The 139,431-nt window shown below is 40.7% G+C and overlaps 3 protein-coding genes across 8 annotated transcripts; 1 reads left to right on the top strand and 2 right to left on the bottom strand.

The window, feature by feature from the left end:
- Positions 1 to 26,135: 26,135 nt before the first annotated feature.
- Positions 26,136 to 28,470, bottom strand: CALHM6 (calcium homeostasis modulator family member 6). Its single transcript, XM_059700104.1, has 2 exons — positions 27,313 to 28,470; positions 26,136 to 26,631 (listed from the first exon to the last, which is right to left on the bottom strand). The coding sequence occupies exons 1-2, from the start codon at positions 27,886 to 27,888 to the stop codon at positions 26,209 to 26,211; spliced, it is 999 nt and encodes a 332-aa protein (XP_059556087.1). The 5' UTR covers positions 27,889 to 28,470; the 3' UTR covers positions 26,136 to 26,208.
- Positions 28,471 to 48,541: 20,071 nt separating this feature from the next.
- On the bottom strand, positions 48,542 to 105,956 carry DSE (dermatan sulfate epimerase). 6 transcript variants are annotated; one of them, XM_059700106.1, is made up of 6 exons: positions 105,802 to 105,956; positions 78,061 to 78,529; positions 59,530 to 59,783; positions 55,700 to 55,939; positions 53,255 to 53,462; positions 48,542 to 51,199 (listed from the first exon to the last, which is right to left on the bottom strand). In XM_059700106.1, exons 2-6 carry the CDS (start codon positions 78,474 to 78,476, stop codon positions 49,432 to 49,434), a joined length of 2,886 nt encoding a protein of 961 aa, XP_059556089.1. In that variant the 5' UTR covers positions 78,477 to 78,529; positions 105,802 to 105,956; the 3' UTR covers positions 48,542 to 49,431. The 6 variants fall into 6 exon arrangements, with proteins under 6 accessions (XP_059556089.1, XP_059556090.1, XP_059556088.1 ...); XM_059700107.1 differs by lacking the exon at positions 105,802 to 105,956 and adding an exon at positions 105,552 to 105,680; XM_059700105.1 differs by lacking the exon at positions 105,802 to 105,956 and adding an exon at positions 105,140 to 105,363.
- A 31,155-nt stretch (positions 105,957 to 137,111) lies between these two features.
- Positions 137,112 to 137,510, top strand: LOC132236803 (large ribosomal subunit protein eL39-like). Its single transcript, XM_059700102.1, has one exon. It carries the CDS (start codon positions 137,157 to 137,159, stop codon positions 137,310 to 137,312), a length of 156 nt encoding a protein of 51 aa, XP_059556085.1. The 5' UTR covers positions 137,112 to 137,156; the 3' UTR covers positions 137,313 to 137,510.
- The last annotated feature ends 1,921 nt before the right edge of the window (positions 137,511 to 139,431 follow it).

The following is a 139,431-nucleotide window of genomic DNA, read 5'->3' as shown; positions in this document are numbered from 1 at the left end:
AAGTAGGGGTGGAGCCAGCGATGGGAGCTGGGCACGGTCGAGGCTGGCAGTCCCAGGAGCTGGGGGCCCCTTGCCTGGGCCTAAAGCGAAGCCCACGATCGTGGCGCCCCCCGCTGCCACTGCAGGTCCCCACTGCCCGGGCCGGACGCCTACGCCAGAGGTGTCAGGCCTGGGCTAGGGGCCGATCCTGCGATTGGAGGGTGATGGGGGTCAACGCCTGAGGGCTCCCAGTATGTGAGAGGGGGCAGGCTGGGCTGAGGGACACTCCCCCCCACACACACCCAGTGCACGAATTTCATGCACCGGGCCCCTAGTTATGAATAATTGGAATGTTCCCTATCTCCCTGCTTATGACAGACCAAGAATATTTCTGCAACCCTTTACTTCCTTCTTTATTCCCTCTTCCATTTTTTAAACATTCAATTATGCTTCATGCAATGGATATTTGTTGGCTGCCTGTATCTTTCTGCCTTCTGAGAGAATGACAGTTTTCTGCTCAGGTGCCCACCATTTTATTAAGCAGCCCATCCACCTCAGGGGAGGTCATCACCTGGGCACAGTGGCTCATGCCCAGTTTAAAACTACCCTCTTCACAGCCAGTCAGGACAGGGCATTCCCCAGACCACAGTCATTGCTCTGCAGAGGGAGGAGGACATGAATGACTGGACTGAGAGAAAGGCCTGCCTGTTACAGGAGCCGACAAATGTATTGTAGTCTAAGAGAGCAGAGTTGGGTTTCTGTTATAGTAATGTGACCACGTTCATTGCGTTACAAATATGTGATGGTTAATTCGCAACACATTTGAGACTATCACAGAGAACTGTTCATTATTACAGCTTTACATAGCTGAATGCTCAACAAAATAGAATTTGGGTTTACAATAGCTCCCCTCCTCACAGGGAGGAAAGGGTTACAGAAGGGGGAAAATAGGAAGTTGCCGTTATAGTTTGCATCTACCCAGCATGCAAGTCCCAGAAAAGGGAGATTCCGCAGGGAGAAGGCATTTTATATCAGTGCAGTGGGAGCTCTTTAAAAACACACAAAAAGAACCTCATAGATTTCAGGTCCTTGCTTCAACTGTATCCAACGGAAACCTAAATTACATTAGGAGTCACTTGAGGATTCCAAAGTCAGAACAATCCTCTGATTCCTGGAGCCTCCCAGTGGCCTAAATCTTTCACGCCAGCAGACTGCATCTGGTGACTTGCTATTTCAGTGTGGTGTGTGAATCACTAGCCTTAATGACTTAAAAGAGGAAATTCTAATTCCCAATGGTCTATACAGGCCAAACAATATAAGAGCCTGGAAATGCTGCTTTCTCAGCTTTGAATTCAATTAAGATTTTTATCAGGTACTAGGCACGTTAATTATGTGGCATGTCACTTAATTTTTCACAGCAACCTGTGAAGCCTTAGGTAACAAAGAAAGCGGATTTGCAAACTACAAAGAAGCTAAATTTGCCAGTGACTTAAGTGCATGATGATGAGGGGCTGCTGGGTAAAGGGAGCTGGGTGTCCAGCTTGGGAGGCTGAGTGAGGGCCCACAGGAGGCAGAGCCAGTGTAAGAAAGAAGCGAATAAGACTGGTATATTTTGAGTTTGAGGTGCCTTTGAAACACCTAAACAGCCCCAGGACCTCAGAAGAGAGGTCATCAGTGTATGGATAATAGTAAAGGCAATGGGTGGAGATGGCAACATCTGGGGAGAGCGTGGACTTGAGAAAATATAAGGAGCGAAAAGAGAATCTGGGGGTGGGGGAACCACCATTCAAAAGGCAGCAAAGAAAGAAGAGCACAAATGAGGCCAAACTTTCCGTCAGGGACGCACATAGAGAAACTGGTAACACTGAAGCCAGGAGAGTTTCAAGGAGAATGCAGTGGCTAGGTTATTAGATGACGCAGAAAAGCCACGAGAGGGATGTGGCTTACTTCGATGAGGAGAAGGTCTTTGCCTCAGAGCAATTTCAGGGCAAGATGGAGGCCGTTGCCATGTAGCAGGGTAGTAAGAAGCTGGGAAAATCCCTGGGCAAGTGGAATGAGGAAACACAAGAAAATTAAGCAAGGCCAAACAATTTGCAGCCAGCTTATGACTTGTAACGCCTTATCTTCCCCAACCAAGGATACTTGATGGCAAACTGTTAATACCTCTCCTCTCTAAGCAGAGAATACATAGCTTAAATCACCCTGCCCTGGGAAAATAGAGAACAAAGACCCAATTAATGTCACTTGTGCCAGCTAATCCCAAGGACAGATGAAGTTGGGGGGAAAAAATAACAAAAACCCCAATTTAAGCCAGACAGACCTAAGGTAAAAGTGAAATAGTAGAACAGAACAAAGAATAACCAAAAACTTCCCTATACATTTATTTTGATGCATCAGCATATTAAAAATGTACCTGGAAAGCTGATGACTATTCTACTGAAACCCTCCCCTAAGATTCTTGCCTGCAGGGGAAAAAAAAAAAGGATAAAAAGTCCTCAGGACAAAGACTCATGGCGGGCTCACTCTCAGCGGTTCTCAACCTGTGGGTCGCGACCCCTCTGGGGGTCAAACGACCCTTTCACAGGGGTCGCCTAAGACCATTGGAAAACACATATATAATTACATATTGTTTTTGTGATTAATCATTATGCTTAGTTGTGTTCAATTTGTAACAATGAAATTGGGGGTCACCACAACATGAGGAACTGTATTAAAGGGTTGCGGCATTAGGAAGGTTGAGAACCACTGCTCTAGAGCATGCCCATATCCCTTCCTGGTCATGAACCTTTTACTTCTTCCTAAATTCTAAGGGTCCCCAGGAGATTCTAAATTCTAAGGGTCCCCAGTCAGAGGAGCAGTGGGCAGCAGCAGCTTGACCTGGGCTCAGCCCGATCCTATCTCCAAGGCCCCTTTTTCTCTGTCTTCCCAGTGAGCTAAAGCAGCCTCGCCCAGGCTCACTTCTATCACTGTGGCCTTCACTCCCCAGTGAGCTAACAGCAGCCCCGCCCTGGCTCATTCTTTCCTATAACATTTCTAGGGAGCCAAAGAGAGCACCGCCTAGCCCCCCCCCCTGTTGTTTCTTCTCCCCTAACTTCTTCCTTTGTGTAGCTGTCCCCAACATTAATAAACACACCCTCAAAGCCATCTGGACTCGTATTGTGAAATCTTTCCTACAGGAAGTCAAAACCCACACACCACAGGCCGGCTTAAGCAGACCTGCTCGGGCAGGTCCGTGTCCAATAACAGCCTATCTGTGGTGGATAGAAGCCAACAGGAGGTGAGATGCTGTGTATAGGAGATTCTTGGAACTTGACTAAAAATGGAAACAGACATAGGATCCTCAGCCCAAAGTTAGACTGTCTCCTCTTTTTACTTTTTAAGAATGCAGGCATTTGAAAATATAGGAGAGAGGGAATGACTGATGAAGCAAAGTCTTGAGGAGGTGGAAGAGGACAGGATCCAGATAATAAGAGAATGATTTGGCCTTGAACTGCATCAAGACTTCCCCTCCCCGTAAGAAAAGACTGATGAAGGTGAGCATGGTCATCACTGGGGATGGGATTGAAGGTGTTAGGGAAGACATTGTCGAGCTCATGACTGATGGCTCAGTCTTCTCTGTAAAGCAGGATTCAAGGTGTATGTCAAGAGGAGGTGGGCAAAGGCTGGATGCGATCCTTCTGCTATAGGCCACTGCTCATACTCTCAGCCAGCACCACAGAAGTAGAAAACACCCCAGCCTTCAGGTGGAACAATCCTACACAGGCCTAGGGAGAAAATACAGATCACCTTTACTTCCCCTGCGTGCAAACAAACCAACACAAGGTAGGGGGACGGGGGACATGTAATGACATCCTGACTGGGTGTGCTTACCTGAGACCACATGGATCATAAGCAGGACTTCCTGTGTCTCCCAAGGAGATTGGGAGATTTGGTTGTGGGCTGTCTCGGAGAGCTGTTCCATGTAGGGAGTAGATTTGTGAATACAAAGTTGCCCCAGGTACTCCTACATCCTGAAACTGCTCCTGGGATACAGATAGAAATGACCACTAAATCACAAGCCCTGGCCAGGTAGCTCGGTTGGTTAAAATATCATCCCCTATCCACTGAGGAAAATCACAGAAAGCCCACAACCAGACTGCCAAGACTTGTAAGGGGATTTCCTCCAAAAAGTGAAAGAAATGGCATGGCTCCCCTTGGGGAAGGCTTCTGCAGGGGTTTTCAGGGAATCCTGTAAAAGCTGATGAATGCCGCTATTGAAAACACACCCCAGGAAAAGCAGCACAAAAGCTGGAGCCAATGTGTAAAAGTATCCACAGACATAATAATCATTTCTGTAGAGACACTTAAAAAAACGACAGAAAGAAGAAAATTCCTGCCCCACTGTTAGCAGTTCCTAAAGCCTGTAACCTGGGAGTATCTTTTGGCTGCCTAGGACATTTCATACAGACTGGAAGAGATCCAGGTCTAAACAATGTACCCTTCAACCCTCTTGAGAGGTGAAAAATTGCCCTTTCACACTTTTCTGAACACCTGCTGGGTGGAGTCCCTCATAAAGATGTCAAATCAAAACGAATGAATGAGGGGGAAAGAGCCCCAAAACTAGTGCTCGAGTTTAGACAGCTCAAGGGGCAACTCTTTGCCAAGAATTCAACTTCTCCTCCAGGCCCAATGGTTGATTAACATGATATTTCTATGCATGAGCCGGCCAGCTGTCTCTTGGCAAAGATTTGTACTCTATAAAGTTAAATGTAGTTGAACTAATTCTCAATGATATACCTCTTTTAGAGGTAGAAATATTTATGGTGAATTTGGCTTGGAGGCAGGGAGACAGACCATGCAATAACGCAGAAAGTTCTTTCCAGTTCTGGAATGACAGACTTTATAGAAAAGCTATAAAGATAAAAGTTTAGGACCAAGATTGGCCTTGGAGATTATCTAAAGTATCCTGCTTTTTAAATTAATGAAGTAACTGAGAATGGAAAGGTTGATAATGGTGTCATGAGGAAGACCCAGGAAAGAGTAAATTGAATAACTCATTATTAGTCTATGGAACTACTTATTCTTCTAGAGACATAGGCATGACCCACCACTTCCTCAGGGACCTTGCTTCATCTCTTACCCCTCTCCCCTTTCACTTACCTCCTTCTCATGAGCCTAAAAGTATAAGTAAGTCTCTACCATCCTAGAAAAAAATACATTCTCTTGACACTACTTCCCCAACAGGCCACCAATGCATCCCTCATCCTTTCACTGGCAAACTTGAAGAAAACATGACACAGCAGATAAAATGTTCTATGAACTGAACGCCCCCCACCCCAAATTTCAGATGTTACTGGTAAAACCCCGAGCCCCCAGTGTGATATTATTTGGAGATGAAACCATTGGGGGATAATTAGGGTTAGATTAGGTCATGAGGGCGAGACCCTCGAATGGGATTAATGTTCTAGAAGAGAGATACAGATCTTTCTCTCCCTGCCCGATGAGGATACAAAGGGCAGTAATCTGCAAACCAGGCAAAAAATCTGCTAGCAGCTGGATTTTGGACTTTCCAGCCTCAAGTGTGAGAAATAAATTGTTTAAGCCACCACGTCTATGGAGTTTCAAACTGACTAAGACAGAGTGCCCGCTTTGGAACGAGACAATCCTATGTTAAAATGCTTACTCTATCCTGATTCCTCTCCTGTATTTCAGTTGGCTATTAATTCTAAATCTCCTTCATTCTCTTCCATGGTTGGTACTTTTCTCAAAGTAGACATTGCACCTGGATAGTGTGACCCTTGCACAGAAAACCTTTCCTCTCCACCTTCTTCACTTATCTGCTCCTATTCCTACTGGTCACTCCACCTCGATGTCCCAGAAGCACACATCTGGTGTGTCCAAAATTCAGCTCATTATTTTCTCTCACCCCCTAAATCTCGTTTCCTTCAACATCTCATTTCCTAGTTACTGACCCTGTTGTAAAAACTAAAAGCCTCATATTCATTTTTTTACTCCTTCCCCCTTCTTACTACTTGCATCTAATTTGTCTCTAAGTTCTTTTAATTCTACATCCTAAATTCCTCTTCATCTTTTTTTCCCCCTCAGTCAGGGGCTCAGCTGCTTTCTAACCGGTTTACCTCTAGCTTCAACTTCCATTTCACGCTCCACACCAGCATCAAGTGGTCTCTAGGAAATGCAATCAGATAGTGGTACAGCTACACAACAAAACTCTCAGTTTTTCTGTCTACAGAAAATAGCTTCTAGAACATACCATACTCCTTGCCCATCAAGTGAAGTCCAATTCATCAACCTTCTATAAGATACAGGGTCTGGCCGCTGTCCGATAATGCACAGTAGAGGACTGACTGAATAAACTATAGCATAGCCACATAATGGAGTATATACTGCTACAAAAAAAGAAATAAGTAACATCTTATTTACTGTACAGCATGATGACCTCTAGAATATATTAAGTAAAAAAAGGAAGGTAGAGAAAAATGTGGATAGAAAGATAGGTTACAAACCAATATACATATGTATTTCTTTTGTTATATATTTATTGATTTCAGAGAGGAAGGGAGAGGAAGAGACATCGATGATGAGAGCGAATCATTGATCAGCAGCCTCCTGCACGCCCTGTACTGGGGATCGAGCCCGCAACCCTGGTATTTGCCCTTGACCAGAATGGAACCCAGGACCCTTCAGTCTGCAGGCTGATGCTCTACCCACTGAGCCAAACCAGCTAGGGCTACATATGTATTTTTTTTAATGGAAGGCTTAAGTAAAAATATTTTTTTAAAGGTTACCAATTTGAGGGAGAGAACAATGTGGAAGCAACAAGGGTAAAAGCTAGACTTTTCAAAATGCATCTTGGTTGCATGATTTAACTTTGTAACCAATGCAATCGCTTTACACAATAATTAAGCATTTTAAGTTAAAAACAATTATTCACAGATGAAAGCAAAATTAAATAAATAAATCTAACTGTGTATTTAGTTAGTGGCATAAAATATAGAGAAGAACTAATTTAACTGATTTTAAATACAGTAATTTGATTCTACAACTTCAGAGGGATATACCTTAAGGATAAAAAGGAACACCCAAGAATACAAAATTAAAAAATCTGAAACTCCTCTCAGTAATCAAATTGTTTATGGTAGTATTAGTATCATTATTTTGGATGTGTATTGTGGTGTAAAGAAAAGTAGTAATCAAGCTAATACTATTAAGATCTGGGATTTTCGGTATAAGAAAAAGGAAAATAATAGGTCTGTTCAATAATGTTAAATTTAATTTTTAAAAACCTGTAGCCCAGATTTGAATTGAAAACTATCAGTATAAATTTATTTATTTTATATACATACTAGAGGCCCGGGGCACAAAAATTTGTGCACTCGGGGGGGGGGGGGGTGTACCTCAGCCTGGCCTGTGCCCTCTCGCAGTCTGGGACCCCTCAGGAGATAACGACCTGCTGGCTTAGGCCTGCTCCCGGGTGGCAGAGGGCAGGCCCAATCCCTAGGTGCAGCCCCTGGTCGGGCTCAGAGCAGGGCCAATTGGGGAGTTGGGGCGCCACCCCCGTCATGCACAGAGCAGGGCGGATTGGGAGGTTGCAATGCCACCCTCAGTCACGCTCAGGGTAGGGCCGATTGGGGGTTGGGGCACCGACCCCTGTCACACTCAAGGCAGGGTTGATGGGGAGGTTGCGGCGCCACCCCCTGTCACGCACAGAGCAGGGCCCATCAGGGGGTTGGGGCGCCTTCCCCTGTCAGGAACAGAGCAGGGCCGATAGGGAGGTTGTGGCCCCGCCCCCTGTCACACACAGAGCCGCAGGGCGATCAGGGGGTTTGGGCGCTGCCCCCTGTCACACTGATCCCGATGCCCGGAGGCCTCGGGGCTCCACTGATCCCGGTGCTGGGAGGCATATTACCCTTTTACTATATAGAATAGAGGCCTGGTGCATGGCTGGGGGCTGACTGGTTTGCCCTGAAGGGTGTCCTGGATCAGGGTGGGGTATCCCCATGGGGTGCCTGGCCAGTCTGGGTGAGGGGCTGAGGGCTATTTTCAGGCCTGGACTGAAGCTCCCAACTGCTCCTTTTTTTCTTTTTTGTTCTGGGCCAGCTTTAGCTCTGGCTCCAGCTCTGAGGCCTCTGCTGCTGAAAGAAGGTATCTGGTTTGTTTAGGTTCTATAATCAAAACTCTGTATCAACCCCAGCTCTGAGATCCCAGCTGGCTAAAAGCTGGTTTCTGGGGTTTTGTTTAGCTTCTATATTTGTTACAATGTTTCTTAAACTGCAGGCTCAGAGGCCGGCAAGGCAGGCGGGGAATGTTGGAGTCCTCCGTCACTGAAGCAAGCAAGCCTCATGCTAGTTTCAAGCTGCCTGGCTGCCGGCCACCATCTTGGCTGGCAGTTAATTTGCATATCTCGCTGATTAGCCAATGGGAAGGGTAGCGGTTGTACACCAATTACCATGTTTCTCTTTTATTAGATAGGATAAAATATGCCATACCAAAAGCATAGGCAACAAAAGAAAAAATAGATAAATTAAAAACTTTAAGTTTTTAATCAAAATTAAAAACTTAAGTGCACCAAAGGACAAAATTTTGTGCAAAGGCAATTCATGGACTAGGAGAAAATATTTTCAAATCATATATCTGATAATGGGTTACTATTCAGAATATAAATAAAGAATATACAAATGGCTAATAAGTACATGAGAAGATGCTTGACATCACTGATTATTAGGGAAATGCAAATAAAAACCACAATGAGATACCACCTTTCACCCATTACTTAAAAAAAAAAGAAAAGAGTAAGTATTGGCAAAGATGTAGAGAAATTGGAACCCTTGTACATTGTTGGTGGGAATGTAAAATGCCACAGTGTCATTTCCACTATAGTGTAAAGAGTATAGAGGTTCCTAAAAAATTAAAAATAGAACTATCATATTATCCAGCAATTCCACTTCTGTATATATAACCAAAAGAATCAAGAGCAGGATCTCATGTTTACAGGAGCATTATTCACAATAGAAATAACCCAAGTGTTCATCAGAGGATGGATGGATAAACAAAATGTTGTGTATACTTATAATGGAATATTAATTCAGCCTTAAAAAGGAAGGAAATTCTATCATATACTATATCATAGATAAATCTTGAAGACTTTATACTAAACTTAATAAGCCAGTCACAAAAAGACAAATACTGTATACTTCCATTTACATGAAGTACCTAGAGTAGTCAAGGGCATACAGACAGAAAGTAGAATGGTGGTTGGCAAGGACTTAGGAGAGAGGGGAATAGGAGTCATTGTTTAATGGGTACAGCGTTGCAAATTTGCAAGATAAAGAGAGTTCTGGAGATGGAGGGTGGTGATGGTTGTACAAAAATGTGAATTTCTTAATACTTCTGATTTGTACTCATAAGTGGCTAAGTGGTACATTTTATGTGTTGTGTACTTTACCACAATTTAAATTTTTGAAAAATTTTGAATCTAATGACTACAAAAAAAGAATTAGTTTTCAAAGACATTTAAGAGACATTGATTTTATAGTATGTGGACCTTATTTGATTACCAATTTAAGTAAATCATACTTTTATGAGGTATGTGGGGACTTAAGTGATAACTGTATTTTTATGTTAAAAATTGTTATTTCTTAGGTGTGATGATTCCACTGTGGTTTTTTGTTAGTTTGTTTTGTTACTTTAATTATGAATTTATTGGAAGGTACAGAACTTTCTCATATACCCCTGCATCCATCCATCCATAGCCTCACCCATTAGTAACATCCCCACCAGAGTGGTACATTTGTTACAATTGATAAACCTACATTGACATAGCATAATCACCCAGAGTCCATAGTTTGTTTACATTATGGTTCACTCTTGGTGTTGTACATTCTGTTTTTTTAAAGTATGTTTTTCCTTTGAGATATATGCTTATATATTTACAGATGAAATTATACTCAGATGTGCCTCAAAATAATCTGGGAATGATGGAAGTATATTGGAGCATAGATAAGATTGATAATGAATTGATAATTGTTGAAACTGACTTATGAGTACAGAAGACTTGATCATATTATTTTCTCTACTTTTGTTTATTCTTTTTAAAAAATATTTTTTTTATTGATTTCAGAGAGGAAGGGAGAGGGAGAGAAAGATAGAAACACCAATGATGAGAGAGAATAATCTATCAGCTGCCTCCTGCATGCCTCCCACTCGGGATCGAGCCTCCAACCTGGGTATATGCCCTGACCAGGAATCAAACCATGACCTCTTGGCCCATAGGTTGACATTCAACCACTGAGCCATGCCAGCCAGGTTACTTTTGTTTATTCTTGAAACTTCCCACAATAAACACTTTTTTAAAAATGTTAAGAATTGTTAAATCTATGTCTATAGTGCTTCATCATACTATTTTATTTTTCTCTATGTTTATATAATTTTCATAATATCAAGTAAAACATTTCCTTCACCAAGATAATCTATTGATATCTGAGGGTATCACCAGTTTCTTTAGTATCTCTTTATTGTCTACAGGGCAAAGTGTATGTGCGCTATGATGACAAACAAAGCCCTCTCCAGTCCTTGCATTCAGGGCAATGTTGATATAGTTTGATTCCTCAATACACAATGCTGCTTGTGCCCTGTTCCTTCTCTCATGCTGTTCCTTCTTCCTGTAATGCTCTTCCCCTGCTTGTATACCTGGTAAACCATTCATTTTCCAAAAACCTCTTCTGGGTTTGTGTTCTCTAAAACCTTCTCTTCCCTCCTCTCTCCCACTCCTTAGCCAATTTATATCTTGCCTCATTTCATAAATATCTGAGGCAGCTCCTAGGCAAATTACCACTAGATTATTTCTCTGACATGTATACACATTAATCTTCATACAAATCCCATTGCATTAGAATCATTTGGTCACAGGCCTGCAACCCACCACCATACACTAGCCAGTGATGACAAACTTATGACATGCGTGTCAGAGGTGACACGTGAACTCATTTTTTTGGTTGATTTTTCTTTGTTAAATGGCATTTAAATATATAAAATAAATATCAAAAATATAAATCTTTGTTTTACTATGGTTGCAAATATCAAAAAATTTCTATATGTGACACGGCACCAGAGTTAAGTTGGGGTTTTTCAAAATGCTGACACGCAGAGCTCAAAAGGTTCGCCATCACTGCACGAGACTATGAACATGTAATGAATGCTTGATAAATATTTATTAAGTCAAGCTGGTCTCCATTTATTACATTTTCTTGAGTGACATTGTAAAAAGAAGGAAAAGCTAAGATGAGGAAAGTCTATTCAATAACTAGAATATTGTTTTTCATATTTTAAATCAATAGCAAAAACAGAAGTCACCAGAACTGATTGAAGTTGTCACTAGAGATTTTGCTCCATCTCAGAACACAAAAAGAGTCTTCTCAAAGAGCAGATTATTGTATCTCCAGTCAGAGGATTGTTTTGAATAAATTCAGAAACACTGGAAGATCTTAAGCGGAAGTTAATGTCATGTAAATAGTCCACATTTGGGGGACCCCTGGAAGAGAATTTGGCATTGCAAAATATGTAAAGCACCAATTAGTAACGTTGGTAACATTTACAGATTCTCTCCATACATTTTAGTGATTATGTTAGTAATTATCTTGTTTCTCTTTTCCTTTTCCTTTACTTTAAAAAAATGTATTCATGCAAATAGTTCAGAGTCAAATAACACTGTAAATCGCCTGCCTAACTCCCCTCCTTGACGTCTCCACTCCTGCCTTTTACCCCTTTCTGTTTCACACCAGCATCTCCTTTCTAGTCTTCTAACCATTTTTATTTTATTTTTGGCATTTCTGGCATTACCATAGATGATAAGCTTATATAGCTCTTTCTTGATTTTTTCACTTGAGGCATGATTTTTTAAATATTCCCATAAGAAACGTGAAACTTTCTCACACACAAACTCTGTTTTAACCACACACATAAGCAAACTTCCTGATTCTCATTTTTCCTAGGAGAGTGTAATTGAGGTTAGATCAATAGTCAATGGTTACACTATGACGACTGTATAAACACTGCGAACTACATGTCCCATACGAAGAGTAGATTTCCTTTACTTCACAACTTTTGATTTTCTCTAGAGTTAAAAATAGAAAGTTTTTTGCATTTTCATAGCTTTCTCTATTCTTATCACTGATTCCCACACTTTTCTTCCACTTGTATAAATAAATCTCCTCTCAATATCTTCAAACATATTAAGTTTTCTATCAATTTATTTTCTTTTTAAAAATATTTTTATTGATTTCAGAGAGGAAGGGAGAGAGAGAAAGAGAGAGAGAGATAAAAACATCAATGATGTGCATGCACCACACCGGGGGTTGAGCCTGCAACCCAGGCATGTGCCCTAACCAGAAAGTGAGCCATGACCTTCTGGTTCATCGGTCATCACTCAACCACGAAGCCGGTTTGGCTCAATTTATCTTCTTAAAAAAGTCTCTCCCAAGCCTTCTGATGTTGTCTTGTTGCTTAACTATTACAGTGAGAAAAAGAAAAGCTGACTCAAAACGTAAAATAAGATTTTGATATTGCCATGAACTGTAATGCAGGAAGGAAGAGGACACTCACCAGCAAGTGGTTGGGTATATACAAATCTTGGTTCCTTCATCCATCAAAATTATAGTTCTCTTTGCCCACGAGTACAATGTAAAACTCTCTCCAAAAACTGTCTCATGGCTAGTAGGGGAGGAGGTGCCTGTGACACTCAGGTAGGGAAAATAAGATGTAATGCCACTCAGCATCAGAGGGGAGGATGGACCTTATAGTTATGAATTAGCATATTTCAATGGCTATGTGTTAGTTACCTTTTGCTATGCAACAAACCACCCCTTAATATAGTGGCCCATCACAACAGTTTATTATCTCACATTTTCTGTAGGTCAAAAACTTAGGAACAGCTAAGCTGGGTGTTTCTGGTTCCGGGTTTCTCTCAAGGCTGCAATCAAGATGTCAGTAGAGTCTGCAGCCATCTGAAGACTTCAGGGGAGCTGGAAGATGTAATTCCAAGCCCAGCCCTCACACAGCTGTCGGCAGAAGGTGTCAGATTCTCACCACAGGGCCTCTACAGTGGCTGCTTAATCAGCCTCACAACCTGGCAGTTGGATGAGAGAGAGAGAGAGAGAGAGAGAGAGAGAGAGAGAGAGAGAGAAAGGCTGCTACACCTCTTATGACCTAGGCTCTGAAGACACATATCATCCCTTCTACTTTTTAATCTATTCATTAGAAGTGAATAACTGAGGCCAGCACACAATCAGGGGAGGGAATTAATGTCTGTCTTTTGAAGGAATGCATTTCAAAAAATCGTTGACATGTTTTAAAACCTTCACACACTATCTAAAAGAGGTTGAATTATTTTTAATAAGTTTAAATTGTTGAATCTCAAATTGGAGTGGGAATATAGAGAAACTGGAATAAAGGTTTAGATCTAAAAAAATAAAATAGCTACTTGTTACAGCTACACAGAGGGATTCACTGTACATCTGCAGGGCGAGTTAGGCAGCTGCTAGCTGGGGTAAATGTGCTTATGAAGCCGGGAAGATTGTGAAATTCTGTTGGTATGAACAGTGGCAAGCAGTTTTAAAGTTAAAGAATGTGAACTCGTTAAAGTTAGTCTTTTTAGATTGCATATGAATTGAATAGGAACAGTTGTCTCATCACGAAAACTTGAGAAGAGCTGGGAGCTAGGAAAGGGGTTAGGAATGTTTTGATTTTTAAGAGGAAAAACATCTGGTTTTTATTTTATCCACTGCCCTCTCTCCATGTGCTTTTACGTATCTTTAAAGATGCTTACACATGATTGTCTGGTCTCCATGAAATAAATTATGGTTTAACAAATCCCCTATGTACCTATCAACTAGCTTAGCCGTTGAAATAAGTTGCCCCACAGTTTGACCATGTCTCAGACCTGAGCTTGTTCAAGTTGCTATTTGGGGGTAGACTATGTAACTTAAGAAATTTATGAAGTAAGTCAAACAACAGTTGATTTCCATCTGTCTCTGATCATCTGAAGTACTGTTTCCCAAACCGTGTTCTGTTGGCAAGTACTCCATGAAAAACACAAACAACCTTTTGTCTTTTAAATTTTGTTTCTTTACTATATGTGTAAAAAAAAAATGTTAAATATATTTATATAATTGTTGTTCTTATACTATAATCTGCCTTTAAGAAATGGAGTGTCGTGCACAAAAGACCAACGTATAACAAGAAATCACCTGATTTTTTTAACACATGTTTTTCAAGTCTGGGAATGATTATGTAAATAAAAAAATGCAGCCTCTTGTTGTTGATTTATTATTTATGGTTAAGTACTTAGTGTATTCAAATTTCAAGAAATATTTGTAATACTTTAATTTTTTTCTTCTTAGTAACACAATAACATATTTAATCTTTCTGTTTTTATCAACATGTTTTATCTTATTGTTGCTGTTTTGTGGCATTTGCAAGATAATCCTTTCTAAAACTCTTCATAAGACATAAAAATCATATGGGGAAGACAAAACATAGTTTTAATATGATACAAAGAGGTATATGGTCAAGTGCTACAGTGAGTTTGAGAGGCCAAGTCGTAAGGGTTCAGAGAAGGAAGATGTTTCTGTGGACTGCTGTAGTTGGGGAATGCGTTGAATAGGACAAGACGTATGATTGAGATAAGCTTAAATGATGAAAAATGTCCTTCTAAGTGACCCCAGAGAGTTCCCTTCACCTCTCATCATGTAAGGACACAACAAGAAACCAGCCATTTATGAACCAGGGAATGGGCCTCACCAGACACAGAAACTACTGGTGCCTTAATCTTGGACTTCCAGCCTCTGGAATTGTGAGAAATAAGTTTCTGTTGTTCATAAGCCACCAAAGCAGTAAGTATACTTTGTCTCCAGGGACTGAATTCTATTTATTTACTTACTTATTTATTTGTTTGTTTGTTTAAAGTTTTACATAGGTCTTCTTTTTCCCCAATTGACCCCCCACCCCATCACTCCCACCCCCGAGGGCAAGGCCCCACCGCCCCAGTGTCTGTGTCCATTGCTTATGCTAATATGCATGCATACAAGTCCTTTGGTTGCTCTCTAACCACCCCCTCCCCTGCCATTTGTCTCTGGATCTATTTTTGTTCATCAGTTTATGTTGATCATTATTTCCCACATATGAGTGAGATCATGTGATATTTATCTCTCTCCGACTGGCTTATTTCGCTTAGCATAATGCTCTCCAGTTCCATCCATGCTGTTGCAAATGGTAAAAGTTCCTTCTTTTTTATAGTGGCCTAGTATTCCATTGTGTAGATGTACCACAGTTTTCTAATCCACTCATCTGCTGAGGGGAATTAGGCTGTTTCCAAATCTTACATATTGTAAATTGGGCTGCTATGAACATATGGGTGCATATATCCTTTCTGATTGGTGTTTCTGGTTTCTTGGGATATATTCCTAGAAGTGGGATTACTGGGTCAAATGGGAGTTCCATTTTTAATTTTTTGAGGAAACTCCATACTGTCTTCCATAGTGGCTGCACCAGTCTGCATTCCCACCAGCAGTGCACGAGGGTTCCTTTTTCTCTACTTCCTCGCCAGCATTTGTTGATTTGATGATGATAGCCATTCTGACAGGTGTGATATGGTATCTCATTGTTGTTTTGATTTATATCTCTCAGATGATTAGTGACTTTGAGCATGTTTTCATATGTCTCTCGGCCTCCTGTCCTTTGCCCATTTTTTGATTGGATTGTTTATCTTCCTTTTGTTAAGTTGTATGAGTTCTGTGTAAATTTTGGAGATTAAACCCTTATCTGAAATAGCATTGGCAAATATGTTCTCCCATGCAGTGGTCTTTCTTATTGTTTTGTTGATGGTTTCTTTTGCTGTGCTTTTTATTTTGATGTAGTCCCATTTGTTTATTTTCTCCTTAGTCTCCATTGCCCTAAGAACTATATTGGTAAAGATATTGCTACGACATATGTCTGATATTTTGCTGTCTATGGAGTCTTCTAAGATTTTTATGGTTTCCCATCTTACATTTAAGTCCTTTAGCTATTTTGAGTTTATTTTTGTGTATGGTGTAAGTTGGTGATCTAGTTTCAGTGTTTTGCATGTATCTGACCAAATTTCCCAGCACCATTTATTGAAGAGACTGTCTTGACTCCATTGTTTTCTCTTGTCTCCTTTGTCAAATATCAATTGAGCATATTGGCTTGGGTCAATTTCTGGGTTCTCTGTTCTGTTCCATTGGTCTGTATGTCTGTTCTTGTGCCAGTACCAGACAGTTTTGAGAACTGTGGCTTGGTAATAGCTTGATATCTGGTATTGTGATCCCTCCAACTTTGTTTTTCTTTCTCAGGATTGCTGTGGCTATTGGGTTTTTTTTTTTTTATTTCAGATGAATTTTTGGAGAGTTTTTCCTAGGTCTTTGAAATATGCCATTGGTATTTTAATGGGGATTGCATTGAATCTGTAGATTGCTTTGGGTAGTATGGACATTTTAATGATGTTGATTCTACCAATTCATGAACATGGTATGTTCTTCCATTTGTTTATGTCTTCCTCTATCTCTTTTTCCAATGTCTTGTAGTTTTCCGAGTACAGATCTTTTACCTCCTTAGCTAAGTTTATTCCTAGGTATCTTAATTTTTTTGGTGTAATGGTACATGGGATTTTTTTTTTTTTTTTTTTTTTTAGTTTTTCTTTCGGTGAGTTCATTGTTGGTGTATAAAAAGGCCATAGATTTCTCGGTGTTAATTTTGTATTCTGCTACAATGCCGAATTAATTTATTAAGTCTAGTGGTTTTTTAATGGAGTCTTTGGGGTTTTCTATGTACAGTATCATGCCATCTGCAAATAAGAACAGTTTTGTCTCTTCTTTTCAAATTTGGATGCCTTTTATTTCTTCTTCTTGTCTGATCACAATGGCTAGCACTTCCAGTACTATATTGAACAGGAGTGGTGAAAGTGGGCATCCCTGTCTTGTTCCTGTTCTTAGGGGAAATGGATTTTGTTTTTGCCCATTGACTATAGGTTTGTCATATAAGGCTTTTATTATGTTGAGGTATAATCCCTCTATTCCCACTTTGCTGAGAGTTTTTATCAGGAAAGGGTGTTGCAGGGATTGAATTCTTAATTGTAACATTATAAAGACTCCCACATATACTAGGTAATATGTTTGGGTGTTTTTTGAATGACTGAAAATTAATGTATTAAGAATTTGATGGTGAACATGAGGTCATTGGTTAAATGGAGCCCAAAACTCGACAAGAAGAATCACTGAAAAGTGAGCTGCAGGGTTTGAAAAGCAATCTGTGACTATTGATTATATAAATTCACGTCTGACCATTATCAATAATCTTATTAAATTAAGTGATATTCTCCTAGAAAAATGAGCTATCAAAAATGTACACAAGATACTATAAGAGAACTCATGTACATATATGCACACATACATACACATTCCCATGTGACTTTAATTTCACAGTAACGTATTCCATTAAGTCTTAGGCCTCATTTCCCCAACTCCAGACCTAAAGACATCTATAGTCTAAAAGAGAGCATCACTTTCTCTTTTTTTAAATCAGCATCTTCTTGTATTCTGTTGATTATCCCAGAGTGTCCAATGGTCTGATTCAGTCATTAGATGATTTAGGCATCATAGAGAATGTGTGAGGTGGTTATTCAGTTCACTCAGAATAAAAACCAAAGTTCTTACAATGGCTCAAAGGCCTGACATGCTCTGTTGCCATCCCCTTACGTCTCTGACCTTATGGCCTACTTTTGTCCCTTACCTCACTACTCAAGCCACCCTTTCAAGTCGCTGCTCAAAGATCACATCTCAATGCGGGTAACAGTTCTCCAACCTGTGGCATTTCTATGCCTCTTAGAGTGCTCTCTCTCTTTTATTTTTATAGTGTTTTTTTCCTCCTAAAATACCCAATTGCTTACTTCTTTATAGTGCTTACTGTCTATTATCTCTCTACCTTTAGAACAGTGGTTTCCAACGTGGGGCACACACCCTACAGGGGGGCAATTTGATTTTTAAGGGGGGGGCAATTCAAGAATGAGTTATTAACAGTGAATTTTTTGCATTTCTTATGGTGCTAGGGGCCTCATATACAGTATATAAATATATATATTGTGACATATTTATGCATTTCAGTTCTCTATTATATCTTTTGAAACTTTATTTGCTATTTTTTATATCACTTCATATTATTATGTTTTTTAACAATTTGTTAGTGATTTCTTCCTCAGTACTTCAACTGTCCTTTTGTTCTTTTATTTTTCTCTTTCATGGATGCCATGTTCTTTGGAAGCTTGTTTAGACCAAGTTAATGGCCTTTTAGGCTTCCTCCACGTGAATAGGAGTTCACTTTTTGAATAAGAATTATATGTGACAGTGGCAGGGGGTGGGGCATCGGGATTTTAGTGATGCTTAGATGGGGCATGGCCATAAAAGGTTGGGAGCCATTGTTTTAGATTATAATCTCCATAAGGTCAGGGTCTTCGCTGTTGGTTCACTGGTGTATCCCAAATAGCCAAAATGTGACTGAAACTTAGCAGCTATTCAATAAATATTTGTTGCTTTAAGTGAATAAAATAATAATGAACTCTCAGAAATCAACAGGAAAAAGACAGACAACCTAAATATAAAAAATGGGCAAAAGGCTCAAATAGACCTTTCATGAAGGAGGATATCCAATGGCTACCAAACATATAAAAGCTGCCAAAAACCTTTAATGGTTAGGGAAATGCCAATTAAAACTACAGTGAGAAATACCATTACATTTTCACCAGAGTGACAAAAAAAAATAATAATTGGAACTACCAATTGCCATAGAAATAAGAAGCACTGCTCTCAAAGTAGTGTATGTTGGTACAACTCTTAGGGCAAACTAGAATATGTGCATGCTCTTGTGGTACCATCTATTCCTAGGAACACACCCTAAAGAAACCCTTGCCCATGTATACCAGAATACAAATACATGAATGTTCACTCCAGCATTGCACATATGAGCCATAACTGAGAACAGCCCAAATATCCATCGGCAGTTAAATGGATAACTAGATTGTAATAGGTAGTATGTTCATGTGGTAGAATATTATATGGCAATTAAAACAAATAAGTTGTTCTAGGCATAATATAGATGAATCTTTCAGACAGAAAACATAAAAAAGAAGATAAAATAACTCTTAAAGGATGGTTTCATTGATAAAAATTTCAAAAATAGACAAAACTAAAGATTAATAGTTCAGGAGTACACGCATAGGTGATAAGACCATAAACAAAAGTAAGAAAATGATCACCCCCCACTTCTAGGCGGAGAGAGTTGGGATTGTGAAGAGGCACATGAGTTTGGAGGATGAAGAGGGAGTTTGGAGGATGCTAGAAATGTACCAGTTTTTTCTCCTCTGTGGTAGTTACACAGATGCTTGTTTGTCATTATTCTTTATATTTTTTTTATTGACTTCAGAGAGGAAGGGAGAGGGAGAGCGAGATAGAAACAGCAATGATGAAAAAGAATCATTGATTAGCAGCCTCCTGCACACCCTACATTGGGGATCGAGCCCATAACTTAGGCATATGCCCTGATTGGGAATCGAACCGTGACCTTCTGGTTCATAGGTCGATGGCTCAACCACTGAGCCACACTGGCTGGGCTCATTATTCTTTAAAGTATACATAAATGTTTCATTTACTCTTCTCTATGCTTAATATCTCACATTTTAAAAAAATGACAATAAATTGCCTAATCTTGTACAATTTTTCTTTCATGTGGAAGTTTCTTATGTTCTGTTTTGTAACAAAGGTTCTTAACAGACCATATCCCTTTTTTTGATACAGGTCTCTTTCCTTGGATAAGAATGTAATGTAATTAATTCTACTGTTGTTACATTGCTATTCACAACCGATCTTTCATAAGTAGGTAATAAAGAGTAAGAGTCAAAGTAATCAACTAAAGGCTCAGCACTCAGGGTCAACTGGATGTTTGAAACATGTTGGACACTCAGTGGGAGTTTGTTGCTGACAAAATACAGTGGTTGCTGCTGCTGGGGTTGACTCAGAGGGCATCTCTCCATCTGTTGTCTTTGGAAGAATCCTATCTAATAAAAGAGAACCATGGTAATTGGCATACGACCGCTACCCTTCCCATTGGCTAATCGGGGCAATATGCAAATTAACTGTCAGCCAATATGGCGGCGGACAGCCAGGCAGCTTGAAACTAACATGAGGCTTGCTTGCTTCAGTGACGGAGGACTCCAACGTTCCCCGCCTGCCGCTGCAGGCCTCTGAGCTGCAAGTCTAAGCAACTATGTAACAAATATAGAAGCTAAACAAAACCCCAGAAACCTGCTTTAGTCCACCGGGCTTCAGCCAGCAGGATTGCAACATTGTAAGCAAAGGCCAGAAACCTACTTTCATCAGCGGAGGCCTAAGAGCTGGAGCCAAGCCTCAAAGCTAAAGCTGGCCCAGAATAAAAAAAGAAAAAGAAAAAAAGGAGTGGTTGGGAGCTTCAGTCACCCCCAGCCTGAAAACAGCCCTCAGCCCCTCACCCAGACTGGACAGGCACCCCAGTGGGGACCCCAACCCTGAAGGGTGTGTGACCAGCTGCAAACAGCCATCATTCCCTCACCCAAGGCTGGCCAGGCACCCCAGTGGGGACCCCCACCCTGATCCAGGACACCCTTCAGGGCAAACCAGCCGGCACCCACCCGTGCACCAGGCCTCTACCCTATGTAGTAAAAGGGTAATATGCCTCCCGGCACCGGGATCAGCGTGACAGGGGGCAGCGCCCAAACCCCCTGATCGCCCTGTGGCTCTGTGTGTGACAGGGGGAGGGGCCACAACCTCCCTATCCACCCTGCTCTGTTCATGACAGGGGAAGGCGCCCCAACCCCCTGATCAGCCCTGCTCTGTGAGTGACAGGGGGCAGTGCCCCAACCCCCTGATTGGCCCTGCTTGGTGCGTGACAGGAGGTGGCGCCGCAACCTCCCCACCGACCCTGCCTTGAGTGTGACAGGGGACAGTGCCCCAACCCCCCAATCGGCCCTACCCTGAGCGTGACTGAGGGTGGCATCACAACCTCCCGATCACCCTGCTCTGTGCATGACAGGGGGCAGCGCCCCAGCTCCCCAATTGGCCCTGCTCTGAGCCCGACCAGGGGCTGCACCTAGGGATTGGGCCTGCCCTCTGCCACCCGGGAGCAGGCCTAAGCCAGCAGGTTGTTATTTCCTGAGGGGTCCCAGACTGCGAGAAGGCACAGGCCGGGCTGAGGGACCCCCCGCCCCCCTGAGTGCACAAATTTTTGTGCACCGGGCCTCTAGTTATTTATAATAGGCCACCTGGTAGATGAGATGCAAGATGTGAAACTTGGGGGTTCCAAGATGTTTTTCAACCAGACATTTCTGTACATGGCTAATTGTATATTCTTATGCTTCCCTCAGGACTTGCTTTTTTAATCAGTTCCTAGACCACTGATCTTTCTCTCCATGCCTTTGAATGGAGCAAAGAGACCAGGACTAATCTTATGCACTATAAATTATGTCATCTTGCCAGTACTCAATGCATTGTAGAATCATCCCTTACAACAATATGGTTGTTTTTCAACAAATATTAATAGCAGGTGCTGTGTCTGAACCTCTTCAAAAGTTAAGCCTTTAGGGTAGCGTAAAGCCAGGATGTTTATGAAGAATCAGTTGGTGAGCCAGCAAATAAATATACACCAAGTGTAGAGATGCTTCTTGAGCCCATGATGTGGCCTGTTTGAGGCCAGACTCATAGGAGTGGTGTGTCCAGCCAAACAGTGGTGACCATGTTCCCATCATGACATAACTGCCTTGATCTCACTATGTTTATTCAAAATTGTTTTAGCCATCAACAGTTGCCAAGTTTCTGAATGAGATGAGAAATATTGGGGTCACTAAGGTATCTTTATCTTCTCTGCTTATAAGGACACATCGGCTAAAATAGAAAAATCTGTAATAAAAACAGCCACATAGCCACTTTGTACCACATGAGCCAGAGAGGATCAGCCCCTAGCTTCAGTTCTGCTTTCGCTGACCGTGTGACCTTGAGCTAGTAAGGTAACCTCTCATCTTCAATTCCTCATTTGTAAGTGTGAGTGATGTGTTGCACGGGTACCCCACAAACACCTGAAAATGAAATGAGGTGAAAGATGCAAAACTGCTTTGTTGACAGTGTAAGGGTTATTCTTAATCTATATATATCTATATATGTAAAAGCCCAGCTACCGTTCCGGCAGAATGACCGGAATGACCAGAACAACTGGTCACTATGACGTGCACTGACCACCAGGGGGCAGATGCTCAATGCAGCACCGCTCAGCCAGAAGCTGGGCTCACAGCTCGCGAGCGCAGTGGTGGTGGTGGGAGCCTCTCCTGCCTCCATGGCAGCACTAAGGAGCAGCAAGCCAAGCAGTAAGGACTGAGCAAGCAGGCCATAATGAGTGAGCAGGCGGGTGGTTAAGAGCGAGCAGGTGGGCGGTTAGGAGCAAGGGGTCCCGGGTTGCAAGAGAGATGTCCGACTGTTGGTTTAGGCCTGATCGGGTCTAAACCAGCAGTTGGACATCCCCCAAGAGGTCCCAGATTGCAAGAGGGCGCAGGCCGAGCTGAAGGACCCCACCCACACATACACCTGCATGAATTTCATGCATTGGGTCTCTAGTCTTTTGTAAAAACACAGTTAGTATTTGCCGGGAGCTGGTCCATCCTTGCTGTTTCAAAGGACCTGGCATATATGGCATACTGTTCTTAAAATGTTTGCTCACCTTCTTGGCACTATGTGTTTTAACCAAGGTTTCCTCTCTGAGAAAGGTTGTTTCCCCAGGTAGGGATTTTCCCTTGAAGTTAGAGAGGGAATAAAACCCCTCAACTAAGTGCCAGGCAGGTAATTAATCACTTTAACTATGAACAATCATGCTTAAGCTACATAATCTTTACTCCCTGGAATGGATATAAGAAATGCCCTAACCTTTGTAATAGAGATTGATAGGATTGAATCAACTGGTATAAATACAGATGTAACAAGACAGCGAGAGACAGAACTTAGAAGACAGAACCAAGAGGCACAGAACTTAGACACAGAACCTAGAGAAGAACCTAGAGACAGAACATGGCAAAAGATCCTGGACAGAAACTGGCAACAGAACCTAGAGACAGAATCTAGAGAGAGAACATGCCAAAAGATCCTGGACTGAACCTGACTAGAACCTGGTGACTGAACCTGGCTGGAGAACCTGGACAGAACCTGGCTGGAGAACCTGGAGAACCTAGCAAGAGAACATGGACACAGAACCTGGCTGGAGCTCCGAACCAGAACTTCACTGGAGATCCAGACCAGAACTTGGCTGGAGATCCTGGCTAGAGATCCCGGCTAGGCTGCTGATCAACTGAACGCTGTCTCCGTGTCATTCCTTCTTCGCCGACTCCATCCACACCTTTGGGGACCCCTGGACCTGCTGGGGTTGGACCCCGGCAAGTATTTATTATACATTATCAAAACATTCAAAGGTCAGAAGTGCATGAGGGTTGAAAACAAATTCCCTTCCTCTTAGTCTCCAGAATTGACCAAATTTGACAATTTAATGCTTATCTTTATAGGTATGTGTGTGCGTATGTACTTTTTTTTTTTTTAACAAAAAGGGATCATAGTATATGAATCAGAATTCTATGCAGTAATTTTTATGAGGCAAATTGTTACATATGTATGTGGAACAACAATGTTTTAGGTGACAAAGTTTGAGAACCACATTGATAGTGTGATATTATTTGTCTAGACACAGAGTATAAGGCTTCCTCTGGGAAGAATATATTGCAAAGGAATGAGGTAATTTTACTCTTTACTTCACATGCTTCCCTACCATTATCATTGTTTATGTTAAGCATGTATACTTTAATGGTAATTATTAAAGACTGGGCAGGAAAACATGGAGCATAGATAAACAAAATGGAGACAATGTAAGACTATTGAAGATGTACGTATAAATGGTAGACCAGAAAAAGAAAAGGAAAGAATATACAAAAGAATTTAGGAAATGAAATAAAGGAAGCAAAAATGAAAGTAGATGTGATATGATTTTCAAAAGTATGCATTAGGGAATAGAGAAAAATTGAGCATGCAGTTTCTGCTGCCAGATGTCTTGTTGTACGTGACTCTCAACCACAAGATATTCAGCCCTGTTAACTAGTTTTTTAATGGGTTTCTGTGACAAAGGGCAAGTAGAAGCTGGTACAAGCGTCTGCCAAGAGAGGAAGAACGGCTAAACATGATCAGTGCTCAATTGTTTTACAGTTTAAAGTTTTCATATATCATTTTTTAAATGCACAAACAGCCATGAATTTGTGGAATGGACAAAAATGACAATTGAATGTCCCCTGAAAAATCTTGACATCACCAAGCAACATAATTTATCTATACATAATCTTCTTCTCAATGAATCTTTGTATCCTTTCCATCCACACATCCTGTCATGTCTATATTCAAAATCTACCTTGAATCTAATTTTTCTCTCTTCATCACTATCAACCCAGTTCAAGTTCACTCCTGCCTGTTTCCACTGCGGTGGCCTCCTGACCAGTCTCTCCATTTCCACCTTGTCTCTCCCTCTTCCCCTGGCCATTCCTATTTTCCACAAGAGAAGCAAATCAATATCTCTAAAATGCTCATAGAATGAACCTAAAATCATCTGCATCATCTGTCTCTTGCTCATTTTTCCAGTTACTTTTAAGGCTTCCAACTCTGCTAAGATCTTTGTCCCCTCAGCCTTTGCACATACTGTTCCTGCAAATGGAAAGGCTCCTCTACTCTACAGATATCAGTTTCTCACAGATTTCCCCTTCCCCCTGCCTCCCCTCATCTACATTAGGCCACAATTTGTATTTCTATCTTTATTTGTATGATATGGGTTTTATCTGACTTCCCTGTATGTTGAAGCTGTGTAATGACTATATGGAGGTTCATAATACTATCCTCTCTATGTCTTTGCATATTTGAAATTTACCAAAATAAACAGCTTTAAGTTTTTCCTCTAATCCTACACACTAAAAACAACTATTGTCTGCAATTACCCTAAATTAGTTTTTCAAATTTCGTATTTAAACAATTTTACCTTCCTTTGCAGGATAAATTTTTGTATTTTTGTTCAGACATAAAATGCCAGTATTTTAAAGTTCCTAACAAGGTGTTGCCTGCAAGAAAGTGAACTTGAAATTGATATCATGTAGCCTAAAAGAAAGATCTGAAATTCAATTGTTTTTTTCCCCACTGTTTTTTGCTACTAAATGAAGTCTTATATTTGAAAGCAGCAATATTATTTACCATAAAGGACCCTAGACTAAGGATATAAAACTGTTGTTCTAGTTCCAGTTTGTCACTTTCAGTGACACATTTATCCTCACTTCCTTTTTTAAATAATTAATATAATAAAGAGGTAAAATTATAAATTTTTATTTCAGATCTAAAATTCCATACTTCCATAATTTGGAAGACCAAAGTAAAAAACCACCATCCTATCTAATAAAAGAGAAAAATGGTAATTGGCGTACGACGATACCCTTTTCATTGGCTAATCAGGGCTATATGCAAATTAACTACCAACTAAGATTGGCAGTTAACTGCCAATAAGATGGTGGTTAATTTGCATATGTAGGCACAATGCAGGGAGGTGAAAGGGAAAGCAGGAAGAAGCCCCCTGCCACTGACAGTGATCAGAAACCCAGGGGGGAGCTAAGAACTGGGGGGCAGGGCAAAGGCGGCCCCCAGCCATGATCAGAGAATCAGGCGCCTTTGCCGCCCTGGCCAGTGATAGCAGGAAGTAGGGGTGGAGCCAGCAATGGGAGCTGGGCAAGGTCGAAGCTGGCAGTCCCAGGAGCTAGGGGTCCCTTGCCTGGGCCTAAAGCGAAGCCCACAATCGCGGGGCCGCTGCAACTGCGGGTCCCCGCTGCCCGGCCCGGACGCCTAGGCCAGAGGCGTCAGGCCTGGGCAAGGGGCCGATCCTGCGATTGGAGGGTGATGGGGGTCAATGCCTGAGGGCTCCCAGTATGTGAGAGGGGGCAGGCTGGGCTGAGGGACACTCCCCCCCACACACACCCAGTGCACGAATTTCGTACACCGGGCCCCTAGTAAACAATAACAATGTTTATTCTTTAAACAATGAAGTAATAATTCAGAAGAACGCTTTTCCTTTTATTCATTCACAGGGTCATAACTCAGCAGTGGCGTGCATACCGTGTGAATCTACAAAGCCAAGAATAGGAACCACTGCATCTCCTTTTGAAATCCTGATGCTTCGATTCTTCTCTTCTCTGTTAACATATTTGTGCAACATGCTGTAGTACTGGTTCTTTGGATTGAAAGTATATAGTTCTGAAACCTGCTGCCAGTCTTTCATGCTCGGGGTCTTGCATTCCTTTGGATGTGAACCTTCAAAGAAACATTTAACATTCTCACTTGCCAATTCAGTCGCATGTTCTGTGGCTTGACTTCTGAGGATCTTCTGCTCCTGTTCCACATAGATTTTCCAAAAGCTCAGTTGTAGAAAACTAACTGGAGATACACATCGGGTGATAGCTACAATAATCAGAAGGCAGACGATAACAGCTGCTATCAGGATCCAGCCCAGTACCTAGGAAAACACATCAAAATACTAATTTAGTCGCATTTTTTACAAGTCATTATTAAATCCTCAGAAAAAGTTTGAACTACCCAGCAGTCATGATGAACAAGCAAGTTTGAGGTCTTAATCTCCTAAGAGAAATGAGTGGCAGTGACCTCCGGAACCCCTCCGGAACCCCTCTGGAACCCCTCGGTACAACTGCTTGCTCTGCAAGTCAGTCATTTTCCAAGTCCTGTCAAGAGTCCGGGGAGATGCCTATATGTCACTCCCCTCGAACTCAAAACGTGGAATATTGGCAAATCCAGTGAAGCCAGCATTCATCTTCAAAAACCTCTGAGCTTTGTGTTCCTAGAAGAAGTGTGGGATGGTGCTTTAGAGCCAGGCAGACTCATTTCCTGGTGACAATTCTGCCTTCTTCTGGCTGAGCCAACAACCCCACCTGGACTCAGTGTATTTGTCGGAGACTAATGTAGACGTAAAGGACCTAGCGCGGGTTCTCGCACAGAGTAGGTGCCTAACGCTGAATGGGGCGCCTTTCCTCTTTTTCATCCCGTTTATCATCACATTTGCCTCTTAGCTCATGGGAAGCAAGAAGCCATTCTAGTTGGTCTTAGTGTCCTATGTCTGGGGAAGGGGCATGGATTTCTCATTTCCCGGGTCCGCCCGCAGAAGCCCGCCCTCTCCGCTGACCTGCGACTGGGCCCTGAGGTCCGTCCGGAGGTCCTGCACGTCGGACGGCTGCGCCTTGTTGCAGGGAACCAGCGGGAGTTGTTGGGCGCACTGGGGGTCACGGTCCGAGCACAGGCGCCGCGCCAGGAAGCGGCTCCCGCTGGCCGCGCACTCGTAGAAGGAGCCCCCGAGCAGCGCCACGGCCACCCAGGTGAGGGGCGCGATGGCGGCCGCCCCGCTCAGCTGCGCGCACACCAGGGCCCCGCGCCGCCCCGCGTTGCAGCAGACGTTGCAGCAGGCGCGGCAGCCGGTGTCGTCGTCGCGGTCGTCGGCGCCCCGCTGGCAGCAGCCGGTGAGCAGGCGCCAGGTGCGAGCGCTCAGCACGTAGCCCAGGAGGAAGAGCGCCAGCGCGGGGACCAGCAGGAACACCAGCCCGTAGGTCAGGTTCCAGGCGGCGCTGCAGGGGCACTGGAACACCGCGGTGGAGAAGATGCGCTCCCCGCTCGCGGTCAGAAGAGTCAGCAGGCCATAGCCCAGCGTGATGCGGTGCTTGAGGTACAGGTCCAGCACCGTCTGCAGCTTCTTCATTGGCTCCATGCCCCAGGCGCAGCGGACAGGTCTGGATGCTTCTCCCTCTTGGCCGCCCTGCGCCTGGGATGCTTTGGTGTCCTGGGGTCTGGGGCTTTCCGCTCTGCTAAGAAGCAACTTCTAAAAAGGGAAGAGGACTTCTCTGGCCCTGAGCTTTCGCTTTCTTCTTTCAACGAAACCAGCCCTGACTGAAAAGCAGACCCGACCACATACACCATTGGCCTCCCCAATGCCCACCCCTTTCTCAAGGCTGCTGCATTGGTGACCTCCCTCCCCAGTGCATGAACTCTGATTGAAGGTGGACTCTGTCCCATGGAAACGTTTGCTTCCACCCATCTGACAAGGAACCAGGGGACTTTCCTTACCCTTCCTGCCCCAATGCAGCTCCCCAAAGCCAACAATACTTCTAACTTGGGCAAACTGGGGAAAACCATTTCCTTGATTGCAGCCACCTAGTTCCTAAGCCTGAAGGAACAGTTACCAAAAACCCTCTGATCATTAACAGGAAACACAGATTCCTGGTTTCTCTTTCATAAGCTAATTCACAACGAAGCCCAGCTCAAGTTCTAGTACCTCCCTGGTGTCTGTTGACTTCCTGTTCCTCTCTGGACAGAACCCCCACATCACTCACCTTGTTCTCTCCTCTGCCTGATCTCCCACCGGACATAAAGGACATTAGATTAAATACATTATATTTTATATTGACTTTTGCCTTTTTTTTTTTTTCAGGTATATCCTTAAACTGTGGATACCTGGAGGAGTGTCAAGTTCTTACTCAGTGACCACCAAGTTGATCACTGGGGACTGGGGAGGAGTATACGGTTGTTCAAAAATACCACTTGAGCCCGCCGTGGTGGTTCAGTGATTGAGTGTCGACCTATGAACGAGGAGGTCTGGATTCGATTCCCGGTCAGGTTGTGGGCTCCATTCCCAGTGTAGGGCATGCAGGAGGCAGCCGATCAATGATTCTCTCTCATCATTGATGTTTCTAGCTTTCTCTCCCTCTCCCATTCCCCTCTCTGAAATCAATAAAAATATATTTTAAAAAATATCACTTGAACCAAAAACATTTCAAACTGCAGCTACATCTAACTAACATGTTGTTTCCGCCGCTACCTTTAGTTTTTTCAAAGCAGCATGTCTCTGACACAAACTGTAACCACTTCTGTGAAAATGACCTGACTCTGTGTGGCTCCAGAGCAGGTAAGGTGTACTTTGAAGTTAGGTGCAGTGTGTGTGTGTGTGTGTGTGTGTGTGTGTGTGTGTGTGTAAGTTAGTGCCTCTAAAACTCAGCATCTCATTTGTAAAAGCAGGTTAATAGTGCTCACTTTTCAAGACTGTTGAGCCGAGTAAATTGAGTAGCATTTGTCAATCACCTTTACATATAGGGTGTGCCTATTAAATGAATACTCAATGTGAGCGATTACCTCTTACATTGCAACTTTGAGATTAGACAACGAATAACTGTTGAACATAACTTAAGAATTCAGATGAATGCTGAGTTTTAGACCAAGGATTATATCCAGTGAGGCAACAATCCTCTACTACCTTAAGAGAATTGGTGTGCCCTTAACTGTCCACCTCATCACCAGGAGGGTTTTTGGATATGAAGTCTAGGTGGGCAGGTCACAATGAACTGGTCGCTGTTGGCACCCATCAACTAGGTTTGCTTTATCTATCTGAAAAGAATTAGTAACCTACAGAACCAAGTGAATTGTTAGAGAAGGGGCAAGAAATGTATTACTCTTTTCTTAGTCCAACTTGATGCCGTCTTAGTTACCTCCCACCACCCGTATCTGGTACAAGACTACTGTTCTGTAGCATTTTGATGAACAGTTATGCTTTCTTTTGCGTCTTCAGAAGTTGTCCCCAGATCAGGGTCCTCATTGTCAATCAGTGGGTGCCATCTTCTCTGAGATTAGACCAGGTCTGCCTCTACACTTGCAGCAAAATTGCATGTTTGAAGCAAATCACTTCTGACTATCATCTCTGTAATCTTACATTTCCAAAAAACAAAACAAAACAAAACCTCTGCCTTTCCATGCTCATGTGACTGGGATTATTGAATACAGCAGGAATAATTTGCCCATGTATATTATAGTGCAGAGGATATAGATAATAAGGGGAAAGTTCTCAAGGTTATGCAGAAAATTAGGATAGAACTGTGTGGTAGAGAATGTCCTGAGAAAGCCTCCATAAGTACAGGGCACTTAAGCAGAAATCTAAACAGAAAAAAGAAATCTGAATGGCCAAGGCTCTGGAGTGCCAAGGAGTGTGGCATGCTGTGGTTGGAAAGTGATGGGAGTATGGAGGTGAGAAGGAAAGTGGCCCATCATGAGGGCAGAGCTGCAGGTTGAGGTCAGGGTTAAGGTCTTTATAGACCAGAATATGTAGTTTGCAGTCCTGCCCTGAAATGCATTACAGCCTGAGCTGCATCCTGACCTATTATCCTGTCAGCTTGTGTCTGCAAACACCACCCCCTGGGGTTGCCACCCCTGTGCTCCCCCATCATGAATCCCACAGATTCCGATGATCATTCTGTCCCTGTGACACGTCTCCATAGCCATGAGAGTCTGGGTCCTGCCTGCCAGCCCGCATTTTCTCCCAGCATTTGCAGTTGGCTCTTATATACTGGCATCCACCCCACCGCCTCTAGAGCAGTGGGTGGTTCTAGTTCGGGTCCCTTGAAAATCACCAAGCCCTTTATGTCCAGCTCTGTTCTGAGAAAACATTGCTCAGATGTTTAACCCTTAGTGGAAATAGAATAAAATACTAATGATGTAGAGAGGAGTCAAGAATTTTCTCTGAGAGTAGAGTGAATAATATTTGAAAGACCTTTACACTTTTGAAAATCCATAATTGAACACCAATGTTAAGCCCATTAGAACACCAATGGTTATGGGTTTTTGTTTTAACTGCGTTACTTTGTTTCTCAACATTCATTATCACTGGTTTTAGAAACCACAAAACATTTCTCAAAAAAGAAAGCAAGATCAAGTCTTGAAAGGAAGTAAACATTCACATTGTTCATAGCAATCATCTTCAAAGGAGCTCGTTTTCAAACTTTATTCTCTGTAGCTTTCAAGAGAACCCAGACTAATGGTATGACCTGGTTGGAATACAACTGCTAGATTCTAGCAAAGTGTCAATCCTGTCCCCAAGACTCATCTACAAGAGTAAAATCAAATTAAGGTTCACATCTTGTAAGTATTTTCCATGTGCAAGACACAACTTTAAAAGAAACATTCTTCCAGTCAGCATGACTCAGTGGTTGAGCGTCAACTTATGAATCAGGAGGTCGGGGTTCCAGTCCAGGTCAGGGCACATGCCGGGATTGCCGGCTCGATCCCCAGTGGGGAGAGTGCAGGAGGCAGCCAATCTATGATTCTCTCTCATTATTGACATTTATATCTTTCTCTCCATCTACCTTCTCTCTGAAATCAATAAAAATGTATTTTTTTAAATAAAAGAAACATTCTTTTTGTAAAATTTTATTTTAGAGAGGGAGAGAGGGAAAAAGGGAGAGAGGGAGAGAGAGAGAGAGAGAGAAAGAGAGAGAGAGAGAGAGAGAGAGAGAGAGAGAGAGAGAGAGAGAAACATCTATTTGTTGTTCCACTTATTTGTGCATTCATTGGTAGGTAGTTTCTTTTTTTAACTTTATTTTTATTGTTGACACTATGTCCCCATCTCCCTCCCCCCCACCCCTGCTCTGCCCACCTCCACCCAGCCTCCACCAGTACTTTCCTCTAGCTATCACCACACTGTTGTTTGTGTCTATGAGTTATGCACATATGTTCTTTGGTTAATCTCTTTCACCATTCCTCCCAACCCTCTCCCTTCTGACAGCTGTCAGTCTGTTCCATGTATACATGCCTCTGGTTCTTTTCTGTTCATCAGTTTATTTTGTTCATTAGATTCCACATATGAGTGAGATCATTTGGTATTTGTCTTTCTCTGACTGGCTTATTTCACTCAACATAATACTCTCAAGGTCCCTCCCTGCTGTCACAAAGGTCTGCGTTCCTTCTTCTTTACAGCCATGTAGTATTCCATTGTGTAAATGTACCACAGTTGTTTTTTATCCATTCATCTACTGATGGGCACTTGGGCTGTTGTAAATAATGCTGCCGTGAATACAGGGGTGCATATATTCTTTCTGATTGGTGTTTCTGGATTCTTAGGATATATTCCTAGAAGTGGGATTGTTGGGTCAAAAGGCAATTCCATTTTTAATTTTTTGAGGAAACTCCATACTGTTTTCCACAGTGGCTACACCAGTCTGCATTCCCACCAGCAGTGCACAAGGATGCCCTTTTCTCCACATCCTTGCCAGTACTTGTTGTTTGTTGACTTAATACTATAATGGTAGCCATTCTGGCAGGTGTGAGATGGTATCTCATTATGGTTTTAATTAGTGATGTTGAGCAGCTTCCAGTTACTCTGTAGCCATCCTGGAATCTCATTGGTTGATTCTTTTATATGCCTTGATGGGGGATCAAACCCACAACCTTGGTTGTATTGGGACAATGCTCTAACCAACTGAATTACCCAGCGGGTGTCCAGGTGACCAGGGCCAAGATACAACTTTAAATGCCAAACTTAAGTAAATTTAGAAAGTGTGACACTCTTAAGCTTAAAGAATACTCTTCTGGGCCAGGGGTTTAGCTGGTTGGAGGATCGTCCCATACGCCCAAAGGTTTGTGGGTTCAATCCCAGCTCAGGATTCATAGGGGCGGCAACTAATCTATGTTTCTCTCTCACATCAGTATTTCTCTCTCTCCTTCTCTCTTCCTTCCTCTTTCTAAAAATTAATAAAAATATATCCTTGAGTGAGGATTAAAAACAAAGAATACTGTTCTGCATGTTATAATTTGTAGATATATCATTTAGTTATGTAATATATTTTAAAATCTGGAACCAGCCCTAACCAGTTTGGCTCAGTGGATAGAGCATCAGCCTGTGGACTGAAGGGTCCCAGGTTTGATTCTGGCCAAAGGCATGTACCTTGGTTGTGGGCACATCCCCAGTGGGGAGTGTGCAGGATGCAGCTGAATTGATGTTTCTCTCTCATCGATGTTTCTAGCTCTCTATCCCTCTCCCTGCCTACTGTTAAAAATCAATAAGATATATTTTAATCCTATATAATAAAGAGGGAATATGCTAATTGACCCTCACACTGTTGCAAAGATGGCAGCCCCCACAGCCAATAAGGAGGGATATGCTAATTAACTGCCACACCCTCAATGATGGCAGCGCCCAGTCCCCTCAGCCATGCCACGCACCTGCCTCCAGAGTCCCCAGTCCCCTCAGCCCCCCAGCTGCCCAGGGCCGGCCCGAGGCTCAGGTAACCAGGGCCAGCAAAGGCTTGCGCTGCCGGCAGTGGCAGCAACAGAGGTGTGATGGGGCATCACCTTCCCCAATTGCCGGGTATCTCCTGCCCCTGAGGGCTCCTGGACTGTGAGAGGGGGCAGGGCGGGCTGAGCCCCGCCCCCCCCTCCAGTGCATGAATTTTCATGCACCAGGCCTCTAGTAAGTAAGTAAGTACATAAATAAATAAATATAAATAAAATCTGGAATCTATTATTATGTCAAGACTTTTGAACATTTATAAAAGTTCTTCCTATGGAAATGTAAACAGAGGAAAGATCAGATCTTTTCTTTGGCATAGGAGTGTCATTTGTTAAAAGACAATACCATGGCATTTCAAATGCCAACCTTGTGACAAACACTAGTTAAGTCTATCTAGAGAGAAACAAGGCAACACCAGGGAGAAGATAGGGCCATGGGGCAATTTTAGGTGCAGCTGAAGGGCCACCTGGACACCCACTGCTACCCACTGTCACCAGAGTCACAGTAGAGGGTGGCAGAGCTGCAGGCCTTGGCAGAGCAGGGACTCTCCCACGATTCCTCCTGTCCTCCTTCCTGCCCAGCTCAGCTTGTTTACTCAGCAGAGTCTGGTATGGGGTGCTCACCTTCCCTATGACCTTCCCCATTTCTCCACTATCTTCTCAGACCCACACAACTGAATTGCCTCAGAAAGGGATTTTCCTTCTTACTTGAGCTGTGAACAGTAACCAAAGGGAAATAATTCTTTTTCTATATTTTATTAGATTCCTTAAAGAGGAATCTTGGAAGCAGTGAGCCAGGCCTGAATAGGTTTTGTTGACGCCTAGTCTCAGAGCTTGACTATCTGTGACTCTGCTTTGGCATTTGACCTCCTACAGTAGTGCCAGGCACCTGCAGTCCTTAACCTTATTAAGTTAATTTGAATTTGGCTATTAATGACACTCTCTGGCTCTTCTCCTAACTCAATAAGTACTCATCTAAGTCTCCTTCCCAGGCTCCTCCTCTTCCCAACTATTAATATTGATGCTCACTAAAGTTCAATCCTTTCCCCATACACTTCCTAAATAATCTCATTTTGGCATCACCACTGAGTACATGTGTGACCTCAGGCAAGCTAATTGACCTTTCTGTGCCTCAATTCTCTCACGTACAAAATGAAAATAGTACCTGCCTCATTAGGTTGTTGAAGATGAAATGAGTCGATACATGTAATATTTTTAGAAGAGTGCCTGGCTCATAATAAATGCTCAAAAAGTATTGTTGATTATTATTATCTCCTTTCCCATGGCTTTGACAATCAACTGTATGCTACTAGATCCAAATCTTCATCTCTAGCTCCTCCCTTTCCTAAGTTCTAGATAGGCATTTCTGATTATCTAGCCAATATTTCCACTTGTGTGTTCAGCAGTCCACCTCAAACCCAAAATAGAACTCATTTCTCCCTAAAACTTATTTCTCCTCCAGATTTTTAAAGTCAGTTGAGGATATCAGTCTTTCAAACTAGAAAACTCAGGGTCACCTGTGAGTGCCACTCCTGTGAGCTCCATGCTGCCTCAGGACTGTCTCTCAGATGGAACCTCTCTCTCCATCCTCATTGAAAGTGGAGCAGACCCTTAGTACTTCACCCCACTCTAGTTTATGCCACTCAGTCCTGTCACAGTTAACTTCCTGAAAAAGGAATCTGAACATGTTCTACAAACTGTTAGGTCTGTGTGAACATGATACAGGGCACAAAAGCTCAGAGCAATATCGTTTGCATTAGGCAAAAACTGTTGTTTTTTTAATCAAAGAACAAATATCCAACAGCAGCAGCCAAGATAAACTGTGAAATATACAAACAAGAAAATGCTATACAGCAATGAAAATAAATAAATGCTGCTACAACAACAAGAAATAACAAGGATGAGTCTTAAAAACAATGTTGAGTAATAGAAATCAAACACAAAGAATATAATCAGTATGATTCTATTTGTAAAAAGTTCAGAAATAGTCAAAACTAAACTTCATTTTCTGAGGATGTATACATAAGTAATCTATAATAATAAAAGGGTACTATGCCAATTAGACCGGACGTCCTTCTGGACGTCATTCCAGATGTCCTTCTGGACGAAACCAGGACCGGAGTGAAGTCCAGGTCCTGGGTGCCTGCGGGCGGCTGGAGGGAAGCAAGCCCAGGTCCCAGGTGCCAGAGGGAAGCCGGTGCCAGCAGCCAGGGGAAGGAAGGCCTACTCCTGCACGAATTTTCGTGCATTGGGGCTCTAATAAAACTACAAAGGAAAACAAAATAGTGATGAAGAATCACAAGGACAGTGGGCATGAATGGGCTTATGATTGGGGTAGGGAGGACAAGCAAGATGTTCACAATGCTATTTTTTTTATACCAGGGTGATGGTTATGGAAGTGTTTGCTTTATAATTATGCTTTGTACAGTATATTTGTTTTAATAGTTTTCTGACTATAGGTTATATATCTCAACTTAAGGTAGGAAAAGAAAGAAATCCAATTGCATTATTTTCCAGTTGAAAACCCCCAGTGCTCCCAGCTGTCAAGAGGACAAGTTCCATACTCCCTAAGTTGGCACAGAAGCTCTTCTTAGTCTTGTTCTATCCATCTGAGTGCCACTCCATCCCGTGCACCCGTTTCCAACAACGCTGACCCCCTTACTGGTAGCTGAACTTACATCTTATGGTCTTCCTCAATTCTATGCCTTCTCACTTGCTCTTAGCACTGCCTTGAATGACATTTCTCTGTTCTTCTCCTGGAAAACGACTCTCCTCCTTTAATACTTAGTCATCTCTTCACTGAAGCCACCTTCAAAACCTACAAGCAGAGTTAGTGGTTCTGTTTTGTTGCTCCCACATCATTCAACGAATAAAAATGCTGCAATAGTTCTTAACATGCAACATTCCTTTCCAGAGCTGTGTTTACCCAGCTAATCTGAGAGGTTTCAGAGAGGAGGACTTGTTACTCATCCTTGCATTCTTCTACAAAGTCAGTCACTCCCTGTCACAACTCTCTTCTCACACCTGATATAGCCCTCACCACATTGCATATTAGCATTATCTCCTTTCAAAACTGTTCCAACAGGTGTCTCACAATTTTTTTTGAGAATTAAAATGAGATAGTATGAAGAACCAAGCACAATATTGAGAACATTTTTGTTTCACATTTATATTTTATAAAAGATTTTTTAAAACAGTGGTGAATGTGCTAGGGGGCGCTAATTCACCACCATAATAGGCTCTATGGGCTGTTAACACTTGCTTGTTCACCTAATTGGGAACCAAAGAAAGAATCAGATGTTTAGTAAACAAAATATCATCTACCGTTGCTCAATGAAATAAGTTAACATAGTTCAAACATTTAAATCTATAACTTACTTGACAACATTTTGGTAAAGAACAATCTAACAGCCAGATTGATGGCATCATACTTATTTCCACCCCTATTTGTTTATTCTCCAACCTAGGGTTGTTCCACCTAGAAGTGCAAAAGTCAAGCAAAGCAAGCACTGTCGATTTAGGCGATACCCTCACCTGCCCTAAAGTGAAGAAATGCCAAGCAAGGTGTTTCCTTAACTGTAAAACAGGGAAGGGGAGTGGGGGGAGGGGGGGCTTAGATCATCTTCAAGGTCGCTTTCAACCCTACCATTCTGTAATATACTAGGTACAGTTCTAGTTCTAGAAAGAGCAGGCATGATCTCAAAAAATACAAACACTCAAGCAAAAAATGATGTAATTCAGTCAAAAGTGAAAAATAAAGACTTTTAAAAATCTCCCCAAACAGGAAAAAACCAAAACTGCAGATCCATTTTTTTCCTTCCATATAATGCTGGATTTAAAAAAGCAATGTGTATGCCAAAACCGGTTTGGCTCTGTGGATAGAGCGTTGGCCTGCGGACTGAAGGGTCCCAGGTTCGATTCTGGTCAAGGGCCTATACCTTGGTTGCAGGCACATCCCCAGTGGGAGGTGTGCAGGAGGCAGCTGGTCGATGTTTCTCTCTCATCGATGTTTCTAACTCTCTATCTCTCTCCCTTCCTCTCTGTAAAAAATCAATAAAAATATATTTTAAAAAAATTAAAAAGCAATTAACAAATGATTGTCTAAAAGACACATTAATTTTGAAATATTTTCTAGCCGCTTTTATATCTCCACAGCTGCTAATAATCATTGCAGCCAAATGTTTATCTTCTTTAAGAGAAGGTGAGAAAGTAGGCTTATTTTATGTGAAGTATTAGCCGGACAATTGAAAGCATGATAGTTTTACAATGACTTCATTCATTTCAACTACCTGAGAAACCACAAACATTTATGACTAAAGGCAAAGTCCAGAGAACAACACTAAATTAAGAGATGGATATGAAGAAATTGGTAAGTAATTTGCTTTTATGTGCATGAAGCTCTTCTATAATGGAATAATCAAAGTTGGGTGCAAGATGAGACTAGAAACAGAAAGCAGACTTCTGACTTTGCACTGATGGTGATACCTTATGTTCTCTGTGAGCCATCCTGCAGGGTTCTAAACTGTGGCAAATAGTTGCAATTGCTCATATATGGAGATGTCCTTTTAGCTTATTTAAAAAGTCTACTTCGACAAAAAAAAAATTTTCTTGCTCTTTTCAGTTTTGCAAGATTAAAGGTAGGACATTGTAGTGAGACTAATAGTTTCTAAATAATATGTTCATAACTTAATCAATAGTTTAAATGATTATAATGTGGCATATTGAAAATTCCAAATAATTATAAACAAATATTAAAACATTGTTTTATTTTGAGCTTCATGCAATAGCCCATAATAATTGGTGGCTGTTTCTGGTCACATTTCTTAGCCTCTCTGACCCTAGCTTCCTAATTTTTAAGATGAGGATGTAGATAGTATCTTCCTGACTGAATCAGTGTGCAGATTTGTGCAAAGTTCTTAAAATCTATAAGCCCCCGTAAGATGGCTACCATTATCCATTGCTATTCAGTATGCTTTAATATAATAATGCTGTATATATGGACTGAGCAGTATTTTCATGAACTTCAGCACATTTTATAAAATAAGCCTAGCAGGAGGGGTCTTTATATCCTGTTTTTAAAACAAAACTTATTTTGCAGAATTGTCAAATACTCATTCCTCACTTCTTCCTCTGGCATCCTAATTCCTTTATTCAATAAAAATGACCTCTCCTTAGCAGCGAATTCACGAAGGTGCTCTCATCATCTATAAGGCTCTTAACACACTCACTAAGCAACACAGAAACTCAGTTTAGAAGTAGGGTAAACATGCAGTAACTTATATGAGATACTCACCTTGCCAGAGTCTTTTTCATGAAGTCCGGTGTACTGCGAGGTGCCAGGGTGTGATTCCCCACGTGTGTAGGTGTGGTTGAAAAGCCAGCTGAATAACCAATCCTCCCAGCCACATGGCCCAGCCACATGGCCCACCCACATCTCCTGCACCCACACCACACTGTCCTCCGTTCTCTAGGAAGACAGATGTGCTGATGAGGCCTTGCTGGTTGGATTGCACAATGTTGTGAATTCAAAAGGCTTCTCACAGGCAATTGCTGAAGCTTAGCAATAATCTGTTGATGACTGTGGTTTGCAACATCCCACACAAACGGTGTGTTATTTTAAGTTGTGCTTTGGCATCTGGGCTTCCTATCCCACGTGGGAACAGCCATGCAGCAACTGCAGGTGTACCTTGTTCACATCTGCCTTTCTGATGTACCCTGTCTCGGAGACTGAATTCTAAATTCTCCACCGTCCAAAGGTGACAAAGTGGAAACAGCACCAGGATCCAGCTGGAGCATCGCTCAGGGCCAAAGTTCACAGCTATGGGGAGGTTGGTGATGTTAGCTCATTGTAAGAGCTGGAGCTTTATATGTAAGGTCTTTTGGGACCACAGACTTCTGTGCTCTATTTATTTACTGTCAATTGTCAAGTAATTTTTATATACCATGTTTGTGCCAGGCACTGGTGAGAACCAAGTACATGTAATAAGCAAGAGACACAATCTCTCCTCTCTGCCCTATTGGGGAAGACAGATGGAGCAGCGATATTCATGTTGCCTAAGTGTGAACTACCCTAGGGCAGTATTCAGTAATAGTGATGTTTTATTTATTTACTAGAGGCCCGGTGCACGAATTCATGCACCAGTGGGGTCCCTCGGCCTGGCCTGCAGGATCAGGCTGAAACCGGCTCTCTGACATCTCCCGAGGGGTCCTGGATTGTGAGAGGGCACAGGCCAGGCCAAAGGACCCCACCAGTGCACGATTGGGGCCATGGAGGGACGTGGGAGGTTGGCCAGCCATAGGAGGTTGGCTGTAGGAGCACACTGACCACCAGGGAGCAGCTCTTGCATTGAGCATCTGCCCCCCTGGTGGTCAGTGCACATCATAGCGACTGGTTGACTGGTCATTCAGTCATTTTGTCATTTAGGCTTTTATATATATAGATTTATTTATTCAGTTAGTTTTAAAATGAAGCAGAAACTTTATTTTTTAAATATATATATATAATTATATATAATATATATCATATAAATTATAGATAATATATATCAGAGAGGAAGGGAGAGGGAGAGAAAGGGATAGAAACATCAATGATGAGAGAGAATCCATCAGTTGACTCCTGTGCGCACTCTACTGGGGATATGCCCTGACCAGGAATTAAACTATGACCTCTCAGTTCCTAGGTCGACGTTCAACCACTAACCTACACTGGCTGGGCAGAAATTTGATTCTTTGATCAAGAAATGAAGAAAGTAAGCTCATGCTCTAACAGCACCTTCTCAAGAGTAATGTTTTAATATGTAACTGCAGTTTATATTTCAGCTTTGATTTTAAAAGTTCTGTGAATTCACCTTTCAAAATAGTCACATTTTCCTTTCTTCAGTCCTTTTTGTGTCAAGAACAGATACAATACATGCAGTGCTCCAAGAATTTCTCCTCAGAACTCTAATAAATAACAGATCTAGCCCCCTGTCAGTAAAATAAATTCCTTAGCGAGCAGGGTGAAGGAGCTAAGCAATCAAGACAATCTGTACCGGAAGTCAGTAAAAGGGACTTACTTTTATTGTACCGGCTGTCTCTTATCCTGGACAAAATAAAAAAGTGGTAAACAACCAAGGCTGGAAAACTGACTAGATGCTTCCCTCACACAGAAAGCTATCCTTTTTCCTATTTCTTTGGGGGGAAAAAGATGGTGCCTAAACCACTGAAGATGTGTCCAGAAAATAATTCCTAAATATATACTAAAATCACTTTTCATTGTTTAATTTGGAAAGTTCTGGCTGGCTGAATTGTTTTTAGAAGCTGTTCATGTGAAGAAATTCTACTTTAAACCAAAGCCTCAAAGGCCCATCCCAATCACGAGGGTTTCCTTTGGGATTCACCACTGAAACCTTATGATCCTCCCATGACAAAGGCTTCCCAACAGCTCATTTCTAGAGACTTGTAGACAGAGCTGCATCTTTACCCATTTCAAAGTTACTCCAATTGCCTGGTTAATCCACATGCTCAGACAATTGGCACTATTTTTAAAAAATTAAGTGGAGGGGATAAGGGAGGACATCCCCTCTAACCCCGTCTATACCTTTTCAGGCTTGATTCCCACCACCCTCCAGGACACACCCTGCACTCCCGCCACACCAGTCCAGGAGGGGTCCCTGCTGAAACAAACTGGCTTAAAATAAAAATGGCAAGAAGATGTGGACAGTTTCCTAGGTTTACTAAGAGAAAGTCAGGGAATTGGGGCAAAGCTATGGCAGGCAACCATGTTCTTCTATAGTAAATGGAACTCAGAGACACATACATCCGGAGTGTCCCTAGGTTTATCATCTTTTGACCAATACTCCCACAAAATATCCATTCTTTGGTCACGTGTTTTACCTGTGAGCCAGGCCTTAAATATTCCCTCTCTAGTCTTAGTTAAGAAGCTGGTTATCTCTTATTTAGATGATCAAAATAGCCTCCTAATCTCTTCCCCATTGGGTCTACCCTCTATGTTGAAGCTAAAGCAAATTGCAAATCTGATTATTTAAGAAGAAAGTTCTGTTGGAGGGAGATTGAGGGGCTGGGTGAAAATGGTAAAGGGATTAAGAAGGGGAAAAAAAAAACCCGCCAAAAAACTCACAGACACAGACAACAGTATAGTGATTACCAGATGGAAAGGGGGGTGAGGGGATAGACGATAATATAGGGGGATAAATGGTGATGCAAGGAGATTTGACTTGGGTTGGTGAACACACAATACAATATACAGATGATGTGTTATAGAATTGTACACCTGAAACTGTACACCATGGCAATAAATTCAATATAAAAGTTTAGGGAAAAAAAAGAAAATCCTTCAATGGCTCCCCATTGCGTGTACTAATTTCCAACTAGGAGGAAACCATTCCTTAGAGTGAGTATATGGAAAATGGGGGCATATCAGCACCATCTCAGGATTTTTCAAAAACCACACACACACACACACACACACGGGGATGTGCGACACGACACACACACACACACACACACACACGGGGATGTGCGACACGACACACACACACACACACACACACACGGGGATGTGCGACATTGTCACCTCCCTCACCCAAGTCATTTGTGGCCCCCATCCACCTGGTGAAAATTGCTGCCATACTGGCTCAGTATTGGGTGTTTGTTGTACCTCTCAGTTATGCTGAGGCACAGAAAAGGTTAAGGAGCCCCCACTGCATAATAAAGTCCAAATTCCTTAGCATGCCATACAAAATCCTGCACAAATCCTCCTTGTTTTCCTTTCCTGTCTCATCTTCAACCATTTCCCACTACACACTCTGTGAGCCAACCACACCAATCTTGGTGAATTCGTGAATGAGACTTGGTTTTTCATGTCTGTTGTTTTATGCTAGTCCACTTACCCAGAATGCATTTCTCCTCACACAGCTAGTGCTTTTCCATTTAACCTTTAAGAAGATACCAACAATTATGTATTCTGTCAGACCCACTCATGGATTTCAGGCTTGTACATCTCCTCTTGGATGTTTAGAAAATGTGTGAGGTCTGGGACTCACCTGCCCGTCAATGTTCCTCCCACAGCTCTCCACATCTCAGCTAACTGCAACCCTATTCGTTCAGCAGACTTCCCACCTCAAAACCCAAGTCCTTGCCCCCTGGCTGGTGTGGCTCAGTTGGTTGGGCATCATCCCATGCACTCAAAGGTTGGGTGCACGGGATGATTCCTGGTCAGGGTAGGAGGCAGCCGATCAATGTTTGCTCTCACAGCGATGTTTCTCTCTCCCTTACTCTCTCTCTAAAAATCAATTTTAAAAAATCATGTTTTTAAATCAAGTATTTGCTACAACCTGGAGGACATGTCTGAACAAACCTTGCTTCCCACCTTCTGCTCCAGCCACACTGCCTCCTTGCCCTTAAACACATATTGACTTCAAGGCCTTTGTAAACTGCTATTCTCTCTGCCTGGATGGTCTTCTTCTCTTAGATGTCCCTATGGATTCTCACCCTCATGTCTTCCAAGTGTCTGTTCAGATATCATCACATCTGAAAGCACTTTTTGTAGAACAGTACCAGCTCACCAGTACTTCACATCCCCTCCCCTTGTTTTTTTCTCCATAGTACTTATCACTATTTGACATAATGTATTTTGTTATCTGCCCCCTCTCCCAAAATCAGAACATAAATATGAGTACCAGTTTTTATTTTGTTGTTGTTCTCTACAAAACCTGCAGTTCCTAGAATAGTACTTGGCACATAGTATGTGCTCAATAAACAGGTGCTATTGTCATTCTTCTCACTTGTCCACTCACCTGAAAAGTGATGTGGGCCTCCCAATTAAACACATTAGGTTTGGTATATGGACTTTATTTCTGTTCCTTCCTGAAACCCCATTAAGTGGACAGTAAAGGGTTTTCAAAAACAAACAAAAAAAAGAGAATGGGAGTGGGGACATAAATAGAGCCTATCCTAAGCACCCTATTTAAAATATCACCCTCCCCCTCAGACTCCTCATCCTGCCCTTCCTCCCTGTAGCACCCTGTATCTTTTCATAGATGACATAATTTATAAATTATGTTAATTGTCAGACTCATCCCTAGAATGTCAGTGCCAAGAAGGCAGGATCTTACTGTTATTCACTAGTGTAGTATTCTTCGCACTAGGACAGTGCCTAGCTCTTAGTGGTTACTCAAACAGTAATTGTAGAGCGAATGGTTGGACAGTAGAAGCTGAGAGAAGATAGATGAATGGCAACTAATAGGAGGCTAAAATCCAAGCCAGCAAGAGAATGTGGATGGAGTTGACAGAAACAAGCCTGTTTGCTCAGTAGGTACCTCTGAAAGTGGGATGCACCTGAATGAGAAATGGAACCACAGCAGGCAAATGCACTTTGACTTCCCTAAGCAGATGAGAAGACGTGTTCTGATTTCAATACACAGCACAACTGAGTGGAAATGCTATACGTAATTAGAGGATGTGTCTACTCACCAAATAGAGATCTCTAGCCCCCTTTCCCCACTTGACTTTAAGAACACAAGCAGTTAGGCCTATTAATCAACTCTTTCCTCCTGCATCCCTCCTCCAAACTAACTAGAGAGGAGATTGGAGTTTTTCCCTGGTTCAAACTGCTCTATCAGAGAGAAAACTTGGTAACAGATTTCTTAACAACAACATCAGAAACTGGAAGATCATGAAGCATTATTTGCACAAATCTGAGGAAAAGTCATTTCCAACCTATAATTGTTGGCTAAATGATAAATCAAGTGGAGGAGGGAATAAAGATATTTTCAGAAATGAAAGGAGGCAGAATATTTACTCCCCATGGAATCTCAGGGAGGACATGCTCCGGCAAAATGAGGCACTGATGAAAAAGGGAAGCATAGGATTTAAAGAACATCTTTACACAGAAAAGAGGCATAGAGAATCCTTAGAACGATGGGGAAAGAGATCTGAGGACAGCCAACATGCAAGGAGGGCAGGCTCCAAGAACAAAAAGCACCATCAGATTATACAGGTGTGACTGAACATAGAGTGAGGAGATTCACAATAAATTGAAAGTTTGGGGATAAAATGAGATTACTTGACAACTAAGCAAATGAAAAAAAATTTTTTTTCCACTAACTCTGAGGAAGTCGAATTTGTACATGAAAGGAAATAAGATAGTAGTCTACATGGCTAACCTGTGAGTCATATTTACATAGTTATAACATAAACACTGAATACTGACTCAACCAAAAGTTATGATAGCTCTGTTATAAGGTTGGGGATGCAGATGAGTGGAACTGGAGAGCATTGTGCTAAGCAAAATAAGCCAGTCAGAGAAAGAGAAATATCACATGATCCCACTCATTTGTGGAATATAACGAACAACATAAACTGATGAACAAAAACAGATCCAGAGACAGAGAAGCATCGATCAGACCATCAAACCTCAGAGGGAAGGTAGGAGAGGGTGGGGGTTAGGGGGAAGAGATCAACCAAAGGACTTGTATGCATGCCTATAAGCCTAACCAATGGACACAGACACCAGGGCAGTGAGGGCATGAGTGGAGGGTGGGGGGCAATGGGGGGATAAGGACACATATGTAATACCTTAATTAATAAAAAAAAAAAAAGGTTGAGGATGAATGAAACAGGTATGAAGAGAGGAGAGATGGATAAAAAAGCGAATCCTCTTTGTAGGTAGCAAGTTGTAGACCTTATAAATATGGGCATAATGAATGCAACAGCTAAGAAAATCAGAAATTGTTACTTCTGGGGAGCACAAGAGTGAAAAGACATTCCTGGACAGAAGGGTTCCTTTTGCCTGCGTGCGTCAAAGCCTAATAAGACACAAACAGGAGTTTGCAGCTAAGAAAATAAGGACTGACTAAGGAGATGGCTCCATGCCCAGAGTCTCAGGTAGCTCATGCTCAAAAACCTGGCTCCCTGCTGGCTTCAAGGAGATGGATCTTATAGGGAACAAATCACTACTCATGGTCACTAATGGAGCTAGGATCGTGGCCTCTATTGGTTGGTTGGTGCTAGGGTAGGGGTAACTGATCTTTGCATCTGGCCCTGATGTCAGCCATGGAGTTGTTCTGTTTTGTTTCACAAGGGTTTGTTCTGTGGGATCCTTCTGCTTTCCTGGGTCCAGAGCTAAAACACGAGGCCTAGATATTACGTGTAACTGTGTCTCAGTAGTAAATAGACCCAAGACCTTGTTTCTAAGACTAGGGATCTGACAGCTTCATTGTCCTGAGGCCTTAATGATTAAGCAAGGGAGAGGGAGGGAGGTAAGTCAGGTGCTAGGTGAGGCTAGTTTGAATGAAAGGGGGGGAAAAATCAAAATAAAAGATCAGGTTTAAGAAAATAAGGTTTCTGCACAGTTACAAAGGGAGTGGGCAGATTTTTAAAACTACAAGCCTGCTAGTATGATTTATTTTTTCAATCATCTATCTTTATAACTTATACAAAACACATACACACACACACACACACACACACACACACACACACACACACACACACCTCAAAACATGGAGGGAAACTACAAAGCCAAGAAAAATAACAGGAAAGTTATAATGCAGCTTCAGCTTCTACTCTTCACATTGTGATGACATCTTGTTTAACAGTGTTCAAACCTGTCCATTAAGTGACCCAAAATCAGATGTGTAGGCCATGTAGTGGAATGCATGCTTTCTCTGTCATTTCCTGAAAAGCAGTCAGTATGTTATGGATGTTAGGTAGCATAAAGCAAACACCTAGCTGAAATGTGGCTGGTAAATAGACCATCTTTGCCAGTAAGCTAAGCAAGCTGCAGAAACTGACCTCTTCTCAACAGGAACTTAAAGAAGAGACAATCAAGTCAATGGGCTTTGCCCAGAAAATGAACTAAGCACAGGGATAAACACGGCAGGGAACGGGAGAGAGGTTAGCCCCCTGCTTGAGCCCAGCTTCTTTATCTGCAGGTTTGGAGGCTCAATCAGATCACAAGTTCCTTTTTAGCACTAAACTTAAAGTTGGACCTTCACACACCTCCCTAACCCCTTTTATTGCCCGAATTAATCTCTGACACGGATAACCATCTACTCTAGTTTTCCTAGGACGGTCTTAGTTTGTATCTGTTGTTTGCTCTTGTTGTATTATTTATTAGTGTATTATTGATTACTATTATTAATCTATTTTTACCCACTTCTGTACATTTCATAACTTGAATCCTCTTAAAAGTTTGGAGAAATTTAAGATTCCTTTGTGGGTGGCTTGTGAACTATGAAGAATTTTTTAAAAACAGAGTGATAATGTAAACTCTTCTTTTTAAAACACATTATTCAGTCAGCATAACCTGTTAAAACAATTTACTAATAACCTAGGACATTGGGTCTTTTTACAAAATTAGGACAAGTGTTGTGGATTAATTCAATATTCTAGACAATAAATTTTAATTATTAAGTCACAGAATAAGGTCTTCCTTCTGACTTCCTTGTCAATGATGACAACAATCTTAAGAGAATGTTCTTTCAGCAGATAATAGATTTCATTGACCATCACGGCTGTTTATTACTTAATTAGTTACCAAAAGGGGAATACGTCCCTTCCACTGCACAGACAAGTTCTGTGTGCTAACGATTCCCAAATTTTCTCTAAGGCTGGGACTGAAAGTCCTGCCAATGCCCTGAACAAAAGCTCACAGATTATCCCATGAACTTGAAGCACTCCTTTCAGAGTGAGCAGCACGGAAACAGATTCCATAATTGATCACTCAGCTACAAGGGAGATGTAATGTTGCTGAGTTTTCTGGAAGATACAAAGAGCTTCTCAGTCTTAATCAAATATGCATGAGCCCTGATATAAAACATGCCTGTCTGAAGAGCAGTGGTTAGTTTCAGCATTCTTTTTCTTTTTTTAAAAAAAAATATGTTTTATTTTTTACCGAGAGGAAGGGAGCGGGATAGAGAGTTAGAAACATCAATGAGAAACATCGATCAGCTGCCTCCTGCATACCTCCTACTGAGGATGTGCCTGCAACCAAGGTACATGCCCTTGACTGGAATCGAACCTGGGACCTTTCAGTCCGCAGGCTGACGCTCTAGCCACTGAGCCAAACTGGTTAGGACTCAGCATTATTTTTCACTCACCCACTAAGTCACTGCCCGTGGAAATTTCTTCTTAAGTGAAGTAGATATGAGGTCCACTAGAAGGGTAAAAAGCCCACTAATTTTGTTTTTAAAGATGCACAATTACCACATTTTTTAAAGTTACTTTCAAACTAATTTATCATCTGCCCTTAAACTAATGAAGACAAAAGGAAAGCTGGATTTGGCGCTTGCTTACACTTTTCATCTCAATTAGAAAGTAGGCCTGTGAGTGTTTGGATCTCAGATCAGGTTTGCTTGGTAGCCTCAAAGGGCAATTTCCCCTTTTTCAAAATTTGCTTTTGATCATTTCGGACAATTCATGGTTTTGAATGAGAAAGAGTAGAAGAGAGGAATGCCGAATGGGGTTAAGTAAACGGAGAATCTGTCACATAAAGCAAGTTTAAATCCCAGAAATGGCATCCATGCGGGACAAACGGAAGCATTCTTCTTTTGAAAACATTATTCTTTTAAGCAGTGTGTAATGACATCCTCCCTGGAGGCCTTTTCCATGAAAGAAAAAAAAAATACTTCCCCATAAGTCATGTTCTAGATTCCAAGTATAATGAGTGAAGCACAGTTAAAAGTCAAACTTGTGTTTCATTTATGTAAGAAGGTTCAAAATTAGAACCGCAAAAAAGGTGCTCATAAAGTGTTTCTCTGTGTTCTTGTTTTCTGTTACACAATCGTATTTCCATGAAAACAAAAAAAAAGCGACGTAAAAGGAAAAGTTCACCATTATGACTTCAGACGTACAAATCAGTGAATGTGACCTTACTGTAACATGTGAGCCAAACATATTTTCAGGGGAGAAATGGAGAAGACTCAACTATGCTGAATGTAAGATAATTAATTTACTCTTCCGTTCCTTTTAAGTGTATCATTTTCTTATGCCAAAGTATAAACTGTGGAATATGTTTCCAGTAGTGTACTCTGCGCTGCTGTTAACCTCCTGAGGACTTGATTGCAAATAAATAAGAAAACTTTATGCTTTTAAAAGTATGGCATTACTCAAATATCAGAGGTTGGTTTTTGTTTGAAATATTTAAGATGTTTAAACAACAGAAAGGCAAATAAGCAGAGAAATTACTTCTTTCAATTCAAATACTACTTTATAAGTTTAATTAATGCATGCCCAAATAAACATTTCTCTTCAAAGTTTTCAAAATTGCTGCTAAATATAATGGAACAAAGAAGACAGACACTACTGAAAAATCACAATTATGATGTTTATTAAACAAAATAAATTTAAAGAAAAATTTCTAGTAAAAAACATAAGAATCATATCCAAATTTTAGCTTCCCCATCTTCTTTGGTATTGAACCTAGCATTAAGGATATAAAATATTTTATCTTAAAGTTTAGTCACTAGGTCCACAGCAAGTTTCCATATAAAAAAAATAGGAAATCAAGTTATCTGGAATTGTCTTATTTGAATAACCAATGTATGCATAAAAGCAATCAGTTATGTGTGTGCAGAAATGAACATCATTAAGCAAACAGTCATTCATACTGGAAATATATCTTTTTAATGATTTTTCTGCCATCATTTTACCATGTTATCTGAATAGTAATTCAGTAGACAAGTGCTGTTACTCACTTAACTAAGGAACTACTCTCCCAGGAAGATGGCACCGCCATACCAGGACTTGGCAACATTTATTTTTTTTAAAATGGCTATACCACTTAAAAAAAGTCTGTATTTCTCAAAATGGTGTGCTTCAGGCTTTTCATAAAATAGTATCTGAAGATTGCTAATAGCATTAAATTAATATTAATAAAATCCAATTCTGTCTTTTTTGTTTCTTAAAAATTACTTAAAACCAGACGTTGTGTTTCTTTTAAGGGTAGTATTATATGGACCACTAAATTAGTCAAGCCAAACACTTCCAGAAACATCATGGGACATCCAAACTACTTTTATTCCTTTGACAAATTCTTTACCTACTTCAATTCTGATTTCTTCATGTCCTTGCTTTCTTGTGTGAAGATATCTTCCCCTTCATTTGTGAAAATGAATCTGAGAAAAAAATGCAATAACTAGGGCGATTTTTTTTTTGCATAGATTTGTGACCACAAATAATTGAGCGACTGACAGCTTCAGTGCTAACACTGTGACTGGGAACAAGAAGAGTACAGCCATAATAAAATACAACTATCTACCAGGAGGACTGCATACAGACATCTTCGGCCATGTAGGCTCTGGGCCCTCTGGAAATAAGTCAGTTGCATGGCCAACATGACGAAGAAAATAACAATGTTCAGAATCAGGAAGAGTCTGGTGTAAGAAGCAGACAGTGACGGGGCTTTGCTGTGCATAGTCGTCACCATCCGCGCCGGTCCAAACCGGCCTTTCATCAGGCCATCGTTCTTGTGTTTCTCATAGGTCACATCTGCAAAATCTAAAAGGTCTTTCATCTCTTCATCTTCATCTATGGGCTGTTCTTTCTGTGCCAGAATCTGGGCTTTCTGCCGAATCTTTTTCTCATTGACTTCAATCTGTGCAAAAATATCGGGGACGGCATCCACAAATTTATAGCGCTTGCCTACCCTTCGGTTTTTCTTGGACTTGCGCTGCTGCTGCTGCTGCTGCTGCTGCTGGGATATGGCAAAAATCCTGTCGATGGCCTCCTCAGTCTGCCTCTTGTCTGAAAACCTCAGCAGGCGCTCCGCGGTCTTCCTGAAGCCGGCTGTGTTGCGGACTCGGGACAGGATCTGCTTCTCCAGCAGCTGGAACACTGGCTTAAAATGCTGCAGGCTCCGCTCCACGATAGCAGCATAGTCCCTCACCTCAGGGACAGTGGTGCTCTTGATGGCTGAACTCCGGTCAAACAGAATTTTCTGATGATCGGCAATGACCTGCGCAAAGGCAGACTGGCCTGGGGTCTCATCTGTCCAAAGGTAAACAGCATAGGCGTGTTCCCTGGTGGCTATGAACACATCCAGCTGCTGGGGGTCTCCGTGGATGCTGAAGCTCTGCACATCCACGGACGGCCCGATGAAGAGGTAAGCTGCCCTGGTGATGGGACTTCGGAGGTGCATGGTGACATTCACATAGTTTGTCCCGTTGTAGGGATAGCCCCGAGGGTAAGTCACGGAAGCAAAAGTTGCTTTCTCACTGTAGCCGGTATCATCCATCCAGTACATCTTATAGAGCCCATCCCGCTGCCTGATGAAAGCCCCATGGACGCCATCCACCACTGCCTCCTCAAAAGGGAAGTCCACGTTGTGGAAGAAGCTCGTTGCCGTCTCCAAGAGGCTCTCCTCTCCCAGGTGGACTTCATCCACGAGGAGGAGAAGCTGTGGATGCAGGAGGATCAAATTCCTCTGAATGTTCTTCAGACTGAGCTGGGGGTTGTAAGCTCCCACACCTTCTCCTCGAATGAAAACCACTCCGTTTCTCTCCACTGCGGCGACCACCCTCCCTTGGCAGCTAGCTGCCAGGTCATGCTTGTATTTAGACCACTTTGATGAACAGTCTTCGGTGACCTGACCTTCCCAGGGAGAAAAGCAGCTCTTGGACACAGCTGGGGAAAACATCAAGACGTTGTTGAAAAAGGTATACTTGGGCCCGTAGAGAGCCTCCGTGATGAAAGGCACACCATTGGGAGCAAAAGTAAATGAGTTCTGATCAGGATGCTCATGCCCCGCATTAAAATTTCTCCATCCTTTGATCCAGTCTTTGTATTTGTTTCTGTGGACAATGTCATATATTGCACGGCCCCCAAGTTTTCCTGACTTGAAGGAAAGAAAAGACCTATTGAGTTCCGCAGGCAGTGCACTTCCATAAGTCACAACGCCCCAGTCTTCAAAATAATGCAATGTAGGGGTGCCAAAATCTGGAGGAGGGACAGATTTCAAGCTGGCATCATACCTGAAAGAATTCATTTTAAAAACTTAATTGGTTTTCTGGTGGAAGTGAAAATAACACATCAGAACACACCGATGCTACCCAGAGCGCTGGCAGTGCAGACTGTGGTAGGGACAGTTCTGAGAACACCTGTGGATGGTCACACTGTGCAGGGGAACTAACACCTTTGGTGAAGGCTGAGGGGAATATCTTTACAACATGCGATCCTCAGATTTGAGCCTGAAATGATTACTGCTGCTAATGACTATATGAACCTTCTTCACTGAACCATGTCAGAACTGCCATCCAAATGACTGGGGCTCATGGGTCATAAAATTAAGTACTTCACCCAAACCTCTAGCTTGAGGGGCTCCCATTCTAGGGAACCCTGTGTTTCAATCTAGTACCTAACACGCCTTGAGCTGCAATGAAATATTTTTCTACAATAAATAGTATTATTAAAGTTTGGCAGAGTACTTTTTACCCTCCAAAATTTAATTTAAATGGAGTTAAACTTCACATATTAGATACAATTTACTGTGAATACCACATCTGAGAATATAAATAGATAAAATTCAGGAAACTATCAATACTGAGGATTTCTAACTGTGGCTACCACTGCCTAGCCCAGATCTAAAGGTTTTGTTTTAATCTACAGATGATGTCATGCATTTTGGACAATAAATGACCTGTTATGTAGGACAAATGTTTTTTATCAAGTAATAAAAAATTAACATTAAACTTCCAAGTGATTAAGAACACAGGTTTTTGATTCAGAAAGGCCACAAAAATAATAAACATGATTGTTTGCTTTTGATGATTTGAAATAACAGCCTTGGTAGGTTCATATAATTTCCTGCTCAAGGGCAAAAAGGCAGACCTGTGTCATTAGCTCGTAGAGAATTTGTTCTACAGTGAATCAATCGTGTATGGCAGAGTAATCTTATTGGTGTTTGTGGCTGCTTCATCTGTTGTTCTAGAGTCTCAGTTTCAGAACATCAGAAAACGTGTCTCTCCCCAGGCCTGGTATAATAAGGTTGGCTTCCTTTTGTGATTTACCAAATCCAGACACAAGCTGAACTTTCCATCCTTCTTTCAGTTTTTGGCCAGTTGGCATACTCCTATCAGGCAGATTTTGAAGCAAGTCAGACTTAGCATTAATCTAAGTTAGCTTTATAGTCAGCTCTATAGAACTCTCTCAGTTGCTTAAGTTAAAACACAATAAAATAATGACTTTATCTCCCTAAAAGGCATCAAGAATGGTTGCATATTAATATATTTAATTCACCTGTGAATACAGTTTTTAAAAATGATGGTTAAACTAGAGACAATTATCTCTTTTCTAGTGTTATTTTCCTGTTAACTGTTTAAACTTTAAAAAATAATGAAGGGAAACAATCACACCACAGAAGCTTATTTTAGAGTTGAATGCAAGTGTTAAGTGTCAAAAGCTTGAAAAGACATAAGAGATTAATTATCAACTAGTTCCCTGTAATTTTTATCTTCATTTATTGGATGCCAGTAATATATTTGGCAGGACTTTAAAAAGGAGACCCAGGTTCTCTTTCTGGTTTAAAAGATTAAGGCAAAAAAAAAAAAAAAATTACATGGTTCTTTTATTATCAAAGTGAAACTGTCAAAAACTGTCAAACACTTCTAAATAGTTTTGAAAATTTAGTAACAGCTTTGCTATTAGCAGATTATAATGCTTCATTTACCAAAACAAAACAAATTATTTGGGGTGTGATTATCAGAAGAACCCAGTCTAAATTTAGTTGATGGTTTTCTCTTTATACAATTTCAAAAATGATGTAAATCAAAACAGGCATATCTGTAAAACAGTGTGAGCCTAGGACATCTCTAACATACGAAAATCAAACTGCAAATGGTAATTAGATTTAAATGTCAGGAAATGTTTCTAGCAGAGTTTCAAACACTGTGATAGGAATTGAATTTGCAAGTACTGAGGCTTTAGATTATTTTTTGTTGTTGTTGTTTTGTTTTTTTTTAAGGCAAAAAACTAGCACACCTGTACCCCTGGGTACAATTTCTTTGCAAAGCCCACGCAACGTGTCCTACCAGAGGAATTCCGTGTGAAGAGTGCACCAGCGCTGTCCTTTGGAGGGGGTCCCTGGGCCTTCCACCACGCGGTTCTTCCTGATTTGGTCAGCCAGCCAGTTACCACTGCCGTTACGCATGACAAACTTATCCAGGAACACTAGCTGGCTTTCTGGACCATAAAACCAGTTGTAATTTGAGTCTGCAATGGCCACAGTCCTCTGAAATCCTGGGGAAAGAAGTTTTACAGAACTAAGGTAGGTTTGAAACTGCATATCCCCATAAAGGCCTAAACAATGATTTTCAATCCTGCCTGCAAATTAGAATCAAGTGTGCATCTTGGATAAAAATGACAAATGAAACCACAATGCCCACACTCCACCCCGGACCAATTAATCAGAACCCCGCTGAAGATCCTCCACAAACCTTGTGTGCAAGTTTGTATTTATTGTGTGGCAACTTGTCATTGGTGATGAAGATGCCACGACGACTAATGACGTACACTGCCCACCTTCCTGGGTTTCCGGGGCCCATACTATGTGCAGTTATGTTTGCACAGATACATGCACTATCCTCTTGAGCATGGTGAGTTCCTGGACCTCAAATGAGCAATAGCTCTCCTACCAACTCAACCCACATCCTACGCCAAAACAGTAACACAAATGCCTCAAGGTGCCCTCCAATCAAGCGGAAGTTATAAGGTGTAGAGGAGAAACTGAGTTTCCACAGGAAGAAAACCTAACAATTCCCACAGAGATCCTGCCAGTGTGTACTGCTGGACGTTAAAGAAAAGAGGGGAAATGCAAATATCATACTGAAATGGGTCAGAAAAATAAAAGCAGGGAAGACAGGATATGCTCCAGACATTCTTAAAGAAGAAGAATGGGTGAAAACGCCGGGTCAGACAGCACTAGTCACTAGAATAGCCGCTGGAGAGAAAAAAGAGAAAGACTTAACACAGAATCCCTTCCAAATGTGACCAAGACTGCATTTCCATAATTTACAGCTAATATTTTTGCTTCTAAAAGTCTAATAATTGCTTTTCTAAATAAGCCTTATTATAAAAAGTGATTTTCTGAATCTTTTGAAAGCAGATGATACGTTTTATGAGTCTCCTGCCCACCACATAGGTGTTCAAGAAAGGTTTGTTGAGTTAGTTAATGGACACAAATACTTGAATCCTCTTCTTAGAGGTGTTCATGCTGTCTTTTCCAGCTTAAGCAGCAGCTACGTAAACAGCTCACAGCAGACCCCAGCCCTGCTGCGGTTGGCTGTTAGATCTCAGCTCAAATTACAGAACACTGAGGCCATTAAAGGCCTTTGGTTATCAACATAAACTATAAAACAGGTCGCTCTGGTATGTCTAAGAATAAGCAATAAAACACAGTTTTGTTTTGTTTTGTTTTAAAAAAAAAAGAGTAATAATATATTAGAACCAAGTAGGACTTATATCAGGTTAGTTTAACATTTAAAAAATTAATCAGGGTGATTCATCATATTATCAAAATAAAGAAAAAAACCGTATCATCTTCATAGATAAAAAAAACAAAACAGAGTTTTGAATGTAAGTCTAAACTAAATTTTAATATGGTTCTTTTGCTCTGTATTATTTTTGAGAAACTAACCCAATAATGGAGATTCTACCCAATCCATGTGTATACAACCACAGCAAAAAAGATTTAAATACTGAATTTTTTACTGTAATTCTAGAATCATCATCTGAAAACTTCATTTCACTGGAGGGAGGAGGGGAAACCATCCTGATTAAAAACTACCTCCTAAAATTTTTTTAAGTCCTGTTTAGAAATAAGAAGAGTTACAAAGCTCTCTTAGAAATAAAACAGTTCTTAAATCATATATATTACTTTTTTTTTGAGTCAGTTCTCTTAGAAGACTAAGCTACACAGTAACAAGAGATTAGTTTTATAGAAATTCACTTTTTGGCTATATTCCTATATTTTATACTATTTATTTCAATAAAAAACTTAAAGAAAATACCAAAACCCCAACTTAAATACGTAGGTATAATATTTCATTTTGAATCATGTCTATATAGTTTGGAAGAAAAAATTATGAACTAAAAACCAAAATAGGATTGATCGGGGATCACATATAAAGGAAAATGAACATGTAATCATAAATGTTTATATTCTGTTTTGATTCATGAAAATGATTTTTGTATATGTATGCATGGTTTACACATACAAAAATAAAAGTTCTGTGGCGGCTACAAATTCTACTTGATCCGCCATGCTCCAAGCTTTACAATACCTAAATCACAAATCCTCCCGTTAACTCCCGAGATGTTCTGGCTATGTAACTCTTACATTGAATTCTATTTTGATATTTTTTTTTAAATCCCTCTAATTGCAATATGGCTCAAACGCCACATTTCTCTAGCCCATTTTCATAATCAGGAAAAATGACAATAGTTAACGTTGACCCACTTGCGATTCCTCACTATACCTGGCAGGATGGTTCTATACATAAAAGCAAAGTGTTGCTTAAGCCACGGGTGACCGAAGTGGTTGATGTCGAAGTGCCTCTGCACAAGGAACATATACTGGAAGAGTGATCTAGTGGTGTAGCTGCCGTATGCGACCCCTTCATAGAGGGAGCCGTCCGTCACCTCTCGGAGCAAGACCAGAGACTTCTCCATGATGGTCAGAACTTGTTTGGTCCATAAGTAGGCTTCTTGAAGATACCCTGGAGGATGAAAACACGTGGAAACGATGACTAAGGCTGTAACAAACATAAACAAAAATGTGGCCAAATAAAGCCCTCTGAGTTATCTGACTCCTTTATAATACAAATTACATTTTGTAAAACTCCCACTTATCAACATTATAAAGAACATCCTGGGATTGTGATGGGTATAGGATGTAAGTTAAGAAGTTCCTGAATACAGGTCATTTATTAATTAAATGAAGATAAACCTTTAAGTGAACATCAGTCATTTTCCAATCTTTAATAAATTGAAACCACATCACATCTAAGATCACAAATTGCACATAATGGGCGGTCTTCAATTTATTCTATCCTCAGACAACAATTTCTCACATTCTTTTATGCTTTTAGATTGACGTGGCAACTTAAGGGCCAAAAACATCAGCTGGGAGTCCAGAATCTGCCAAAAATGAGCTATGTGGTTTTGTTCAAGCACTTCTTCAACCTGTCACATTCTTCAATCTCCCCAAATGAAAATTAAAGGTCTAAAAACTTTTTTCAAAATCCTTACAACATAAATGCTATCTTTCTATAATTCTTGCGAGACTAGCATTTAAGTAACAATAACAACTCCCCACATTTTTATAACATTTGTAATTGACACAGCACTGAACATAATCCTACTTAATCCTTTTAATAGCTCAATGATGCATTATTACTCCGAAGTTACAGAAAGGTTGACTTGTTCAAGACTTCAGACACATGACTGAAAATGAACAGAACTTTGATCTGAGCCCAAGTCTTGAGATTTAAGGTTTGTTGTCTTGTATTTAAAACACACAACCCCTGAGGATAAAATTAAGCTCCCTGCCTCCTAATGCGGGTGGAGTCCTACTGCTTCACTCCCACAGACGTGTGTGGCCGTCAGTGCTGAGCACTCGGTCATGGCTACTAGTGTGCTGGGTGTGGGGGCTTCCAGAGGCCCAGGACCACAGTTCCCAGCCTAAATCCAAGACCCAGGCTAAGTAAGTCCTCGCTCCCACCTCATGTGGAAACACTGTTCTCAGGCTCGCTGGTCAGAGGTGACTGTTAATTGTACCCTGGATCTGTCTCCCACCCAGCTCCACACCTGGCATGCCAATCTTCTGGGTACTTTTCAGTTTCTGTTCTCTAATCGTTAGGGTTTAAAATTTCAATCATCTTCATCTTTTCCCTGTCTATAGCCTCCATCTGCAACCAGCCACCAAGGCGACTGATGCTCACTGCTCCCAGGACATCAGATAACCTGATTTTCCTTCTAAAAACCCTGTTCAGGAGATATGAGGTAATGTCCCCCAACATATTTTGCAAACTTCAAATCTGTCATATGACGTACCATTGCTGTGATTAATGCTATGTTTCCACCATCCACGTACCTTAGCTAGAATGTTCGTCATCATTTTCATTTACCAAATCCTAAGTATCCTTCCAAGTTCCATGAACCTTCTCAAGCTCACTTAAAGAATATTGTTCTTTTGAATTCAAACGTAATACACTTGATGATATGTAACCATAACTTCATGCTACCTCTTATTTAATTCACTGGTGCTATTATAACTATTGGGTAATCATTTGAACATTTCACATCTCTCTTCTTTCCTCTTGACTTGTAAACTGCTTACATGTGGTCCTGTGGTTTCTGTGCACCAAGACTTAGATAGGGTTAGCAGAATAGACAGAAAATTCTAATTCTTCCTCTTTGGAGATTTTATGTGAATCCAATGTAACTACAGTGTGCTCTAAGCTACCTCAGTCAGTACCTGCAGGCTGGTCTGGAGAACATGGAATATTGGAACAGCCTGACCAAAGTAGCTCTTAACGTTGGAAGGAGTATGCCAAGAAAGTAAGGACTACAAGCCTAACTGAGATGTGCAAAACCAGAGATTTCACCCTTTTTCTACCCAGTCTTCTCATAAATAACTTTAATCAGGAAAAAATACATATGAAAACTCCTACCAGGGAAGAAGTACAAATTTTGCTCCAATCTGAGCCAGCCACAGACCTTGGGATTAAATTTTGTTTTTGTGAGTGTAGGGGGCAAAGGAAGCTAGCATGAAAATTCACCCTCTTAATTAAGCTTTCCTTATTGCTAGAAATTAAATTTCTATTCCCAGAGAGGCAACAAAATATAGTGAAAAGAGATTGAACTTTGAGCTTGACCAGAAGTGGGTCAAAAATCCCCGCTACATTATATGGTTAATGTGAGAATTCATATTCTTATGGGTAATATAAGAGTTAAATCCTTTTAGACTTGCCAGCTCCAAGTATATATTTAATGTCCTTATAATTCACTGTGTTCTTAGAGCAGCTTTAAAAAATATAATCTTATTTAGTCATTTATAAACTTCCACAGGAGTTGTAATTAAGACAGAATTATAAGAACCAAGAAAATGTAATACTAGCAATTATGTTATACATGAACGCAAAATAGCTATACAATCCACAAAAGTTACCTCCAAATTTGACCTAAATGATCCACATTGGTAGTTTGAAGTCTTTAGAGAATAAGCGTACTGGTGTAATGATACACATCTGTGCAAGGAATATTCATTTCAAATAATAAACCACCTGTTCAGCTTTTAAAAACTCCATTTTCCCAGGCTGGCTGTCTTCACTGTTAAAATTCTCTGGAAAAATCAATATTTACCACTGGTTCTGTGCTATAAGAATATGGCTTGGGCCCTAGCCAGTCTGGCTCAGTGGATAGAGCGTCAGCGTGTGGACTCAAGGGTTCCGGGTTCGATTCTGGTCAAGGGCGTGTACCTTGGTTGCGGGCACATACCCAGTGGGGAGTGTGCAGAAGGCAGCTGATTGATGTTTCTCTCTCATCGATGTTTCTGACTCTCTATCCCTCTCCCTTCCTTTCTGTAAAAAATCAGTAAAATAAAAAAATAAAATAAAGAGAATATGGCTTAGGCCCTAGCCAGTGTAGCTCAGTTGGTTGAGCACTGTCCCATGCACCAAAGGGTCACTAGTTGGATTCCCAGTCAGGGCACATGCCAGGGCTGTGAACTCAATCCCCAATAGGGGGCGTGCAGGAGACAACTGATAGATGTTTCTCACATCAGTGTTTCTTTCTCTCCCTCTTCTCCCTTCCTCTCTAAATCAATAAAAGTCTATTTTAAAAACATGGCTTGGCACAATCAAAAAGCCCTAATTCAATAACCTTCATGTTAATATAACTAGCAGAAATGAAGATGTCTCTCAATTCTCTAAGAGATAACCTAGTTATTACTTCATCTCATAGACTTAGGATCAAATATGAACATGTACTAAGACTAGTTATAAAAAATGCTTTGCTCATGCCTGGCTGGTGTGGCTCAGTGGTCGAGCATTGACATATGAACCAGGGAGCTCACAGTTCAATTCCCAATCAGGGCACATGCCTGGGTTGCAGGTTCGATTCCCAGTAGGGATGCTGCAGGAGAGAGCCAGTCAATGAGTCTCTCTCATCACTGATGTTTCTATCTCTCTCCCCTCTCCCTTCCTTTCTCTGAAATCAATAAAAACATATTTAAAATGCTTTGCTCGCAACATGGCAGCCACGTCTCGTGTCAACCCGGGCGTCCCTAAGCTGTGTCCACACTCACCTTGGTTCATCAGAACTAGGCTTCCTGTGAGCAGAGCCATGCAGTTGGTGGGCTGGTGATTGTGCAGGTATTGAAATCCCCATCCTCTCCTGTATGAGGTTTCATACATATAGCCCGAGGCGTTGGCAATCACTTCAAGAAACTTCTCCTGCTGCGTCTTGCTCAGGTAGTTGTATAAGAAGTCATAGGCAGTGGCAAAACCCACCAGGGAGTGAGCGAGCGGGACTTCATCCCAGGGAGCATCTTTCACCAACCTGGAAAGGAAAAGAAGCCGGCAAATGAGTGCAACAGGGCTCACAGCTTTCATCACACCTTTCATGTGTCTATTACCCAGAACTAAAGGCTACAACTGAAGATATAATCCAAGAGGTTTAATGACACAGAATCAACTTCCCTCTGCATTAAACAAGCATGAAGTTTAATGTGAAAATTACAGACTTTCTTTCTTGATGTTCCCAGCAATATCAAGATGCTGGGAATTTTTACATTTGATATTTTTCCTCTTGCTGAGAGATAGACGAATATATCCAAAGAGATCTGAAGCATGTAACATGTAGCAGCAAGGCAAAATTCTCTGGCATATCCGTTTAACTAGGGTTCACCCTCCCCTTTCTACCTGCATAGGAGGTCCTGTTCTTATGACTGCCTCGCTAAAATGGTCAAACATGCATATCCCTTCCTATTTCCCACAGGCTGGTCAAGGTGAAGGTGGCATGGTCCACAGCTTATGAGCTCTCAATCAGGACAGACTCTCTGCAACACTGTGATGCAGGCACTGGCTAAAAAGATGATGTAAATGAATGAAATGAACTGATTCTATTTCTACATCTCCTTCTTCTCATAAAATAAATGGCACTGCCTTTAAGGCCCTTCGAGTAACTTTCTGAGAAGCGTAAAAGCTGATCTGTGAAGTATTAAACTGCCATTTTTTCTAAGAAGCCAAATTTCTGCTTGACTTGCTGCATTGTTCGGCAAGTATTTTAATAGTGTGTGGCCTGCGTTAAACAGGAAGCTAAGAAAGATCTTTCACAGTCACAACGCTATGGAATTATCCAGAAAACCCTCCCCATCTGTTCAGGATGTATCTGAGTAATCTCTACGAGAGGAAAACAAATGAAGAGTGTGCCGTTCTTGTGGGAGGTGGAAGAAAGCTCTCAGTTAGGGATTACACTAAAGCTTAACGTTTCTATGCCAGGAGCCTCCTTTGGCAATTTAGTGAAGTGTTAGCCTCTTTCTCAGGAGGTCTGAAAATTCATAAGCTGAAATACGTAGGGATACAAGGAAATCTCTTACTTTGAAGCATAATTATTAAAACAGATATTTTTTAAATTGTGATATGTGCTTCTTTATTAAATAACAGTATTTAACTGCAAGATTTAACTATAATTTATAAGTAGTGATGAGCACAAATAATATTTTCAGATGTCTATAGTAACTGTGTGTGATATGAACATATCTGTGATCTCTGTGACAAAGTTACAGGTTCTCCCAATAGTTGGTTATCTACATTCATGATTTGGAAGAAATAAATTTTGGTGAGAGTTAGTAAAAATTAAGATGCAATATTTCCCCCATACAAACTCCACAGACCCCAAGTTAAGAATACTTAACACTTAAAAATGTCTGAGAGACTTCTTCTAGACTATGTTCTTCCTTTAGGAGTTTAGATCAAAGAACTCATCTGAGTGAGGTCTTGTCTGGCCACCCTGTCAGAAGTTCATCACTCCCCAACCAACAACCTCTCATTTCCCTTCCTTATTTTTTGGTGCTCTTACTATACATATGTATATTTGTACATATGTACACATATATGCATGTGATACTGTATGTGTATATATCCCTCACTGAAATTTAAGTTCTGCAACAGCAGGGTTATTTTCCCTGCTCTGTTGTATTCACTATTGCACCCACAATCCTACAACAGTGTCTGGCACATAGTAGACTCTCAATAAGTGTTCTTGTTAAAAAGAAAAAATGAAGGAACAAGCTTATAAAACTAGGCCACAGTATTGACAATGAATATGCAATCCTTATGACATCAGAAGTTTGGAGGAATCCCTAGGAATTTCAGAATAATATCACTGTTTGGTTAGCTGTGCTGGTGATACAGACTGGTGCTAAAGTGACTACGGTTGATGAGTTTCTTAACCATTTGGTCACAGACAAAGCCACCTTGCTGGTCAGCTTGCCAGTGTGTGTACTGGTTGTAAACAGACTGTGAAGAGTGTGAATTAATTCCCTACTTCCAGGAAAAAAATAGTAATTCATACTGCAAGCTCACTGTCAGGGAGTTAGGAACACAGTCTCCACTGACTCACAGTGACTGGTGAGCCAGGCAGAGAATCCAAGTCATTCATTTCCCAGCTCTGTTGCATCTATAAATGACAGCATATACATCTAGCCACGATAAAGCTGATGTCAATGAACTGTGACCACCTACCAAACTCTGACACGTCTGATTAACCAATGAACTTACTTTTATAGATAAAAGGACATTTAATAGGATTCTTATTCTTTAGGAAATATTATTATGCAATTTCTGTGAAAATTTCCAACCTCCCACAAACAGGTACTTATTCCAAGCAGTTTTCATTTAAATAAAATACTCACATACATATAAAAATAGTTCATGGTACCACTGGGTTCATCACTACTAAATCATTATGAAATCTGGCCTATAAATAAATAGCTATATTTCTAAAAGGTTATCTCAATCCTTTAACCATCAATGCACTAATGCAAGGATGGTACAATATTCACAAGTCAATAAATGTGATACATCACATAAACAAACTGGAAGTCAAAAATCACATGATCATATCAATTAACACAGACAAAGCATTCAACAAAATCCAGCACCCCTTTTTGATAAAAACAAACAAACAAAAAAAAAACCCTCAGTAAAGTTGAAACAGAGGGGTCATACATCAACATAATAAAGGCCATATATGACAAACCTACAGCCAACATCATACTCAATGGGCAAAAATTAAAACTATTTCCCCTAAGGACAGGAACAAGACAGGGATGTCCGCTTTCACCACTCTTATTCACACAGTACGGGAAGTCCTAGCCACAGTGATCAGACAAGAAGAAGAAGAAGAAAAGGCATCCAAGTCCTCTAAACACTAGAACTATGGAATGAAGTGGCCACCTCAAAAAATGAAGCGGTCCCCTCTCTGGAGATATTCAAGAACAGAGATGTATTAAGGAGGGATTCTCTGAAAAGGAATCATGTGTTTGTCAGAATGTTAGGCAGAGTTTTCAAATTACAAATTATAAGCTATTAATAAATTGTAGAACGAACATGGGTTATGACCAGCATATTTTTAGTGTCATTTAATGGAATGGAATGGAATAAGACAAAGTAGACTACAAAGCATGCCTTAAATACAAGGGGTGACCTGTGCAACTTTCACTTACATATTTACATATGTAGAGTTAAAGTTATATGTACATTGTGTTGTGATGTGCACTTTGATTCTTATTGTGGGTCACAGTGAAAAAGGGTTTGAAAACCACTGTCTTAGAGGGTAAAGGTGACACCAAACAAGCAGCCCTCAGATGCACCCTGTAGGCAGAGAGGACCCAGGCCAGGTTCAGTGCGTGGAGCTGGGTGGAGTCCTGGCTTCCCAGGGCACTTTCCAGCAGAGGGTCTGGAGCCAGCACTGAGGACAATCCCATGTGAGATCATCAGGAAGGAACCCAGACACCGGAGAAGTTCAAAATGTTCTCAGTAGAGGGCAGAGGTGCTGTAGGATGGAGGCAGATGAGAAACACCAAATGGGCCCAGGCAGTCAATGCAGGAACAAAATAATTGATCACTGTGTGGAAAAACAACAACATCCATCTCCCATCCCCCAAACAATTCTGTCGGACTCTGAAGCCATTTCTATTCCAGAGGGATGATAAAATAGTGCCTATGAACAGCACCCTACACCAATAATGGTTCTTTTCTTTCATGTGCTGGGGACACAGTTTCAAGGAGTACTTCTTAAAATGTAACTTGGCAATAAAATGGGGGAAAAGTCAGTTTAGGATTTTTATTTGGGAATCGTGAAAAATTTGGAGATGTGCTATCTCATACGTTGCCATAAAAGAGAATTAATGAGTAAATTAAATTAAAAAGTTATGAGTCAAACTTGTGGGCTATGTTCAACAAGCCATGGACATTAAACAGTTCCCCAAATTTTAGATCTCCAGTTTGTCATATTGAAAATAAAAGTTGACCCTCCCTTCCCCAAAGGCTGAATGTAACCACACCCTCTCCATCTTCTCTGCCCAAGTGGCAGGCCATGGTAGGAAAGCAAAGAGCAAAAGATTCAAACTGGCTTCAGTAATACTTTAACATCTTTCCCAAGTCAGCAAGCTCTCCAAAGACAGGAAAACAGTAAACTCCATGGGGGTTTTTAAAAATTATGGCGAAAAGTGTAGGATGAGAAGATATTAAAGTTTTCGTAACATGTGTGAATTTATTCTTCTCTCTCCCTTCCCCACATTGTTTCTTGTCATAATGAATTCACTGCCAAGGAATCACAAAAATGAACTGAAACGTGCTCCCTAAATTGAGACAAGCCCAAATCACTATCCACACTTCATCGAGAATCTTTTTCCTTTTTCTAACTTCAGAAGAAACGGCGCAGTTCACTCAAGTTGATGCTTCCCTCTGGCAGCTCCGCCTGCCCAATGCTTCATTTTGGTTTCAGCTCCAGAAGTGATCTGAGGACACCCGTGTGGCTGGAATGCTCTGTTAGCATCTCACCTTTTCTTTTCATTCTTCTGGCTGTTATTCATTTATTTACTTATAATTAAAGCTGACCTTCTTTGAATTTTTCTTCTGTATATTTTTAAGTCATTGACAAAAACTATGTATGTTGTACCTGAAAGCACATTTTATATTGAATAAAATCTTTTCTGGTGACAACCTTTTTTTTAAGTCACAACACACTACTGGCAAACAGGAAGTAGCTAAAAATAATGCTTGAAATATGAACTTGACATATCCTCTTCGGTCCACAGGCACTTCAAACTCAATATGTCCAAACCAAACGCTTTATGAGGCTTTCCCAACAGTCCCAGGTTTCACAATTTCACTGAGAGGTCCTGCCATCCTCTTGCATCCCACAAAGAGACTTCTTTGTCCTCGCTGTCCTCAAATATAACTGTCAGTCTTACACACGCTAATAACTCTTAAACCTTTCTGGAAACCATCATTTCTTTCCATTCTCAGAGTCCCTATTCCAGGCTCTCCTCCGGATAAACACAGAAAAACGAACTGATCTTCCTGGTGTGACCTCTGCCATCTACTCTCCCTCCACATGTGGTCAGAGACTCTCTTCCTAAAACACAGATCTGCCCCTGGAGAAAGCAGCAGCCATTTCATGTTCACCCATGCTCGTGTCAAAGTGATCAAAACCGAGTCGCATCAAGCCTCGGCCTCCAGTGGTCAGTCTGCAGGCAACACCAGGGGTGGGGGACCCACCGAGTTGCACCCCGACTGCACAGTCAGCAACATCCAGACTGTGGGAAGCTGTGCAGGCCGAAGGGCCCAGGTCCTTCCATAGATAATTGTAAAAAAATAAAGGGTGGAGGGAAAACTGCTGATAAAAATGACATTTTTTAAAATGAGCAAGACTAAACACGTGCCTAGGATGCACTTTTGAATAAACTTAAAGAAAACTCCCCCCACACAAATCTGATCATGTCACTGCCCTGTGAAAACCCTGCAGTGGCCTCACGGTGCTTGTAAAGAAAGTTCACGTTCCTTCACATGGCGAGCAAGGCCTTGCAGCACCTGGTTGTCTACTCAGAGCTTGCTAGCCTCCTCCCTACATTAAATTTCAGTTCCTCAAAAGCACTCTGCTTTCTATGTCACAGTCTCTGAACATCAGTCACTCCTGCTTGGAACATTCCAACATGCTCTCTTCCCCTTTCACTTGGCTGATTCCTATTTGTACTTCAGGCCCCAGTAGGAAAGCCTCCCCCAGTGCTCCAATTTGGATGAAGTCTTCTCATTACACACTGTACCATCCCTATCATAACATGTACCATATGCATTCACGTTGCCTATTCGTTTATATCTTCCAGCGGTCAACAACTTAAGGCAAGATGTATAACTTGTCCTCAAAATTTTGTATCCCCAATACCTCGCACAATGCCTAGAACAGAATAAGTACACAATAAAATTACATAAAATGAGTATGTGCACACACTTATTATAAATTAAAATTGCCTTTGTTGGCATTAATTTATAAGAACACAAAATATAAACAAAGTAATAGTTACAGCAGACTCATTATGCCAGGTACTCCTTTCATTAATCCATTCAGTCCTCTAAACAGCACTAGGAGGTATCATATTTATCACCAATTTACAGGTGAGGAAAGTGAACCATGGAGAAGCCACGAAACATGCTCCAAGTCAAACAGTTCATCAATGGGAGTAGAAGACAGGAGTGTGGCTCTGCAGTCCTCGCCCTGAATTCCAATGAAGTATCACCTCCCACCATCTAATGCTACTACTATTCATTTCAAAGATTGAAGAGGTGGCTTTAAAGTAAAAAAAAAAAAAAAAATACTGAGATTATCTGATAGAGAACATTCGTGAATATGACATACATGTTTAGATGCTGGATGCCAAAATCAAAGGATTGGAAGGAGAAAATACCAAGTGCAAGAGGAGCACTTCAAAGAGCAAGTAATGCAAGACCCCCTGGTAAACTAGGTACCAAGACCGGCCTCCAACTTACAGGCTGGCAACAGGCAGGTCCTCAGAGTGAATGTGAGGCTAGGCAGACAGGAGCACCCACAGTGTGCAAGGCACCAAATCAGATTCAAAGTGTATACAGATTCAGGACTTCTGCTCTCGGTAAGTTTAGACTCAATTAAAATAAGAGCATTTACTCCTTCACTTACTGTATCTTATTAGTGCCCTATTTGGCTCTCAGAACGTGATGGCAAAATGTGAGGATGGTGTAACCTCAGTAAGCTTATGGGTCAGTGCAGGAGGCAAACAAATAAACCAAGAATTATAGTATAGGCGAAGCATCCTGTAAGAGCTTTGCTTGGATTCCTTGGCATATCTAGATCACATTGGCCAAGGTATGAGTAGAAGATGGACTTCAGGAAGTTTCTAGAAAGAAGTTTCTTTGGGGCTGCATCTTGAAGACATACACTCCTGATGAGAGAACATGGTAAGTAACTCAGTTACTACTGCAAACCAATGAGTCACATGGAAAATAACTATTGGGAGTGGAGAGGGGCAGAGGCTAGAGAAAATGCTATGGAGGAGGGAGAAGTTAACTGTATCCTGAAGTCTGGGTAGCATTGGAGGGAAAGAAGGAAGAAAGGGGATGGATAAGTCTGGATCCTTTCAGGCAGAAAGGCCAGCTCAGGGCTGGTCTGTAAACGTGTTGCCACCAGACTGGGCAGAGTTGAAAATGTCGCTTCACGTGGTACAAGTGGACCACTGGGGAGATGTACATCAATGCCTGTCAGTGAGAAGCCTAAAACACTAAAATCACAAAATTCTAGAAAAAACTCTAAAAATCTGTAAGCTCTGGATGGAGGCATGTTTTACAGTGATGGAGACAAGTTAACCTTTTTTTTTTTAAACCACCTAAAGATACTTTTTCTTAAAGAGCTCACCCACATTCAGTAAGAACACAAACAACAATAACAAAATGCATTCAGAGTAGCAAGAATGAAGGGCAGAATAAAGGAGGAGGAGAAAAAGGGGAGAATAAAGACGGGTGGAGAGTGACTCAAAAAGGTATGTAAAGAAGTGAATTACCTTTTCTCTTCCACAAACCCACTTGCTCTCCTACCTCGTCTGGGGCATCACTGTGAGGTCATTCACCCAATACAAAACCAAGTACTGTACCATTCTTTACACCCCTTTTCCCTTAACCACTTAAATTTGAGTGTACCTCAGAATTACACAAGGAACTTGTTAAAAGAAATCATTCATTGAGTCTGGGTAGGGCCCAGGAATCTTTTTAAAAATATATATATATATTTATTGATTGATTTCAGAGAGGAAGGGAGAGGGAGAGATAGAAACATCAATGATGTTTCTATTCTGCATGCCCCCTACTGGGGATCAAGCCCCACAACTGGGGATCAAGCTGCATGCCCCCTACTGGGGATCAAGCCCCACAACTCAGGCATGTGCCCTTGACCGGAATCGAACCTGGGACCCTTCAGCCCGCAGGCTGACGATCTATCCCAGGGGTGGGCAAACTTTTTGACTCGAGGGACACAATGGGTTCTTAAACTGGACCGGAGGGCCGGAACAAAAGCATGGATGGAGTGTTTGTGTGAACTAATATAAATTCAAAGTAAACATCATTTCATAAAAGGGTACGGTCTTTTTTTTTTTTTAGTTTTATTCATTTCAAACGGGCCGGATCCGGCCCGTGGGCCCTAGTTTGCCCACGGCTGATCTATCCACTGAGCCAAACCAGCTAAGGCAGGAATCTGTCTTTTTCAGACTACCTCTATGTTTCTGATAAAAAGAACCATACTTTGAAAAAACTGTGCCATATCCAATCAATTTCTGTGTAGATTCTCTGTTCTAAATGTCTCTTAAATTCATCCTATGTTCTCACCACCCTGCTGTTTTAATTGTGGTTTTCATCTCCTTCCTAGACTAATATTATAAGCTTCTTCCACGTTCCCTTCTTCCTGATCCCTCACCTCCAAGCCATTCCACACACAAAGCTTCTAAACCACAGGCTTATGTGGGATCAGCAGTGATCAGGCCCCTGACTGTGTCTCCGCCTGCTGTCCTATGCCAGCATGTGGACACTGGAAAGGCAAAGGAAAGAAGGATGAGCAACTGTGTTAAGCATGGCTAACGCACATTCCCTTCATGTCTATGGCAGAAGAACATGAAGAAGAAGTACAAGCCATTCTGAGGATAACCAGGGTAAAAGGAACTGCCTAGCTTTACAAGACTCCATGGGCATCCTCTGGTCATTATCACTTTCTAGTAGTCACAGAGATCTGTACAGCATTGGTAAGAACTTAATGTCTGCGAGACCCTATTCTTTTTTTTAATCCTCCTCCGAGAATATGTTTTTTATTGATTTTAGAAAAATGAAAGGAGCAACATTGATGTGAAAAAGAAACCGATCAGTTGCCTCCCGTGGGCACCCCAATCAGGGATCAAACCCGCAACCCAGGTATGTGCCCTGACGGGGAACTGAACCCACGATCTTTGGTGCACAGGGCGACACTCCAACCAACTAAGAAGGCTGCCCCGCCAGGGCCCTATTCTTTTTTTTATTTGATTTTTCAATTACAGTTTACATTCAATAATATTTTATATTAGTTTCAGGTGTACAACACAGTGGTTAGACAATCATATCCTTTGCAAAGTGATCCCCTGATATTTCTAGTACCTACCTGGCACCATACACAGGTATTACAATATTACTGACTATATTCCCTATGTCGTACTTCACATTCCCATGACTATTTTGTAACTAACAATCTGTACTTCTTAATCCCTTCACCTTTTTCACCCAGCCTCCCAACCCCCAACCCTTCTGGCAACCATCAGTCTGTTCTCTATCTATGAGTTTGTTTCTATTTTGTTTGTTTTTTATTTTGTTCTTTAGATCCCACATATAAGTGAAATCATATGGTATTTGTCTTTCTCTGAGTAAGACCTTACACTTTTACTTTTTAGTAAGACTCTATTCTTAAGTGATGTTAAACTGAATAGTTATTTTACTTCATAGATAAAACCAACTTTTAAAAAATGATTACAAAGCATTACTGAAATAGAATGCAGATATATATGTAGTACTTGCCAACTAGCATTTTCCCTCAAGATATTGGGCAAGGAATGCACAACATTTAAATAAACACCATGATTGGCAAATTTTTAATAAGAAAATTTTGAGAGCCTAATTGTAAAGACTATGTTGAACTTGATACATTCGTTTCTCTGTATATATGGGGTGAAGGGCACTAAGTTAGAACCCAACCAAAAGGAGGAGGTGCCCACTCAGTGTGGCTCAGTGGTTGAGCATCAACCTATGAACCAGGAGGTCATAGTTCAATTCCCAATCAGGGGTACATGCCCAGTTGGGGGCTTGATCCCCAGTAGGGGGTATGCAGGAGACAGCTGGTCAATGATTTTTCTCTCATCATTGATGTTTCTCTCTTTTTCCTTCCTCTCTGAAATCAATAAAAATATATATTAAAAAAATAAAAGGCAACAAGTGACCTTAAAAGGGCAGGATATAGGAGAGAGTGAGTCACTCATCATTGAAATGTGTTGAAGGTCAGACCAAATAATGCATCTTGGAGTCAAACAGCAAACAGATCCCATAAGCAAAATTAACTTTGGATTTCTCTTCAATTGTGCATTATCACTCTTGTACAGCATCTTCAATTAGTTGTTAGAAAGAAGCATTATTAAACTGCTTTATCGTCACTTGACCTGAAACAGATGGAGCACAATTTGCCTGTTGTGTGCTGAACAATCACCCTGAGATGCTCAGCTAACCTGCAGAGCTGACTGTACCTCTCCCTTAGCAACTCTTCACAGGCTTCCCCTGCCACAGGTCGCCTGACCTCCATCCTTGCTCTACGTCTTCACTTGGAATGATGCTGGCAACAGCCTGCTTATTAAATGGCGTTCAAGGCAGGAATTCCCGCCCTGACTGGTTTGGCTCAGTGGATAGAGCGTCGGCCTGCGGACTGAAAGGTCCCAGGTTCGATTCCGGTCAAGGGCATGTACCTTGGTTGTGGGCAAATCCCCAGTAGGGGGTGTGCAGGAGGCAGCTGATTGATGTTTCTCTCTCAATGTTTCTAACTCTCTATCCCTCTCCCTTCCTCTCTGTAAGAAATTAATAAAATGTATTTTTAAAAAAAGAAGGGAATTCCCAATGGCCAGGTTCCTAAAACATGTGTTTCTATCCACGTTAAAGAATGTGGTCATCATTCAAAGCCTTGTAGTCACTAGTTTTTAACCTTTGCTTCCAAAGTTCTGAAGCAAAGTAAAAGGAGATAACTTCCTTTAGATCACAGAATGAAAGGAACAGAGGAAAAGAGAGGCAGAAAGGAAAGGAGAAAGAGTAAAAGGAAGGAAAAACATGAATGAGAACAAGCCAGGGGAGTTGGGGGCTGTGTTTTCTGAGAGCCCAGCAACTGTTACCAGGGGTCCCCTGGATCTGTTTCTTTGAATGCAGTGGATTCCCGGTGCACTCTGGGAGAAGCCTCCCAGTCCTCACCACTGTAAAGTTCGAGAGGAAACCCTGACCTTTCACTCACAGTGCTGTAGCTCCACATGTCAGGGCCCCGCTACATCCTCCCGGACAAAAGATTCCCAGCCTTAACGTGCAAACTAGAAAAGTAAAAAGCCTGCAGAACAGTTGTAGAGAAAACTGCCTTGGGAGCCGAGCAGGGCATGCTGAGGGAGACAGGCGCAATCTTCATTTTGGAATGTGCAGGAGTAAACCGGATGGTTCCTTTCACTATGCCAGAGGCTTTTCTTTCTTTTTTCTTTTTTCTCTCTCTCTTTCCTTTATTATTTTCTTTTATTTTGCAAATACATCCTCAGAGATCACTCTCCAGAAATTTGCAAGTCACAGGTAAGGATTTAATATGCAGTCTGTTGCGAATAAAAATATAATTACTTCTCTGTCCGAAAGTTCAACTTTCTTTGTTTCCCTCACCAGTTCTGATTTCCTGCCGCTGACTGGCTCCAATGCAAGGGTGAAGTAATTTCTTTCCTCTGTGATTTATTTGCTGACGATAAGTAAGCAAAAATGCCATAAAGAAAGGGAGAAAGAATGATTCACAACAAATACTTTTCAAAAGCACAACTCTAGAGTGACCGAGTAGGTAAAATGCAGTACTGTGTAGCAAGAACTTAACAAGAATAAAGCCGCATGTTTGTATGTATTTCTGTATATTGATAGTAAACTTGATAAAACTGTGTTCCAGGCACATAACGCTCAGAGCCTTACATACATTACTTTATTTAATCCTTGGGACAATCTTAAGTGGGAAGAATCATCCACATTTTATAGATGAAGAACCTGAGGTTTGCAGAAGAGTTACGGAACCTGCCGAAGGACACCTGGTTAATACAATCACAGAGTCAAGGTGCAAGTGCACCTCTGCCTCCCCAGACCGCTATGCTTGGCCTGCTCCCCACAGTTTACGATGCTTACAGAAAAGCCCCCAAAAGCCTGCAGCTTGGAAGTGCACACAAGATAACTGTACACCATCAACCAGAACAACAAATCCTCTCTGCTACAGTCCTCACTTAAATCTCTCTGAAATGCTTTCATCTCTTCATATTATTTTTTAATATATTTTTTATTGATTCCAGAGAGGAAGGGAGAGGGAGAGAGAGACAGAAACATCAACTATGAGAGAGAATCATTGATTGGCTGCCCCCTGCACACCCCACACTGGGGAGTGAGCCTGCAACCAGGCATGTGCCCTGACCGGGAATTGAACCGAGACCTCCTGGTTCATAGTAGGTTGACGCTCAACCACTGAGCCACGCTGGCTGGGTGATCGATCTCTTCATATTATTAAGTAAAATATGGTCAACTTAACTGTACTTTTCTTTAGTGACTCAGGGTTTGTAGTGTTTTCCAATAACTATTTGAGTGAGGCTTTGTTTGCTTTCAGCTGTAGAAGATCACTGTAGAAACTTGCCAAGGGCTGTAATGTCAAGCTCACAACTCAATCAAGGACTAGGATGAGATACACAACGAATAGGGAGGCTCCTGAATAGATAGGCAGGCATTTCATTTTTCTACATATACAAAATTCTACGGAAGGAGTAGGCTAGACTAGGGGGGAAATGGTGGCCTGTGTCTGAACCTTATGTTTGTCCCTTCCACTTCCACCCTGGTTTTCAGGAACCTGACTGTGGAGATCCTCCATCCAGGGATGCTACAGTATTCATTCGTTCACTAGACAGATATAGACTTGATGTGGAGGATACACACATGAGCAGAACAGACATAGTCCTGCCCTCAGCCTAATCTTGTGTAAAAAGAACAGCACTGTACAACTCATCATATATGTGCTGTATGGGTGCTCCTGGCACTAGGGTGAAGATTCTTCAAGAAAACCCCAAGGGAAATTGCTATCTGGTCCTTGGTTCCAGAATAGCATCTCTGCAGAGTAACTGATCTGTTTTCAATTCCACAGACACTGTTTGCTAAAAACTAACTGAGCCTACTTTCCTTGCTGCTAAAAATCTCAGGGTCCACCTGTGGCCGGCCCATGGCATATAAGAAGCATTTCAGCTACTGTCTCCTCCCAGTCCAGTTGATGTCCCTAACCTTTTATCCCTCCTTTTCTTTCCCAGCTACTTCAAATTTGATTCTTGTATTTTATGTTTCCTTAATGTTTCTTCTGAGGGAAAGGCACAGTAGAAATAAGTAAATAAAAATATACATAAATATTTTAAAAATTTTAGGAAAGTAGAGTACTATGTGCTGACTCCAAAAACTCATCCTAGAAATTGACTTTATGGGCATCCCTTTAAATCTCCACTAAGAACTTCTTTTATTATTTTCCTACCTTAAAGTTTAAGCTCTTGAGTGGGGGAAAAAGATGAAAGATTTTTAGTCATTTGGAGATCAGTTGTGCTCTTTTTCTTAACTATGTCAGAACTGAATGCACAAAGCAACCATTTATAAATGAGAATACCTCCATGTGCCAATTGGCCCAACACAGAACTTGTTCTAGTAACTAGGTGACATTATATAAAAAAGTGAATTCATTTTAAGTGCAATAAAACGCATTTTGTATTGTTACCAGCCCCAGATCTATGATCTCAGCTCATTAAGTGTACTTAATGTGGTTGCATATTGAATTCTGGCCACGCTTTTACCTAACACAGAGCCAACTGCAACCCAAATCCCAACTCTCATGTGGAAGATGAGATCTATGGGGGAGAAGGGGCTTCATTCAAAAATCAAAAATATTATTTGTGGTGTGAAAAATAATTGGCCATTTTATACATATTGGTTAAAATATCTTTTAAAATTTGATTTTTAGAACTAAGAGCAAGCTTAAAGTACTGTTACTTTTATTGTTATGAAGAACGTTTCAGCATTAGCAGAAGACAGTTCAAAGGAGAGATCTTCTGCAACAGGATGTGGGCATCTCTGCAAAGGCCGACACAGAACACAGAGTCTCATCTCTGTGGTATCAATCACCACCATCATCATCAATCTATCAGATTTCCTTTCAACTCTGTAGTACATTGGACACATGACAACATCAGCAGAATTAGGTAACATTTCCCATTTAGCTTTTCTTTTATAATGGCCCAAGATTCATAAATAAGTGAATCTATATATATGGTCTTTCAGATCTTTATTTACAAAATATTCAAATGACATGAACCACATGAACACACCTGTATTCATGCTTAACTCAGATATAGTTCCTTCTAATACCAGACGAAAGACACATCATTGACCCTTTCCCGTAAGCCTTCCTCACTGGCATTAGCATCAGATTCTTAGATGCATGAAGGGCCCAGGGGAGCACTGCTGAAAGTTTTAATGCAATAAAGCGAAAAGGAAAATTTTATGAATTACACAGATGTTCTAGTTTTGAGAGCAATCTGAACAAAAATGAGTAAAGTCTCCAAATTAATACCAAATACTGTTTCCTTAGAGCCTACATATACCAAATTATAAACCAAACAGGGTCCAGTGCTAAGTAAATAACAGTAACAATAATTATCATAGTTGTCATTTTTCTTATTTACTGTGTGACAGAAACTGTGCTAAGTACTTTACCTCATTTAATCCTAAGAACCCTATGAGGTAGATACCACTGTTACTGTTACTTTATACATCAGAACGCTAAGGCTCAAACAAGGTAAGTAAACTAGTCTGAAGTAAAACAGCTGAAGAAGGGGAGCTGGGATTCCAATCCAGGCCATGTGACTACAGACCTGGCACTTTTCCACTGCACTGGAGTGCAGCGTGAAGCACCTGGTAAGTTCGTAATGACCGTACACTCATTTCTGAGGAGAGGATATAGGCCTCGCTTAGCTTTCAAATACCCAATGTTTGCACCCCTTCTGAGTCCCCAGCACCCTGCACTGGGTATGACATACAACAGATGCTGAATAAATGTTTGTTGATTAAGTCAATGAACACAATTTAGTGGTTTTCAAAACAGTAGGAATGTTCTTTAAGGAAAATGGCGAATATAGTAAGTCTGATGAAGCCTGTAGAACGCTTTACTTAAAAATTCCAAAATATGGCCGAAGCCGGTTTGGCTCAGTGGATAGAGCGTCAGCCTGCGGACTGAGAGGTCCCAGACTCGATTCCGGTCAAGGGCATGTGCCTGGGTTGCGGGCACATCCCCGGTGGGGGATGTGCAGGAGGCGGCTGATCGATGTTTCTCTCTCATCGATGTTTCTAACTCTATCTCTCTCCCTTCCTCTCTGTGAAAAATCAATAAAATATATTTAAAAAAAATAAAAAATAAATAAAAATTCCAAAATATGAATTACTGATTGTTGATTTTTTGTAAATAAGAATTAGTCTCCCCTCACCCCCAAAAAACAAATATAGGTGAACCTATCCTAAGACAATGACCATACCCACAATATACTTCTCTGTGCATAATGGGGACATATGATTTAGTTGATTTAAAGAGATAGTTGAACTAGAAAAACATCTAACAGTGTTTTAAATTGTTAAAAAGTGATTATGTTCAACTACAAATTTAAATGAGAATTTAAGAGTCTAGGGATTAGGTGTGGCAGCTTTTAGAAAGTTAAAATTTCCACAAAACGATTAAAAAACAGAGCCTAGTAACAGTACTTGCCAAGACAAAATGTTCCAGTAGCTCAAATTTTTATGCTAGGATCACTTCTGGAGCTAGAAACTAGATGTAAAAGTAAATTCTCAATTTGTGACCTTCATCTTCTAGGAGATCAAGCAAAAGAAGTCAATTGTTCAGTTCTATTAAGTCACAGACAGGTTTACACGCTACTGGATAATGGCATAGGGTTATACCCATTTTTATCAATATTACCATGAATAAAGTACTAGCCCTCTAGTAAATTTCTACACATCTCCAAAAACCAGTAAATCTAAGCCTGTAGAAACTATGTAAAACTTTTCATTTTTATATGAAGTCAGTTATTCTCCTTTTATGATAAGAGTCTAATCCTCTCTATTAACAGCATTCATTCAAGCTGACATTTATATGCCTGAATGTTTATATTATAGTAAATAAAACTGCACTAGTCATTCAATTCTTTTAATGTTTTTATATTTGTGCTAAAATAATCTCCATTAAGGAAATGATACTTCATAGTCAACTACTCTTTTATGAGGTCAAATAGATGACTTTTTACAGTAACTATATCTCTGGAACAATTTCACCAGTATCTTAATCTGTCAAATTTCACTATGTATATAAAAAAAGGGTGGGTGAGGAGAGCTTTAAAAAAAAGTACCCTTATAAGACAACAAAGTTATCTTTCTAAATAAAGATGCTTGCCAGATTTAACTAATTACACAATGTCAGGTAATTATAACATGTGATAATAATATAATCTTATAACTCAACTATCAAATAAAATTTCATACATCTTTTATATTCTTTCTTGGTGTCAATAAAATAAGATCAGTTAATTAGTGCCAAAGTCAGAAACTACTGCATACATGGCTCAGCTATGAAACAAATTTTTTTTAAAAAAGGTTCTTTTCTATCTAAAATATTGTAAAAGCTTCAAAATGACTAGACATATCTAACTAAGAAGTCTTAAAAAATCAGCTCTGTTAGGGATTTAATGACAACTCTTCCATAATCTTTTTCATTGAGAAATTCTAGAAAATCCTTCAAACTCTATAAGCAAACAACAGTTGTTACCTTACTAGCAGAAATTTAGAAACAATTAAGTTTCTTTGCCCTGTTGGCAAAACTCAGGAAGCTTGCAAACTACCATTCCTCACCCCTGTGAAAGGCAAGATGTAATTCATGGGAGATCTAATTCATCACAGCATTAAATACATTCACTGAGTTTTCTAAGCACTTAACAATGAGTTCTCTCTAGCCCTATGACAAGTAGCAGTTTATGTAATTTTAAAAGGATATTATATAGTTTGTAATTTTTTTTAGTGTAACTGAGCTATGCATATGTGTTAAGACATCGCTTAAGTAAGATTACATAGATTCTCTAATTTAATCTACTCATCCATATCTTTTGGAAACAAATTATAAACAAATAATGTTAAACTAATCAAAAAGAGAGAGGAAGTCTGTCCTCAAATCTTGAATTTCTGAAAGTAAATTATTACATAACTAGAGAGCTGGTGCATGAAATTTGTGCACTCGAGGGGAGGGAGGTTCCCCCAGCCTGGCCTGTGCCCTCCCACAGTGTGGGAGCCCCACAATCAATCACCCCAAAGAGGTAGGCCCCGCCCACTCATCTGGGGCTCCTTGATGGATTGCCCCAAAGAGGTAGGCCAGAGCCGGGGGGTCCCGCCTCCACACCGCACACACAGCATCAAGTCCGCGCCCACCCATACGTACCCCCTGCACACGCAGCCTCCTGGTGATGGATTGTTACGACATGAGGGCATCATGGCATGAGGGTGTCACAACCACATAGGCTTTGATTAGTGTAGATACGAATTCCTTACACAATTACACTACAACACTAGTTTTCCTATAGGTTTGGCTAATTTGCTGGCAACTGGATAAGAACTTGTTTACAGACTACAAAATAATCCCATCACATTTACTTTTAGCTCCTATCATAAAAATAGATTTTAATTGCCTGAAATTTCTTTTTTTTTTTTTAAAGTTTGAAAGGTAGAATTTTTTTTTAATATATTTTTATTGATTTTTTACAGAGAGGAAGGGAGAGAGATAGAGAGTCAGAAACATCGATGAGAGAGAAACATTGACCAACCGCCTCCTGCACATCCCCCACTGGGGATGTGCCCGCAACCCAGGCACATGCCCTTGACCGGAATCGAACCTGGGACCCTTCAGTCCGCAGGCCGACGCTCTATCCACTGAGCCAAACCGGTTTCGGCTGCCTGAAATTTCTTGCTGCATAGAAGTTGAACCACTTGGGGGGTGGGGGGGGGCCGGGTCAATCAGAACCTACAGCCAGATGACAGTAATGTGTACTTTTTAAACAAGGTGAGACAAATCCTCAACAATCAAAATGTTACTGTTTACTCAATCCAACAAATTACTTTTTCTTTGGTTAGGTTGTATCTAAATATTTTCCCTCTAACTTTAAACATGGAAGTTACTAGCCCTTTTGAAACTATAGACGTTAGATAAGCCACTGACAACACAAATAACAAGTCCTTTCATTCACACACACACACACACACACACACACACACGCACACACGCACAAACACGCACACGCACACACGCGCACGCACACAAACAAGTATGTGAAAATCTGGCCTCTTGAGATTTCATCTGAGTATAAATTCATTTCTTTAAATTGCAGAGTTAATACAGGAAGAAGAAAAAGACAAAAATCTACCAACTAGGCTGAGCTGCCATCCTCTCCATGTAGTCTCTGGCCATGTCTCGGGCTTCGATGTTCTCAGGATACAGCACACAGAACATCGCCAAGGCACCCAAGTTGTTGCCGTAAATTTCATTCCAGCGGGCACTGAAGTCCTTGGGATCCCAGGGGGGCAGGTACTCCAAGGGGCTGGACAGCATGGTGTGCACAGCCTCGGTGAGCCGGGCGGCGATGTGCTCGTGGGAGCTGGTGGCCCTGAGCTGGAGCTCCGCCACCTCCGCCCGGGAGAAGTACAGCATCGGGTGGCTGTCATAGTTGGCATTGGTGAAGGGGATCATGACTTCTGGGTTCTCGTCAGTGATGTAGGCTGACACGGAGCAAAGTAAAGCTATGAAAAACACACTGGGAGCCCCCCGTGTGTGAGTCCTCATCGTGGCATCAGATCTCCAAACCTCCAAGGCAGCCAAACCATCTTCGAAAGATACTGCAGGAGGAAAACAAGAAAAGAAGGACATATCAACCAAGGAAACACGGCTAAGTAGAAGCATATGGCAGGTAGTGAACTCACTAGGAAAAGGTCCAAGGATTGAAAATCTGGATATTTTTTAAAACAACGAAATTTGAACTAGGAAGATACTTACTGAAACCTAATAATTTAAAGTCAATTAATCAGCTATTTAATTAATTAGGTACGATACATCAGACATGTATACACTGTGGAAAACAGAACTTTGGACTTGGGAAAACAGTATAATACTTGCAGTAAGTAGGCATTCCTGTCACATTTTTGTCACGCTAAAAGTTTAGGCTTGATGGTTATTTTTTAGCCACTAATATGAAAACCACATTCACCAAAAGCTAGTGGTGAAATGCCGTCTGGGAATCTGAATGGACATTAGGAAAAAGTGGAAAATCCTGTCTTGCTTAGCAGAGCCTCCTTCACCCTGACCTCTCCTGCTTCCTAACATTCTATATTCCGGACTGAGGGTTAGGATCAATACATCTATAAGAATGCAAGCAGACAAACTATTGTGAGTAAAACTAAACATCCTCACTGCGTCCGCAGAAGGTGGGACAGAGAAGACAAAAGCAGGGAAAACGTCTGCTGGGCCCGCGCGACCCCTGGGCTGACAGCACGAGCATGAGGGCAAGACCTGGCCGGGGCTTGCTGGGACTGGAAGCTGGCACACCTTCATTCAGAAAACAAGATCCCAGAATCAAAAGGCTAGAATAACACCTGGGCATTTTCCCCTTATTATTTGAAACTACTGTCTACTTTTCCATTTTGCATATGGGATTTTGGTTTCATTCAGTAAGTCAGACATTTAATCCAAATTCACATATTTTAACTACTTAATTTTCTTAAAAGTCCTTTTTTTCCCCCAGTGGCAGCTTTGCTCACAGGTTAAAAGAATGTCTTTCAAATGTAGGAACATTAAAAAAAAGGAACCTCAGCCTAGTCCTAGTCTATGTCTCACATCTGGGATAAAGCACACATTAAATCCCCTAGAGCAACGTCAGGGAATTCTTAAAATTCTTCAGAGGGGAAAGGTTATAGAAAGCAGACCAGTAAAAGACAGTTTTATGTAAATAATGAGCAGTAGTTTTCAATTATGAAAGGGGAAAACTGATGGAGAAAAATCAACCTCCCCAGCTGAACATCAACTATTTTTCCAAGAAAAAACTGTCTCAGCACATTCAGAAGAAAGGAAACCAAGGATTTAACACACATCAGAGATCAATCCAGATTCCCAACTTACTGACTCTCCAAGGGAAGGGCAATATGGCATCCCCTGTGGATGCTGCCGTAAGTCTTAGCATTCTTTATATTTCTGAATGTGCTTTAGACTTTCTGTACCGTAATGACATCAATGGCAGTGGTTTGGTAAAGCATTTTAGATTTACTTCAAGAGGAGAATTTGTGGTGAGTTAAAAAAAAAAATCAGTATAGGCATGCTAAATAAAATATATAAAAGAGAAATAACTCTAGGACTCTGCCCATATTATGTCTAGCACCCAAAGCTTCAAGGCGGCTGTCTGGATCCTTCAAGGTCAGAGACCTGGCCAAAAGAAATAATCGGCTGTGGTTGTGTCTAAGAAGAGGTGTGGTTCTCTGGCAACACAGAGATGTGGCTGGGTCTGAAGTAATGCTCAGTCCCCACTGCCCCCTCCCCCCAATCCCAGGTTTATTTCTTGCTCTTTTCAGAGGACAATCATGCTAACAAATTTTTTGAAAGCCTGTATATATTAAATCCCCCAAAGTCTAAGATTGAATGCAGACATCAATACAATGAACACTGGGGGGGCTTCGGTACCCAGAGTGAGGATGGGTGAGAAGTTTCTCCTTTAACTGACCCCTACATGCATCGAACAGAAGATCTGTCTGCTACTGGTGTTTGAATGTGTACCTCAAGTTCTAGTAGGGGGTGACGGGTTATGGGGTGGGTGGGGTAATAGCTATGTGTAGACTAGAAATTCCCTATTTCAGACTCTCTACAAACATTCCCTAAAGGTGCTTAAGGCTGATTGATTTTAAGCTTTTTTTCTTTCCTTAGGCATCTAATCCCCTTAGCCAGGTCCAGGGTCATTGACATAGTCAAGGCTGCTCCAGACAGTCCCTCACAATCTGAGACTCATACTCTGAGCCCAGCCACTTCTGCCACATTGCTTCCCCTTGGGTAGGCTGTGCCCGAGTAGTGTTTAAACAAGGAGAGTTGCTTCTGAGGCACAGAACCTCATTAAGATGTTGTTTTGGGAATGATGCCATCTCAATATGCCAACTGAAGAAGGTTCCCTAGTTTTTACTTCAAATTCATGTGAGGGTGTCAGGGCAGCGAGGCTGTGCGTTGCCGCACATGTAAAACGTTAATTCTTGTTGGAATTCCATGTGGGCCAAGGCAGAGCCCACAGAAATTCTGCAGAATGATCTTCGATGAAGACTGCCTGGGGAGAAAAAAACCCACAGCATTCATCGCGGCGTAAGTTGTGTGCTGCCCCCCTCATATCACACTCCACGTGCCCAGCCCCCGTGCTCTCCCAGCTTCTAAGGCCCCCGTTGCTCTACCCAAAGAGCTAATTTCTGCTGTACCTGGCACGGAGCTGTCTTGCGTTGAGTTGTTTGGCTGTTTATATGCTGCGCCTCACAGAAGACAGGACCATAGCTTCCTCTCTGCATCACAGGGCTTAGCACTGTGCCTGACACAGAAAAGGCAGCTCATAAACTCTGGCTGAACTGAGCTAACTCCTGGGCTTAGAGCTGGCAGGGTAGATATGATCGCTAAAATCAACAAGAAGAAACCTTAGTTCCTCTTATTTGAAGCCAACCCAAGTTTAGAATTTTTCAGAAAAAAAGTCTGCTAGGAAACCCACAGAGGGAAACATAAGATCTAGAAACTCTACAGCCTAAAAAGTATTGTGTTTTTTGTCAAAAAAAAAAAAAAGAAAGAAAGAAAGAAAGGAAGGAAAAAAATTAAACCTAACTAAAGTCTAACTCAAACTTGCTTTAGTCTGATAACCTACAGGGAAACCTAATTCCCATCTACCAGCTTAAGTTGATCTAGAAAATTCCATCAAAAAGCCCTTATTTGCAGTCTTTGGGTTTCCCCCTTTGACCTCTACCTTGGCATCCTGTGGACCCACTCTGTAAAGAGAAGAGCTAAAATTAGATGAAAGGAACATTCCCCAAGATAATTTTAGGTGGACTACAGATGGACTGGTCTTATGCTAATTTGACCTACTTATTTCATTAGGAAAAACTATAGCACAACAAACGTGAAATTTCAACAGATATATAAAGTTCTTATTTCTGATATGTTTAAGTATTAAAAGTTTGTGGTCTGTGTTGTGTTGTGTTTTTTAAGTAAATGGATAAGGCAAAATTTGTTGAAGGTGATGCCCTAATGACTGAACATTGGGAGGTACTGGGAATGCTGAGTGAAACAATGGCCATTAAAGGCAAATGAGTTTACCAGAATGGCCAACTCCCCCTACCACAACACACACACACTCCCCTGGACAAACCATTCTGTGCTTTCAGATGTCTGTGGGTGATCTCTCAAGGCATTTTCCACCTCGTTCATTACGTTGCAGACTAGCAGAGCCAACTCACTTAAATCTTTAAGTTGCACTTGGCCCAGTTCAAGAAAGAGCATGGCATTTTCAATATGGCAAAAGCACAGGTGACCTCCGCAGCTGACTCTAATAATACAGTTTACCCATAACTCAGTTCTCAGGATGTTTCTGAAAGACTCCATTAGGCCCCATTTCCCCCAAGAGTCATTCCTCTTCTCCTCCACTACAATAGGCTAGCTTTCCCAATCCAGTTTTCTTTCCCATTCTTTTGTCTCCCTCTACAAAGCTCAGAGAGCAAAACATTCCCTAATTTAGACCTAATTAATTAATACAATATAGTCCTTTAAGAATTAACCTGTCACTACAAAATAATTCAGATAGCAATTTGGTCATCTATCCACAATAATCCTAGTTTGGCATTTTGCTTTGGCCAAGCCAAAGGCTATAACAAGCATTTAACAAGATGTCCAAATCTTAAGCAGGTCCTTACACAACAACAATAAACCTAAAATTATTTTGCTTTAGTTCTGGTTCCAACTGTCCACTGTAGCTATTATGATTTCTGACACACAGAGAAATTTTTTTGTGAAATGCTTTTCACATATTTGATCTTTTATTTACAATAAGTTAATGTGGCAAAACAGTATTAAGAGTTACTATATGCTGTTATTCAGTATCTTAAACCTCAGAGGCAGAACTAGAACCCGAATTTCCTAAATCCTAAGCCAAGGTCCTTTCCTGTAACCAAATATTTAACAATTCAACAACATTTCTGCCATCCCTACACAAGGAAAGCACAGAAAGAGTATGAAAGTGAAAAGAACTGAAAACTAGATTAGTCCATCAAATTTCGAAAATGAAGTGGGTTTCCAAGTGGTCTGGGATTGTTTAAAAATGACATGCATAGTAGTACAAAAGTGCTTTCAATTCCTCTGGCTTTAGAAAATATAGAAAGTATTAAAACATAATTTAAAAAATTTTAAAATATAGAATGCATAAGAATGGAAGAGAGAAATCACCTTGTATAAAGTAAAACATATCCCAAGTTAAGATGGCTTAAAAACCCTTTTCTAATATTCGCCTAAACCCTTTTATAATATGTGCCAAAGTCTAACATAATACGAGTCGAGTTGGGCAGACATGAGTATAATCCCAGCTGTGCTACTACTTTTGTTTTGTTTTTAAATATGTTTTTATTGATTTTTAGAGAAAAAGGAAGACAGACGGAGAGATAGATAGAAACATCAACGAGAGATTCATCAATTGGCTGCCTCCTGCATGACCTCCACAGGGGAATCCTACAACCAGGGCATGTGCCCTGCCCGGGAGTCGAACCCGCAACCTCTTGGTGCATGGGTGGACCCTCAACCACTGAGCAACACTGGGCAGGCTGTCTACTAGTTTTGGTCAACTGACTTCTGGTCTCAAAGTTTCTATCCTCTCATTCATAAAATGATCCCAACCTAATGGGAAGATTAAGTACACCTATCCTAGACCTTGATATGAAGCAAGAGTTCAATAAACATTTGTAATTTTTAATAAAAGGGAAGAAGTTTTAGAAATGTAAAATTGTACTAACCTACCCATAAAATATTTTATTTGAAAGAAAAAGAATATTATAAGCAAGAGAATCAGAGATGTTAACAGACTAGGGCAAGGTCATGCCACTTGGAGGCAGCTACAACTTGAACACAATACTCCTGACTCTTCAACACATCATTCACAGTAAGCTCAACACTCACTAGGAAGGAAAGCATATGACCCTTGAATATTTTCAAGTATTTGTTGGCGGTTTTGCCCCAGAAGAAAAGAGTAACACCAAAATAAACTATTGCTGTATCTGAGTTTGACTGCTTCCCATGGCCAGTGTACAAAAGGTGACGGCTTATTACTGTATTCTTTCAAAAGAAAGGCCAAGTGATATAATAGAGGCTGGGAAATACTACAATCTCTGGCTGTTTCCAAGTAACGAATTTATATTATGGAAGGGACGTGAGTACTTGGGGGACACCTGCTGCCCTTGCCAGAATTGATGCGATAACCCAGTGGTCGGCAAACTCATTTGTCAACAGAGTCAAATATCAACAGTACAACGATTGAAATTTCTTTTGAGAGCCAAATTTTTTAGGTAGGTACATTGTTAGTAACTTAATTAGGGAACTCCTAAGCTGGCCTTTGCTAAAAACGGCCTCAATCTGATTGAGGTACATTCGCTGAGGTCGATCCCTTCCAACTCTCCCATCCACACTCGTCTTGTATACTTGTTTCAGATAGACGAGTGTGGATGGGAGGGTTGGAAGGGGTCGACCTCAGCAAACGTACCTCAAAACAATGTACCTCCCCCGCTGCGTATCCCGTGGCCCTCCTGCGCCGGGTCTCCTGTCGCCAGACCAACACCCCCAACTTCTTCTAATGCCACTTCTTCAAAATAGACTCGCCCAGGCCGAAAACCAACTTCTGCGCATGGGCCACGAAGTTTCAATCACACTGTACGTGTGTGCCCGCACGTGGTATTTTGTGGAAGAGCCACACTCAAGGGGCCAAAGAGCCGCATGTGGCTCGCGAGCCATGCTTTGCTGACCACTGCGCTAACTTCAATCCAGGGTCTAGTCTTGTTTCAGTCGCTGTCATCAACACCTCAGCTGATCAGTCTAGGAGATGCTCTGCAGTTAATAAAACTGAAACTCTACTCCCTCAAGATAAATAGAACCAGAATGTCTGCATTCATTTATGAGAAATACAATGATCAAGCAGATTGGGAAATACTGTCGTAACACTGCACAGGAAGTAAAGTTATTAGATAATTGCCTGGTGAACAGGAATCAGAACAAAGGAAGTGGGAAGGGCCTTAGGCTTGGGGCAGCTTAACCAGTCAAGATCACCACCATAACTGCGTTTGAATGGAAGCTGTATTGTCAGCATCTGGGATACCATTAAAAACAACATTTTAAAAATTAACTTGTAATGACATTTAGGAAAGAAGAGCAAATGTACATCCCTACAGCTCCTGCCACCACCCCCACCAAGCTCACCCAAGAGTAGCTGTTCCAGTTTGCCACCCCCAAAGGATGGCCCAGGAATTAGTTACATGATTAGGACAGTCAAATGCCTCCCACCCATATCCATAAAACAATCCAACAGACCAGACAGCTGAACGTCCCTGACATCAAACCTTCTCCCCTGAAAAATGCGTACACACTGTAGAAGTTAGCATCTACAACTCCTCCTTCCCTGTTCCTGCTTTCATTGAAACCCAAGTTCCCTCCCTCTTTAAGCCTCCAATCTGGTTTTAGGAAAACTCTGATGGCCTGGGCACTCTATATATCCTAACAGAGATGCCCGTTTCCTTCTCTGATCTATTTTAGGATTTTACTCTCAGAGAAACCCTATTCCCAAGTATTTGAGAAACATCTTGCCATGGTCGTCTCATACATACTAACCTCCCTGTTTCCGCATATTTTAACTAATAGAAGGTACACATTTTAAAAGTTCTCCTGGCTTTTCTATTTCAATTTTATTAAATGTATATTTAGAATAATTTTTTGAAAAGTAATTTTTTTAAATAGCAAAATAAACCTTGTTTTCTTGGTAAATTTTTGTAGTGAAATAAATTGAGCATTATTCTTAAATATGTCAAATCCTAAGAAAACATATGGTTTGGGTACTATACAATCATTCCCTAAAATTATACTCCCTGATGTGTAAAGTCTGTGGACTCAGCCAAAAAAAGAAAATTTTTTAAAACCAACGGCTCTTAATCAAAAAGAAAGTGCCTTTTACTGAGGGCTTATTGTTTCCTTACTTAAGGGTGAAATGAATTATATCTCCCTAAAAAGTCATTTCCAAACAAAAATCCACAATATGAAATTATACCAGACGGAACCCCCAAGAATTTACACACACTACTGAGGGAGTAATTATAACCCTGAACCCACACAGCAAAACCACACTGTATAATGATGGTGTTCACCACCTCCACACTCCACACTGAGAAACTGCGGGTTAGGTTTGTAAGTTTAAGTGCAGCTCTGTGCAGTCCAAGAACATTTCTACATTGTGCCCAAGGAAGTTTTCCTGCAGGTACCACACTGTCTCCTAATACATCTGAAACTCACTTCTTTCCTACATCAACAATGATAATTGTATAACTTTCTCTTATGAGAAGAATAATGATGAATCTGAAGTAAGTTTAAAACGGCCATACTCAGTCAATAAAGGAAAAATACCACATGATCTCACTCATTCATGGACAATAGAGACCATTCTAAACTTTTGAACAATAATAGATACAGAGGCAGAGCTGCCTCAAACAGATTGTCAAACTGCAGCGGGAAGGCCGGGGAGGGTTGGGGGGCAGGAGGTAGGGGGGTAAGAGATCAACTAAAGGACTTGTATGCATGCATATAAGCATAACCAATGGACATAAGACACTGGGTGATAGGGGAGGCTAGGGGACTGTCTAGGGCGGGGGGGTAAAATGGATACATATGTAATACCCTTTGTAATACTTTAAGCAATAAAAAAAAAAAATAAAAAAAAATAAAACATATATCCCTCACAAAAAAAAAAAATAAAAAATAAAATAAAATAAAATAAAATAAAACGGCCATACATAGTTTCCGGTGTCAAGTCTGAAGGTTCGTTCCATCTCCCATTCACCAGCGACTACTTGAAGGAGTAATGTAGTGGGTATCAAACTGGAGGCATTGAGTAGTAGAGCTTTTGCCTGATGCACATTGTTACAAAACCAAGAACCATTAAGATCCATTTTTTGAGAGAGTGATTGCCTTAGGAAATGTAGAAAGGAAGTTAAATCTGAATCATTTTCATGGAGCCAAAGAGAAAGCAGGGTAGAGGTGGGGAGTCTGCAAAGTCACTGATGCAACTACTGGAGTACTTAATTTTACTTTACAAAGGCTGGGAGAAAATGAAATGGTTAGACTATCTAAGATATAAGTAAATTCTAGCTTATTGAGCAGTCTAACACTTGGGCATCTGATTCGTACTTCCTTATTAGGTATTTAATTGATTTTCCACATGGTGTTGGAGTACAATATCCTAAAGTATTTTCAGAATTTTTATTCTGATATTTTTATCAGAATAATTTAATGTTGAGTATAACTATTTTTGGTATTCTCAATCTTTTCAAAAGTAGTATTTGAAGCATAGGTATTAACTTTTCCAATGTACTGATTTTCAGAATTAGAATATCAATTCCCTATGTTGGGGGTAAGAATTTCTTATAAATATTAATTGATTCAGCTATGTCTTTACCAGCTATTAAATCTAGGAAATGTGCTAGTCAGAGAACACAAAGTAAACAAGAAAAACTATGCTCTGCCCTAAATAACTATAGGATAAAAAAATCAAGGAAACTGGCGTTTCTGAGGTTTTGGTGGTGGTGTTTTTAACTGCAGTATTTGCATTACTGTCTGGCATTGAAGTTAAAAGTTATGTCTCCCTTAGTCCAAAGCCATTTATTTAACTTACTGTGCCTAACCCCAAAAGAAAATTAACAATCTTTGTTTTCAAATTTTTTCTACGCAGTAAGTAACCAAAGATATTCTGGAAGGGTCTGAGAAACCACCTATAGCTTTCTCAGCAAGAGCGTTAAGCATGAAAACACTCTTTTCTGGCATTACTGACAAAATACTAAAGCACAGAGAAGAAGATGAATAGAGACAATGAAGCCAATAGCTAAATATAACATCATAGTTTCAAATAACAGTTAAGCTAAACTATGAAATGCTCATGAAAACAAAAGTAAAACTTTTCTTCCTGCCATCAAGTCACGAGGGCAGATGGTGAGGTGGCTCAGAGGACGGGCACAGAGGCCAGAATGGCTTTTTTCACCACTGAATAGCTTCAAACAAGCTAACCATCTAAGCCTCATCCCTCATTTAAAGGGAAGATAAAAATGGCATTTGTGTTATAGCCTGGTTGGGAGATTAAATGAGATGACACCTACAAAACACCACTTTCTGCCAAGTGTTCCCTCAAAATACTAGTTAACCATCGTTCATCTGAGAACATGATTAGTGGTTGAGGGCACCAGCTGGAGCCAGACTTGCAGGGTTTGAATCCCAGGAACACGACATCCTTAGCTATGTCCCTGCTTTCTCCGCTGTAGAAGGGGTGAAATAATAATACCTTCCTCACAGGGTTTCTGTGATCTTCAACTACCAGGTACACTTAAAGCAATACAAGGGTGCTTCGGATTTGCAAAGTGTTCAGTGAGGGCTTGCAGAAGCATCATCACATTCTCAAGGAGAACCCCAAGGTCGTTTCCACCCAAAGGAAGTGCACCATGCTACCAGGAGGAAGTGCTCAAAAAAACAGATACAGTGTATTGTGCATTCACAACCTTGAAGACTCTCAAGAGACTAAAAATATCAAATATTTTGACAAATACAAAGTACTGATGCCAAGAGGTTTCTCCTTCTTCCTGCTCAACTGCACACTGACAACTTTCAAGATACATATTCCAAGGTACTGAACACATCGGAGGAGAAAAGTCTTCCAATCTAATCCTATTTCTTCATTAACCAAATTTATAGACAGAGATCAAACTTACTGATACACCACAAGGAGAGCATTCTCTCTGTGTACCCCCTCCCCACCTTCAGCCCCACCCCTCGCCTTTACCATCCCCCCACCCTCCCTCCCTGAGATGGAATATCAGTCTTCTCCTGCCTTTCGACTGGAACTTACACCAGGACTTCTCAGGCTCCACAGTCACATGAGCCAATTCCTCTGCCTTAACGTCAGCTTCCAGGCTACCTTTCCTCTTTTCTACCTCTTTCCTGATGCCAGGCAATACCACAGATTCCTCTGTTCTCCTAGTCCAACAGTTGCAAACTTCTGTGGGATGAGTCAAGACATCAATTACAGATTTTTTTAGACAAAGTACCACCAAACACGTTTAATCTCTTATATGCAATCTATTCTGGTTCATGCATTTATGAATTTAGCCAAAACTATATATTTTGGGTATGTCCTCATATCGTCTCCTCCAGGATCAGGTCCTGTAAGTTCACCCCTGATGGTAGGTAATGACTCTAAGCACTGATACTATCCATATTCAAGGCCCTACCATGCTGGACAGAAAAGGGTTAACACAGCAGGCCTATTGTGCAAACACTGCACATTTCTAAGACAGGCCCGCCTTCAGTACTGGCCCTGGTCTAACTCAGGGGAGCTGAGCTTAGAGCCCTTGTAATATTCTGCTTGATAGGAGATTTTTGTTGTTGTTGTTTTTTGTTGTTTTGTTTGGTTGTTGAATAACTGAGGCCTTGAGCCATACGGTACCAGTTTGATCAGACAGTTTATACTAAATATGATTCATGATAAACTGCTATCTTCGCTGTGGGAGTCTAGGATCTGAAGTCAGTCACGCAGGCGCTGCATGTCCACATCACTGAACTCCGTAAAAGCCCCGGACACCACGCTGGGGCTCTGCACATGCTGTCGCAGTTGCTGTGCTTGGTTTCTCCCGGCCTTCGTCTGCCCTGTGCACCGTTCCCTCTGCTGACTTCCATCTGTTCCCTGTGGTGGTATAAAACCTGATTGCAACAGTTTTTTGTGAATCCTTCTAGTGACTCACTGAGCCCGAAGGTGGAGTTGGGGACTCTGACTTTCATTTTTAGTCCAATCATCTCAATTCCTGTTAGAATTATGAGAATCTTGCCCTAACTCTTGTCCCATGAGAATAGAAAATGTGGTATTTTTCACCAAATCCTTCTCTTCACCCAATGTTTGTTATTTTCTGACTTGTACCCAGAAAAAAGATTCTGTCCAAGGACGTTGCTCTTGGAGCAAAATACACAGCGGAATATGCTGGACTTACAAATTGCTTAAAAGCTTTAGACATTGTCTGAAAATGAAATACACAGATATGAGGCAAAAGACTTAGAAGCATTTCATGGGAAAGTAACTTGCTGGCATTAAACCTACATTTATAGTACATTTGACATAAAACAGGAAACTTATTTACTGGATGAGCACATACGGAGTGATGCTTTCAGCACTATACAGGAAGCTCTTTTTCATTCCTTCCTTATATTCAAGCATTCTTCCATTTTAATCTTCAAATGCCCACCAATGATAAATTTACTTTTTTTGCTGCCTTTCACATACATAAACATTTTTGTATATACTTTTTTATCTTACAGATCATAATTCTTTGGTATCAAAATCCCCGAGTACTTCCCAAACGTCCTCTTATGAATCATAAGAAAAACTCAGAACACCACAGTTTTGGTTTGTAAAACAATGACACACAGACCCAAAGATGCAGGCACTGCCTTCTCAGACTTCCTCATTTCAGTTGCTGGCAACCAATCCTGCCAGCATATCATCCTCATATGCTCCCCAAACTCTCCCCCTTTCTCTTCCCTGCTCTGTCTCCATTTCCAAACCATCAGCACATTCTGTTGACTCCATCCTCAAAATACATCCAGAATCCAGCCAGGAACGACCTAAGCCACACCACACCATGTCTTGCCTGAATTACTGCAAGAGCACCCGCACTACCCTCTCTGCCTTCACCCTTTCCTCTCGCTAGTCATTCTCAACATCAGGGAAAGAGCCATCCTGCCCAATTATAATCTAGATTATATCACTGCTCTGTTTAAAATGCTCTGGTGGCTTCCCATCTGATTCAGAGTAAGAACCAAGGTGCTGACAATAGCTGTCAAGGCTCTACATGGTCTGGCCCTGTTACCTCTCTGCCTTCACAGCCCACAACTCTCCATGTCTTCCCCCGTTCTTGCCTTGTGTGGCCTCCTTGCTATTCTTGTACAGTGAGGAGTCCTCCCTCCTCAGCACCAGTTGTGCTTGTCCTCCGAGACATCCACATGGCTTGCTCCCTCAGCCCGTTTAAGTATTTGCTCAAATGACACTTTCTCAGCGAGGCTAGCCAAGACCATCTTATTTAAATTACACCCTTACCATGCACAAACACCACCATTCCCTAACTCCCTCCTGGGTTATTTTTCTTCATAGTACTTATAACCTTCTTAATCTTATAATCTATTATGTAATTTACTCATGTGTGTGTGCTATACTGCTAACATTTCTTTTAGCTACAGAATTCAAAAGAAAAAGGATGCTTTAATGAGTTATTTCTTTGGTACCTATACCATTCCTGTTATTTTGTGCTAAAAACTTTACCGTATTGAGTTTTCATAGTCTATAAAGAGTTATTAGTCAGGAAAGAATTTCTGAGGAAAATGCTTTACTAGAATGCTGGAGACCATGCACTATGGGAAAAACAAAAGCATAAACTCTGAACTGCTGGCCACAGGTCCACAGGCCAAAAAACATGCTCCCACCAAACATATCCCAACTCAGAGCTTGAAACATGGCCAGATATTTAATGTCTACGTGCATGTTCAAGGTCACAAATGTTTAACTGGGAGTCTACACCCTTGTCTTGGTGAATCTGTCTGCCTTTCACTGTGTTTAACATCCTACCCTGGGATTGTTTGCCCCATTCATTGCATCTCCTAATCTAGGCCCCTCTCACTCATATATCCATCCTACCCATTTCGCCCCATCTCTGCTGACAGCCAGATTCCACCTGGCTACTTCTTTTGGTCAAATCTGATGGAATTCTCTTCATCTATGCTGGAGGAAACTGCTTTCATACTAATTCTAAAATTTTTAAACTTTCTTCTCATGTCTTGTCCTAAATGAATGTAGAGACCAGAAGGCCTTCTGCCAGGTGATTCCTGAGTTAAATGGGGGCAGGGGAGGGAACCAGATGCCATTTAAGATCCTTCCAAATGAAAGATTTGATGAAGTAATTTTGACTCTTTCAGTGACATCTTATCCTCTGTTGTGCTTTTCCATAGAGACCGAATTTTATTCTCCCCAACCCACAAGCAAGACGGAGCCAGCCTCTTCAATTCCTGGGGCCACCCTGGTCCTCTGAGTGACTCTAGGATTGACTCTCCTGGTACTTTCCTCACTTAAAAATCACCATTTGTCTTTGTACCTTTTTCCATCTTCACAGGTAACTAATCATTTGGGGGTATTTCTAACTTCCTCAGTGACTTAGGCACCTCTATCCCATTCTACCTCAATCCTTAATTTACACTTGAAAGGCATCAGCTTCTATTTTAGCTTATAGCAGCGTATCAACCACTTATTCATCTCCATTTGCCTCCTCAGCAAAATCCTTACCATTGATACTTCAGATTTTTGCCTCTTTCCAAAAGCATCCAATTCTTCCTTTATTACCAATACTTTGGGGCAGTGATATATCATCCAAATTTATAGAGAGGATTGAAATTTACCAGTGCAAGTATAATGTCCCTGAACTTATCTTTATCTCTGTATCTCCAATGCCAAATGGTGTCATAGACCAGTTACAACATGTCATAATTTCAAGAGTTTCATCAAAAGGTTGATGAGACTTGGGGACTCAACAGGGTTGAGTCACACATATAGTCACCTGCATCTGGGAATGGCTAAAGGCACTTCCCCAAACCTGAATAGGATACATTAAGTTGACTGTGGCTGCCAGACAGTTAAAGGGCATCTTAATCTATATGTTATTGCCTCCTACTGGCCAAACACCTTAACAGCCATAGGCTAATTCCCCCATTCTGACAATGTTTCTGTATACCCTTTGAAGTATCTCTCTGCCTTGCCTCAGGACAAATAGTGTTAATAAAAAGCATGGGGTCTTGGGGACCATGAGAGAACCTAAGACCTTAGACTTAGCTCCTTTAGCTAAGCTCCTCTGACCCCCAATGCCTTTCAAAATTATATTTCGTCTCTGGATTATTAGTCTCTGGATTCCTATGTCATTTACACACAGCCCCTTCTCCAGATTCCTGAACCCTTCTTGATGCTGGGACAAGAAACTCGGCAAAATGGAAAGAAGTCTCAGAGAATGCCACGTTGGAAAGAAGGAAAAGATCCTTTCAGGAGGCAGGGAGCACACCGCCATCCCAAGGCCGCTGTGATATGTCCACTGCTGTGGCTTCTTGGGGGATGGTTCAGGTCTAGGAAAACAGGAGATGGAAGAGTCTTGTTTCTCATATAAACCTACAGATTCCTCCTCTTTTCTACAATCCTTTCAGCACACCCTGGTCATAGTGTGGTATACTCAAAAGATCTGACTTTGAGTCTGTTGTGGGTTGAATTATGTCCTGCAAAAATTCACATGTTGGAGTTCTGATATCTAATACCTCATAATGTGATCTGATGTGGAACTAAGGTCATAGTAGATATAATTAGTAAAGCCAAAGTCATTTGGAGTAGGATGGGCCCCTAATCCAATATGACAGATGTCTTTATAAAAGGGGGAAATTTGGAGACAGACACACACACACAGGAAGAATGTCATGTGAAGATGAAGGTAGAGATTGGGGTGAAGCACAGGAATGCCAAAGACTGACAGAAACCACCAGAAGCTAGGAGAGAGGCGTGGAAAATACTTTCTTTCAGGGCCTTAGCAGGAACCAACCCTGCTGACATCTTGAGTTCAGACTTCTAGCCTCCAGGACTTTGAGACAATCAATTTCGGTGTTGAATACACCCAGTTTGAGGGATTTTGTTACAACAGCCCTAGCAAACTATGTAGAGTCCTAGGCTGCTATAAACAATAAACATACAGGAATGGGGAAAAGTAGGCTTACAGATGTGAGCACACGAAACAGAGTTTATTCTTGTATTGTTATCTATTAATTATTGTATTATTTTCCATACAAACAACAGTAAACCTACCTTTGCCCACCTCTGTACATAATGTTTACCAAGTGCCAGGAACTATGCTAAGTATGTCACATGGATTAACTCATCTAATCTTCACCGTAGCCCCACAACGTAGATATTAATAGCATCCCTTTTCCACAGCTGAGGAAACTGCAGCATAGATAAAGTGAGTTACCCACGGTCAGAGAAAGAGTGAAGGAGCCAAGATATAAACCCAGGCAACGTGCCAATACTACTCGAGACTTAACTATCTTTGTGAACCATGACGTTCCTCCCAAATTAAATAAGTCGCCATCATCAAATCACTTACCTACTCAAGAGCCTCTGTTTCCTGCAGCAAAATGAACAACTTTCTCCACCAAGAGCTTCCACAGTGTAGCTCTGGCCTGCCTTTCAATAGTATCTCCCATTGCCTCTCCACACACACTCCCTCCACACTCTCCTGCTCATCCTTGCTTGATCACGACTCACCTTTCTGTCCTTTATTCCCACTGATACTCTTTCATAGGGTTTCCTCTGAGTGCTCCACACCCAACCCTGGCCTTTTTCAGAGAACACAACATTTTTTATAAAGCCTTCCCCGACAACCGTATCCATTAGTCGTCTCCCCTGTTGCCCCATACATGCATTACTCAGTATTCTCTGGGAATTCAGGGATGAGGCCTGCCAAGAAGGTGCTTATATCATCTGATAAGATGACAGAAGAAATAATATATTTACATAAATCACTAAAATAAAAGGAAGTAATTTGCGTGAAAGCGACAAAGTGCTTTTGAAATTTATGCACCTTCACACTTCTGGCTAGCATCGAGAGGGAAGGACGTACTGAGAATGCATTATCTAAACTGTGTTTTAAAGGGGATCAAAAAAAGGGGGGATCAATAAGAATATTTACAGCTTTAAGTGTCTCTACTAATTTATGCATTTAGTACTAGTTACAGGTATACTAAATTATTTGAAGGTGCATGTTTATCTTCTTTTCTCACATTTATTGTGTCAGTCCTCTCTGAACCCAAAAGGAATTTGAGGTAGAACTCAACCAATGCAGGTATAAGCTACTGGGAGGCAAGGGTCTTAGTCTTTTCTTTCCTATAGTGTCTAGCACCACTGATTACATGCAATACAGTCCTTCAAAAATATCTTTGGAAAACAATGAAAGAATATATGAGGAAGGGAAGGAAAAAAGGAAAGATAATGCTATAAAAGGAGATAAGGGAATTTCCAAGATTGTTCTAAGAAGTTCTCCTTGACCTGGCAGCCACCCCATTTTGCTGTTCACTCCACTTCCTGTGCATTTGCCCTCCTTGCGATGTTTTTTCTCCCTTTTGGGCATGATGAAATCCTCTGAGACACAGTTCATTCTCCCCTCCTACTTGAGATCTCTTCCCGCCTGCAATTCTACTGCATGCATTTGTCTCTGTTTAGCCCTTAATTGTCCTCACAAAGATTCATGTTCAGCTATTTCGCCAACCAAACTTTATTGCTCCCCAAGGGTGAAAACTATGCCATATTTATTTTGCACGCCTCCCCTCTTCACCTCCACCCAGATATCCCCTCAAACACAGAAGTACCTGGCAAATACTTGCTGAATGGCTAAGTCCTTTCAGTATTTCTATCACTGAAGTATAGCATTCTTTCATCTGACTCTCCAGGTTCAAAAGTACATTGGAGAGAGTTATATATCAAAGCATTCATTGCCAAGTAACAGATTTATCTTTTCTAAAACTTGCAATCATTGAACCAAACGTCAGTGGCTTCACCAACAAGAAAAAAAAAGGTGCAAGCACACAAAGAAGGATCTGTTATGTAACCACCCTACTACTGCTAGCTCACTTCAACTGTAGGCACAGGATTTATCATTTTATGGCAATTTAGTAGAATAAATACTGCCACACATTTCTTCCCCAAGAAAGAGATATTGGAAGTGGCCCGACTTAACCTAAAACTTGCACGATGAAATTTAACAAGGAGAGGTGAAATTGAATTTTGAAAGTTCCCAAGTTCCCACAGCAGATACTCAAATACCATTTATAAATCTGAATTTTATACAGAATTCTATACAAGTCACAAAAGTCTAAAAATTGTAATGGTGCAAATCTTAAAACCCTATCATAGCACGTGGTTAACAGGATGAATCCAATCTGAATAATATTGGTTCCTTTAGGAAAAAAGGTGGATCTTTAAATTTCACACCAGTGTTTGGGACAGGATAAATTAAACTACTCCACAAAAGCAACAGATGGATTCAAATTTCACCCTCCAGTTATCCTGGGTTCTCATTAGAACCAATAGGGTCTAACTTATAGATGATTTACAACAAAGAAGGTGGAAAAGTATGGCCTGGTAGCTCAGTTGGTTAGAGAGTCCTCCCAATGTGCCAAGGTTGTGGGTTCAATCCCCAGTCAGGGCACAAGCACATAAAAGAATCTCCCAATGAATTTTCTCTCCCCCCCCCCCCCAACCCCTTTTCCTCTCTCTCTAAAATCAACTTAAAAAAATAAAAAGAGGAAGAAATTAACCTCACAAGTCACAGGGCCAGCAAGAGACACTCTTCCTTGAGAAAACTCTGCCGCCTTTCAGTGCTCCCAAGAATCAGTTTCCTTTGAGAAAGGTAACTGTGAAAAGCATTTCAAAACTGCTTTACAACTACGGGCTGTAAAACTGAGGTGAAACACTTAATTCCAACTGTCTGAGACACGACTGCTGGGCTTAACTTTCTGGCATCCCCCAAGCCCACTGACCCAATATTGGCTGGCAGTGCATTTTCAAGCACCTTTTGCTCATCAAAATGAACCCTCTTTTAAGATAATGATATCATTTAGTACTGCCTGATTTTAATATTGAGAATGAAACAGAAACACTGGACTGAAACCACATTATGAATTCCACTGGATAATCTATCTTCCTAAACAAAAATCAAACAAAGTTCACATTGTTTCTACAAATATTATTATTTTTAACCATAAATACTGCTACAAGAAGTTTGGTATATGAGAGAAGTTTCCAGACTCTCTCTGACATGGGCAACCTGTATATTTTGACCACGTTGATGAATGTGTTAGCACTGGTGCCAGTCTAGTTTTACTTTAAAAAATGGAGCAGAGAAATGTAAAGGATATTACTGAAAGTCCAAATGGAACACAACAGTCTAGTGCCAAAGCCTTTAAAAAAAAAAATCTAGAATAAAAAAGAAATGTAAAGGAAAGTGGCCTGTTTGGGGTAAAAACAAATTAAGGATAGAGGATTTTTCAGCTATCATACTGTGTACCTACATGAAAAATTAAAGGAATCTTATATGTGATTAATATTTAGCCAGTTAGCCAATACTTTGTACTAACAAATAGATATGTTAAGTAGAAACTATAAAGGCAACTTGTATTTCAGACACTAAAGTTGACCATTTTCTTCTACATTCAAAATACAGTTGACCCTTGAGCAACAGACACCCACCTCCCAATGCTGTCGAAAATCTGTGTCTAACTTTAGACTCTCCAAAAACTTAATAGCCTCCTGTTGACTGGAAGCCTTACCAATAACATAAACAGTTGAGTAAGACATATTTTATATGTTTTACATGCTATAGTCTTACAATAAAATAAGCTAGAGGGAAAATCTTACTTAAAAATCATAAGGAAAACACATTTACTGTACTGTTCGTATTTATTGAAAAATCTGCATAAAAGTGGACCCCCACAGTTCAAACCTGTGTTGTTCAAGGGTCAACTGTAATTAAATCATTTTTAATTTCTAAGATTTTCAAATCCAGGTGAGAAGTCATAAAATTAGAACCCGAGAAAACAGATGCTACCATCCCCTCAGGACAACCTCACTTAAACCTTTCTAAACAGAGAACCCAAAGGCCTCTATCAGAAATCTAGTCTATAGGTTAAAACATCCAGAAAAACTTTCCTGTATTTAGCATAAATCCCTCTTGATGCTTGCTGTAAGTGATTTCCTCTCCTTTTTCTTCAGGGAAGATGGAAAACAGCTGTTCAACATCCCCCTTCAAGCTACTTTTTCTTTCCTGCCAGTCCATCCCCCCCCACCCCCACCCCGCAAGTGTAAACACTGCAGGTGACTCCAAAATCCAGCTGGCCCATGCCTGATTATCCACGGGCTCCGTGAGCCTGGCCCCATGCGTGCCTCCTGCAATGACATCATTAAACTGCAAAGGCCCCAAGAAAAGTTCTTCACCAGGATGTGTGAAATTCTAGAAATCTGCTGCTTATAGTCTGTCCTCAGACATAGTCAAACAACAAAAATAAATTCAAACTTCTTCACGAAGAAGCTTGCAGTCAGGGCTGCACAGAAGGTGAGCAGCCCCGCCCTGCAGCCAGCCCATCCTGCGCTTCACTACTGTTCTCCTCCACGTGGCAGGGTGTTGAGTGCACTTTGGCATAAAACATGTTTCAACTCCTTGGGGATTTTTATCATGCACTTCTTGAGTTTCTTGTCACTGACGCAACTTTCTGGATGTATGCTATTTATAGAAATGCAGTAACTCTTTCAATACTGCAATCTAAAGGACTACTCCAAATGAAAGTGTCGATTTGCAGTCTGCTATTTCTTTAAAGGAATCATCTCTACTAGACTCACAACATGACCTGCAGGTCACGTTTTACACCAAAATTTATACAAGCAACCTAATGTTGTTACCTCCCACTTCAGGAATTGCTAACAAATATCCTCATTTTTCTTGCAGTCACCATTAGATTCCAACAGTAAAGTCAGTACACTGCCTGCCTACTTCATCAATAAAAATGTTATAGATCCGAAAGCCTGGTGAGCTGATTTCCTTTACAAATCCCTTTTAAGGGTTATGAAATGCTGATTCAACTTTGTTGTGGTATCACATCTGCATGTATTAAATGCCTGTTGCTAAGCAGCTAAGTTTGTTACACAGAAGAAAAAAACAAAAGCCTTGCCTTGATTTAATCAACAAATGCACATTTTACAGCTCTATGGCATGTGTGTGTGCAACAAATAATTCGGAAGATTTCAATAGCAGCTTTTTAAACTGACTGTGAACTTATTCAATTTCTCCTAAAAGAGACTGTACATTAAAAGATACTGTACATCATTTTGCTATGATTGTCCTGCTATTCTTCACATTAACTAGGGAGAAAAGAGGCACCATTAATTCTATAAATAATACCAAAAACTTTTTTGGCATGCAGACACATGCACTCAGTTACCAACTCACTTTGACCCTGTCTAGGAAAAGCAGATGGACACAAATTACCTACAATGACTATGTCAGGTATCTGTAATTGAGACTTACTGCATATGCCTTTTGTATACTTTTAAGATCAGGGCTACACTTACGTAATAGTTATAGCTACTGCCGAATATGCAATGCCAGCATACGACATGTTTATTATCAATTTCTTTATAGCTTCTAAGTATTACTGAAGAGGCAAATTCTGTTCTTTCAGCAATTGTTTAATAACATTAAATAACACTAACCAAAACCATTTTTATGGAATATCCTAAGAAAGTTGAAACAAATAGAAATCCAGCAAAGAATCTTTGCGGTAATCTTTATGCACATTAAAATTTATGTAGTTGCTCTGGCCGGTGTTGCCAAATGGTTGGAGCACCAGCCCACACACCGAAGAATCCTGGGTTCAATTCCCAGTCAAGTGCTGCTAGTACCTGGGTTGCAGGTCTGCTCCCTGCCCCAGGGTTGGGTTGCATGGGGGAGATGACAAATCCATGTGTTTCTCTCACATCGATGTCTCTCTCCCCCTCCCTCCCTCCCACACTCTCTCTGAAAGGCAATGGAAGAAAATATCCTCCAATGAAGATCAATTACAAAACTTTTTTTCATGGTGTTATTCTGAATTAAGGCCTGAACAAATGACTACATTCAAGAAATAAACACATGGCCTCAACAATCTTTTCTTTTTTCTAAACCCCTTTTCTTCTTGATGATCTCCAACCATCTCTCTGGACACTCTGCCTCCTGCAGGTTTATAGTCTTCTGGGTGTTTGAGAGGATTTGGAATCTACACCCTCAACAGGCTGGAGCTTGCCTAGATAGACAGAAGTAAACAACACAATGGTCAAGTACCCAAAGACCTGAGGCCAGCTAATGAGAACTGAGTGATGAGCCTAGGGCGCTGCAGAAGGTAGAAGAGGCCCCGAACAGAATCCTTAATAAGGCATGAGAAGAGCCACAGAATGGGAGGGGAGGGCGCTGTGGGAAGGGGGTCTGTACGTGCCAGTTTACAGAAGCCTGAGCAGCACATGAGCATTCCAGGAAACTGACAGTTCATGGACAGGAGTGAGAATTAAAAGGGATAATAGACTAGATCTGCAGGAAAATAAAATGCAAGAGTCTTTCATAACATAAATTTGGAGTCATAAAGGAGAAAAGTAGAATGAAATGGGCAATTCAAGTTAATCTCATATTTAAGATAGGCCACTAATTACTTGTAATATGATAAGCAAATTGCTTGTTTTCACAGTTATTTCCATTTCCCCACTACTAAAAAGAGGAGACACCTGCTCTACAGCACTCTCCATCTTCACTAGGCTAAAATATGAAAATATTAGAATTATTTGAAAAAATTAACAAGTATTAGGCAATTTTAAAATGCAAGTATTCATGTAGCTGCATGATCTATGGGGACTTTTCCTTTCCTCCAATTGTCTAAAAGCATATACATTTGTAAGGAAGAGTTTATTCATCCTAGTGGCACCTTTTTAAACCCATGCACAATATTTTGCATTTCTCTTTCTAGTTTCATTCTTTTCTGCAACACTTCTCCACCATCAGCTAACCAAACCACTCTTCTATACATAAGAAGTGATGAAACACTAAATTTAGATGTCAGAACCTGAGAATGCATTTATTTACTAACAGATACAGATTTTCTTGAAAAACACACACACACACACACACACACACACACACAATTATTTCCATTGAAATAGTATCCACTTATTGTAGACTTTAATTTTTAAAAGGGAATTCTCTACTAGACTTGGGCATTGGTGTTGCAAGACTGTATGAAATTCGTCCATTTCTAATTATTGCTATCACCAAATGGAATCCGCAATTTTAATCTCTACTTCCTATCCTGCCACTAATTCACTATATGAACTTCATGGGAAAATACTTTCTCTTTTTGGTAGTCTGGATTTATACACTTTCTGAAACCACACATTGGGGACTGACTCTTGGTTTAGAGAATTTTGTTGTGTCATCCAAACATCTGCTGGCAATTTGGTGACCCCAAAGAATTTTATTCTACATATCACTCTAGGCCTCGGTTCTCAACCTGTGGGTCGTGACCCCTTTGGCGGTCGAACGACCCTTTCACAGGGGTCGCCTAAGACCATCCTGCATATCAGATATTTACATTACGATTCATAACGGTAGCAACATTACAGTTACGAAGTAGCAACAAAAATAATTTTATGGTTCGGTCACATAATGAGGAACTATATTTAAAGGGCCAGAAGGTTGAGAACCACTGCCCTAAGGCATGAGTAATAAGAACTGTCCTGTGCTCTGCTTGGACACTTTTAGAAGGTTGCTGGTTATTGCATCTCACCAGGTGCCTTCCCCTCCTTGCAGAGCAGTAAAGATCCCGCCACTCCCAGTAAGTGGAATAACAACATCCACTATGATGATGACATTACCTCTACCACAGGTTCAGATCACCTCAAAAGCCTGCCACATACACATCACAGGATAATAACATTCCTCCTTTTGTTGGGGTAGTGACAAATGATAAGAACATGTACTCTATATATTTAGGACACAATTGTGCCAGTGGTTAAGTACTATTTAATATAGGCTGCAACTACAAAATGTTAGTCTTTTACTACTAATTTCTTTACTCCTTTTGGAAACAAAGATTACTGATATATTATGCCGGGGTCCAACCCCAGCAGGTCCAGGGGTCCCCAAAGGTGTGGACGGAGTCGGCGAAGAAGGAATGTCACGGAGACAGCGTTCAGTTGATCAGCAGCCTAGCCAGGATCTCCAGCCCGGATCTCCAGAGAGGTTCTGCTTCGGATCTCCAGCGAGGTTCTGTAGCCATGTTCCCTCGCTAGGTTCTCCAGCCAGGTTCTGTCCAGGCTCTCCAGTCAGGTTCAGTGTCCAGGTTCCAGTCAGGTTCTCCTGCCAATCTCTGTAGTCAGGTTCAGTCCAGGATCCCTTGCCATGTTCTCCCGCTAGGCTCTGTCTCTAGGCTCCGAGGCCAGTCCCGGTCCAGGATCCTCTGGCATGCTCTGGCCAGCGAAGTTCTTCTGTCTCTAGGCTCCGTGTAGGTTCTGTCTTCTGAATTCTGTCTCCTGAGTTCTGTGTTCTGAGTTCTGAGTGTTTCTGTCTTGTTACAACTGTATTTATACCAGTTGATTCAATCCTATCAATCTCTATTACAAAGGTTAGGGCGTTTCTTATCTCCATTCCAGGGAGAAAAGATTATGTAGTTTAAGCATGATTGTTCGTAGTTAAAGGGATTAATTACCCGCCTGGCACTTAGTTGAGGGGTTTTATTCCCTCCCTAACTTCAGGGGAAAATCCCTACTTGGGGATTCAACCTTTCTCGGAGAGGTGACCTTGGTTAAAACACAGCGCCAAGAAGGTGAGCAAACATATTAAGAACCGTATGCCATATATGCCAGGTCCCTTGAAACAGCAAGGATGGACCGGCTCCCGGCAATATTAAAACCCAAATTTAAATGTTTTATCTTCCTTTATTTCTCTCCAGTCATTTGCTGAAATCATGCTATGGAAAGGGTATCATGTCATGTCTTTCATGCAATTTGGGATCCAAATTAGTAGAAATAAATACCAAAATCATCTACCACAAATAACATGAAGAAGTGTTTTACTGTTTAATTGCAGAACGCATTTGCACCTATGATTCTGAACACTTTTCAGAGGCTAAAAGTAACTTTATAAGGAGGCGTTGGGATGCAGAGGAGCACCTGTGAAGTAAGAACTTCACCTTATGCCCTAGCCAGTTTGGCTCAGTGGACAGAGCGTCGGCCTGCGGACTGAAAGGTCCTGGGTTCGATTCCGGTCAAGGGCACATGCCTGGGTTGTGGGCTCGAGCCCCAGTGTGGGGCATGCAGGAGGCAGCTGATTAATGATTCTCTCTCATCACTGATGTTTCTATCTCTCTCTTCCTCTCCCTTCCTCTCTGAAATCAATAAAAATATATTTTTAAAAAAACTTCACCTTGTGGACAACCACCAGGTCCTCCCAAGCAGCACTGGCAGATACTGAACTGGAAAGACCACAGATCTCATTAAAAACCTGTAGGAACTAAATCGGGAGTAATTTTAAAAGTTCAAAAGTAGATGCACACATTAATGTTAGTGGCTGTGATGGTCCTGACCTCATGCGGCCAGTCTGGCTGACTTAGAGGGTGCTTTCCCACAACCAGGTCCCTAACCTCAGAGGGAGGCACTGGAGTTGGCAGGACTGGGGAAGTCCCAATAATTCCCTCTGTGGCAAAGGCCTTTCTATAGTGTGTTCTATTGCAAATTTCTCTTTGCCCAAGTTTTTTTTTTTTTTTTTTTTGAGAATTCTCTTTCACTTGGTAATTGTACTGTCAATATTTTTTAACCTGAATGTAAAAATGGACTTTGTAGGCCACTGTCAGTGGTTCTCAACCTTCTGGCCCTTTAAAACAGTTCCTCATGTTGTGACCCCCAGCCATAAAATTATTTTTGTTGCTACTTCATAACTGTAATGTTGCTACTGTTATGAATCATAATGTAAATATCTGACATGCAGGATGGTCTTAAGTGACCCCTGAGAAAGGGTCGTTGGATCGCCAAAGGGGTCGCGACCCACAGGTTGAGAACCGCTGGTTTAATTGCACTAGAACAAACTGATCTGACACATACCAATCAATGAAGAGGAGGCTTCCCAAGCTCAAGCTCTCAAATGTTCAGGTAGGTTTCCTCCCTTTCTTCATGAGCAGCGCCGGGAAAGCAGGGCAGCCTCTCATGCACCTCTAAGCGGCTCCTAGAGACCAGCGCTGTCTTGTACTTTTTGCTGAACCCACGCAGATGGGTGACGCAACATGGAAGCAGCAAATTCCATCCTTTCTCCCTTTTAACTGGAACATATTTTAACCTACACGCTTCCCAAAAGGACCTAGATATGTTTGGTGACTTTAAAAGAAAAGAGTAGCACACAACAGGCAAGTATTCAGATGGATAATTCGTGTTTTACTTCTTCCATGCATATCACACACATTTTTTATGACCTGATTTTAGTAGTACTGTCTAAATATTCTACAAAAATACTGCACATCATATTTCATTTCACAGGTTATCATTTGTTGAGGAATCCAAAAACACTGGGGAAGAGGTAATTACTGGAAGATTAAATTCTATAACATAAAAAAAAATACTTAAAACCCCGTTTTTAAACTATTTCTAAGTGAGAACGTCCGTTCTCAAATTTAATGTAACATTTAAACCATAATTGTATTACACGAAGATCCCTAGAAACTAGAAGTGTCACTTTCTGACCTAAGGAATTCCAGGTAAACGAGGTGCACTCCCTGCTTTTAAGCAACGGATTCGGTTTCAACCTTCCCTGCCAGCCGGCCTGGGCTGCTGCTCCCTCAAACGAGCATGAACATGAGAACGCTCTGGGGTCGAACACTTAGCTCGGATTCCAGCGCGAAGATGCCGAGCCCCCGTGGCTTTGCTGGCGGAGCTTCCCCGCCGGTGAGTCAAGCGCCCCACCGCCGCCGCCAGGGGCTGCCAGGGCGTGAGGTTTACCAGCAGTTTCTCCCGAGTGTCAGCCGAGCTTCGCGGCGCTGGGACCCCGTGGCCGGGGAAGCCGTGGCCCCCGGGCTCCCGCAGCCAGACGCGGGCTGCGGCGCCAGGACCCGCCCGCCCGACCCCACAGCCCGATGTGCGGGGAGACGCGAGGCTGCGCCACCCAACCCGGCAGAGGAATGCCAGAGCCCCGCGGGCCGTCCGGGGAGTCGCGGCTGGGCCAGACCCGACGCCCCGAAAGCGATCTCCGCGTCCCTCCGGCGCGCCGGGCTCGGCACCGGGCGCTCGGGGGCTGGGAAGGGGCGAGCGGCTGTCCCCGAGGCTGCCCCGCCGCCGGCGAGCCCACGGCTCGGGCTCCACGCCCCGCGCACCCTGCGAGCACCCCGCCGAGCGAGCCGGGCGCGCAGCCCACGGCGCCGACGGCTGGGGACGTGGCTCCCCGCCTCCCGCCCGCCAGCCGCCCGCGCCTCCGGAAGAAAGTTGCGCCGCGCGGGGCCCAGATCCGCGCCCGCCGCCCCCTCGCGCGGCCCCCGCTCACCGCTCCCCGCCGCGGCTGCGTCCTCCCGGGCGGCGCCTCCCCAGCCTCGGCGCAGGCTCCAGACCTTGCCGGCCCGCCGCACCCCAGGGCGCCCGGCGCCCTCGGAGCCCAGCCCTCAGCGCGCCCGCCGCGCCATCGGTGCTGGTGGGCGCCGCGCCGCGGGATGCGCCGCCGCCGCCTCGGGTGGCGCTTCTTCCAGGCGGGCAGGCGGGCGGGCGGGCGGGCGGGGTGTGGGCGAGCCCGGAGGAGGGCGGGCCGCGGCGGGCGCCCAGGCTCAGCCGGAGGGCGGAGGAAACCGCGTCACCAGCCCCGCGGAGGCGAGGATTGGGAGGGGGAGACGGGGACCCCCTCCCCCAGCCGGACCCCGGCCGCCGGCCCGCCCGGCTCCCCCTCCTCCCCTCCCGGGACTCACGTTTCTCGAGCTGCGCCCGGCCTGCCCCTCCACGCCGGCCCGACTCCACGCACCCCTGCCTTGCCAGGCCTCTGTGCGCTAGTCGTTTCTAGTGACCCGTGGGTTTCGGGTTCCACTCTGGAATCCCCCCCAACCGAAAGATACTTTTGGAGACCCAGGGGCGGAACTGATGCTTCCATACAGCCCCGGGAAAGAAATGGGGGGAAGCGCAGAGGACCTTTCTAGGGGGGCCCTTGCCCACTCCACTCACCTTCTCCAAAATAGTTACTTCTCTTCCCTGGTTTTACTCTCTGCTCAGAGAGAAGCCAGAAAAACACCTCTTTAGAAGCACTTCTTGCCTAAACTGTACTAACCAACGTACACGGAATTGAAAACACTGGACCCTGCAAACTGAGTGGGTTGTAACCCCCAAAGGCAGAGGATGAGGAACAGAGCATTGAAAGTATGCAGCTCACAAGAGGAAATGCCATTTATCTTATCTCCTAGGCCTGCGCGGGCGGGTGGGGGAACGGGAGAGGAAGTGCCCTCCTCCATCTGAGTTCTGCAACCTCAGTAGCAATCACAGCTCCCTTGGAGAAGTTTCTAGTTTTCTTAAAAGCAGCCACTGCACCAACATGGCTCCAGAGCGGTGTCAGGTATGAACCAGGCCATCCACCTCCGGGCTGACTTTGCCTCTGTGTTAGCCTGCAATTAGCCCACCAGAGCTAGACAGCACAGGAGTGACAGATGTTCACCCATCCCTTAGAACTGCAGATGTTCTACCTGAGAGCCGTGATTTCCACCCCCGCCCCCCACCCCCACTTTGCTTCAAAGTGTTTTGAGGAAGTCGAAAGGGCCACCCCTATCCTGAGTTTCCCCAGACCTACAGAGGAGTTTCCATTAATTAGGCCACATTAGAAAAAAAAAATGTGGATGTCTACTTTTATGCTTCTCTTACTAAAAAAAATTGCATATGAAGAGACATTCCTTACAAACAGGTCAAGAGGAAGTGGTTTAATTAGATTTTTGAAATGTTTACACAGGTAAACCACTGATTTACGTAAACTTCAAATGTTTCAGAGGTGGCCTGTAGAAGAAAGGAGAAGCGGCTCTAGAATTTAGATTTTAATTCTGGTTTCAGTCCTCATTTTGCAGTTTTCTACTAGGGGCCTCGGAAAACTAACTTCATAGCTTCAGTTCACTTATCTGATGTATAATACCTTCATAGAACAGTTATAGAGAGGATGCAATAAAAATAGCTTATATCTGAGAGTTACTTCATGCCAGACAGGGGGCCAAGGAATTTACATGTATTCTTTCAAGTATTAGAGACAACTAATTGTGAAAGTGCCTAGCTGTGGTATGTAACCCATAAGTGTTCCTTTCCATTTATCTTCTCAAATTAGGAAGAGACTTTAGAAAAAACATCTCTTTTGGTTTATTTATCCTCTCAACAAGTAGTCATCTAGTTCAGTGACTCTTCAACCTGGAACATCAAATCAGCAGGAGAGCTTTGATAAAATGCTTTTTTTAAAAAAACTGATTTCAGAGAGTAAAGGAGAGGGAGAGAGAAATAGAAATATCAGTGGTGAGGGAGAATCATCAATCGGCTGCCTCCTGCACGTCCCACACTGGGGATCAAGCTCCCAAACCAAGCATGTGCCCTGACGGGGAATTGAACCATGACCTCCTGGTTCATAGGTCGACACTCAACCATTGAGCCATGCAGGCCAGGCAGAAAAATACTTTTTAATAGGGGCCCCACACCAGACCAGTAAGTCAGAATCTCTAGGGCTAGAGTTTAAGCATCAGCATTTTAAATGTTCTTCCCACGTGCAACCAGTATGTTGAGAACTCTTCAAAGGAGGCAGTGGTACCCACTGGCATTTGCTCCTTTACTCCCAGTTTTGCCTTCAATTGACCTGGAAATCTGCATAATATCCACCTCTTGTAAAATGTCCCCTGCGTAGCAGGCCTCAAAGATCGGCAATTTTGCCCTCTGGAGTCTTCCAAGATGCAAGTAGCCTTGATTCCACAGGAAAAGTGCTTCAATTCACCCGGGCACCTACAACTCCATCAGCTTTTCCTCATCCTTTCTGAAAGCCCTTGGAAGGTGGTTTACTTGGCCATCATCCCTCTGAAAATCTGATCCCGAGAATTTAATTCAGGTTTTACCCAAACAACACACAGTAAAAAGATAGTTAATGGCTTTGTTCTAATTACTGTTATTTCCCCAAGTAAATCCTGGTAGCTATTATGACAGTAATATTACCCTATTGACTTTCATATTACAATTTACTAAAACTCTCAAGCAGTAAAGTGTTTTCTACAACTGTTACAAAATACACGTTCTCAACCTACACGTTACAACTTGTGTTGAGCACTTAACATACTAACCTATTAAAATTCTGTGTGCTAAGTCAGTTAGTTGGCGTTGGATATCATTGATGTAAATGAGTCATTCTAACTCCCAATTTCATGTCTTCTGTAAATTTGGTCTGTATGCCATGTCATCACTCACGTTCTCATTCTCAGGTGCCTTCCAGGCCAACTGAAACTGAATTAGCAGATGACAGTGAGGACCCAATGTGTTACTAAGTCATATTTTCATTACTTGGTCCAGAGCAGCATCTATGTGCTTGAGTGCAGGCCATATTTGTAGAAATTAGAAGAAGGTACACCACCCTTACTCAGGTGGAAGGATTAGGAGAAATCGACCACTTCCTCCCAGATAGAATCCCAAACAGCAGATGTGCTTTGACCATCCAGTGTGTTTACTTTGCTGGTGTTGTCAAAAAAGAAAATGACTACTTGGTGAATTCTCTAACTTCTGAATTTCTTCTTCCTTTTCTAAGTGCCCAGATATTACTTTAATAATAGGGTTATTAATTTTGCTCCGGATATGTGAAAAGCCCCTTTTCTTGGTTTCAAGAATCAAGCTGCTCTTTTTTGAAAACGTCTTTGTCCATCTCTAGTCTTTGAGTGTTCATAGCCTTCGGTGCTGATTCTAGATGAAAGTCCTAAATATATAAACTCTCTTTGCTGAGAGGTAGTTATTCTAGGCAAAAGAAGTTAAGCTTTAGGAAATAGGATATTTTCCTCCAAGTTTTTTGCTTAATTTTCAATTAACTCTTGCAAAGTTCATTTCATTCTTTCCATTGAAATGGTCGTCTTTTCATGATAAAGAAGAAAAAAAAAGAAAGAAATTCTGGTTTGTCTGCTTCTCCCAAGTACTAGTAGTGGCATCTTTCCTGTGTTCTTCTTACCTGAACAAAAACAAAACAAAACAAATTATATATATTTGTTGTCCTTAGTTTATTTTTGGCTCTAGCTTAACGGAGCCCAGTCTTACATGGATGTTCTGTTCTCTTGTTTAATTATAATTCATTAAATTAAACTCAAATTTGCCCTTTAGGTTTTCCTAACCAGCCAGCTGGTCCATGACTGAACAACTGCTTCAGTTCTCAAGCCAAATTAGTCCATTTGTAAATAACCACTTACCCTCACCTAAAAGGTTCATCCTTGAGTCACTGGAGAGGAATGATCATGTTGGTTTGTCTCGAGCCTTTTCCTTATACTTACTCAGTGATAATTTCTTTCTGCTTCCCTTTCCCTTTCTGTGCATTCAGCTCTGGCCAGATATCCACGGAGGCTTCTCCAACCCCCCTTGCTCAGGCCTGCTGCCTCCCCCACTCTTCGAGAGCTAGCCTGCTTTCCTCCATGACCTAGGCCATTCTGCTACTGCTTCATTTCTAGATGGGTCACACTTTCATCACTAAAACCAAAGGAGACAACAGGGTTGGAACTTGAGGGTATTATGCTAAGTGAAATAAGTCAGATGGATAAAAACAAATACCATATGATTTCACTCATATGTGGAATCTAAAAACATAAGCAAAACCAACTCAACAGCTTGGTGGTTACCAGAAGAGAAGGGGGTGCGGGAAGAGTGAAATGGATAAAGGGGTAATTTGTATGGTGACGATGGAAACTAGATCTTAGGTGGTGAGTACACTGTAGTATATACAGATGTGGAATTATAATGTTGTACACCTGAAACATATGTTATAAACCAGTGTTACCTCCATTAAAGAAAAACAAACAAGCAAAAGGTAACATTTACCTACATTCCTAATCATAACTGAGTTGCACCTTCTCCACCCCAGTCACAATTTGAGGCTTTTACATATAATTCTTCTTCGGGTATATAATTCCTGGCCTCACAATCTTCTAACAGATCATTCAGTGTGCCAGGCTCTTCTATGTGTGTTCCATTTGGTCCTCGCGGGCACTCATGTTGGTATTACATTTGACGCGTGAGAAAACAGGGGCTAAGAAAGTTGAAGCAAATTTCCCAAGATATAAATGGCTAAGACCACATATGATTAAGTTTTTTTAAAAAAATATATTTTATTGATATCTTACATAGAGGAAGGGAGAGAGATAGAGAGTTAGAAACATCGATGAGAGAGAAACATCGATCAGCTGCCTCCTGCACATCCCCTGGGGATGTGCCCACAACCCAGGTACATGCCCTTGACCGGAATCGAACCTGGGACCTTTCAGTCCGCAGGCCGACGCTCAATCCACTGAGCCAAACCAGTTTCGGCATGATTAAGTTTTTTTTATATCAAATCCAGGCTCTTTCCATTAAACCCCTCGGCCTATCCTGGCTTTTCATTATCTAAAGCCCCACTTGCAATGTGAGTGTCCTGGCCTCAGGTAAAAGTTATTCTCCATTGAAATGGATAATTTTTATATCACCTCCTGATTTAAACTACCCAAGATGTCCCATACACCTACCAAATTACAGCACGATTCTCTGAATGATTATTGATATTTAATACAAAAATGATTACTGATATTTGCCACACAAATGAATGAAATTAGAAGCTCGTTCTTTTCCTTGGAGTTATGAAATGACCCGAAAGGCCTTTAAGCATTTAATATTTTCTTAAACATGGTTTTTGAGAACTGTAAAGAACTGTAGACATCACTGAGGAGTTTAGAAAATGAATGTTTATTGAAGCTTAATTTAATCTGGTGACTCTTTATAATAGGTTCTTGGCTAGTATTTAATCCTCCCCTTTTTACCAAACTCTGGCTTTTTCCAGAAAAGTACAATTAACAAAGAATTGTATGAAGAAGGGTCAAAGGATAAGTTCATGGCCCAGGAATCTGATTTCCCAACGTCCATGTGCTATTGTGGTCTGCTAGTTCAAGAAATAGCACAACTTCTCTTTTCATGCACCCCACTCAATCACAACCCTGCTAAAAGTAGAGATTACACCGGGTGTGCACTAGTTTGAAGCTACACCTTATGGGATTATATGCTAATTTATTCAGGAGGAGATAAGGAGTTGCTCCAGCAATATTCTGTCGTGGTAATTCTAATCTCTGGCTGCATGTTAGCATTACCTGGGGCGTACTTAGAACACACCAATGTCTCAGAAATTCTGATTTAATTCTTTCAAGAATGAGCTTCAAGTAACCCATGTGCTTTCAAATACCAGGTGATTCCAATGTGTAGCCAGTTAGAACCAATACTCCACAGCCGTGGTTCTTAAACCTTGCTGGCCATTAGAAGCATCTGGAAAGAGCTTTTAAAACTTCTGATGCTCAGGCTGTAGCCTATGCCAATCAATAATAGCTGGGGTGTACAAAGCCCTCTGATTGCAATAAAAGGAAACTTTAGGAACCCCGGCTCTATAGGCATGTTACTAAGCAAGCTCTTGAACCAAATGAAGCATTAGGTTCAGGTACTATGTTTACTTGCATGTTTGTACTGGTTTAATAATTATATAAAATATTATGAAGATTGGTTTTCATTTACACCAGTTCACTAATATATTTATTTCTAGGTACCTTTCTTAGATATGCAGTTTAGGGAAGTAATACTTGATTTCAGTATTGCCTGAACTAGTTAAGTTTGCAGATTGTAGTTAATGGTTCAAGCCATGTTCTGCTGCCAAATATCAGATAAGTAATGAATTTCAATAAAACATTTAACAGCTAGTCTATTTGGACTTTTTCTTCTGCTGATGAGATTAGTTGTATCAAGAAAAGAAAATCTTAGCTGTTTTGCATTTATAGCATATTTTAGATGAGGAATAATTGACACTTTGCTGATATTAAACCTAAATTTGTAATCCAATAACATTGTTCGGTATCTTTTTCTAACCTAATGCCAAAGAATACAGATTCTTCTTTCTTCTGTATTTTAATTTTCATTATTTTAAAAAATAATGACATTTTTAGATGGTCTTTTTTACTCCTCATGGCCAAATGGAAAACATGGGTAATTTTTTAAAATGCTAAAATAACAGAATTTAAAAGCCCGACTACAGTCTAACAGAAAAACAGCATTCCTTAGAAGCACTTATCATCTTTGCAAAAAAAGTAGAAGGAAACTTGGAATAATTATAAGCCAGCCCTTTCATTTTACAAAGAAACCAGGGTTAACATAGGTGATGATTGTTACCAGTTCCTGCGGCTAATTACTGGTAGAGGTGGGGAGAGAAGTCATCTCCTAGTTCCTAGCCAAACTTCCTTTATCCCACTTCTCCATCTGCATCATTGGCCAAGAAAGTTAAACTGACTTCTTTTGAGATTCTCATATTTTACATGAATTGTGGCAATTTATAGAAAATTGCAAAGATGCATTCTTTCCATTAACAAAATGTCAATGCATAAGGAGAAATGAGTTTTATATTTTGAGGAAATTAAATGTGACTGGGATGATAGCTTTCATTTAGCACTGTTAAACTTGATGATGCAGGTTTACTTATCATTTTCCACTGGCATGTGGACAAAGCTAGCTAGCTCATTGCCACAACTTATAGTTGCTGCCTAACCAATCTCCTGTCCTTAAGGTGAAATCTTCAATAAGCTTTACCCATCTTGAATCATTTATCCTCATTACCAGAGGCCCTGTGCATGAAATTCATGCATTCGGGGGGCGAGGGGGAGTGTCCCTTAGCCCAGCCTGTGCCCTCTTGCAGTCCAGGAGCCCTTGGGGGATGTCCAACTGATAGGGAGCAGACCTAAGCCATCATCTTTAGCACTGCCGCGGAGGCAGGAGAGGCTCCTGCCACTGCCACTGCACTTGCCAGCCATGAGCCCGATTCTGGCTGAGCAGCGCTCCCCCTGTGGGAGCACACTGACCACCAAGGGGCAGCTCCTGCGTTGGGCCATATTGTGAGAGGGCACAGGCCAAGCCGAGGGACCCCCACGTTGCATGATCAGGGCTCGGGAGGGATGCGGGAGGTTGGCCAGCCAGGGAGGGACCATGGGAGGGCTCCAGGGAATGTCCGACCCATCTCGCTCAGTCCCGATCGGCTGGACCCCAGCAGTAAGCTAACTGGAGCATCTGCCCCCTGGTGGTCAATGCATGTCATAGCGAGCAGTTGAGCGCCCTTAGCATATTATTAGCATATTATGCTTTGATTGGTTGACCAGACGACTGGACATTTAGCATATTAGGCTTTTATTATATAGGCTACTTGGGGTTTTTAAGATATTCAAAGGTCTTAACAAATTTGCATTTTTAAAAATATATTTTTGATTTTTAAAAATTTTTATTTAGAAAAAGAGGAAGGGAAAGGGATAGAGAGATGGAAACATCAATGAGAAAAAAACATCATCGATCAGCTGCCTTGTGCATGTCCCCTATTGGAGATCAAGCCCGTAACCCAGGAATAGCCTGAAGTTGTGACCTCTTATTTCATGGATCGATGCTTAACCACTGAGCCACATCAGCCAGGCAAATTTGCATTTTTTATAGCATGAATCAATTTTCTATGTTTCCTGCTATTATACAAAAAGGATAATACTAGATAGCAGTATTTGTGTGTGTGTGTGTGTGTGTGTGTGTGTGTGTGTGTAGATACATATAGGTATCTATACATATAAATTTCACCTTCAGATGAGTCATTATGCATGTTGTAACAAATAACAGCTGTTATGAAGCAGACACAGAATATAGAATACAGCATTCTTGGGTTGTACTATAATGGTAAGTCATGTAAAGTGAATCTGCCTGAATTAAACCAATTTTAATGTTGTTTGGGGAAAACAAATGGGTTAAGACTGAACATTGAGAGTGCTGTATTCTAGGATTAAGTCTTTCACATACTAGTAGTGTGACCCCAGAAGAATTTTTTTCTCCTATAAACTTGGAAAATTCAGCAATAGCATTCATGGTAGCTTGGACAAACCACTTATAAGTTTCAATGTCCTCAGCTGTAAGTTGAAGAAAATGACCTCAGCTTTAAGTTGAAGAAAATGGCCTTGATCAGTGGAATTCTGGTTATACATTAGAATCACTCAGGAAATGTTAAAAAATAATAATGCCCTGCACTGCCCCCAGACAAACTAACACAGAGTTTCTGGGGGATGTGGGCAAGTGGTATTCAAAATGTGGTCTATGGACCACCAGCATCAGCATTACTCAGTGTATTAGTCAGCTCAGGCTGCCACAACAAAATACCATAGGCTGGGTGGCTTCAACAACAGAAGTCCTGGAGGCTGGAAAGCTCAAGATCAAGGTGCCAGCTGATTTCAGTTTCTAGTGAGAACTTTCTTCCTGTCTTCTTGCTGTGTCCTCACGTGGCCTTTCCTTGGTGCATGCACATGTAGGAAGAGACAGAAATTCCTCTTTTTCTTCTTATAAGGCTTCTAGTCCTATTGGATTGTGACCCCACCCTTACTACCTCATGTAACTTTCCCTCCTAAAAGCCCTATCTCCAAATACAGTCACCTTGGGGGTTAGGGCTTCAACCTATGAACTGGGGTGGGGGTGCAGGTGGATAATTTAGTCCATGGCACTTGGTATTTTGAAAAATTTCAGACCCAATCTCAGGTCAAATGAATGAGGTTCTCTGGGAGTAAGGACCAGGAATCCATGTTTTAGCAAGCTCTACTGGTGATTGTTATGCACAGTCAAGTCTGAGGATCACAGGCCTAGACCACATGTTTTTATACTAGGCTGCACACTGAGTTACCTAAGGAATTTTCAAGCCTTTGATATCTAGGGCCCAATTCCATAGATTTTTTAAAAAATTTCTTTATATATTGATTTTAGAGAGCAAGAGAGAAAGGGAGAGAGAAAGAAACATCAGTTTGTTGTTCCGCTTACTTATGCATTCATTGGTTGATTCTTGCATGTGCCCTGACCAGGGATCCAACCAGCAACCTTGGTGCCTCAGGACCATGCTCGAACCAACTGAGTGACCTGCCAGGACATAGATTTTGTATTTGTTACAGGCTGCTCACTCTCAGCAAGTTTTCAAGCTTGCAGGTTAATACAATCTGAAAGCCCCGGGCATAGAAGATCTCCAAGGGTCTTTTCAGTCCTAACTAGCACCGATTTTAATATAATGGCATGTATATGTAATATAATATACATGATTTAGATAATGCACATCAAAAGAAGATGATAAGAGAGTTCTATTTTGTAGTGTCAAATACATTTGTTATTCTGTTTGCATTAATCACTTGATGACATAATGCATTAAATGGTTGGGTTTTTTGTGTGTGTGTTTTTAAATTTTGTTTTATTGCTTAAAATATTACAAAGGGTAGTACATATATCTCCTTTATATTTTCCCCCTTGACCTTCCCCCGGCCTCCCCTACCTCCTAGTGTCTTGTGTCCATTGGTTATGCTTATATGCGTGCATACAAGTCCTAAATGGTTGGTTTTTGAGAACTGTTATTTTGGTAGTACATTTGCTAGCTCTAATCTTCATCAAATCAAAAGTTGATTTGATGGTCTGTGTCTTTACACTGGGTAAGATCAAATGAGGGTTTGGATATTAGCCAGATGCTTATGATATATTTTAAAAGAAACATATAAATTTAGAGTCCAGGGGTAATCATAAAAAACAAACAAACATAATGTGATTATTTTGTAAGTCTCAAAAAAGGTCATTCAACTATATAAATAAAGGAACTATGGGTATCTCTTTGTATTAAAATTTATATTCAATTATATAGTTTAAAATCTCTTTTGATATCAGGATATTTAATGTCTCTAGAATTTTAGATGCTATTTCCCCCAAAATGTACAATAATAGTTGTAGAAAAATATTTTAAAATATTTCAAATCACCACAGCTCTGACCAGTGAATTTAATTGAAATTCTGTCATCACAAAAGCTACCACCTGAAAGTAGAAAAAAACAACCCCTTGATATCTTTCTTTTCTCTCCCAGGCATAGGAACCATTTAAAAACTCCATTTTAAAACTTCAAACTCATCAGAGAGGAACAAGTAAGTAATGAATCAAAACTAACAATCTTTTTAATAGTCTTGGGTTTTAATAAAAGATTTATTATAAATGGTACTTGAGCACTTGGCTTAATTAGAATTCTGTTTTGATGAGGCTAAAGTAGCCTCATCAAATGTGTCATGTGGACACATTAAATATCTATTTTAATGGTCACAAAGTAACCGGGGAGTTGACATGAAATTGGTATATACAATCAAAAAAATCCATGCTCTATTGAAAGGGGATAATGATGTCCCCTTTACCCAAAAGTCCTCAAAAACTAGCTTTTAAATATTTTCTGCATCTTTAAACAAATAAACATTACCAGGAAATTACAAATGAAATGTCAGAATGCATGTCAAGATGTGGCTTTCTTTCCATATGCAGACACATGGCAATACTCCTTTTCTATAAACAAGTTTATAAGTAAAAAATAACTTGTGGGGAACTGTTTAAAAATAATGCTGCAAATGAATTTTCCTTTTATTGGATGCCACTAAGAAAAACCATGGCCTAGTAATTTCACAGATGTTGCCTCATAAGTCAGCGGATATCATGTTATGAGGAAAGCGAGTTACATCAACACTTAGAACCACAGATGAGATGAGATTAACAAATCCTTTAGAAAAAGAGGAAGTAAAATAAAATTCTGGTTTGTGATAATATTGCAAACTCCCAGCTGTTTCCACTTAACCGCATAGCCTGTTACATATACTAGGTCTACCAGTTAATAATAGTGAATTTTGTAATCAAAGAAAACATGATAATTTCAAGAGAAACATCAAAATACTTTATTCAAAGTAATGTCCATCGCTAGCTACACATTTCCCATTCTTTCAGGTAATTTGTGGATACCGTCCCCATAGAACTTTTCTTGTTTTGAGGCAAGCCATTCAGAGACCCAATTTTCTACTTCTTCGTATGTTTTGAAGTGCTGCTCAGAAAGAACATGCACCATCGATCAGAACAAGTGGTAATCTGAAGGAGCAAAGTCTGGTGAATACAGCAAGTGGGTTAATACTTCCCAGGCAAGATCTTTTAACGTGTCTTTAACTGGTTTTGAAGTGTCTGATGGTGCGTCATGATGAAGCAAAATTACTTTGCCGTGTCTTCTGGCACATTCTGGTCGTTTTACGATCAAAGCGTGGTTCAAATTGATTATTTGTTGTCGGTAGCAATCAGTATTAACAGTTTCACCTGGTTTTAGAAGCTCATAATACACCACACCTTCCTGATCCCACCAAACGCAGAGCATTGTCTTCTTTCCAAAGCGATTTGGCCTTGCAGTTGATGTTGATGGCTGACCTGGATCAACCCATGATTTTGTGTGTTTGGGATTCTCAAAATAAATTCACTTTTCATCACCAGTCACAATTCGATGCAAAAAAGACTTTCTTTCGTGCTGTTGAAGCAACATTTTACTGATGACTTTTCAGTTTCCATTGGTCTTTCGTTCAGTTGATGTGGCACCCATTTTCCTTCCTTTAAAATCTTTCCCATTGCTTGTAAATGATCAGAAATTGTTTGCTGAGCAATGTTTAATCTTTCTGCAAGTTGTTTTTGAGTTTGACATGCATCTTCATCCAATAATGCTTATAATTGTTGGTCTTCAAACTTTTTCAGTTGACCTGGACATTCTTTGTCTTTCACATCGAAATCATCACCTTTAAGGCATTTAAACCAGAGTTCACAAGTATCTTGAGATGGAGCATGTTCACCATAAGCTTCCCGAAGTATTCAGCAGCACTTTTCTTCAAAATAAAGTAATGAACTATAACTTCCCGCAAATGCTCTTTTCTTTGGGCATGAAATTTGACATTTTTAAGTGTAAAAATATCAATGATGTTAACACCTTCAGCAAATTTGACATATGAAGTTTTGAAGCTTGTTGTCAATACAACAAAATAGCATACATATCAAATCGCATATATATCAACATATGTGTAACTCCATCTATTGGAAAAAATCCACATTATTAACCAGTATACCTAGTATACTGTATTGAAATGAAAGTTCTCTATTACTGAGTTTCTATTTTGAGTGTAAAAGAATAGTACTAACTTTGGTATATCCCTAATCTGTAAGCCGTCATTCTCTGAAAGCCAAGAAGTTTCTGAACTTCATGAATATTAAAACTATTTTACATATAAGAAACAAGATATATCAATATAGTAGCTGAGCTAAAGTTATAAATAGGAAGAAAAATATATTTCATTATGATAGCAATGGTTATTGTTAAGTTGCATTTTCTTACTAAGAAGCTGAATAACACATGCTGTCCCCTTTCAGTGAGCGAATTGCTAAGGTACCATTCTAAACATAATTTTTTGTTTTTATTGAAAGGGTTGTCAGAACTTATGTATTTACTTAGTTCAGAAATATATAAGAAAGTCTTTCTTGCCAGCTTTGCTGGGAGCTGATGGCAGAATGCTCATGTCTTCTTTCCCCATAAGCAGAATAATTCTAATGAAGAATAAATCAGAAAATATAAATGATTTTTAGCCTCCATCTTTGGAGGTGGCTTTTGATGCTTTGACATTGAGATGACAAATAATGTCTCAATTATTCTGGATCAGCCTGGCCGGCTTGGCCCAGTGGTTGAGCGTCCACCTATGAACCAGGAGATCACGGTTTGATTCCCAGTCAGGGCACATGCCAGGGTAGTGGGCTCGATCCCCAGAGAGGGGTTTGCAGAAGGCATCTGCTCAATGATTCTCTCATCATGATGTTTCTATCTTTCTCTCCCTCTCCCTTCTTCATGGAAAGAAATAAAAATATTTTTTAAAAAAATTATTCTGGATCAAAAATTAAAGACATACCAAATTCTATCCTGAGTGTGTGGCGGAAGTATCAGAATTATAGGGGAGCAATTTTCTCATGATACCTTTAGAAATTATGCTCTGCTTTATATGTCATTATAAAGTTTTCACTTTCAGTTTCTGTTACTTGCTTGGTGTTCCTACTGCTCAGAAGTATAAAAAGTCTCATTGGCTATTGACCTCCAAGTACAAGCTTGAAGTATGATACATGAAAGACAGACTATGAACAGGTACCTGAATTTTTCTACAACTTCTTCCATTTAATGCATCATTGACAACCAGTTCACAGTAACACAAGGCCTTTGAAGAGCTGACGTTCTACCTGCCTCTTCTGCTGGATGGCATCAGTGAAGAGTAACGTGAGCCCGGCCTGGCCCAGAGAGCTGGTCTGTACAGGTAAAGTCTCTGGTAGTTTATCTAAGTGTCCTTAAAAACTTACTCACTTTTCAATGCCTCTACACAAAATTTTAAAAGGACAAAACAAAAAAGAATTGTATTCCAAAGAAAAGGATTGTGTGGCATAGCAGAAATATAAGCTACTGAGGCATATGTTGTAAAGCCGTTTGAAAGTAACTCAGCAAGTTTTGTGAATAGAAGCGCAGTGCTCTCGTCACATTCTGCTTTAAAAGGTTATGGCGAATACAGACAAATTCTAAAGAAAGAAAGAAAAAAAAAGGAATTGTAGGAGGTGGAAGTTGTGAAAGAAGGACATCATCATATACGCAAACTTACAGGAAGTGTTCCCTATTTTGTTTACCAAGAAATCGTAAGAATTTTTATAAAATCTAATAATATATTTCTGATAATTCCCTTAAGGCAACTTTTCCTCAAACCGTTTTTTAAAACTAAAAACCAATATCGATAGAGAGATGGTAGGTAGATAGATAGATGACAGATAGATAGAGATATAGAAATAGATATAGATATTTATAAAATAAAGCCTGGAACCAATGTTTACATTTTTATTTTAGTATATTTTATTAAAAAAAGAAAGACATACTTTGATCAACTAATTAGATTTCAAGACCCACTAATGGATTGCAACTTCCAGCTTAAAAACATTGCATGGGGTTCTTGTGTATGTGTAGAGAGATATTTTTCATGTTCGCTATCAAAGTTTAAGAATATAGATCTCGCCCTGGCTGGTTTGGCTCAGTGGATAGAGCGTCGGCCTGCAGACTCAAGGGTCCCGGGTTCGAGTCCGGTCAGAGGCATGTGCCTTGGTTGCGGGCACATCCCCAGTGGGGAGTGTGCGGGAGGCGGCTGGTCGATGTTTCTCTCTCATCGATGTTTCTGGCTCTCTGTCCCTCTCTCTTCCTCCCTGTAAAAAAATCAATGGAATGTGTTTAAAAAAAAAAAAAGAGTATAGATCTCTAAAAAATATGGAATTAAAAGTGGCCTCTGAACTCTTTCTCACCTACATAAATCTGACTGTTAAACACTTAAGAAGATGCCTTGATGCCTTAGCCAAACAAGAAGCAGAGGCAACTTTGCCTAAAAGCAAACAACATGGGGCATTTAGAAACCTGATCCTACTGGCAGGAGAAGGAAACGGTAGTGAATAGATAAAGTTTCAAGCAATACACTACCTTTAAGATTTTCCCAACGGCCACATAGATCTTCTAACAGGAAGAGTATATATTTATGAGGCACACCAAGAAATGTCTGCAATTGTTAGAGGGCACCACGGGTTCCCAACAGCCTAAAAGTCATCAGCTCATCAAAGAGAAGGTCCACATGGATGATCAGGAGTCATCAGTTCCTGCTGCTGGGAAGGATACATCCAAGGACTGCACATCCCAGACCACACCCATCACATTCCCTTACTACCTCATCTTAAAAACTCTTCCCACCTCCTCCATTTATAAATAATTGTATGATAGTACATATACCAGCATAGGTTGCAGGCTGCTGCTACAGATGGTGCTGATACTGTGAACTCTAAGCATGTCATCTGTTGATGGTAATTTTCATTCCTTTTCACAGAGTGAATATCTCTATGGTCAGAGAGAATCCGCAGCAGTAAAAGACACCTATAAATGATGAGGGAAAGAGGGCCCTGGTCAGAAATTTTCACTGCATTGGATACAGGGCTTTGAAGCCAGGCTAAGAGGACTCTCCTGCCTTCTGCCAGCAGCAAGGCTTCAACTAGACAGTAAAAAACTAAAATTAGAAAGCCTTTTGTGACTTATTCTTAAGAAACCTTATAACCAAATTTATTTGTATTCTTATTTGCCTGGGGCATGCTAATTTATCAGTGACTTGGGTTAAGTACTCTCTATAAATTCTACACTTGACAGCTCAGCTTAATCCTAAAGAATCCAGAAGGATATATATCAAAGTGCAAAGACATCAGTCAGGCATTTCTCTGCATCTTCACTGACTTTGACACACACACACACACACACACACACGGATTTTCATACATTTTGGAACATGTACCTACATGGATCTCAATAGCTTGGAATCACCCAGGAAAGTAAGTCCCTGGAATGCACCATTCAGAGCAGCAAATATTCCAATGGGGTGGGGGGAATACCCTAGAAACATTTTGTTTGCTACCAATAATACTATTTTCTTAAAATTCTCAAAGTAGTTTATTAAAGGATAAGAGAGAAGGAAAAATATTTTTCAGCTTTAAAAAAAAAGTCTTATATAAGCAAGGCTCTGCTGATGCCATGTAAAAAAATAACTTGTTTTTATGGCTAAAGGGCAAGAACCAGGGAATGGCTCACCACCCATCAGTACTTGATCCTTCTGAAGAGCACATCAGTACGGGGAAGAGAGACGAAACGCTGTTTTGGTGACGCCAAAGGAAACGAAGATGTAGTAAACATTGGGGGAGAAACATTATTAATGAATGTCAAAGGTTCACACTTCTCAATTAGCTAAAAGTGGTTATTTTGGGGGGCCATGCTTTGAAAAGTTACTAAGACATCACTGAAATCACAGTATGTGTGTGTGGAGTCAAAACTGATCATTAATATGAGATGGTGAAAAGGGCCAAATATGACTCTTTGGTAATGAATTTTGGAAGCATTAGTCATCAGACAAAATCTGGTGAGCAGATACTGAAGCGGGGTCTGTGAGTAGAGAGCTTTTGTATGCCTCAGAATTATAGAAACTCTGAAACAAATTCAGTGTGGCCACTGCAGCCAGACATGGGCAGCATGAGACAGAGAAGCTAGCACTGGATGGGGATCCAGAGATGTGGAACTCAGGGACATCCTGGTTGTATCACCAACTCCAGTAAACTGAGTAAGTCATTTCATCCAACTGGGTGCCAGTATCCTCATTTATGAAACAAAAGGGTTGCACCATATCCAAGATTCCTTGAACTTTAGAATTTTATGATTCCAAGTTTTTAAGCTGTGGGATACATGCCTTCTAGATTAGAACTGCCCAGCAGAAATATAATGCAAGCCACATATGTAATTTAAAATGTATACTAGCTACATTACGTATGTAAAAAGAAACAGGTAAAATAAGGACATATAATATTTTTACTTAACCTAATATGTCCCAAATTCTGCCATTTCAACGTGTCTGAAATCTCGAGTAACCACCCCCGCTTCAAGTGCTCAGCAGCCACATTTAGCTAACGGTTCCTATCTAGCACATTGGACAGTACAAGTCCAGAGAGTAAAGTTCTCAGGAGCTACATTTCTCTTCAATGCTCTGAACCACGACTGCAAGCCTGACTTGTCACCAAAATTACTGGAGGCACTTAAAAAATATTTCTGAGCCCACCTCATTCGTTGGATACAGGTTGTATCTTAGAAAATCTCACTGGGTGAGTCCGATGTGCAGCCAGTTCATACCAGGCTGCAGGGCAGTGTTTGAAACCCTCTTCACCGACCTGAGCCTTCCTGTTGTCCAGAGGTGGGCGGGATAAGGGAAGCAGTGGTCATGGGGTGAGCATCCTCCCCAGGACTCTCCAGCAAGTTATCAAGAGGACGACCTTCTATCTGCCGTGTGGGCTGGGAGAATTCAACACTCATCCTGACAGCGGAAGGTGCTTTCAGTTATTGAAGGCAATTTGATTTTTTTCAAGTTAGAATGTATTAAAAAACAATACACTGATGTTGCAAAACAAAGGAGACTAGATTCCACTCGGCCAGGACTCGTCTAGCTGGTGACTTGATGGAGCTGCAGCTGTAGCTATCCATCTATTTTTGAGCCTGTTTGTGTAGAACGGTCGCCCTCAATCTGGGACTGATTCTCACTTTCAGATCTCTTCAACTGAGTGGTGACAAAGTAGTTGAGAAAACTTGTCAAAGTGAAGAGTCTTGTAATATTTTCATATTTCTTTTTTTAAAAGAGAATCTTTTTTTAAAATATATTTTTATTGATTTTTTTTTTACAGAGAGGAAGGGAGAGAGATAGTCAGAACATCGATGAGAGAGAAACATCGATCAGCCGCCTCCTGCACATCCCCCACCGGGGATGTGCCCGCAACCCAGGTACATGCCCTTGACTGGAATCGAACCTGGGACCTTTCAGTCCGCAGGCCGACGCTCTATCCACTGAGCCAAACCGGTTTCGGCTATTTTCATATTTCTGACATGGAAAAATGGGTAGATGTATTACAAGTCTGCCTTCTAGACTTCCAAAACTATTTAAGCATGGACAAAGGGAATTTTTTTAAAAAACTGGTAAGTTGAAATTAGCCAACATTATATCAAAGGGAAAGAAGTATCAAATGGAAATGAGGATATTTGTGGCCTAACTGGAGAAAAGGTTTATAAGCATCAAGTGAAAAACAATAGATGAGGCCAATATGGCGACAGGAGAGAACCCAGCCTTTGTGCTCCCACAATGATCAACAATTAGACAGCTACCCACAAACAGAAATAGCTCTGGGATTCCACTTAAGAAACTTTAGCAGCACAGTGGAACCAAAAACTTGAGAAAAACTGCACAAGAAGAGGATGAAGACAGTGTCATTTTGCCTGCACCCTCCCACCCCCCAGCTGGCATTGCCCAGTGCCAAGAGGGAACTTCCCAGCAGAAAGAGTTCCCTTCTCCCAGAAAGAATAAGCTTACTCAGCCTTTCTGAACACTACACAAAGGTTCTCCTTTGGTTTCACTCTACCCGGACCTGTAGGGCTGAGACACAGAAATAGCTAGGAATGAGGGAAAAAAGTAGAGGCTACGAATAGCAGCCATGCAATAGAAGCAACTGTAGTTCCTAGCAACCTGATCTGCAGATAACCCTTGTGATCCAGTATCTGAAAGCTGCTTACATCTTCTCTAAAACCACCTCTACAAATCCCAGCCCATAGCTTGTGATTATATTTAGATTGATACTAAGATTTTATTAAATTTAATATAATAATAGATTATTTTACATGGACCATTAACATCACAAAAAGCAAACATCTTTATAGACAAGCTCTCCTAAAAAATTATAAAATAAGCTCCTCTGAGTCCTTTTATGCCATGATGGTGAGTGCCCAATGGCTAGAGACAGATTTATGTTCAAATACAATTTATTTGCCCTATAACCTCAGCCAAATTGCTCAGCCTCCCCAAATCTCCATTTTCTGGGGTGTTTCATGCCCATCTTGTAAAGTTATGAGCATGAAACATAAAGAATGTAAAGTGTTGGACACAATGACAGGCAGAATAAATGCTCAAAGGTAGCTATTAAGATTATCAAAACAAAGGCTATTAAAAGACCTGACTGATAAACATTTATGAGATTTTTCTGGAAATTAAGAAGGCCCTTATGAAAAGACATATTTATTCTTCATAACTATACATAACATAACATTTATTTGGAACACTACAAGGAAAATATTCCTAAAATTTCCACCCAATATTATCTAACACTCACACACACATGCACGATGCTGTTTCACCACCACCCTTCATCGTCTTTTTATTTCTCCAGAGAAAAAGTAGAACACTAAGTTCTTCTCTAAACCACAAATTAGAGGTCATCATCAGTTCATTTGGGAAAATATCCATCAGTGTTTATACACATACAGACCCACACACATACACACTTCTGTGCATACACAGGGACACACACACACACACACACACACACACACACACACTTACTCCTATGTATATTTGAAATATAAATTAATAAAAACCTTGATTTTGGTTAACATAAAAGAATGAGTTGGTAGGGAAGCTCAAGCACTTACGATGACCACAAGACTCATGCCTCTGTCTTACTCTTAACCATCCCTGATGGACTTTTCTGACAAACACATTCCATACTCCCACAAATCATTCTAGCAAAGAAAGAAAAGAGAGAAAAAGAGAGCAGTAGGGAGGGGGAAGGGAGGAAGGAAAACAGGAAGGGGGGAAGGAGAAAGGAAATGGAGGAGGAAAAAAGATTCCATGTGCAGGGCATGTGTGTTTGTTGGGTTGGCAAGCCAGGTCAATTTGGGGAAGCCAATTTTTTGCCCACCCAGAGCTTGCCCAGACTAAGGCTATGTTGCAAAACAAGAAGTGATTTCTCTGCCAGGCATATTATTGGAATGAGTGGCGTCCCAGACCTGACTAATGTTTTCTTCTGGCCCTCTTATTTTCTTAGCACAAACATCTGAGGCTGAGGTAGTTTGAAGTGAGCTCCTCAAAGCATCCCAAAATTCCTACTTTTTATTTTTTATTTCCTTGATGTTTACTACCTAGTTCAAGAGCTAATGATTTCTGCTCCACCCAGCACTAACCCTGTGGATTCTAAATGCGTTTGCCTTTCAGAACCATCATTCTAAGCTCAGTTAACTCCATATAGAGTCTAAAATTAGAATGAATGAGCCATGCCAATTCAGCCCCTTATTGGGAGATTCCTCTAGGACAGGTACTTCATCATTTCAGACAACCTGATGTCTTGAGAATTCTTGTGGCTGAGAGAAGAAATAGGTGTGACTGGCCATTTTGGTTTCATTGATCCTTAGACACAGTAACAAGACAAGCTAAGGTCTGAAAGGACTGGTTGTGCCAAGCAAGCTGCATGTAGACAGGATGTATTTGATTCGCTTAAAGAAACAGTCCATGAGGCACTACTGTGTATTGATACTGATTCCAAGAATGTATAAACACCTAAAATCATGATCATGAAGGTTATAGCTAGACATCTAGTCTGACCTTTTCATTTTACATATTGACAGAATTAAGGTCTGGAAATGTTAACTTTTCCAAGGTGATGGGCAGAGACTGGAATGAGCTTTGGTTACAGTTCAGTGGAAACCAAGTGCAAGCAAGGAGGTTGCACACAATTAGTAAAGGCTTAATGATGGGACTTGAAGTTCTATCAACTAAAAGGTAGCACCCCGGGAGAGCAGAACGGCAGCCACCAGAAAGGTGTCTATTAAAATGTAAGAGACGACTGTCCAGGCTCTACCAGAGGTGGGATGAACATTGCTTCCGACCTTTGTCTCCACTCATAACTCACCGGGGAGCTTTCTGATGACAAAATTCAAATGCCTAAATGCCCTGAGATTAGAATTGGAGTATACTGGGTGACAGAGAAAACTATTCTAATTAGCAAAGGCTAATCACTTAAATTGATAAAGTTGAGTTTCTAAAATTATATACTTGAGGACTCTGGATTCATGAAATATATCCCAAGATGGTCAGTAATCCTTACTATTTTTTTTTCCTGTGGAACATTATTAAAAATTTTAGTATATATGTAGCTAGTTTATGATGGGGCAAAAATAATGAATTTATTAATAAATAAACACCACTATAACAGAATGTAATAAAATGTAGTTGTAATATATTTAGTTACTAGGAATATAGTAGTATAATCAGCTATCTAAATGGTTTCTAGGAATTTAAATGTTAATAGGTTACCAACTTACTAACACTTTTCTTAAAATAAAAAGTAAAAGGTTTAATATGTGAAGTGAAGTATCAGATTTCTTTTTTTACCATCTACCACACTCAAAGCAGACCCTTTGTTTTCTCTTAAAGGTACCAGCAAGGGTTACTCTGTTGCTGCCAGGAGATCTGGGTTTGGGACAGCCAGACCAAGATCAGATGACTGTTCTGTGTAAATAAGGGTTCTGAGACTGTGGATTCATGGGACTGGGAATCCAGCAAGACGAAAACATTCACATCTCTATTATAGGAAAATTATTAACGGTGTTCACTATTTGGAACAAAAGAGAAAAGTAGACAAATTCATGCGTAATCACAACAAAGGCTCTACTAAACACTATGTAAAAACAAACTATAGTCTCAATAATACCAGACAATTTGAGTAGCTTTTGACAAAGGAACAAACATTCTTTCCCAGGACTGTAAGTTCTATGTCAAGTAATATAATGCAGAACAGAGACTGGAACGTTTCATGAAACAGAAGAACTTTCAGGACTTATTTTTTTCTGAAAGGAAGATATGCCAGGAAAATCTTTATACAATGAAATAGTCTATCTTCATTATGTCTTAAGTCATGAAAAACACCCAAATTTTGCCCTAGTTTTTTCCCTTTACTTGGAGGCAGATTATAGCGTAGTCTACATGTCAGTGAAAATATATGTGTGGAACACAACTCCTCTTGGAGACAGTGGGGGAGTACCTGATGTTTAGAGAGCCATATACATTGCTGTTTAAAAAACAGTCTTAAATATTATCACCATCAGTTGAATACACACAATGCCTGACTGGGCTCATTGCTTCCTCAAAGAAGAGACAATTGTGTCAGTGGATTTTTATATGATAACTAGAGGCCCGGTGCACAAATTCATGCAGGGGGTGGGGGCCCTCGGGGCTGATTGGAGCCAGGGGAGGTTGGCCAGCCACAGGAGGTTGGCTGTGGGAGTGCAGGGGCCAGCTCCTGTGTTGAGCATTTGCTCCCTGGTGGTCAGTGCGCGTCATAGCAATCAGTCTACCGGTCGTTTGGTCGTTCAGTCACTTAGGCTTTTATATATATAGAAGATGGGCTAATGAGGGTCCTGTTTAATCCCTGGAATGAATAGAAGTTCAAGACCCTGAAAGTTCTAAATGTGATTTTCAGATTGGCTTACCTAGAGTTCTCTGGAGTAAGCTTTTGTGATGTGAAAACAAAAGATAACAGTTCCTTTCTCAAGAGAATGAGTTTTGATGTAATTATGCTTCTTTAAATGAAGTTTATTGCTACAGGAGTTACAGAATAGATAGTTTCCACTCTGTGAGTAAGTAAGTAGGTCCTGGAATAATGTAGATCAATACTACCTTGAACTTCTTACAATTTCTCAACCATATCCTCTTGAACAGTTTTGATTAAGGCATTTGAAATGGCCTGATCACTTTTCAATTTTCTTATTATTTTATTCCTTTATGACACATAAATCACTTTGATTAAAAACATTCATCTGCTCTGGCTGGTTTGGCTTAGTGGATAAAGCGTCGGCCTGCAGACTGAAGGGTCCCATGTTTGATTTCGGTGAAGGGCACATGCCTGGGTTGCGGGCTCAATCCCCAGTAGGGGGCGTGCAGGAGGCAGCCAGTCGATGATTTTCTCTCATCATTGATGTTTTTATCTCTCTCGCCCTTTCTTTTCCTCTCTGAAATCAATAAAAATGTATTTTCAAAAAACACATTCATCTGCATATTCAAGAGGCTTAAAGAACCCAAGATAAACCTTCTGCATGAAATTCTCCTCCTTGGCTTTCTGTGATTGTATACTCTCATGGGTTCCCTTACACCTTTATGACTAGTCTTTTCTTATATACTTTTCTTTTTCAATCCTTTTCTTTTCAGTGAGTGTGTTTTAAAATCCCATGCAGCTCTTATCTTTCTATACTGCATACTCTCACATAGAAATTCTATCCATATTCATAGACTATCAGTAAAGAAGTTCTCAAATCTTGTAACACGGCTTCTGTATTGCCATTGCCTGGCTAAATACCTCTTCTTGCATATTTTACTGGCCTCCTAAGTGCAGAATAGAGATTCTTTTTCTGCTGTTCCATATTCCTGTAATAGCATTAACGCTAAGATGGGCAACAGGTAACCTAAGACCTCAGTTACCTTTGACTTTCCTTCACTTTACTCAGTTGCTAAGTCCTCCCAATTCTATTGACACTTCCTCCCCTTCCTATTCATTTCCCTGCTACTTCCCTAGTTCAGTTTTTTATTATTTTCTCACCAGATTGGATCTAACAGCAATAACTGGCTTTCACGATCCTGTTCTCCTCTCCCTTTAATTCATCCAAAATGTACTAGTCAGATTAATATTCCTCAAGCATATCTCTGAAGATTTCACTCCTTGTTAGAGCAACAGAATGATAGTTTATCATGGCTCAAAAAAATAAAATATTTTGTTAGCAGAACATTTCTTTCTAAAGTGTATTTATCACTTCCCTTCGCCAGCCCCAAATTCCAGTTGTGAAAAAAATGTGTATACTTTTTCAATTGAAATAAACTATGAAGTACAAAGAAAGAGAAACAAAATGGGGAAAAGGATCATCACTTGTGGGTGGGTGCATGTTTTCTGACAACTTGTAAGTGTTCTAAGATTTAATATGATGTAAGTTCTTGGAAGGGTGGAGTGGCCACATCAGCTACAGGGGCCATGGACACGTGGTCATGGAATATGGTGAGCAGATGGACAGGGCTGGGTGGAGGAGACCCACCCTGGACTTTTTCAACCAGTTACAGACAAGAAGACAAATGACTACATCTCCTGAACAGGAGCATGTTACTAGTAAATGGATACAGATGAACAGAGCTTCTAGCACAGGGCACGTGAGATAAATATAAGATTAGAGCACACACTTCTGAAACACTCAGTTTTGCTATTTGGAACCACTGAGGGAGCTTGTACTTCCAGATTAACCTGGTCAAGGGTATTTGGGCAAGCCCTCAGAGGTCCAGAGACCCTTGAAAATAGCAAACTGAAGAATCTTGATTAACTGGCAAAAAGTTGTTTTTATACTAAACATGCTGCTGCCTGTACAGTGCTTTGCTGAAAAATGGAAAAAGCTTTCTATTCATCTACAGCTTTCTATCCCTGCTTATTGTGAATGGAATAAGCTACCTGGATTTTGCAAATCAGGTAACAAAAATTCTGCAAACGCTGGTTAGGAATGGGCCAAATTGTTTAGCTAAACTCTCTTATCTCTGTACTTATGCCAAAAGTAATTTTTGGTTTATTCTATGAATTATAATGAACTCTGAATTCATAGGATCTGAACTTAAAATGTTTTCCTATGAAAAGATGCATGTTAATTAAAGATAAATGGAGCAAAAAAAAAAGGAAGGCTAATCAGGACCCCAAACAAAGATGTGAAGAATAACAAAACTCTTGCTACATAAAAGAACGAGTGAAGCTTATTCTCTGTGGTTGCAGTGTTTCTCTTACCTGACAGAATCAATGTACAGGTCTCCCGTGCTTTCCAAAACTTTTCATTATGCCCGTTTGCTTTTACAAAAAAAAAATGTACATTAGTATGGTAATTGCCTTTTTAATAAAAGCAGAAATCTTTATATTTCATTTATTTAGTGAGAATGAGTGCAACAAGAGTCTTCCCTAAAAGTGAAGTGTGTGCTGTAAACTTTCAGAAAGCGGGGTACTCTGCTTTATGCCATTTTGTCGTATGAAGGGTGTCATAGGAACCTTTCCTTTTGGGTAGTGGGGGGAACCTATAATGGTCAACTTTCTGTTGCAGTTGGTAAAGAGGCAATCTTCTAGTGATAGCAAATTTCACAATGTCCCCCAAACTGCCAAGGGTGTTACTGAATGCAGGAGTAACAAATCTAAAGAGCCCTAGCTGGTTTGGCTCAGTGGATAGAGCGTCAGCCTGCGGATGGATGGGTCCCCGGTTCAAATCCTGTCAAGGGCACATGACTGGGTTGCGTGCAGGAGGCAGCTGATCAATGATTCTCATCATTGATGTTTCTCTCTCTCTCTCCCTCTCCCTACCTCCCTGAAATCAATAAAAATATATTAAAAAGTCTAAAGAAATCAGAGCAGACTTAACTTATATTCAATGTCCTCAGAGCCATTTCAACAAAACAAAACAAAGACAAATCACGCAGAACAGTTTTGCTTGCTAATAGTCATTAAGAAGTAAAACCATTTTACTGTGATATATCTGAAATCTCATTATTTCATCAAAACATAATTTTTCTAAATCTTCAGCCTCTATTTGACCTCAAGACTCAATGTAATCATTAGTAATACCAATGCTTTTCAGCTTATCTAGATTAATCCTGCAATTAGGGCCTTATAATTTTAAATGATGAATAATGATGCCATTGTAAAATTTAGCCAAAGTAAATGCTGCACAAAGCAACTTTTCTTCTACATGTTTTCCTCATATATGTGAGGTACTGTAGCATGGCAGTGAGAAGTGGGGTTTCTGGAATTAGATTATTTAGAATTATGTACCAACTCTATCACTTATCAGCTGTGTGATACTAAGCAAATGTTTATTATCTGTGCCTCAGTTTCCTTATCTGTAAAATAAGGGTAATGACAGTGCTTACAACTCAAGGTTATTGCATTTTAAAAAGGTGGAAGGTACACATGGGCAATATCAGTAAATCACTAGCTATTCTCATTATAGCCATAAATATTAATATATGTGTATCATAGAGTCATTAATATTTTTTGCAACAAAGACTATAAACTTAGCCTAAAATACACAGATATTTTGAACACAATATAATTTTTTCTCAGTAAAACATGAAAGCACATAAAACAGCTCACAGGTCACTCAGTAGGTGGCAATATAGTATTAGTTTTAAAATAATGCTTCTTTATTTTTTTGTTAATCTTCACCCAAAGATATTATTTCCATTGATCATTTTAAACAGTGGAAGGTGGGGGTGGGGGGGGAGAGAGGTGAGAGAGACACATCGATTGGTTGCCTCCTGCATGAGCCCCAACCAGACTGGGGATTGAACATGCAACCCAGGTACATGTCCTTGACTAGGAATCAAACCCATGACCCTTCGATCCACAGGCCAACACTGTAATCACTGAACTACATGGGCCAGAGCAATGCTTCTTTATTTTTAATACTATTTTTTAGAAGCTACAACTAACCATTACATTCAGATGAGCAAGACTTTCCTAAAATTAACTCTACCACATTATTTAGCATCTTATAAGCTTGAATATTATTCTCTCATTCAACAGTTTAGATTATGTCTCAGTCATTGCAAACCTTTTCAACAGGAATGTATTTTCTGTTACTATACTGCAAGATACATATTTTTAGATTTTTCTTCTATAAAACAGATTTATTTATTAAGTATAACAAAAATGAAATTGTTCCTGGATTCCCAAGGAGTTGACATCTCAATACAAATGTGCAGCAGGGACATTCACATGCTGAACATAATTCTGAGAGAGATGTTTGTGACTGACTGCACACACGGAAGAGAAGAAAAATCAGCAAAGAGAGCCTTACTCTCTGAATTCAACTTATGAAACTCAGGTAGTGTGTGAATTGAGAGAGCAACAGAAAGTGGAACTGCCTGTGAATACCTTCCAATGGAAGAAAGAAGTGGAATCCTTTATCTTTCAGGACATGATGTGGCTTTAATTCTGCTGGAAGGTAGCAAAGGGGTGGTAGGCTGACTAGCAGTGGTGATAGTTCTCATGCTTGTCTGATTCCTAATCTCAGAAGGAGAGCTCTCAATATTTCCATGGCGTCTGCTGTTGGTGTTTTGCAGCTATCTCCTGTTAGATTAAAGAAAAATTCTCTTCTATTCTTAGTTTGCCAAAAGATATATTTTAATCACAAACAAGTGCTGACTTCAATCAATTGCTTTTCTGGTAAGATGATCATTTAACTTTTCCCCTTTATTCTGTCAATGTGGTAAATTCTACTAATTGATTTTCTAATGTTAAATGAACATTGCATTATTATAACACACTCAACTGATTTGCAACATCTTATCATTTGGGCATGTTGTTTGGTGAGCTGACAGTAAGAATTTTGGTGTATATGTTCATTGAGATTGCCCAGAAACTTTTCCCTCATAATTTCCTGTTTATGTTTTGATATGATATGAAGGTTATGCTGGCCTCATAAATTAAGTTCAATAGTGTTGCCTGTTTCTGTTTTCTGAAAAGGCGAGATATTTATTCCTTAAACATTGGCTAGAATTAAATAGTTAAACTATCTGTACATGTAGTGGAAGGTTTTAAATTAGAGATTCAACTATTTTTAGTTGTTATGAGATATTCGTAATTTCTGGGTTTTTATTGTGGTCCCAATTTCAGCAGGCTGAATTTTTGTATTATTTTTATCCTAGTAAGCTTATAGAACATAGTTGACAAAAAGCATACATTTATTAGATATGTAAGTATTGCTAAATCTATGTGGATAAGAACTATATTTAATAACTTTATTTAAAACTTGATGTAAGTTATAAAATATCTCAAATAGTTCTTTCTATTTCTTGGTTATTTTGAGTTTACCTTATTAAAATGAACTGCTTTGGGGCATAATTTTCAAAAGCGTAACTGTGGTACCAAAAAAAACTGAGAATACATTTTGTTTTGAGTTAAAATGAAAAGATGCAGTGGCATTCCTAGTATACTAACACCTGAAAGAAACAATTTTTAACACCTTTTCCTCTAGATGACAAAAGTATCTTCAGTAATGATGATGAAATGAAACAAATAATTATTATGTCCAGAAAGGAAATGCAGTGACAATTTTCATTTATTAAATTTTGCATGTCAAATAATGCTAGTAAAAAATTAGTAAAAACAATAACAGCAAAGTTTTTTAAAAATCTAAAAATATGTATACCTACATGTTGATTTTCCAGGGTGATGAATAATCCCATTGCAGTTTCTGGCTTTGAGCCTTCACTTCTGCAAATTTATCAATGGCTTTGTCAAACTGATCTTCACATATTCATGGTGGATAGAATCAGGAGAGTGAGATGTGTCAATCTATCTTCACTCATAGTTGATTGAAGGACACTTCATTTTCATTTCAAATGTTTCTTTCACATGAAAAAAACAGATACACAAATGGTCAGGAAAGCTTTAAAATAAAGATGTTTATCAGGAATTCATAAAAATCCCATTTAACTGTAAATTCCAGAAATAACAGTAGCATCCTTGCCTTTGCTCTTTGCAATCAGTTCTGATTAGCTTTCAAATGTTTCTGCAGTTGAAACTTTTCCACTAAAATACCTTCACCAGAAAATTTATCATAAATATCTATTATAATTGGGAAAATTCACCAAAGCTTATAAATGGTTGTATATTATTTGAGCTTGCTTCAGGCTCAGTTCATATTTCTAACCCCTGTTGTACTATGGAATCCTGTGTTTCAATATAGATTCAAAATAAACAATTTGAGCACAGTGATTGTGAAAATGAAGAAACAGAACTTGGCTGCTTATTCTTGAAATAAACATGTGTAGCTGAGTCCAGTGCAGGGGAGTTAGAGTTACTTCCATGTAGAATGCAATGTTTATTAAAGAATAAGCAATAGGGGTGGGAGTGGCTGGGGAGGGGTTGATGGGAGAAAAAGGAGACGCATGTAATACTTTAAACAATAAAAAAATAAATTTAAAAAAAGAATAAGCGCCGAAACCGGTTTGGCTCAGTGGATAAGAGCGTCAGCCTGCGGACTGAAAGGTCCCAGGTTCGATTCCGGTCAAGGGCATGTACCTGGGTTGCGGGCATATCCCCAGTAGGAGATGTGCAGGAGGCAGCTGATCGATGTTCCTCTCTCATCGATGTTTCTAACTCTCTATCTCTCTCCCTTCCTCTCTGTAAAAAATCAATAAAATATATTTAAAAAAAAAAGAATAAGCAATAAAAAACATGGTCATTTTTAGCTTGCATACAGTATATTATTAAATTTCAGGCCCGGCCAGCGTGGCTCAGTGGTTAAGGGTCAACTTATGAACCAGGAGGTCAAGGTTCGGTTCAGTTCTTGGACAGGGCACATGCCCAGGTTGATTTATTTCTGAAAATATTCATAAAAAATACAAACTGCATTCCCTTTTGTTCCTTCACTAGGCGTGGTTAAATTATTATACTGTGCTTCATTTTTGCTTATCTGCTGTCACTGGCAGTGAGTAACACAACTTACTCTGATGTAATGGAGTGGATAACAAACTGATCTATCAAGATTAAAATTTTGGTAAGGCGCACAAACCTCTGAAGTACCGTTTGAGGTACGCCAGGCCTTATCTGACACTTTCAGCACCCTATCACAAACTGAAGGGTGGTAACTCTGCTCAGTACATGCACATCCTCCCAGGTCTGGAAAGGAAATACCTGGGAAATTTAATTAAAGTTTAAGTGAATCATAATATGAATCCCAATAGACTGCAGCAAATATTAAATTTCTGGTTTGCAGCTTAAAAAATAACTTAAGATACGGTAAAATTCCAATATCGTAAGAATATAGTATTGCATCGATTGTAGTAAATAAAAGAACTGGAAAAACAGCATTAAATATTTTTGTGGGGTTTAAACTAGCCAAAATGACTACACCTTTTAAGGTGTTTATAAGGTGTTTTTTATGCTTCATTGACAAATTTGGCTGAAAGAACCAAACTAGTCTGTCTTAATAGTCACAAAAATAAATGGAATGCCCATTTGCTTCCTGTTTGGTTCTGTTGATGGACTAATGTTCCCTCCTGCGATAGCCATTGAGGATGTTTATATTCTTGACCCCTCACAGGGAAGCAGGAAGGAATCTGAACTCTGAGGACTTGATGTACTTTGGGCTTTGATGTGCTGCTCTGGCCTCTGTGGTGGAAGTGAGCATGCAGAGGGACAGACCTGAACTTGTACTGAAAGCAGCAAAAACGACAATCAAGAGTCTGATGGTTAGCAGTATGTCTCTAAATCAACTGGAAAAATCAACATACTTTCTGTAGCAACATACATAATGGTTTCAACTGCCCTCAAAATTAGGCAGATAAAATATACAAAAGAAAAAAGGCATTTTCTTAAAAATATGTAAAATAGCCAATGAGGTAGGAAGTATGCACCAATAATGGGCCTACTGACAACAAATTGAAATATTTACCAGGAGCATTTTGGAGTTAAGTATTCCACTAAAGGGGAATCAAAATATTTAATGGGGGATAGTGGGGAGCAGCAGGCATTTATATTTTTTTAAATACCAGGTATAATTCTGACATGAAACCAGCATTATGGGCCATGGCTTTGGACACCATTAATTGCTTAATTTAATGCAGTATAACATCATGCTTTAGAGTATGGGTTTTGGAGATAAACAAGTTTGGATCAATTTCCAACTCTGCCCCTTTACTAGCTTCATGAGCATCAGTAAATTACTTAATCTCTCTGTATCTCATTTAATCAATATCTAATGTATATTTGTTGAGTGCTAGGCTGTGTTCTAGACATATAACAGTGAACAAAATAAATGAAAATTCCTGCCCTTGACTGTCAAACTACAGCAGAAAAGCTGGGGAGGGTTGGAGGGCGGGAGGGGGTGGGGTAAGAGATCAACCGAAGGACTTGTATGCATGCATATAAGCATAACCAATGGACATAAGACACGGGGGGGGGGGTAGGGGAGGCTGGGGGAATGTCAAAGGGGGGTGGGGGAAGGAGACATATGTAATACTCTTTGTAATACTTTAAGCAATAAAACACATTTAAAAAAAAAAAAGAAAGAAAATTCCTGCCCTTGTGCCATTTACACTCTAGAGTAAGGATAGTGACAAACGACAATATAATGGAGTGTGTGAGTATGTGTGTGTGTGTGTGTAGGTAATATAACAATACTGGCGAAATCTGGGATGAGGGGGGAATTGAGAGAAATGTCTGTATTGGATCTTCCAACCTCATAAACTTGTAAAGATTTAACAGAGTTCATATGTAAGGTGCTTGGAACAGTGGCTGGCACATGTTCAGTAAGTGCTATCTGCCATTCTCTTATTGTACCAATGAGGGAATTAATATCCAGAGATATGGAAGAATCTTCCCAAGTACATCTAAGAGAGGAGGCAAATCAGGCTCAGGGGTATTCCTACTTGCCCCTTCTCAACTCACTCCTAGAAGAATTTCAATATGGCGCTAGAAAACAAAGACTAAAACAATGGAACCAGAGCTTGCCTCTTGACACAGATACCTATATCTGAATGTAGTTCTTGTTGGTGCCATACATCAGAAGCAAATATTGCTAAATGCAACTTTTGTCATCCCTGAGGACATGGATAAAATAAAGGGCTAAAAGAACTCAACCTGCCTATAACTCAGGCCAACTGCTTAAGCAACTTTGTATTAAAATAATCTTATGAGGGGCTATCTACTGGTCTCTGTTTACACCATAAATAGGTAAACAATGGCTAAGGAAGACTGTAAAACAACACTATAAAATGCATTTTTGACAAAAATTAATACACTACTACTACTACTACTACTAATTATTATTATTATTATTATTTTTAATCTCCCTTAATGCAATAGTACTATCTTGTGAATAAAGAAAATATGATAATTTCTTGAAATATATTTGGGCCCAAGCAGTATTTTAAAACATTTTTATTGTCAAATGGAACTTAGAAAACTTACAGGGGCTCTCTTTCTCCGCCATCGAGGTGCGCGCGTTCGCCTCTGCCTCACCATGTCTTCCCACAAGACTTTCAGGATCAAGAGGTTCCTGGCCAAGAAACAAAAGCAGAATCGGCCCATTCCCCAATGGATTCGGATGAAAACTGGTAATAAAATCAGGTACAACTTGAAGAGGAGACATTGGAGAAGAACCAAACTGGGCCTATGAGAAATCACACATGAGAGATGACTCACATATTTATGCTGTATCCAGGTTGCCTACACCCTTAAATGATTGAAAAGATGCTACTGTCTGGACAGTTGGGGCATTTTAATTGGAAGATTAATGAACTTGTGATTTTGCTCTGTTGATTTTTTCCTCCTGAAATAGAAGGTTGATTCAGTAATAAATGTGAGCTCTTTTAAACTGCAAAAAAAAGAAAACTTACAGGAGACCAGAAATTAGAAAAGCAATAATTGAAGACATCTTTTTGAGAAACTTATTGGGATAAAGTATCTGAGTCAAAGTCCAATGAGATGTCCAAACAATCCTTCTAACTATTAGAATGACTAATATTTGTTTGGGTTATGAGATAACTATAAGGGTTAAGACCATATAATGCGAGTGAGTGAAAATTTATTTCCATGACCCTCAAAACTAAAAACAATTAAATTTGACATTGAGTAAAGGAAAGAGGAGCGACTAATTTAAACATGTTGCAGAACATTCTAGAACCTATGTGAAAAACATAACTTGCTCTGTTAGTGTCATGTCTTTTGATAACACAGCAAAATCACTTATCTTTATCATGAAAGCATATGGAGCGGAAAAGAAAAAGACAAATCAGTAACTCTGGTTGTAGCATAAGAGATTAAATTGACAGGGGAAAAAATGGGGAAAAGGAAATCATTAAGGCAGTGGCTAATAATCTTGGGAACAAAGATAAGTGAAATTTGATGTAAACAGTGAGAAAGTTGCTCCATACCTAGGAGGGCTTTAGTTTACATGTAATTCATTTCTCTATGAATTTTTCCTCTGATTCAGGATATGAGTTAGCATAAGTTACTTCAACTCTGCATGCAACTAATTTATTAGAAAATTTATGTGCAGCCTGGCTAGTGTGGCTCAGTGGCTGAGCATCAACCTATGAACTAGGAGGACACAGTTCAATTCCCAATCAGGGCACATGCCCAGGTTATAGGCTCAGTCCTCAGTAGGGGGCATGCAGGAGGCAGCTGATCAATGATTCTATCTCTCCTTCCTCTCTCTGAAATAAAAAAAAAAAATCTTTAAAAAAACTGATGTGCAAAGCATTTAAATATACACCAACAATAAGTGTGGGTAAATATATGGAGAAAAGGGATCTCTTATGCACTGTTGGGTTGGACTGTAAATTGGTGCAGCCACTATGGAAAACAGTATGGAGGTTCCTCAAAAAATTAAAAATAGAACTATTATATGACCCAGGAACTCCACTTCTGGGTATTTATCTGAAGAAATCCAAAACACTAATTTGAAAAGTTATATGTACCTCTATGTTCATTGTAGCATTACTCATAATAACCAAGGTATAAAAGCAGCTTAAGTGTCCATTGATAGACAAATGGATACAGAAGATGAGGTTCATATATACAATAGAATATTACTTGGCCATATAAAAGAATTAAATCTTACCATTTGCAACAGCATGGATGGACCTAGAGGGTATATGCTAAGTGAAATAAGTCAGTCAGAGAAAGACAAATACCATATAATTTCACTCATATGTGGATCGAAAGAACAAATAAATGAACAAACAAAACAGAAACAGACTCATAGTACAAAGAATAGACTGAAGGTTGCCAGAAGGGAGGCTGGGTGAAAACGGTGAAGGGATTAAGCAGTACAAATTGGTAGTTACAAAGCAGTCATAGGGGTGTAAAGTACAGCATAAGGGAATATAGTCAACAATATTAAAATGACTATACATGATGCCAGGTGGATACCTGAAATATCTAGGGGGTTCACTTTATAAAGTATATGCTTGTCTACCCACTATGATGTACACATGAAATTAATACAAACTAATATTGATTGTACACTGTAATTGAAAATAAAATGTAAATTTAAAATAAAATCTGTGTTACGACCTTAGTGATCTCAGGCTGAGAGGGACTTTAGAGATTATCTAGTTCAAGCCTTGATTTTGCAGAAATGACAGAACTGAGAGGAAATGTGGAATTCCAGGGATTACGTGGTTAGTAATAAGAGGACAAACTTTTTTTTTTTAAGAACAGTCCATTGATATTTAGAGAGAGAGGAAAAGAGAGCGAGAGAGACGACGAGAGAGAGAGCGAGAGAGAGAACA

Source organism: Myotis daubentonii, chromosome 6 (assembly GCF_963259705.1).
Source record: "Myotis daubentonii chromosome 6, mMyoDau2.1, whole genome shotgun sequence".
In the NCBI taxonomy this organism is placed as follows: Eukaryota; Metazoa; Chordata; class Mammalia; order Chiroptera; family Vespertilionidae; genus Myotis; species Myotis daubentonii.
Note: the sequence above shows the minus strand (reverse complement) of the source record. Positions and strands in the feature narration are given on the sequence as shown.

Excerpts from the sequence above, each read along its gene's own strand:
- CALHM6 (XM_059700104.1), bottom strand. The coding sequence starts at position 27,888 with ATGGAGCCAATGAAGAAGCTGCAGACGGTGCTGGACCTGTACCTCAAG. Across the intron at positions 26,632-27,312 it reads ACCTCAGGGCCCAGTCGCAG|GTACTGGGCTGGATCCTGAT; the intron begins GTCAGCGGAGAG and ends GTGTTTTCCTAG.
- DSE (XM_059700106.1), bottom strand. The coding sequence starts at position 78,476 with ATGAGGACTCACACACGGGGGGCTCCCAGTGTGTTTTTCATAGCTTTA. Across the intron at positions 59,784-78,060 it reads ATGGCAGCTCAGCCTAGTTG|GTTGGTGAAAGATGCTCCCT; the intron begins GTAGATTTTTGT and ends TTTCCTTTCCAG. Across the intron at positions 55,940-59,529 it reads CCTAGTTCTGATGAACCAAG|GGTATCTTCAAGAAGCCTAC; the intron begins GTGAGTGTGGAC and ends TTCATCCTCCAG.
- LOC132236803 (XM_059700102.1), top strand. The coding sequence starts at position 137,157 with ATGTCTTCCCACAAGACTTTCAGGATCAAGAGGTTCCTGGCCAAGAAA.